We start from the raw sequence: 144179 nt of genomic DNA on the forward strand, positions 1-144179 counted from the left end.
TCATGTTTTTGGCATGATGTCATGGGAAAAAGTTCCCTGGAACATCACTGAGTAGGTTGGAGGTGTTGTTCAGGGCTGGAATCATCTGACAGGGAAGTCAGTTTTAAAATGATGGTGTCAGTATTTTAAATTTTTGGTTATCTGACCTTTAAAAATGGCCTGGAAAATCAGTTCTAATTGACAAATCAATCCAACCAGGGACAAATCTGATGTCAATAACAGGACATTTGGTCTCCAGAAGAAGAAATTTGTGTTTATTTGTTGTTGTTTTTTTGTCATCACAGAGAAATGTGGTTAGATTTGGTTGTTTTCAAACTGCGAAAATAGATGTTAAACAGCTCAACAGTTGTGATTGAGACAGGTGTATCCTGTCATTTGTCGTCTTATCAGACGTAAACTCTAGTATCCTTACTCTGCAATTCACTATCTGTAAGGGTTCGCTTGAATGTACAAGTGTGAGTTGGTCAGACAGGTGTATGTCAATATTTACTGTGCCTGTCTATTGATGTATCATCTGAGCGGGGTCAGCCAGCAGTGTGTGGGCAGATACAGGAAAATTATTCATATACCCTCATGAAGGGCCACTTCCACAACAAGAGTTGTTGCATTGTGAACAGATTTACACCCTGAGTGAAATTGTATCATATATCTTGGCTCTCTTTCGGTTGATTAATTATACTACGAATGGGATATGGCCACAAATATATGAAGGCACTTAGAGAGGAACTAAACAGGGCCAGATAAAGTATCGGAGCAGGAGTCTAGAATGTAAATAATTGGACTGGGAAAAAAAGGAGCCCACTGAGGGAAGAGTAGACAAAAAGACACAGATATGATTGGTGCTCAGTCTAGCACTCAATGTAGCTTATTCCTTATCTTTGATGGTGGTGCATTCCAGACGAATGCAGTACTTTGTCTCCTGACTGTGTCTCTGAGATGCTACTAATGCAGCCATTATCTGTGATTTGGTGATAGGGAATGTCCAGCAACAGTTAATTACAGGCTAGCATGTCTCAGCCAGGTCTGTTTGGTTCAGCTGTTTTGACAGACCTTTGAATCTGAACTGGGTTAATCAAAAACTTGAGATGCAGAGGGGTTTTATTATTTGTCTAACTTGCCTAACCACACCCAAAATGATAATCTGCATGATATGAATTATTAGTAGCAATATGCATGACCTTCAACGATCCCAGATTTTAAAGGTCAGTCATGTATCATGCAGCATTTGAGAGCTCATGACTCATTCCAAGACGGTGTTGCATGAACGCAAGAGCTGAAGGATTACCTTGGCCCTCCAGTCGCTTAAATAATTGCTGGAGTGAAAAAAATGTTTGATTTGGGAAAATCATGTGAAAGGAAAGTATTGGGAAAAAAAGTCAAGAGAAAGTAAACAATAAGCATGGAATTAAAGATGGGTCGGTGTAACTCAGCTCTACACCATGCATATCACAACACTTTTGACACTCTTGTAAACAAAGTATATCTAACTTTGTTGGATACGAAAACAGTACCTATTATGTTGGCTTGTGTGGGTAGAAGGCAATGAAAAATTCTGAAAATTTGGCTAAAATTTTATTTAGAATGCACTTATCCAATCATCCAAGCAAGTATTGCAGGGCCTGTACTAATAGTTTACTAACACCAAGATTTGAAATATAATTTTGGTAACATTTATATCTCAAATAAATGCAAGGACTTTCGAGATGTGATTGTGCAAAATGTTTTCATGGGAGATCTAGTCAACAAAACTTAACCCATTGACCAATTTTGACTGCTGTAGTTCTGGATTAATGAATGATGCAGTGATTTTGAGTCGTGAACATGACTTACTGTTGTCAGCAATAATCTTATACTTGTGTCTTAAAATCATTCATAGAAATTGTAAAAATTTCTAATGCGCTGTGTTCAGTGTTTGTAAAAAAAAAAAAAAAATGGAACTGAATGCATGAAAATTGTTTGAGCGTGAATCGCTACGTGGCCATGAACAGCTCAATTTCCTTTTTTCTGCATCGTGTCCATCACGGGCCTCTTTCTCAGAACTTTCATTATGTATTGAGAAAAAGTATTCTGGTGTCTAAAATGATTTTCCAAAAATGAATCACTCATTTTGTATATATTTAGTTGCCAGTTTTTAGCAATGTGGGGAGGAAATCAAATTGATCTAAAAACAAGGGGGGGAAAAGAAAAGCGCCGTAAAGATTCCGACAACAGATTCACAGGACATCATCTGACCGCAGGATTAATTCTTCCAATCAATTCTCATTGGAAGTGAATAAAGTTTGGAAATAGTTTGGCAACCAACATCTGTGTGTTTTGTTCTCCAGGACTAATGACTTGCACAAAAGAGCTGTGAAAACACTTTTCACATTGGTCGAGATGTCACGCTGAGCGTCTGAGTAAGTGTAGAGAAGCTTATTGCGAAATTCTTGGGAAAAAAAAAATGCATCTCTTCCTTTGAGTCAACTATGGATAGAAAAACCTCAACTCAAATGTTTCTAGCTTTTGTGCAAAATTTATAAAGATGTGGGTGGACAATGAAGGATAATCTGATGGAATACACAGGGAAAAAAGTGTCTTAAAATTCCTTGAACTGAAGTGGAAAATGAGAGAAGCAAGACAGAGAACTTTTATTGCTTTGATTTAAGGGCCAGTTGCCTGTCTAGTGTGAGGAGGATGCGGTTTGGGAAGAAAGCAGTAAAAGAAAGGAGTATAGCTAAAACTATTTTAAATCAAAAAGGACATGCTTGCTCCAACGTTCAAAGGATGAGGGAATAAAACCGCTGAACTGCGCCATGAAGACAGGTTGGAGTTTTATTAGTTCATACTAAGAAAAACCTTTAATATTAAAACTTATTTGCGATTGTATTTCTTGCTCTGCATGAATTAGCCAATTTACATCATTACACAAACACCCTAAAAATTCACTGAGGAAGCATTTGCCATGAATTCAAATTTAATTGCTCTCTGTGCTGTCTCTTTGAATTTACTGCACTTTGGTGATTTTATTCTTAAATTACAGCTATGCTAGTTTTTGCCACTGAAAATAGCCACAGTGTGAGGAATCAGTGAGCTGAATCGTCAAAGACAAACCATAAACATTGCAGGCCAGAACAAAGTTATAATGGTACAAGAAAAAATCACCATCTGATTCAGATAACATGGCAGTGAACACAGAGCAGGCTGGCGGAGGCATACAAGTCAGAACATTTTAGCTTCAGCATTCATCCATCCTTTCACCCAAATTCTGTGGGTCTCAATGTTTTATTTTTACATATTTTATTTTTTTGTTGCAGGATGTCATACGTAGACCACCGGTGGACATTTATGCATTACTTTCCCTGATTTAAAAAACAAGAATAGACATAAGATGAGCTAAGGTTATTTTCCTATACTCAGGGGGTAAAGGAATCATTTCTCCTCAGTAAAATTATTCCTTAATGACTGTGATGGGGAAATAAAAATAAGGTTATATACTTAGAAACACAATCCAACTGTAATGGCACAAAGAGTAATAACTCCCTGTAGATCCACTTGTTCTATCATGATCATCGTGAAAGGGATTTTTAAGAACAGGAGGACATGTAGAAAGGCTTCAGGTAGCTATTTTCCTACTGCAGCCTGATCCCCAAATATATTCATAAAATATTTGATTTATGGGATTGATTACATTTACTCTTGCATAGCTATATGTTTTTCTACTGGGAAGGCACTCAGTATGTCCAGCAGAATTTCCCAAGCATTGATGATGGTGGTGGCTATGAAAACGAAATTCATTGTGTTAATTTTGCCAATTTTGGTATCTGACAATTAAATGACTAAAAGAATTGCTACTCAAATTGTTTTCTTTCAAGAAATTCATATTCTGTGCCATACCTTGACAGAAAAACAACACAAATAGATCCATAGCCAGTAGTCTGTTTCAAGATGACATTTACCTGCTTTTTCACAAACTTTATGTTACTACTGAACTGGGTACAATAGCATCTGTTTTTTTTTCCCCCAGACACACTTGACATATCATTACTCTTCTACACAACACAAGTAGAGGCGTGTCTATCTATCCATAGTTGAATCATCAGCAAACCATCACCCAGCGACAGAGACAGGACCCATAACACCGCAACCCAGCTACTGTCATTTCATCCTCTTCAAAATCCCATCATCATTCTGTCATCTGCTTATTTTTGCCTTCAAAAATATACACCATACTGTGCATTGTGATGGGGGATTGATGCATGAGCCTAAACCTGTGACTTTCAGAGAACAATCTGATCCCTTTCACTCCTTATTTCTCCCATCACCTCTGTGTTTGACTCTTTACTCCACTCCCCTTCTAGGCTGCGTGATCGTCTGGTATGGCAGGAATGTCACACATCACACCCGCAGACGCAGCAGCCGTCACGGCGACCACACACTTTTGACTTCACGGTCAGTTGACAAGTGGATTATCGGACCTTGAAGTACAGGAGCGCCACACACGCACACACACATGACGCACATACACACCTTTTTTTCTTTTAAATATATGGCAAAAATGGAATACATATAGTTCAATTGGAGATGTTCTCCAATTGTACCCAAATCAAATACGAGAATAACTTGAATGATGGTGTACAAGGTATATTTACACCAGGTATATAGAGATGTTTAAATATAAATATTTATCTACATAATAAACATATAAGAAAAAAGAAAATTCTTGTGTTTTGGCGAAGAGTATGCTGTTGCTTCAGGTGGCATTCATAAATCTATTCCTGACACTTGTTTAACTCGTTTAAGATTCACCTTCGTTAAACAAAACACATTTATGTTTTTCCAAGAATTCCTTTCATACCCTGAAATGGCTAAGAAAAAACACCTCTCCCTCACTCTTCTATTCCTTCGTTTTGTATGTGATGATCCATTATTTCAAGTGGTCTTGAATTTGTTTGCAAAGATTCCCAGTCAGGCCATGGTACTCTCTCTAAAAATTCTATTGCAGCAGGAAGAATTGCATGAATATGGTTCACGTTTCATCCCAAAGGCTTCTCGTTCTTTGAAATGAACAAGATCAGTGAAATCTTGCTGTCTTCAAACTTGCACCTACAAATCTTCCTAAACTTAAGCTCTGCTAATCAAACCACACAACACACAACAAAATGATAAGTGGCAATAGGTGAGGGAGAGCCAAACTAAGTCTGAGAAAATAACCAAATTGCCCAGGACTACCTGACAGTAAACATGCCTGCATAATACGGTGCTAGGAAAGCAGAATCAATTAACTTTAACTTTCAGGTTTACATAAATTTGATATTAGTGTGATAAGTCACAGCATTGATACGGCATTTGTCTTCCATAGATGTGAGAATTGTCAACCTTTTGCTCACCGAGTTTTAATTTACTATAGACCTAAACTTCATGTTTATATCGGACAGTCTCTGACAGAGCACTAACTGCTATTGCGTTCACTGATTCAAAAGCAAAGACCGACTAATCCTTTAGAACACTTGAGTTGCTGAATATGTCACTCACTTGGCACTGATTTGCTCACAATTACAACCCAAAAAAACACCTTTGCAGAATGTCACCAGATGAGGTTGAACTTGAGTCCGGGATATAATAGGAGAAGAAGACGGACGATGTCGATGTTACAACTTTCATCCAGCCTTACATTTGGAAGTCATATTATTCACTGCAACCGATTGGACAGATCTTTAGTTCAAAGGGCAACTCAACTGGAAACGCGTGCTCCCAGAAGCTATTGACATGTTGATTTTGGATTTAGTCAGAGGAAATGCCATAATGCTGTTCAGGTTCCATCTGGTGGATTGAGCTCAGCCTCCAAATTAGATAAACGTACGTTCAAGACCTATGTAGCAATAATGATATATGAGTTGGCATGATGATTTCCTGTCTTAAATAAGTAAATAAATTAATAAATGAACCATGTATTTGAATACATAAAGGAGAATCAAATCTACCAGACAGTGAAGATCAAAGTGGGACCACAAAAAAGAGAAACAAAACAACAAGAAAGAGAAACAAGTGATTTGTGATGAAGCTACAGTGCAGTGACAAATGGCAGCTGGAGCCACAGAGACATTCGGATGAGACCGAGACAAAACCATTACTCATTCAATAGTTCTTTTATGACTGTGTCCCACGCTGCAGCGAATATTTTCTAATTGCTTGTCTTTTTCCACTGCAGACAAATTATTTTAATGTTTTTTACATCACTCCAAGTCCTGAGAGTCATGACAAAATAATCTCTGATGCAGTATTTCCGCTGACGGTGCATTAATTCATTACAAAAGGACTATATTTGGTCCCACCTAGTGATCATTAGACTGTAATTGTATACTGAAAAATTAGGTATTATCCTAACAGGAAGAATGCTGTGATTGAAAAGAAAAATCAGGCTGTTGAACCCCTTCATAAAGGCAAGTATCTCTGGTGTGGTTGTGTTTTATTTATTGCGCAGTCATGTTTTTGAGAAATGCTCCTCAAAGTTTGTGCAACAAATGAAAAGGGAAATAGAAATAAGATCAGCAAAACTGCACAAAAAAAAAAATGCAACGCAATGGAAGACAGATACTGCATGGTATTGTTTCATTTCTACCAGTGAACTTTCTGTGTGTGTGAAGAAAAAGTGGTATCAGAACCATGAGTGGCCAACCAGATAAGCTAAACACTACACATTAAATTCTGTGGAGGTTCTCGTTCATCCAGGTCATGGGGAATTCTTGTCGAAATCAACTTGACTTCTCTTTTCTTTTCTTCACTTGAAGATGTTGCACCCCTCAGCTCTGAAGAAGCCTCTTGGATGAGGGCTGAAATGTTGTTGCCACAATAAGAAGATTTCAACAAGAAGACAACAAAGGGTACTAAACCTTGGGGACAATCACAAGACTATGGTTGTGTGTAAAAGTCACAATTGAACGACATCATTTTTGATGCATAAAAGCTCGAAAGGAGAAACCGACTTCAGCCCTTTCAGTGGTTTCCAGTCATGCAAGGACACAGATATAATGGGAAAAGAGCTCGGCATTAGTACAAATGTGTACTGGAGCCAAACTGCAGAATTGAAAGTATAATGTCGTTGATCTTGTGATGCTAATGGGCCCAAATAGCGTTGTCCATTGAGAAAGAAACACATGAAAAATGATGGATCGTGTCGAATCTAGCAAAGGTACTAAATCAAATGAGCTCCTGGCTATTTCAGCATATAAGGACACCTAGGAGAAATTGATTTATTCCATTATTTGTGTCTCAGCAGCTCTATAGACACTCTTTACACTCTTGGAAAATCTCAGATATGTAGAGTAACTAATGATTAAAGGAGAGGAAAACTTCACTGGGAAACTCAAAAGACAAAGAAGAGTAACAATTTCATTCTGAGAAAACCATGTTTTAGCCAATACATTCCTAATGCTGCCTTGGACCGAAGTGCTCTCCGTGCTGACAGGACATCTGAAGCAGGAAAAGAGGAAGTAAAGCTGCCTTTATATTTATATTACTTACAGGAAATTTGCACAATCGCAGACATATGCAAATAAAATCACTGGATCGTCCCTTTACATCATTGGGCTGCTTCTGAAAAAGGTCCAACCTCAGATAAATCAAAAACACAGGGATGTGTGGATGTGTGCCTGCAAGATAATATGTACTTGGACAAGCAATTCGGCATTAATGTTATTTGCATTATGCACACGCGTCTCTGTACATTTATGTATCATCACCTTTGCTTTTAAGAAGACCTTTGGTCCTCATAAGTCACAAAAAGTCAGTCCAAACACCCTATACATGACCAAACAGACAGCACATACATGCAGTAACATGAAACTGGAGCTATTTCTGCTTAATTTACTACTAAGAATGTTTTAAAGGTGGAGAGCTGAGAAATCTAAACATTTATATTTAAAGCAACTTCAGCAATAATCATAATATATCATGTATCATTCATATATTAAGGGAGTCTTGCTGCTATCCAGCCGTGTCTGCCGCTTGAAATAATATCAACTGTCTCCATGCATGGCGTATTTACGACTGTGGTAAGACAATGTTCTCTGGTTCACCTGGTCACAAGAAGGAAAACTACATTTTCGGCTATCTGTCTGTTACAGATGAATATGTGTGGACTGATGAAGGGGGAAGAGAAACTTAGACGGCTTTGTCTTTATACCACTGAGGGATTTGTAGGCAAAAAGAAGAGACAAGGAGAGGGAGAAGAGGGGGAAGTACTTGAAAGGCTATGGAGGAGGTTACTAAAACAGCCTTGAGGTATTCCTCAAACACTGATTACGGCAGCAAGACATGATTCACAGCATTGTCAGAAATCTTCCCTGGAGAAGAGGCTTTCCTGGAAGGATGCTGACAGACTGGCCAACCAAAACCAGTCTTCTTTTGTGTGACCGACTTCTACAAGTAGGCTTTCAGGGAGAAATTAGAAAAAAAAAAAAGACATTGCTTAAAAACTGCAATGTCCTGCTGACTGAGAAGTGACATTAGACATGTATTTGACAAGATTGACTTCAGTGCACATGAGGAAATTCATGACTCTGATAAGTTTTTTCATTAGTCCCTCAATACCACTCCATCCTTCAAAATTCTAATATAAACATTTACATTTTAGACCTCTTCATGATGTTCTTATCATGAGACAAAGGACTTATTTGTCAGTGTAGACTAAACAATAGCGATGGAAAAATATTGCTGAAAATGACTGATAGTAGACTGAGAACAACAGTGTCGACAGTACGTCAGCCTATTTTGTAATAGAAACCCTCCAAAAAGCAAGAGTTCAAGTAAGCAACCGATAAAACCATGATGCCGACGGAAAGACAGTGAAATCAAAATCAAGCGAGGGAGAGAGGGAGGGAGGGAGAGAGAGAGAGAGTTAAGCTGAACAAAGCCACAGTCAACAACACAATATTGAAAAGATCAGATAAACGTAAGCCGACATCTTATCAATCAAGGGCAGGAGGTATCTGTGTGTGTGTGTCGAAGTGAGAGAGCGCCACAGCGATACAGAGGGAGAGTGTGTATGTGATGTGATCTGTCATGAGATGTTTGTCTTAAGGCTGAGTACAAAGAAATGCTAACAAATCCTGTGGCGGGGAATCAGGCTTGAGACACACACAGTAATACAAAGATATCCAAGTGAGCACGCACGTAATCACTGACATATTGCACTTCGTAGGTCAAAAATTTGATAGGGATCTTGCAGATTTAGGGCACTTGGGATTTACACCTGACTAGTGGTACTATCACATCTGTCGGTGTGAGTGTGTGTGAGAGAGAGAGAGGGAGAGCGAGAGAGATCGTATTTAATTGTATTTGCGGATCTAGGGCAATGGCATAATTCTGAGGTCTGAAGGGCAAACTGTTGCAGTTTTGGATGGTTAGATGGTCTGCGTGTGTCAAACGCCACTCTGATTAGTTGGTTGGAATTAAGCAACAGTTGCACAGAAGGAATAACAGAACTGAGCAAATGGCGGAAAAAAACCTTGTCAAGAGGCCACCATTAAAATTTTTCCACATAACTAACTGTATATTCAAAGTCAAATGACTTCCTGCTTCATGTAAGCAATGAATACATCTTACTGCCGAGAATGTTTGTGCTAATTTCAGTTAGCTGAAGCTCAGCTGGCTCAAGCACAAAGTGCAAGTGTGTTTGCCTGCTAACCAGCAACAATAGATGATGATACAAATTTAATCGTGTTTTGATGAATTTTCACACTTTTGGTGATGTGGGGGACATTGAGCCCAAGCGTGTCATGTTCCAAGTCTCCATTGTTTAGGCAGCTGACTGGAGCGATGGCAGTCGCGGTGATTAACCCCGAACCTGTTGGTGGACATCGGTTGATGGAGAACTTTCCAGTTTGTGTATGACATAAAATAAGATGTTTTATATATGACAATTGTAATCTAAATGGTTTTAAATCACCTAACTGCATTTTTTTGTCTGGCAAAAAACTGTTGCAGCAAGATTCCATACAGAATAGAACTGGATGCAAGCAGATGGCTTTGGGAACCAAAATGGATTAACTAAATGAGCTTGTCAAAAAAGAAAACACTCCAAATAAGAAGGAAAAGGTTGTACTCAGTTAGATCCAAGTTGTAAAGTAGATGAGATTTCTGCCTGGAAAAAACTCGATGCCTTAGTGTATTGAAGTCTGAGCTGTTGACACTAAACAGAACCGTGATTTGACCATCTGCAGATCAGACCGTCTTTATTTTCCAGCACTCACGTGGATCTCCTGATTCTCCACAAAACTAAATGCACCCTCATGTTCCTCCAAAACAGAACCATACTCAAACCACGTTGTCTGTTTCTTACTGTGTCGCTCCTTCCTCAACATCTATGAAATTGCAGCCATATGTTGCAGGAGACCCTCAGTTCAAACACACACCTTGAGAAACAACACCATTATCTTCAATTGACACTAAATGTTTGAGTGTATGAAGAGAGGGAGGGAGCATTCAGTGAGAAAGAGGTGGCTGAGAGAGGAAGGAATGATTAAAAAAAGAGACAGACAAGGTTAAGAGTACTGATCTCTCATTGTGTGTGTGGGTGTGTGTGTTTAATCCATATGTGTGTATGGAAGTGTGTGGATTGCTTTGCCCCGCCAGCAGTCTTCTAAATCTCAAGAAAGATTGATTGCCTTCCAAGGATAATCTGTCCCAGACACTTTAAAGCATTTCCCCCTTGTATTTCGCCTCTCTCTCCCTGGGTCTCCTATCCTCTTCATAGCTCTATCCTGTCTGTCTCTCCTGTCTCACCTTGTCTGCCTTCCTTGCCCTTTGCTCTCCTAGTAACCATAATCTCTCCATCCAGTCTAAGCTCCCTCCTCGCCCCAGATTTGCAACTCAAAGTGAGAAAACGACAACTTATATAACTCTTTAAGTGAAACAAAGATTGATGGCACAATTCTCCGACCCGGGGGAAAAGACAAGACCCAGCAGAAAATTTTTAAAATGCTGATTCTTTTCCTATTTCATCACACTTAACCCTTATTCATTTTTCTTACTGCATGCATATTTCAAATAGGTCCTAAGAATTTCCAACAGTGTGGATGGATGGATAGATATAGATCACTCTGTTTTACTACTCTGCTAATGAGTCTTTAGAGGTTATATCTATTTCCCATCAGTCAATGTTCTGATAGGGATTTTTGAACAGTGAAAGCCCATATGTTCCCTCAGCATGACATAGAGGTATTCAAGGACATGGTAAGCATTGACTTAGGTTTGAGTGAACACTGAAATTACCATTGACACAAACGCCTACACAAAAACAACCAGACCAAAATTTGATGGATGGGTTTAGAGAAGATATACCGCTGTAATTTTGGAACAAGTGGCTATGGATTAATTAAAAGAACAGAGTTAACTTTTATAAACTGAAGGAGTGCATTGCAAATGCTGTCCGACTTCAATCTGAGCTGCCTGCATCTGAATCAAAGACTTTTCTGAAAAGAAAAGCACAAATATCACCTGACGCAAAGATTAGTTCACCACAATGAAATGAAACGAGAGCAACAACATCCTCAGTCTAGCTGTTTTTTAATGGTAATTTTGCTAATAAACTGAACTCAGACCCAAAGCCTCAATCACTGTGGAGGCCTCGGTACTTTCAGCGAGGCTAATTAAGAAAATGATGCCCTGCTTCCCTTGAACTCTGCCTGAACCTGCTTTTAGAATTCAAATGATGGCCCCGTGTTTGTGTTTGACCTCTGTATGGAAATAACCTTCCCAGTTATCCTTGGAAAATTGCAGGGTATGAGTAGAGTTAGCCGGGAGCGCACATGGCTATCAGTTGCCGAGGCGTCTGTGGAAAGCATAAACACATTGTTGCTATTAGTGTGTGACTGTGTTCAACAATTGGCCGATCTGTTGTGACACGCTCTCCCTTTCTGCGATGGATCTGTGATAGCTTTGCTGGTAAGCGCGTTCTCTGCTGGCTTGGCAAGTGAAAACCTGTTGCCACTAACGTTTGCTGACGGACTGGAGCATCATCAGCCATCAATGACCTCTAAATTTAGTTCAACAAAACAATATCCAGGATTGCGATTTGAAAATGTTCCCCAGTTCGCTGTTCTTAAAACTTAAGGAATTAAACCCTTGATCAAAAAAGTATAAGTCTTAATATCTTTTAGGGAAGCTGTTAGATATCCTTCGTCTTGGTATATGGAGCAAAGAGGACAAAATTGTCATCATTTGACATAAGTGATAATTACGGTTCATTACAGTAGTGTACACTTTCAAACAAAAAGGCAGGGGTGGAGGAACTAATGGTAAATTCTATTTTGTTTTATATGCTGATGATTAAATATGTTGTTAATTTCTTTAATTGGTCATGCAGTCAAATACTTTCATTTTTTGAACAAAGGTAGAATTTTAACACAGTAAAAATTCTCTTCCTTTTTTTCCTTATTTTTTTTAAATGAAGTCTAGTTTCTTCAACTGGTGTGCTGAATGGGTTTCCCACAGTGCTTTTAAGTCTGTGACTTCAGGGACATTAACCTGCATATTGTCAAAGGCAGACAGGCTTAAAAAGCCTGGAGTCTGGAGTTGGACATCTGGTTTGGCCAGACTGGAAAGTGAGGGTACACTATGAAAAAAATGTTAAAGCTATTGTTTCATTTTTATTAAAAGGGAATTGAATTATGTAATTTGAATCCACAAAAACAGTTTTGTTATGGAAACACCCTCAAAGTTATGTATTTATTTAAGTCAATAAAAAATGCTGTTCATTAAATTCAAATACATTTTCCAGCTAAGTTGCACTTTTTGCCTTACCACAGACTAACTGAAAACCCTCTTATATGTGATCAATGGGAACATGGCATTGGTTCCGATATTTAGTAAAAAAAAAAATCCTGAAGTAAGGAGCATAACTCAATCTTAAGTCTAGTTCCCCACCCCATCAAATCACTCTCTCTCTGCTATATTGCCACACTTGCCCATGTTGGTGTATGTTTGCATGGGGCTGTGGTCATACGCTGCAAACATGCCACCAGCAATGACATCTCTTTTTTGTACATTGTAAGGTAAATCTACAGATATAAAAGATGAGGTTTCGGGGGCGGTGTGGGGCAGGAGGTAGAGCAATAGTCTTTGGAATGAACCGTCCTGGTTTGATTCCCGGCTCCTGGTAGTTTTTGAGCAAGACACTGAACCCCTAGCTTTCAGCATGGCGACGGCTCATGGTTCATCCATTAGGGGTTCATTGCAGAGAACAAATTTCCCCACAGTGATTAATAAAGAATAATTTATTATTACTATACAAGAATGGTTAGATTAAGCAAAAAAAATGTTACTATAAAGTAAATATAAATCCCTGTAAAATCAAGAGAAGGAACAATGTACTCGGGGCACATAAGGGAATGCAGAGAGGTTTCAAGTGAGTAACAGCAAGTTGCCTCTTCCAGATCTATTCATTGTTCCCTCTGAAAGAAATGACTGCCAAATAATTATTTAAAATAACAGATTTAGGGGGAGAAAGTGCAGGGTGAGGCAGGTGTTTCACAATAAGCCTTTTCCCAATGCTATTTTTTTAAAGAGAAGAATGTAGCGGTGAATTCTTAGAAGACTAAACCGTACATCTATTTGGGATGAAACTATTAATCTGATCAAGTTTGTATTGGCTGACTGTGCCTCTCACATGCCTGAGACGGAAGAGAGCAGAAAAAAATGGCAAAGAGAAAACATAAGTCAGAGGCACTAAAGCACTATCACACGCTAATTTAGACGCATTTCATTAAATCCTGTCGAATGCAGTTTAGTCTGGGACATTGCTCAGGCCCTTTAAGGACATTTAATCCAGGCTGAAGGTGATGGCCTGTGACACTAATGAACAGCCACCCAGAGACACAGACCACCGCTTTGAAAAATATCCTTGCACTTCCCCTCATATTTAGACTGACCATCTGATTTTTGCACCAACAATGTTTGCCAGAATGTGAGATCATTTGATTTGTTTTCCAGTGCAATATTTTGAAAGGTTCCCTTTTGGGGACAAGAAGGTATTGACAGCTCAAGACCACCATCTCTCACTACTCTGGGATGGAGTCATGGGTGGGGATCCATTGGTAAATGTCCGTTTGGGTTGGCCAACAATATGGTTTATTGTTTTCCATCACATATGTCCCTTGAATTTAACTTAACATGGGTATTGGTTTCTTAAAGGTGGGCGACCCATATGGATTCAATGCCTTAGGTCTATGCATTAAAACCAGCAACATATCAGTAACATGCAGCCAAACCAGAATCTTGAATGTCTTTCCAACTAAAACAAATGCCTTTGTGTAATTTGGGGGGGAGATTTTGTCTATTGTTACAAGAAGATCTGCCCTTAATCAGCATTTTGCTGGAAGGGCTAGTCCAGCAGTATTTTTCATGATGAAATTGTTAGCTCTATGGTAAAACCGCAAACCCAAAATGATAAAAATCACAAAAACATAATTGTTTACTTGCCAGCCAGTATGTGGATCATGTAGATTTGGTGTTGTAAACCAGAGATACTGAGAGGTACAGTTTGATGCATGTGGGAAATGGATTAGTTGCAGATTTAGTGTGCAAGTACCTCTTTTTTCCCCCTCCTCTGCCTCACACACACACACACACACACACACACACACACACACACACACACACACACACACACACACACACACACACACACACACACACACACACACACACACACACACACACACACACACACACACACACACACACACACACACACACACACACACACACACACACACACACACACACACACACACACACACACACACACACACACACACACTGTGTGAAGGCTGAAGGCCACTAAAATCTGCCCTCAAAGGTTTGTGTGAAACCTGTCTTTCCGACTGTAAAATGGCCATTGTCGGTCCACTCATGTGACAGTGCTGAACTCTGATGCGCAATTCTCACCCCCTGTCCCATGGGGGGGTTGTAAAAGTAACAGGGTGGATTATTTTTTAAAATGATTGGTTATGGTGAGATCATGAACACAACGCACAAGAAACAAAGCGCAGACCTCACAGAACTTTGCTCTGACATGAAAGTCCAACTCGTAAACTTTACTGCAAGTAGCAGAGAGCTATCACTGCTTCCACTTTCTTAAAGTCTGAAAGAAGACATATCCATCTTTACATCCATCTTTTTGAAAATTGTATTTGCTCAGAACAAATGTTTTATACCTGTTTGCATCTTAGCCAAGAAACATCTCTTTTGTCTGGTTTCCTCAACTGTGGATCTAAGGTTGGGAGATCAGGTCTTGAGATTTTCCAGAGCAGTCTTTTACACAAAAAGCACACAAGAAGACACTGTCCATGTTAGATGGGGTTCGGTGTGCTGGAAATACCCGTACGGGAGGTGAGGCATTAAACATAAAGAGCACTGTGCAATTATATACAGTATCTCTTTTTCTATTTGGTGATAAGAAACGAGGGGCTTTCTGCTCTTTGAATTTGCTCAACAAATTTAGCTGTGATCTTTATCAAATGATGAACACGGGCATTATCGTCTCATATTTTTTTAGCATCATATAACCCATGTTCTTAATACATCTTTTTTATTTATTTGCTTAATTTCTGGTCTAAATCAAGCAGCCGTCTGTGCTCCCATAACAACAGATTGAGTCTAGATAACTTCAGGTTTACAGTGAAACTCAGAAAGGGGCTAGAGAGTTGATAATCATCTGATTGACAGCCAAAGCTTCACTCCTTTCTTATCTCAGAGCCCATGGGTATGTGTTTTTACTTTTCTTGCATATTTTCATGCTGCTTGCCCTTGTAGGCTGTGAGAGGCACACACACAGGGATCTTGATGTGCATTATCTGTATAAGTGTCTGCATCCCTATCTATGTGGACCTGTCATGACAGAGGCAGTGAGACATGTGCATGGCCAGACCCATGGCTGACTTCGAGTGTGGGAATGAATCATGTGGTAAACCTCCTGCAGGTCCAGTTAGAACAGGAAAGGTAATCCAGCAGGGGCTGGTGGGATTCAAAGAGCAGAAAACCCTATGCTCTGGTCAACACAGCAATGTAGAGGAAAGTTAATGTACCTGCACTACACCAACGATGACAATAGTCCATTGACTGTTGTTAAAAGCACTTAGGGCCTGAATTAGCAAGGACACTTAAGATGCCCAGCAGATGCAGGGACCAGAACAAAATGCAATTTAAATTCTTGAAGAAGGGATAACAGCTGCTTAGATGTCCCTACTTGCCTTCCTCTGCCGTAGATGTAAACACCCCCTGTCCTCATTGCAAACAAACACGTATAGGTATGTGACACAAGCAGTGCAACACACGATTTATATTCATTTTACTTCATCCGGGCCAATGAACAGTGGAGCTGCTTCTGTGTTGTTTTTTTAAATGTCCATGTGTTTTATTGACACAAAAAAATAATGATGGATCGCTTTGATAAAGTTCTGTGTGTTTGATGTCATCTTTAAATATTTAGAACAGTTTTGTATGGCAGCAATGTAAAGTATTATATATTGTGACAGAGAGCTTCAGCACCGTCAGAGGGTGAGTGAGAAACACACTCGACTTCCAGATGAAAAGTTTAATATCAAAGGCAAGTTTAAATTAATATAGGACAGTCAAAATATACACTTTGTACCAGCAAAATGCCTGAACACCACCTGGTCTTCAAAGACGAAAGATCTGGCCTTTGTTTAAAGTAAGTGTTTCAAACTGTGCAAAGAGACAGCAGAAAGAAAGAGCAGAAAAAAAACACAAGTTATACAAAATACTTGCAGTTCTGGGACATTGCTCAGACTCTTAAAGTCTGCACATCATCACACGACTATCCAACCACACCTCCTCACTTGCAGTTGAAACAATAAAACTGCATATAAAATCAATCAAGCCAAGAACGAATCAATAATCCAGTGACTCTATGACAGCATAGAGAATGAACTTGGATTCTATTAAAAGCAAGACAACAGTATTGTATTTCTCAGAAACTGCCCAATGGTACGTCAGTGATGAGTGAAATGCAGATACAAATTTCCCACAAGGTTTTGAAAAAAGGGTTCAAAATTCAAACAACACTTCAGACAATCGTAGGTCTTCCTGAACAAAAAATAATACCACTTCGAGGCGAGATTGACAGAGATCACTATCATGTGACCCTCTCAAGGCTCTGCTCCGAAGAAGCCGTTGGATTTAGAGGTTCATAGAACACTTAGATAAAAAGGATTCAAGGCATCAGAATACATAGAGATAAACTTATGTCAAAGTCTACCATCATGCTTCTCAAGAGCAGAACATTCTCCACACATAAGGCATTGACCAAAGAATGCATCCTTGATCTGCCCCGACGGATTGTGCACTAAAAAAAAGGACAAGAAAACAGATGTGATGGATGAGTCTTAATATCAAGTCAAGCATATATCCAAAGAAACTCAGACATTATATTAAAAAAATTCCAAAAGCCTCACAACAGACTGAACAGTAAAACGCATCATCCTTTAGTCATTTTGGAGATCCAGATGAAAACAATATGTTCAGCTTTTTTCAACTGCCAAATGAACAGAGCGGTAAAGTCAATCTTCAACTGTTACTGTTGAAATAACTGTTAGAGGTTGATTTTTGCACGCCGTCTTGCAAGTGTTTGTCTTCACTGGCAATGTATGATCACTGCATGATTTGATCTTAAATTACGCATGTGAACAATTCACGTCCGTGCCCTTCATTACCGCCTCTCACTTCCCACCTATGATGACGGAAATGCCGAAAGCATGTCAACAAACGTGGTGAACCACGTAAATGCAAGACTGGTTAGAGGCATATGTGATCTTGTGAGGCTGAAAAGGCTGCAGTGGCCATCATTCCCGTTTTGAAAAGCTCATATCGCTCTGTTGGCAGAATTATGCACAAGCTGCACGATGGCACACATCGAAACAGGCAGCCACGTTGATTTTAGAGCAGACGATTTGAAAGACATCCTTTCCACATGCATTTAACTCCGCAGCTTCATGTCACAGGCATGGTTGTCAAAATGAGTGTATCTCACAGGGCAGATGCTTTCAACACATGACAGGAAAGAAATAATAAAAACCCCTTATGTTTGCATACTTTATGATTAGTGTGGAGACAGTTAACTTAAAGACTTTTCAGTATATGACAACAGCATGTCCAACACTGAAGTGACTGCAAGGCTCACTAACTCACATATTAAATAGACACAGTAAATATATCCAAAAACTAGTATAGCCAATACAACTCTCATTGCATTTAATCTGACAGTCTCCAGGCTGTATCTTAATATATAGCTTACAAACATTTGGTTTCAAACTTCTATCTTCCAAGAATGTGGAATATAGCTCAGTGACAAGAAATTTGTGTATATCTCCTAGAGTGAGAGTGAGGTAGTTGAAAAATTTAAGCAAGATAGTCAATGTGCCTCATGCCTGATTGCAGATATTTTTTTTATGGACAAAGAGAATAACACCAGAACATTTACGTCATTCCCAAATTCTAGCAAGCTAAGAGTGTGTCTGTTATCTTGGATAAATACTTCTTTTACTTTATTCAACATATTATCTAACAGTCTAAGCATGCAAGATTTGAGATACTGTGTAGATGAATTAGTGTATAAAGATATCGGCGGACTGTTTGGTTTAACAAGAGAGCGTGAGAGGAAAGTGACTCAGGGATTTGTCCAGAGCATGACAAAGTTGATGTAGGAGGGAAGAAATACAGAGTGGGAGAAGTACATTTTAGAACATCAGGAAATAACAATGGTCCCTCTAAGAGCTCTTCAATAACCTCGACCAAGACAGGAAGTCCCATCAATCACTGTGAGGACGGGCCTTTCTCTACTCCTACGGCATTGAACTTAACAGTGCAGCTGCTCCAAGTGGCCTGCTTCCCATTTTCATTCCTATCACTCTATGAATTCACACATTTTACACACATATATTGCAAACACACACCCACACAGCTGGGATTGAGTCAACATGGTAATTACAGGACTACAGTGAGACTCGAAACCAGCTATGCTACTGATTGATGTGAATGCAAAAGGTTGATACTGTTGTTGCATTGTGTGTGTGTGTGTGTGTGTGTGTGTGTGTGTGTGAGGGGGGAGACAGAGATGTATGCTCCCCCCTTTCATCCAGTCTACACATCTTATTTCCACTTTTGAACAGAAACATCACTGCAACCAGGCAGGGTTTAATTGTTTTTATTACTTTTTCCACACAAACATTGTGAGAAATTTCACAGAACCCCATCCATGGATTACGCCCCGGTGATTAAGCAGGATTTTTGTAAACTGATACAAGCAGGACAGGGAATTCATTTTTTTTTCCATCTAATCGATACACTGAGTTATATGATCCAAAAGTTGCCAGTAATTCATACATTTTTAGCAACCATATATTTTAATGTTCTTTTTATTTGAAAGAGCCAATTAATTCTCCCTTATTCACATATTCAGATTTGTCCAGATTAACTGTGGTCACAAGCACATTGTGCCATAGCTCCAGAATAAAATGGACACAAATGAAATTTAGTCAAGCCTAAACTCACCCTGGAAGCTTGGAATGTTTGGTTTATCAGGATCTTTACAAACAACGTTAACTAGTCATACATGCTGGTTATGAATGGCCTCTGACTTGCAGTAAGACCCGCCATGTCTCACAAAAGCAGTCAGTTAATAGAAAAAACTCAGCTGTTTTACTGACGTATGTAATATAAAAGACTATAAAACTAACATGAGAGGAGTGTCTCTGCATCCAAGTTTTACACATTCTCCCATGATGCACAGCATGTACAGCGCCAGATGCTGTGGAGAATCAACATTACCCATCAATCAATCTCATTTCACACAGACATAATTTTTAGGCTTTCCACATGCCAATATCTGGTGCATTTATCAGGTCAGCGTATTTTCCGCATGCAGGCCTGTCACATGTGGGACACTCATTGCAGTGCATTAAATAGGTGACCTAGCAGCCGCTGGGCAGCAATGACAACCAGTGATTTTACTGTTGAATAACAATACCCCATAATGAAAATGTCATAGGTCAAATCTTGCACATGGCTCATGTTTCTATGCACGTATGCTCAGGTTTTTTTCCATGCAACTCACATCATCCAAAATACATACCTTGATCGGATAGGGATCTTCAGAATGCCTTACACAATTATAAATATGATAATGTCCTTTTCAAAGTGACAGGCTACTTAAAGTACCTGGGGGTCAGGATAAGCAACAGACTGGAAGGAAAATCCAGGGATGACCCTGAGCAACCTCTCCACCTCTCCGCCACACACTTGACAGACATCGGAGCACCCTCTGCAACAGACTGCTGCAGTGCCACTGTCGACTGGACAGGAGCATGAAACCCTTCTTTCCATATGCAATTCCACCTTATGCAGGCAAAGGACATTTTATTTGGTAACCCCAATACCATGTGCAGTGCTTTCTCTCCTGCCCCACTGCTATGTACAGTGTTCATTTCTCACATATCCATCTTCATCAGTCTTTGAATATACTAAAACAGAGTAAAATGACACGCTGTCTTCAAGGGATCTAGAATAAAAAAAGTGTGATGAGCTCAATTAACAGGTCTCGATCCAAAGGTTAAAACTGAAATATAATTATTGCTCTTTTGATATGAGAAAAATATTCGAATTCTCCATTCCAAGTGATCATGAGAGGATTTTTAAAGGAAAGTTAGTTACTTAAATGGCAGCACAAGTTGGCACCGTCATCGCAAAAGCCTTTCTCTTGCCTTGAGGCAGACCTTCTACCCTTGACCATGCTTTTATTTCTGATGTGAAATAAAGTAAAGATTTAACAAATCGCTGTCCAACACATAGGTATCTTTTTAAAACATTGACAGAAGATGCCGGGAGCAACATTACTTATTACTTTGGGAATTGGAAATACAGCGTATTCTGACAAAAAATGTGATTGTTTACTCCCTAATTTAGCAAAGAAAGCTGAAGAGATGTAAAATAGGCAGATTACCTAAAGACCGTTTTGTGAATCTATTACTAGTTCCGTCAAATGAAAATGTAATTGTTTGCATTTGTAATTTTAAAATACAGGCGATACTGTCATTAACATACGACAGTAGAATGGAGTGATCAATATATCCCCAACTCTAAATAATGCAGTTCTCATTTACCTGATAAACTGAATTGTCAAAACACTGTATTCCATTTACATCTTTAGTCTGACAATACTCTGCTGTAATGGACCGGAGCACGGAGATTAGATTTTCTGTCACAAATCACAAGAGACACAAGCACATATCTAATGTCATTTTACTTGGACATTGATGTGGTGGGGAAAATGCAAAAAAAACTCCCCTTTTAATAAATGCCCTCAAAGCTGAGTGCAGTTTGGATTTCAAAGTAATGTGTAATTGAATTGATTTCGAACAGACCTAATAGCAGTGTCTATCCCATCCATAGTTGTTGCCATTACAAACTAATCCATCATGCTGTCATTAACAGGAATCGCTTGCCATCCATCTAGTTTGTCCATATCTAGTGGAAATTGGGTTACTTGTTAAAGGCTGCTAGCTGGGGCTTATCATTGAAAACAAATTTTGGTTATCTCAAATCACATTGGTTTTAATCTCTGAAAGATAAGCTGAAAGAGTACACTTCAAACACAATTGGGTTTTGAATAATGGAGACATTTATCACATCTATAATAGAACAATTTCATTCTTACGATCAAACGTTCTCTACTCTATACACTATACACTATAATAACATAAATGGAACGGTGGTCATGGAGGCAGAAACCACAACCTTTACAAATAAAGGCTGAGATCAGTAAACACAAGTCACAGTCTTAATGTTGAATCACCTTGACTTAAATCTGAGTTTATATATTACTATGTCTGTTAAATACACAAAACTTAACGGTATGGTCACGGAGTCTTATTTTAAAGCTGAAAACATTCATGACCTCTCTTTGACAGTATTCAGCCTGCATTTATACACAGACTGTCATGTATGAACAACAGTCAACGGCGGCTCCTGCAGAAACATGTCTGACGGGGTCCTAAGTGTGCTAGCAAATTCAAAATTTGCAGCTCATACAGGTCAGAGGCGACCGAAATGTTTATGTCTAATCAGGATGGAGCAAATGCATGGGCCTCTGGCTATGTTTGCGAATGAGCCCAATACTTAGTACTAGTTCCCTTTTCCAATTATATAAGCATGGTTAAATTGCAAACAATTGAAAGATGGCCTGAAACACGCTGTTACACAAGTAAATGCATATTTTGATAAGTTGAATCCTATTCGTATGTTAAAGTTATGGGCTCTCACAGTGACATATGTATCTGCTTACGACTCCAAAATGTGTTTCTATTGAAGGGGCTTATAGATGTAATAAATGCAAAAGTCGTCACATTTTTCCCAACATGAACACGCATCGATGTTTGTCAGCGATGTTATGATGGACAAGTACTATCCATGTCTTTTTCACAGCTCTTTCAGCTCTATTTGCATTATATGAACTATGCATAGGAACCAATGTTTCCTGAGAAGCTGATTGAAAAAATATGTTTCTTTAAAGGAAAGAACAAAAAAAAAACAAAAAAAAAACATAGCATTTGGCCACAGAAATGATACTGTTTTTCCTTTCCACGGTCAGTATCTGTCATAACCCCAGTTTCCTTCCCTGAAAAATAATATATCACTGCACATGCATGGCAAATGTCTTTCATAATCCATGACTTCCTCCTCATTCTCCAGTCTGTGCTCTGAATTTGAGCTGAGGGAGACATGCAGTAAACTTGTCATCTTTGCTGCTCAAGTGGGTCAATATTTATCCAGAACCGGCTGGAATGGGAATCAGCTCAGGGATGCTTGGAAGTTACTCACCCATTTCAGCCTGTGTTGTGGAGTTGAGATTGAGCCAGATATAGTCCACTTCTTACGATATGCAATTTATCTTTTCCCTAAAAAACGATAGCCACAAGTATGTTATTCTTCAGAGGATTTCAACAAAGACGTGTTACAAGAAAAAAATCTAGGCCTAACATTCAGATGGAAGCATGGAGATTAAAAAGAGTTGATTAAAAGGTCTTTACATCTCTCAAATACATTTTACTGCATAGATGTCCATGATAAAGTTGGAAGTTATGCAAAGTTGTGACATCTGGAAGCAATGCTCGACAGAAGTTCAGAGGATCTAATGAGACCATAGAGAGGCTAGGGATACTGTTATTTTCTGCTTTTATGCAAATAGCAACAACAAAGGGATTCAAGCAGAACAAGTTGACTAATACACCTTATTTAGGCTGAATAAAATGTAATTATTTTAAGAAAAAAAAACAGTACATAATCATGTGTTATAAAAATACCCAAGAAAGTCCCTTGAACATAAAATGATCTCAAAGTTAACGGCCTGTTTCAGTTTGACTCCCAAGGCAAGAAGACCATTACAACAGTAACCCCCTTTTCCTTTGTGTGCTCTTTTTTCAACTCTAAAAATATCAGTAAAATGCCATCACTGCTAATGTTTCTGTGGACCAGACAGTTCAACAGGAAGATACTTTATCAAAGTGTTACTGAGTTGATGACAAGCTGCATGCCAGAACTCTTTCCTTAGACTAAAACATCCACACAGACACGTTCAACATTGCCTGCAGTCACCAGAAATGAAAATATCCCCAGAGAAAGTGTTTGCGCCGTGTTTAAACATTCTCATCAAAATTCCATAAATTAGTCTAAGGTTAAGCTGGTTCAAGTTTAATACAAATGTAAAGCCACTTCACAACAACATAATCATGGAAAGGTTTTACGTGCAATTATATTTTATACTGGCTCTTTAAATGTCTCTCCTGCTGATGCACAGATCACTTTTTTTACAGTAAAGGGAAAGTCTCATCTGGACTAGGATGGTGAATTTATTTCAATTATAAATGTGTTTTCAATTAACACTGTATGTATATATACATATTTGTGTGTATTGCAGGTACTGTTTTACCCACGACATTACGACGTCTAAATCTTCAAAAATGCACTTGAAACTGCAAATAAATTTCATTTTTATGTTTTGAAATCTAAATGCAGTCTTTTTGAGCACGGTGTGTGAGCGCCCTCTAGTGGCCTTTGATGTAAACTGCACGCCGTTTGCCATTTTAAAGAAGAAAAAAAATAACGTTGAACAAATTATTATTGAATGATGAATTATTTCATAAAAATCACGCATTTAAAAGAGAAATATAACCAATTTTGTAATGCAATCAAAGACATCAAAAAATTCGAAGTCTGCCTATTAAAGAGAACTTTCATTGATTTAAGGGCCACTAAAACAAACATTGTGTTCTTTAAATTGTATAAAAAAAATTACAAACACTGATTTGTTCATTTTTTTTTTCCTAAATTATAATTTCTTATTCAGAATTTGACTTGGAATTTACAGCATCGCGGCCTCGAAACTTGAACGCTTTTAATATAAACACCTCTAAGTTAAGCTAGCAAGTATTAGCTATGACGCATTGCGGCCTCGAAAACCGAAACGCTCTAACTGGAGCTAGCAAGTGTTAGCTACGACGCAAGTGCCATGATAACGCATTAAAAAGAATGACAGAAAGGAGTTCAACAGAACAAAAATGTCGATAACAACACGCCTTAACGTTTGTTGCTATTATCATTATGATTATTATTCACCTTTGTCTCATATTTTCCATTGGTTTTGTCCGTCTCGGGGAGTGTGTCGTGTGGTTGTAGCGCCCCCTGCTGGCCGCCCTCCGCTCCGCCGCACCTGTCGCTGATGACTCGCTGATTATCATCACCTGCATCCGGGATCCGCGTCGCTCCGCCTGCAGGGAACCTTCGATCTGCACGGAAAACTGTCTGCATAAAGCATGCTTTTTGCAAGTAGACCCAAGAAAATCACCTCCCTCCTTGTCATATGAGCGGCTTGCAAGCGATGTCCAAGTGGACACTGTCCGTTTTTTCAGCCGCCGCTACGGGACCGGACTTTGTTGTCCCGGTGTGTTCAGATGCAATCCAAGAAAAACATCAGAGCTGTCAGGAACTGATTAAGCAATGAGTGGTTTATTAGAGGTCAAGAAATACACTTACGAGAATTCCCGGGCCGAAATGAATGTCACCCCAAGGGGATCGCTCGCCCTCTAGACGTCCGCTGAGGCGCGTCCAGTCGGATGTGCAGATGAGGAGGTTTCGGCCCCACTCTCAGGGAGTGGCAGTGATTTATACCATTATCTCGATGGTCAAGGTTACTTCCTATTAAGGAGTTGTTTTTCACACTCTTTGGAAGTGGGCAACTAAGTACCAGGCTGTGTCTTGGACTGGGCCTCCGGGCCTTCGGGATACGTCATTGCAAGTGCACTGGGGGTGTTAGTGGAAAAATACAAAGTTGGGTGTACTTTTGCCATGACGTGATGCATTCCCGCGCGTGAATCTTGCATGAATTTTAACAACACCCAGGTACTACAAGTACCCACGTACTTATAGTACCTGGGTGTCCACTTGGACAATAAACTGGACTGGACTGCAAACACCAACGCCATCTTCAAGAATGGTCAGAGCTGCCTGTTCTTCCTCAGGAGGCTCAGATCTTTCAATGTCTGCAGGACCATGCTGCAGATGTTTTACCACTCTGTGGTGTCCAGCGTCAGCAGGCTGAAGACAGCTGTCGCCAACAGATTCGACAAGGTCATCAGGAGAGCTGGATGTGTCCTGGGAGTGAAGCTGGAGTCTGTTGTGCAGGTGTCAGAGAGGAGGATGCTGAGGAAGCTCCTCAGCATCATGGACAATGTTCTTCTCCCCCTGCAAGCAACACTGACGTCCTGTCAGAGCTCTTTCAGCTAGACTGATACCACCGAGGAGCTCCGCTGGACGCCACAGGGGGTCTTTCCTACCTGAGGCTATCAGACTTTTTAATTCCTCTCCCCTAAAAAAAAGAAAAAAGAAAAAAAAAATCTCACCCACTTACTGTAAATTGTAATAATTTATCTGTTTATAACTGTGCAATTTCATCAACATCAACAGCTACATGTGCAATATTTCCTCATACTCTTGTGCACTCAGGAACCCTAATCCTAACCCTTAACTTTCACTTGTTACTTAAGACCTTAACACACTTTACAGTTTTCACTTCTTACTTAAGACACTTTATAGTTTATTTGTATTTCTTCTTATTTATTTTTTTTACTGTTTATACAATTTTCTACTATTATTTATTATTGTTATATTTTTCTTGTAACTCTTGCACAACAATTTCCCTTGGGATTAATAAAGTTATTCTTATTCCCTTCTTCCCATGTGTTTCTACAGTCTTTTTGCAGAATCAGAAAAAAGGTTTATTTGTCCCTTTGGGGGGACACATGGGGTAGCAGCATCAAAAATTGTGAACATCAAGAATAACATTTAAAAAAAAAAAAAGAAAAAGAGAATGATATCATGTAGCGTTTTAGTCAGGGAAACACCCGTGTGATGCTAAAATGTATTTGTTTAATGAACAAAAGCTGTTGTTGGTCACAGCCATGCCTTACAGGCCTGCAATGCAGCTAACTGCTCCTGCTCAATTCCAGGTGAATAAAAAAAAAAAAAAAACACCAGAATTCATTGCACTCCAAACCAGAAAAAGAGCATCACCATTAACCCCAACATTCAGGACTCGCTACAATATATGAACTGCTCAAAAAAAATAAAGGGAACACTTAAACAACACAATGTAACTCCAAGTCAATCACACTTCTGTGAAATTAAACTGTCCTCTTAGGAAGCAACACTGATTCATTTGGACTTGGATCAGCCTGTAGTGTGTTTTTTCACTTTCATTTTGAGTGTGTCACCAAATCCAGACCACCATGGGTTAATATATTTGATTTCCATTGATCATTTTTGTGTGATTTTGTTGTCAGCACATTCAACCATGTGAAGAATGCATGCATTCTGTGTGATTTTGGGGTTTGCTGGTAATTTTGTGGTGTGGTTTGGGGTGCAATGAATCCTGTTTTTTTTTTTTTACCTGGAATTGAGCGGGAATAGTTAGTTGTATTGCAGGCTTCTGTGGCGTGACTGGAGCCAACAACGGCTATTGCTTATTTTCACACGTTTTACCATCACACAGGATTTTCCCTGACTAAAACGTTACAATATAAATTGTAAGTAACTAACCCAAAAAAAACATGGAAAACAAAAGAAAAATTGAAAAAGATACTCCAGTGACCTGTAGCCCTGGACACTTTGTGAACCATCTCACAGAATCATTCAAAATCATGTGCTGTGGTTTGTGATTTCTTAACAAAATACATTTTCTTCTCAATTCATGTCTTCCATTTGTGCCTTATTTAATTCATGGGTGCTAATGATCAAGCTTGTTCTATTTGTACTCCTTGGCGGATAACCATCGGATATGTGAACAGGCCATAAGGGCCTTGTTATTTTCCCAGCGTTCTTCCCACGTGGCTGCAAGATCCGCTTTTCTGCATGCATTTCTCCACTTCTATCATTCAGGGACATTGTCGGCAGTGACATTTGCAAGTTCCAGGTCTTCTTTAAGGCAATCAATCTATCACTTGTGGGGGTCTTGACATCTTGTAACTTTGCACCACATAGCCATACCACTGTGAATGGGCCTTGTGCATTTCGTGTAATTTGGCGCTCCACCTTCGGCTCTTCGCGTTTCTTCATTTCTGTCGTGATCAAACCGCGTGAGGCCAAATATCTACCGAAACGGGCGCATCCCCATTGCGTGTACTGCCTGCTCATGTTTGACTTTTGCAGGCCATCGTTCAAAGCCACATACAGCAAGTGGACCCACGACTTTACACAAACATATTTTGCAGCTGCAGGGGACTGCAGTGACCCAACTCGATTTCAGCCAGGCTGTTTACACGGGCCCGGGCTTCTGGAAGGGTGTTGGTGCACTGGGGAGCCCAGGTATGTAAATTGGCTCACCTCATTGAGGTCCTGGTTTCCAATTTTGATGGTTCCATCTCTCTGGCCGTAAGAGCATATAATAATTTGATTGCCAGTACTGTACAGTTATTGGTCGCTTCATTTTTAGCGTTTAAAAAACAAAACTCTTTCCAGGACATCAATGGTGTTTGTGTGTGACATCTGGAAATTTTTCGGAGCTTCGATGTTTTTAATACTCAATAGCCGTCAATTCAAAAGGTGGCGACTGATTAGTTTTTGTAGCTCTGAAGTAAAAGGTGGCAACATAGTCTTTTTTTTTGTGGAAAAGTCCATTGTGATGGGTTGAATGAGTTTCCGGACCCCTGAACAACATGAGTGTATATCTGATTTTCATCACATCATGGCTCAGCTTTAATTGAAGGTTACACTTGGGTGGACGGTTAGATTTGGTTCTTAACTCTGGTTTAAAACTCAGCAGATGAAATGAATGAAAATAGTGAGGTCAGATATGTAGAATAGCAAGAAGATACAGCAAAGTTCATTTACAGAACAAAAACACAAGCGCCGCACACTTGTGAGTTAACACTGATCAAGATTAAAAGCATCTGACTTAGGAGTTTTAATCGAATTCCACAAGCTTCCACAATGCAACTTCACCACATTCCGTGGTGTCAAGATGAGTAACATGAAAAAGACTGTATGCTTTTTACTCCATGCATGAGCCCGAGTACTTAAATGACAAATTAAAAGGTTACTAATACTGTACCAGAACTACTATACTGAGATACAAAACCTTGCAGTTGATAACAAAAAGCTGTCACTTAAAAAGTTGAATGTGCAGAGTAGGACGATCTACCCTGACATCTAGGGGTCACATTTCATAATCTCTCTCAGGCAGACTGTGGCGTAGCAGGAGGATTCAAGGTCAAATTTCAAGGTGAGGGTGAGCAAGTCGGAGTCCTGCTTCTCTTCTAGCGTGGTGACTTTCAGAGGCCCCTCAGTCTTTCTGCTGCTGTTTCCCGTCATCTCTCCTCCGACGTCCCCGTTGGCCGACCTCTGCAGATGGTAGCTGAGGTTGGACAGGTTAGCCAGCAGAGGGCGGTAGCAGCCAGGAAGATTCAATTTGAGGCTGCCGACTCGGAAGGGACACCTCTCCAGTCCGTCTCGGGCCAATCTCTCCTGGTACCAAGTCCCCATGGCATTTTCTGGATACTTCACCGTGTTCCCTGGCATCGGTAGTAAAACCTGAAGAAAAAGTTAATGCTCGGTAATCCTGATAGATGACATAAGTATGTAAAAGTGTGTTTCACATCAAACTGTACTTGTGCGAGAGTGTAGACTCCTTCTTCCTCCTCCTTGTCTGTCACCACATGAATCTGGGAAAGAAAACAAAAAAAAAAACAACAAGGAAACGATGAGTAACTCTGGCGTCGATAGAAGGCTGCAATCAAGAGGCCTCAAGCGCAGCTTTCAAAGAGCAATGTGTTCTAAATTAAAGCTGTTTACGGCTGAGCGTTCTCATGGGTCGCGCTAAAAAACAACACGACCAAGTAGGACATGGTTTGTGTCAAAATGAGCCAGGAAACTAAGATGCACAACACAAAGGGAATCATGTTTTGCATGTAAATTCTAAAGCCTCATTAATTAATAGGGAGTAGCACACTTCTCTTGAACCAACTTTTGTAATATAATATTTCTGGATATTACCAGTAGGTTTTCTACATATGTGCCGCTCAGCATGACATTTTCCATTCAAACACAGAAAAAAAAAAAAAAAGACGAGGTAAAGGGTAACACATAAAATAAACGGGAACGTTTTATTATTCCTGCACTGTTCTACCTGAGCCGTGTGGGATTCCACGTTGTCCTGTAGCTTATTTTCTCCTTCCTGCATCCACACCAGGTCTCCTTGTCGGACATGGTGGCCCAGCACGGCCAACCGGTGAGCAACTGCTTCGTTCCAGACTCTGTTAGAGACGAGCACACATGAAGAAAACCGTTAGTGTTGCGGGATGAAAGTTCTAAATATACACTAAGAGTTCACGACGGACAAATGAAAACAATGGAACCACGATTGTGTCCTCTAACACGAGCACAGCCTTTCTGATGCCCGTTTGTGGACGAACGAAAGAAAAAAAACATGCAGATGTTTCCTGAAGCTTACCTGCTGCAGTAGGCATGTGGGTAGAAGACTCTCATGCTGTGCGGGAGGCTCAGCCAGGCTTTGGAACAACCATCAGGTCCCGTGCCATAGCGATTCAGGGCGCGGAGCATCAGACGCTCCCTGGCCTTGCACAAGGGCATTAACGCCAAAGACTCCTTGGGGTTATCTGTGACGGAGACACGGGAAAGGAAATTCTGGTTTATTTGTCGTGTTACCTCAGTAAAAATAAGTACTTTTCTGCAACATGACATCCCCTTTGGGAAACTGGGCTTAAACAGGAGATGGATAATCCATCTAAAAACTGTCTGTGAGAAGAAAGTAGTGTAATTTTTCTCACCAGTTTGAAGGAAGTGCCTCTTTGCTTGGCTCTGAGGGTCGTCGCCATCCTCCGGACTGAAGAAGAGACGCATTGCACTCACCTAAAGCACAAAGACAATGTACATTTGTTTCCTATAAATGATATTGGCGTCCCAAATGAGTAATACCAACTTCCATGCATATAACATTTTAATATTACGCCCAAAGAGTGAACAAAAACCTGAATCTGTCTGTGATAAACGCCTTTGACACCTACCATGTCTTCCTTTAGTAAAGCCAGTCCTATTTGGTCTGACTGAACTCTCTGGCCGGTGCCGAATCTCTGAGGTCCGTAGTAATTCACGAAACCTTTGGCCTGCAGAAACAAGGACCAAGATCAACAGTGATTGTCTTTTGTGTCTTTTCAGCTTTTCTCACATTCACATTTCAGCTCTAAATTTACAACATCTGTCCACACAAAGTTTGGGACTGTTTTGACGAGATATAGATACGGGGGTGGAGGGGGGTCACAAGGTTATTTACAGAAATGTAATATAGTTCTTTAATGGTTAGAAATATCCTGTTCTGTCAGGAACTGGTTATAAAGATAAAATCACTTATTAGATTGAGGGGTTTGTTGTTCGACACTCAAAAGAATCAGAAACAATACCTTGACATTCTCCATTGCTTCCTTGACCAGTGCCGCCAGGTGTGTGTATAGACCTGCACCGGAGGTGTGTGTGTTGTCGCCTGCGTGTGGCCTCAGATTGCGGACCACCAGGTCAAAGTGGTTTCCTTGGAGTCGCCCGAGCCTCAGAGGCTCACTGACGGAGCGGACGTGAGAGAGACGTATTCCTCGCTTCTCAAACTCTGCTCTCTTTTCAATTAGCCTTTAATGCAAAGCACATTCAACATGACACTTCTTATTTCAAGGCTTTACGAAGAAAAACAAAAGCATCGGAGGGGACGGTACGCAACCAGGACTGTCCAATTGTCGTTTTCCTGCTCGATTAACACGTGAATTAGTGTATATGGTGTATAACTGGCATTAAAGAGAAATGTGGTGCTACCGTTGAGGTGAGACCTTCTTCACCACCATGGACTGGTAAGTGATGGCTCTCTTATCCTTGATCCCAGCATAGGTGAAATCTGAAGGTAGGACCCCGAGGGACGCTGCCATGTAGCTGATGGCCTCCAGAGTCTCCAGGTTCTCCTTACACAGAGTGAAACCTGAAAGGAAGGATCCTTTAAATACTTTTCAATGTCATAAAATATAAGAACACGGACTTCTTTCACCATTTCATTTCCAAATGTCCCCGCTTGTAAATTGATTCATTTGGGTTGTTTTTTATTTTCTTTTTCAAAATGTTCTCGGTAGGCTGCGGATGATGAGGGAAAGTCCAAAAGTCACGCCGTTCGGAAGCCATTTCGAAGATGTTGCTTGCAGATATGGACTAGTGTTATTTTTCATTTTTTTTCTGATTGGTCGAGCGATTTTTTCACCAGGTTCTCCTCAAACAGAAAGAGAGCTGAAAGGTAAGATGAGCTTTTCCTGTCTGATGTGAGGTTTTCTCACGGTGTCTCATTTTACTTTTCTTGTGCCAGTTGTCCATCGTGTGCACAAACATTCAGGAGACGTGCACTTCACTGCTTTCCAGTGTTCCTAGACGCAGAAACATTTGGTGAGTGCATCTATTTCTGATATGATCCTAACCTCACCTGTGTAAACGTCCTCTTCCTTTCGGTCCTCCGCTGTGCGCTTCTTCGGTTTACCCCGCTCTCTCAGTCTGACGGTGATGGCTGTCCTCTCTTGGACACTGAAGCTTTTTGTCTCCACTAGTTTGCCAAACCTGCGGTTGAGGAAGTGGTGGACGGCCGTCCGGTGCTCCCTGCTGTCATCTGGATGAAAAGTGTACGACGAGTCTCGCTCTTTTGCATCGATGAACCTGAAAAAGTCCTCCGCCTCCTCCTCTGTGACAAGCTGGGAGAGCTCTCTGAAGTCTGGGTCCTCTCTCACCCTGATCTCAGGCTGAATGGTGACCGTCATCAAGAAGGGGAATCGGTGTCTGACAGCCCGGTGGACATTGGCTCTCTGGTACTTGTCGGTGAAGGATCCCAAGGAGAGCTCCTTGTTGGCTGGCATTTCGGCCTCATCGTCTCTGAGATTCACCACGAACTGCTCCAGCTGTTCACTCACGGACTGGCCTAAAATCATGCTCAGGTCAAAAGTCCCCGGGCTGGGCACAGAGACGTCTAACCTACAATCAGCTGAGAAATCGGTATCCTGTGTCACCTGGAAGTGATTGTCCCGCTTGCATCCCGCGCTGCGTTCACTGTTTTTGCCTAAAACCGCACAGTGAGCAGCTTCCGTGTTGACCTGCTGCCCATTGATGTCTATTTCCGTCACGACAAAATCTTTGATGAACTTCTTGATGCTTCCAAGGAAACCCTCGTGGTTTGACAAAAAACACGCGGGGACACTAACAGCATCGATTTCCTGCTTCATTTCCACTTTATCTCAACATGTAACGCTACGGAAGAAATATATGAATATAAACTTTGAGCTAAATGATGAAGATTCCGCCTCAGGATTAAAAAATACACCGATGCTTCATTTTTGTTTTAGATTAGGTAACAGCCCATGCAGGAAGAACAGCGTCTTACACGCTAACCGGCTCTAAATCGGGGACACAGCGACACTAGAAAGGAAGTACAACGCATTTCTATCCGTTAACATAGAAATGAAACCCTTGTGGAATAGTCACGTCGGCGCAGCGGCTTGTTTTCCTGAAGAACCCGCTCGTAGCATGTAAACACAACCACGCTGGAGTGATTCAATCTACTTCCGCATCACGTGATGACCGACGGGCTGGGTTCTCTTAAAGGGACAGACACCCTTTCCACCCGTTATCTGTCCCCATTGGACGCCATCCATGCATTTCAGTGCACTGACAATAGGAGGCAATAAAGGGATAACTCGTTTCTTTGTTGGGATTAATCCCTCACAAGTTGACACAGTAAAATCAGCAATAATCAAAAAAAAAAAAAAAATAGATTTTTCCACAGCTCCCAAAGTACAAATAATAATTCCAATCATAAGTGAATAAGCAAGACAAAACAATAACAAAAATGTGTTGTTTTTTTTCTACTTGTTCTTCTTTCTTAAACAGCATTTGCTACATCGAATCTACTCCTGATTCGAAAAGAGCTGTTTCACAACACTGAATGAGAATAATAAAACGAAGGTCTGCAAGCACTCGCGGAAATCAGGGGAAATACTGATGTGGCCGTTCCCAAATGCTTTCAGAGTGAGACTGACTGTTTTTGTTCAACATAGCAATAAAGTCCAAAGGACAGATAAGGTTTTTTTTTTTTTTTTTTTTTCTCTTTCCTAGCTTGAGTTTCACACACCACCACTTTTTCCGGAAGTTTGTCTGGACAACTCACAATGATTAGTCATCAAAATACATCAGTTCAAGATGCAGCAGGAAAATGAGCCTCTGTGCCAGAACTCTATTATTGGATACATGCATTTGCACTACAGCTACAGCAACTGATCATACTCTTACATGCTTAGAGCGGAAGGGAAAAGAAAAAGTTCATCACATTTGGACACGCCAAAATAATACATTAAACACAATCATCCTATCTAGCTGATTAGATGGCAGTGGCTTATCAGTAATGGATATGATCTTAGAGGTAGTTCTAAATGCAATGAACACAAAACAATGAAAGCACATTATTCCAAACAGAAAGTCCCTTTGCTGAATCCCCGCGGTGCAGCAGACCCAGAGCAGTTACATAATTTCCTGCAAAACTTGGACTTAGTGCCTCCTCACTCGATGTTGATCAAATTCACAGTGTTCTGTATCTCTGGTGGTAGTGCTGCCTCCAACTGCTTTGGAGAGCAGCCCAGAAAGAGTCTTGAGAATGAGAACGTTAAACGATGAGGTCCCTGGATTTTGCAATGCGTTGTGGATTTTACAAACGTTGACAAACCAATTTTTAATTGAAGACACATGAATATATCCATGCACATTCTTTGGCCATAAAGGAAAACCTCCTATGGAATGTAAACGCAATGCATTTCAAGACAGGAGAAATGGCTTTTTTTTTATCACCAGGTTGTCAAGTTTCATTACACAAACCGTGTGAAATCGTCACATTTGTTTTCTGCAGATTTGTTCTCTGCTGGCCGCTTGTTGTGTTTTTTCATGGGCCAGGTGATTTCTCAAATGATCAACATATACTGTGAAATGGATAAAGATGATGCAGAGCTTTGTGCTGGTTAACATGCAAGACATAGAAGACTTAGTACCATGAAGTATTTTCCCACAGTACAGTGCAGAGCTTCATGCAAGTAAAGACTATTTTTCCCAGAAACATTAAACGAACAAAACTGTATCTCTCCTGCAAAAGATGTGTTTATTTTGTGACGCTGAGCCACAGGAACCAAACAAATAAAGAGTAAATTTCACTCGCCCACTCACACCACGTGTGTGAACCGCTCCACCCTAGATCTGTTAATAATTGAACACTTATTATTGGAAAGTTGCGTCCGAAAAAAACCAAATCCTCTTCTCACTGGGTTCTTTGCACCGTTTTCGTCTTTCCCTCCGTTGCGGCGTCGAGTTTTAACGAAAAGAATTTGATGCTTTTTCTCGCAAAAATGTGCTATTCTATTTTTTTCCCCCTTCTATTTGTTCCCCCCGACTCTCATACTGGTTTAAAAGTGAGCTCATCTCTCAGATCCCAGCACCTGTGTGTGGGAGGTTTGCAGGGCCGGGCCTGCTGGAACACATTACTGCACAAATATGAGATTAAGTCTTGCCTCTCTTTTTACAAACTTCCCCCAACAATGTGTACATCTGTTCAACCCCGTCCTGAAAATGTCAATAGCTCGCTCTCCCCCAGCATTCCCGCTACGCTCCAAAACATACCCAGCCCCTCAGTGGAAATGGGTGGGCCTTTTTACAGGAACTAAAGTGGGCCCTTTTTTTGTTTTTTTCGTAATTCCGTGCGATACATCAATGTGCAGAGCACCTCATCGGGAAGAGAGAGTGGAATCACAGATTAAACCGGGAACGTTGGAGAGTCATTTTTGCCAGTTTCCAAGAGAAGCAACATGGGGAAAGTCAACATCTGTTTGAAAAGGAGTTACATTCTTGTGACAAGTCTGATGGTGGTAAGAGCTTCTTTTGTTCTGCATCAGCTGTGAGTGGACATGCTGTATACAACATGATAGTGCACCAGATTCCTACACGGGTCTGTCAAGAAGGTGAAGCTCTGTATCGCTGACCGAATAATGAATGCAATTCATATTCATTTAGCCTTTTTCTTGTTTGCATTGGCAAAAAAGTTTGCAAATAATATGAACAAAAATTACCCAAGTCACTGGTGTTGTGGTTAGGAGGATGTGGAAGTGAGCCTCAAGTGGAGAAAATGAAGAACATGATGATTGTGTAATAAGTTGAGCTTGTTGTTCTCTGGCCCTTGGGTCGAAAACCAAAAGAAAAAGTAAACATGTTTCTCCTCACGTGAAACGAGTTTCTAACATAGACAATTCTTCTATCACGTCAATTGCATTTAGTCAGTCAATAATGCTGTTAGTTTGAATTGTAAACCTGTACCCAGTGCTGCTTACATCGCTCTCTTTTCCAGCTCCTCTCTGATTTTAATAAGATAAGATAAGAAAATAAGAAAATTCCTTTGTCACAGCAGCGCAAAAGTTATAATGTAAAAAAAAAATGGAAGGAAATAAATATGAAAATGAATATAAATACAAGGCAGAGGACAGAAGATTGTATTCTGGAAGATAACAAGACAAAAATAAATCCACCAATAAATAGACAACAGATAAATAGACAACAACAACAACAACAACATCAGGGATGACAATGAGCAACATCAAGGAACAGTGAGGATGAAAAACACACAACTAGAACTAAACAACAGTATAAATAGACTGACAATAGAGTGATTTTAAAACAAAGTATAAACTTGAACAACTAATAATATGGCTTTATTACAATATCTGCTTCCCTGGATGCAAGTAAACTCCTGTCCCTGTAAATCATCATTACAAATGGTTGTTCATGACCGCCTTGTGGGACTTTTCATACACATACAATAACTCTCAGAAGGCTTAAAGAGAATGAGAAATATTTCTTTCCTTTTCAAAATACAAAATCAAGTAAAAAACATCATATTACAACTTATCATCATTGTAAGTTGTTTAAGGTATATTGACAGAATTCAGAATTCAGTTCAATCATGCAATCTTGGAAATAGCCTTCTATTTGTTTAGGGCTTGACGTAGGAAAATGAATAAAGAAATAAATTAATGAATTAATAAATATGCACCATATGGTGGGGAACATAAAGGTCTAATACTAGTGCTAATGATCACGTTTCCAAGATTTTATTTCCTTATTGAACCAAAAAAATGTAATTGGAAGTAAATCTTTCCTGTTCGGTTTCATGACATTGGTAGGGTCTGACAACATGCAAACATTAAGATTTCAATCAAATTGCCAATTTATTCTTATACTCAGAATTTAACCCAGATCACCGCTGTGTGTGATCAATGAGTTTTGAAATCCGGTGTTTCCCTGATGACATTTTATCTTTATGTGTTGCACAGATGAATGAAAATAAAAGCTGCGTTACTGTTGTTGCAGATCATCAGCGCCCTGATTCTGGCCTTTACCCTTTTTGCCCATGGGCACTTCCACGCGGATGAAGAGGTAACATCCTTTCTGTCCTCCTGCCGTGTCGCCTGTCAGTCCATCAGAACTGAAAATGAAAAAAGACAAATATAATTCTACCATGTCAAGCATAAAACTACCAGTTTCCTGCAAAGTCATTTAGTGTTACAGTATCTATCAAATCTTAATGATAAAGATTTTCCAGGAACGCCTACCATATAACACAACTACTACTACTGCACAACAACTACAACAATAAAAATGACAACAACAACAATAATAATGATAATAATGGTAACAACAACAACAACAACAACAACAACAACAACAACAACAATAGTAATGGTAATGATAATGGTAACAATAATAATAATGATAAAAAACCCCAATAATAATAATGGTACCACCACCACCAATAATAATAATAATAATAGCAATAATAATAATAATATAATGTATTGCTGTCTATCAAATCTTAATGATAAAGATTGTCCAGGAACACCTACCATATAACACTATAACAACAACATTAATAATGATAATAATAATAGTAATGATAATAATAATAATAATGATAATAATAACACTAATAGTAATAATAATGATAATAATAATAATGGCAACAACAACAATAATAAAAATAAAAATAGTAACAATGACAACTACAACAACAACAACAATAATAATAATATAATGGTAACAATACTACTACTACAACTACTACTACTAATAATAATAATAATGATAATAATATGATGGTGCAGTATTTAGTGCTTTGGCCTAAGAGCACAAAAGATCCCGTTTCAATCCTTACCTTTCTGTATGAAGTTTGCATGTTCTCCTCCGTGTGTGTGTGGGTTTCCTCCAGGTTCTCCGGTTTCGTCCCGCAGTTCAAAAACAAGCAGCAGGTTAATTGGAAACATTGGGAAAAGATGCCCAAATGTGAATGAGAAGAATGAATGGTTGTCTTTGTGTTTATGCGGCCCTGAGATTGACTGGCGACCAGTCCAGGATGAACACGGCCTCTCGCACCCAAGACAACGGATGGATGGAGCTACTGAGCTAGCTATATCTATCATTGATTACATTACTTCAACTGCAGGCAAAATAAGAGAAAAAAAACAAAACACACCCCACAGATGAGATGCTGAAGTTGCTCATGTTAATGTTTCCTCCGCAGATAGAGAAGGTGGTTGTAGGTCTGCACATGATGTACATTCTTTCCATCACAACTCTGCTTTTCTCCATCACTGGTTTGTTTGGCGTCTGCAAAAAGAAGAAATGGGCACTAATCTTGGTCAGTATATCAAAAAAATCGCAATATGCAATGGGTGCATCACAATTGTTTGTTTTCTTACTTTTCTGATGCTTTGTGGTATCATCACTAAATAACTTTTAACTACATTTCCCTTTTCTTTAGGTGATTGTAAAAAAAACAAACAATTTTGTACCATTTTACTTGTGGCCTTTTCTGAATGATTTATTTTAACAATCCATCCTGGATAATATATAATTTTATCAGAAAGAAATCAAAACTGAGATACAGAGTAATTATTAGTAATTATAATTGAATGCCAATGACTGAACACAGTCCAACACTGTTTACCAGACAATGATCCAGGTATGGATGCAGAGTAATAATCTTCAATACATAAATTGCAGATACCGATAATGCCATCCCACAGCGAGGCCGGTCCATGTGTGGCGATGTGTCAACCACTCCCGCTTCATTGTTATTCATTTTTGTGTTTTCCAAGATGACTCAGTCACATGTGTTTGTTTCAGTTTACAGTTGGAATGATCCTATGTACGCTCTACATGGTGTTTCATAAAATCGCGACTTTGGCACTGCTGTCAAAGGTAACTCAGAACTGAACTTTAGAATGTGACTTTCTGTTATACATTATTATATTTATACATATATAACAATAAGTTAATAGTATACAGTGTAGTAAATTTCTTACATGGCAATACAATATGTGGAACTCATCATTTATCCTATTTTATATCACATCCGTTAACCAGGTGGAAGGGTCAACATTTATTTTTTTCCTCAGGTCACTAGTTTCATGAGTTTTCAGTGACATTACCCACATCTGTGATTTTTTAACGCTCCAAATATGAAGCAATTTCTTGTAACCTGTCAATTATTGAACATATTGATTAGATGCGTCTTCGTTCTGTTGTCCAGATAACTGAGGAGGTTCGGGGGTCTTACCTGGGAATGATGCCGCTGAGTCAAGCAAGTGAGGCTGACACAGATGCCCTCAGGCAAATGGAGATGGAGGTAGGTAATCATTTGTTTGTTTGTTTGTTTGTTTGTGTGGGTGAGGGATTCAACGCCTCAGCATGCAGCACCCCTGACGGGTCGCAAGTCGATCACATATAGAGACATACAACCATTTACCTTCATGTTTACACGTCTGGGTGCATGTTTTTGCACTGTTTCCCCCGAAAAACCCGGAGGAAACCAACGCAAACCCGAGGAGAACATGGAGACTCCACACAGGAAGGCCTCTCTGAGGAACTCGAACCAGGGCCCGACTCACTGTGAGGCGGAAGTGCGCATCACTGTGCCACCGTGCTGCCCATTTTTCTTAATATTTTAATAAAAATAATAATAAATACAATATCTATCTTCAAAATATATTTGTTTGTATGTGTGGAGTTTGCATGTTCTCCCATCTCTCATGGGTTTCCTCCCGGTCAAAAACATGCAGCAGGTTAAATGGCAAAATTGGGAAAATGTGTGAATGAAAAGAGAGAATGATGTCTGTCTCTATATGTGGTCCTGCAATTAACTGGAACCTCCCAGTAGGAGGATCCAGTAGGCTAAGCGATGGATAATGAATGATATATTATATTAGTCGTATGTTTGTTATTATTATTACTGCTATTACTGAACCGTAAGAAACCCGCGTGCCAGTTTCTATGTAATTCCTATTTGATCGCAGGAGCTCATCAATACATGACGTCATCTTTTAAAATACTTTATATGAAACTGTAGGTTACATATTATTATTATTAGTTGTATAAGACAGGATCCTGTTTGGCTCCATGTATTGTAATCCTCTCCTGATTTCCTTCTCAGCTGCACTGCTGTGGACTGGAGCGGGGCCACATAGACTGGGGATACAATATATCACTGTCCTGCTTGTGCAGTGACAACTCTGAATCTCATCAATGTGTGAGTATTAAATCTCTTAGGACAGCTCCGGGATCATGGAATATTTATCATTTCTATTTATAGTTCTTTTTTTTTTTTAACATGACTGTTATGCTGCTGTGACAAAAGAATTTCCCCTATGAGGATCAATAGAGTTTATCTAATTTTAATTAATCTTAATTTGCATTATTTTTCTGCTAATCTTTTGGGATTCCAACTTCAACTTTGCACCGGTTATTGAGTGTGTTTGTGTGTGTGTGTGTGTGTGTGTCTGTCGCAGGTGGAGGCTCCCTTCAATAGCAGTCTGAGCAGCGACGACGGCCAGCAGGTTTTCATTTACGTAGAGGTAACTTAGGAGAGGTGCATTCATCGTTTTATTTTTACTGTACTGTTATTAATTCCCCGCACTGAGCAAAGGGATGATATTTCTTGAATAGAGGGTGTGAAATATTGTAAGAATTATAAAGCAAATACATGACATTTCATTTTTAGTAGCATTATTACATTTCTGATGGTATATTTTTTTAGAAAATTCAGAAAAAAAAAATCAGTTGATATTGTAGTTGACGTGGAAGACGAAGAAGACTTCATTGACACGTTCTTGATTCTATAAAAAGATATGTTGAAAAAAAAGCACGGCGTCAAACGGGCACCACGGTCTGCCCGGAGAGCATTCGTCCAATTTAAACGTCTCTCAAGCTGTGTATCTCGCAGGTATATATTGCTCCGTCTCCGGTCTTTTACGTAAGGAGTACCTTTGAGTTTAAAAAGAAGCGTCACCGACAAACGGCCCCCAAACTAGGAGTTTGAAAAATCTTAATTGAGATAGGCGACATGTGCGTTCACTCTAACCATTTACGACAGATCAGATACCTCATATTCCCCCTTTCGAGAGTACGAAGAATCGCGAAAGAGTAATGTCTGCGATAGCATCTTGAATGATAATACCTCCTATACGTGCTTGCTACAGCATTACAATGTCAAACTTGTGGAGTGTTAGAGTGAAAAAAAACATCTGGCAAACGTCCCTCCTTCCAATAGCTATCAAACAATCCAGACAGGAAAGTCCTCTCACGGTTCCTCTGCCTGAGGCAGCCATATATAGTACTCCAAACCAATCACAGAGGATTCTACAAATTTTGTAGATGTGCATGAGCAAATACACATGGGAACCTTAAAGTAATCATTTATACTTTATTAATCCCTTGCGGGAAATTCCTTCTCTACATTTAAGCCATCATGGATGAACCATGAGCAGTTGGCTGCCATCTAGTGGCGCCAAGGGAGCAGTTAGGGGTTCAGCGTCTTGCTCAACAACACTTCGACACACTCCGTGGAGCCAGGAATCGAACGAAGAATGTTCGGTTCCAAGAACGATTGCTCTACCATCTGCGCCACGCCAAGGTCTCCCCCAAAAACCAAACTAAAATCAATGTCCAAAGTCAGGCTAGTCGACCCATCAGCGCTTCCGTTGGACTTCACATTAAATTACTCTCCCTAAATACTGAAAGAAAGCAATAAAAGAGGACCCTGTGTACTTTCCTCATAGTTGAAAACAGCAAACAAGGAGTACAAGTTCTTATCACTAACGAAAACCCATTTCAAGTTGTGGCTTTTAAGCATTCCCAAATCTCAGAGGCTTGCCAACGGCGGTGTGGGCTGGGGTGTTTCCTCGCTCTCGCCAACACTGTTCTGGGAAGAAAGTAAAGAAAGCGGCGAGCAGCATCTTGTCAAAACCATGAGATCAAATGAATTTGTCACAGTGAACATCGCAACTCAAATTTTAACCTAAGACAGGGGTCGGCAACCCGTAACACCCAAAGAGCCATTTGGACCCGGTTTCCTCGGAAAAGAAAACTCTGGGAGCCGCAATTACTTTTTGATGTCTAAAATTAAGGTACCACTGTATATATTGCTTTTTATTACGTTTACACTTTGTATGATTAAGTGTGTCGTGCGTTGCTTCTGAAATTCACAAAGTATTACAGAGAAAATTAAATTTTATTTATGTAATGACCTCATTTTAAGCTTTGGGCTTTCAGCGCGTTTTGCGGAGCCTTGACCTGAATTTTGAAAATAAATCGGGGAAAAAAATAAATCACTCTGTTAGTAAACAATAAAAAAGAAATATTTGCAAAATATCCTCAAATATTTCTTTTACCTGGTTTATGGGACTTCTGCTCCTGAACTTCTGCGCACAACATCTGCAAACTGGGACTTTACTGGCCGGCGGGTATACCGGCTTCCGTGAGTGTGACGTTATTTTGAGCGGCGAAAAATAATAGATATAATCTTATTTAATATTTCAAGATCACAATTATCTTCCAACTTAGAACTAGAAGTTAAAAAAAGGAATTAACACAAATGAAATATACTTCAATTAGATATTTATAATTTATTTTCCCAAGCCACTCGGAGCCGCAGTGTAAAGATGAAAGAGCCGCTGGTTGGCGACCCCTGACCTAAGATAACACACCCGATTTGTAGAATCAATTTTTCTGTTTTGTCTACAAACTCTCTTCCATTATTTGAGGACATCCAATCTGCTCATGCCCTCGCAGCCTAGAATCTTGGCTACAGACGGAGCATCCTTTGTTTTGGAAGGACAGGCCCCAGTCCATCCACGATGACCAGCCTCTTTAAGTGTGATCTGTTCTTCCAGATCCACATCATGGATGACAAGGTGCTGACCTTATTGATCTGACCGAAGCCTTGAATATCTCTTTGCTTCTTGAACGCAACCATGTGGTACGGCATCCTCAGAATTTTCCACTATCTCTCCCTCTTCATACCTGTTGTTCACCAAAAACTAGTTCTCGTTGTCCATCAGTATTTGATTGTGTTTTCGGAGTTTCCTGTTCTTGTTGGTCATGCTTCTTCCAATACAGCCCTTCTTATGGTCTGTATAAACACCTTTGCCATGCTCCCAGGACCAACCACCTCTGGTAGTTTATTCTTCACTGACAGGAACAGCCCCTTTTTATTTTGCCATGCAGGATTGATTGCTCTTTCTGGTTTAGTTTCGGGTCCTCGACAAGTAGGGCCTCGGGTTTTCTTCCTGCCCCGGTGGTTCATAATATTGTCAGGATGTACATCGGCCGGGATCGTCTCAAGGCTTTCCATGCTTTTGCAGCAAAATACTCTGGATGGTTCACATATTGACGGAGTCCAGGTTTCTGTAGGAGCTCCTCCAGACCTGGGATTCCAAGGACTTTGGCCAAAAGTCTCTTGACATCCCTTATGGCAGGATGCGTTCCCACCATAATCTCCTCCAACTTCGATATCCGAGGACACGCTCCATCCTGAAGTGTGGCTAACTCCAAGGATGTCTGACAGATCTGTATTCTGCTTGGGCTAATGTTCTGGATCCTGTCTCCGAATGATTACTGGGCTCATCTTGTCCGATGTCTTCCTTCTTCTTAAACGTAAAAGGCTGCTCTTTGCTTGACTTCTGGGAATCTTTTTCCCTGGTGCGGGGGGATGTTGGAAAAAGACCTTTTGAGCCTGAGGAACCCTCACACTCTGAATCTTCGTAGCTGTCTCCTGCATGCACTTGCACCAGAGGTATCCTCTTCCAGATCTGTTTCTTCCAAGTGTTCCCCCCCTCTTTACTCTGCTATTCAATATCCAACTAAATTCTGGATTATATCCACCCATAATCTCATCGGAGTTCCCCTAGTCATCACTTACAATTCTCATCTTCTTCATCCTCCGTCCTTCCTGAGCTTCCTTACTTACTGTTTTCCTCTTACTTTTTGAAGTCGGTGTGACGGGATGGGCTAATGGACACTGCAAGGCGCTGATGGAACAGGCCAAAAGTGTAGAAGCAGAGGAGAGATTCGTGTAAAACAGGGGTGCCCACACTTTTAGCTACTTTTCAAATGATCATGTGAAAATGAACTACCCCCACTAAAAATGCTGAATATATATTTAGTGAGTATACTTAACACAATAAATATTTGGGGATCTTGCATAACCCTTATGGCACACTACAACAGAGTCCTTTTTTGGTAAATATGTTGCTCTGATGACTTGAATGGAGTCTGCAGCACAGTTGTTAGCTGTGAGAAAAATGACCGCTGTCCTAACAGATGGGATTTTAGTTCCTTCACCTTTCTCCTTCTCTATTCACTTTTCCGAGGGATGAACGGTCTGAAAATGCTGCTCCACATTTCCCTTTTTCGGTATAGCGATGGCAGACCGGCGGACGAGGCAAACGCACTTTGAAAGTGGCATATTGAAATAAAAAAGTCCACCTCCCATTCCGTACCGAAGTGATAGGTTTTAGTCTTTTTACTGACCACTAATTTTATACCCATAAGTTTAGAAGACATATATTGAAGACTAACTCGCTAGCTTGCTAGAACGCATGCTATGTGCACATGTGCAGTGACAGAAAAGGTCAGATTGGACAGACTGACTGGCAGTCAAGTGACAAATTTAATAGTGAGGATGATAGGTTGACCTCTAGGTTTCAATGCCATGCAATCCACACACACTACCTTTGCGATCGACCGGTAGATCGCGATCGACGTATTGGGCACGCCGCCTGTAAAATGTTTTATTACCAGAAAACCCCGGTGAAACGGACATCTATCTCAAAAATGAATCTTACTAAGTCTCCGATATAAAACGGAACAACTCTGCAGCAAGGGTAAACGCACCAGACTCAAAAATAACCAGCTCAGTCTCGTGATGAAAGCAGAGAACAAATAGCAGCAAGGACAAACACTAGGCAAAAACAGAATCTCTCTCCAGACATGGGACTAGACTGTCATACATATTGGAGGCAACCAGCACCAGTATCACATGAAAGGGGGAACCCATAATCAACAAAACACAAACAACATAACAGACAGTGGTGTATCAAATTTCATGACGTTTAAAACAGCAGATTGACCAAGGATATTTATATGCAACTCAATACAACAGTCCATGTAGAGATAGAAACGGAGGCGGCTTGATCAGGGTCGTCTTGAATCATCCCCTTGACACTGCCAAGTTAGACCGGATCAATTGTGGCAGGAACCCGATAAATGTTCCCTTGTGTCCCAGACGCACCCTTTAACCACCGGAATGTAGCCTCAGGGGGGCACAGGTCAGTGTCTTCCTGAACCAGCCCAGAGCCTGGGTAAATGCAGAGTGTTGCGTCCGGAAGGGCATCCGACGTAAAACTTGTGCCAAAAGCATTTGTGCGAATCAAACTGAAAAATCTCATACCAGATCGGTCAAGGCCCGGGTTGACAATGACCGTCATTGGTGCAGATAACCGACAGGGTACCAGTGGAAATTGGGGTACTGTGGGTCGAAGAAGGAGAGGAGGAAGGCGTGAGCAAAGTTTTAAGTTGTACTATCATGGCACTGACAGGAAGTGAAATGGAGAAGTTATCTTGAAGAAGGAGTTTGTGAGGAATGTTCTGGAGGTGAAAGGACTTGAGCGTATTTGGCGCAGACTTCAATGGACACATTGGTGCAGGAAGCAGAGGTGATGAAGTAGTGATGGGCAGGTTTGGTATCCAGGATAGGAACGAAGAGGGACAGATGGTGATAGACTTTGCAAGAAAGAATGGACATGGTTGCAGTGAATCCTTTTCTCCAGAAATGACAGGAAAATAGTGTAACTTTTCAGAGTGGAGGTAGGAGCATGCAGGTAGACTACATCTTGTATATGTGAGGAAATCTGCAAAGTAGTTTTAGGTGAGAGTGTCGCAAGAAAGCAAAGGATGGTGGTTTGTAGGGTGACTCTGGTGACAAGGAAGAACGCGAGGACAAAGGCAGTGCAGAGAACAAAGTGGTGGAACCTGAAAAGGGACGAGTGTTGCATGATTTTCAGGGAGGAGTTGAGAAAGGCTCTGGGTGGTCAGGGAGAAAGCAAAAAGGTTGTAGGATATAGGTGACCAGTTTAAAATTGTATTTTATATTGAGGTATTTGAACTGGTCTGAGTAAACTTTCAATTATCAAATTGATTTCAATGCACTTTAAGCATTTGCTTTAACTTCGCTATATGTCCAAAAGTATTCGCTCACCTGCTTGGACTCACATATGAACTGAAGTGACATCCCATTCCTAATCCATAGGGTCCCATATGACGTCCGTCCACCCTTTGCAGCTGTAACCGCTTCAACTCTTCTGGGAAGGCTGTCCACAAGGTTCAGGAGTGTGTTTATAGGATATTTTGACCATTCTTCTTGAAATGCATTTATGTAATCACACACTGATGTTGGATGAGAAGGCCTGGCTCTCAGTATCTGCTGCAATTCATCCTCTACGGGGTTGAGGTCAGGTCTTTGTGCAGGCCAGTCAAGTTCATCCACGTCTCTATGGATCTTGCTTTGTGCACTGGTGCACAGTCATGTTGGGGAAAAAAGGGGCCAGCTTCAAACTGTTTCCACAAAGTTGGGAGCATGGAATTGTCCAAAAATGTGTCCTTTTTGCTGGAACTATGGGGCCAAGCCCAGCTCCCGAGAGCCAACCCCGCACCATAATCCCCCTCTCCCAAATTTCACACTTGGCACAATGCGGTCAGGCAAGTCCCGTCTTCTGACAACCTCCAAACCCAGACTCGTCCATCAGATCGCCAGATGGAGAAGCGCGATACGTCACTCCAGAGAACCCGTCTCCGCTGCTCTAGAGTCCAGCGGCGGCGTGCTTTACACCGCTGCATCCCACGCTCCGCATTGCACTCGGCAACATGTGGCTTGGATGCAGCTGCTCGGTCGTGGAAACCCGTTCTATGAAGCTCTCTGCGCACTGTTCTGCAGCTCATCTGAAGTCCACGTGAAGTCTGGAGGGTTGTAGCGATTGACGCTGCAGAAAGTTGGCTACCTCCTCGCACTATGCGCCTCTGTGCGCTGACCCCACTCCGTCAGTTTACGTTGCCTACCACTTTGTGGCTGACTTTTGTCATTCCCAAACACTTCCATGTTCTTCTAAAACAGCTGACAGTGGAATATTTAGGAGCAAGGAAATTTCACAACAAGATTTTGTTGCACAGGTGGCGTCCTACAAAAGTTCCTTGCTGGAAGTCGCTGAGCTCCTGAGAGCGGCCCAGTCTTTCACAAATATTTGTAAAAATAGTCTTCATGCCAAGATGCTTGATTTAATACACCTGTGACCAAGGAAGTGATTGGAACACCTGATTCCGATTATTTGGATAGGTGAGCTAATACTTTTGGCCAAATAGTGCATCTATCCAGTTCTTGTAATTCAATTTCAATCCCGTGTGGTCTGTGTTACTTACAAAAAAGACGAATACAGTCTATTGTCATGAATATCGCATGAAACGGTTTGGAATGAACACAGCCTTCTATGAAATGTTGCTTTTAACAACCCGCTCTTGCTTTTCAGCCGTGTCTTCCGTCCATAATCTCACTAATCAAGACCGCCATAAACATTGGGATCGGCATGATATTTGGACTTATAATAATCTGGGTATGTACTCAAGTTTGGAGTTTGATATCCTCGCCTTCATCATCTTTATCTTCATCTGTGTCTTTCATTTATCCCGCCTCTCTGGTGAATCACAACACCAGCCTGGATTCTCACATCACTGTTCAAAATATCTAGATCGATAAATATTTATACAGAAAAGGATGGTTAGAATGAGATGGTTAAATTATTAAGAATTAAATGACAATTTTGAAATATACATTTGAAATATGGCAGTGGTGTTTGAGTACACACACATGCACATATATATATACTGCTCAAAAAAATAAAGGGAAAACTTGAACAACACAATGTAACTCCAAGTCAATCACACTTCTGTGAAATCATAGTGTCCACTCAGGAAGCAACACAGATTCATTTTGACTTGTTTTAAGAACATTACATCAAAGTTGGATCAGCCTGGAATTTATTTTTACATTTTAATTTTGAGTGTGATTCCTAATCCAGACCTTCATGGGTTGATACAATTGATTTCCATTGATCATTTTTGTGTGATTTTGTTGTCAGCACATTCAACTGTGTAAAGAGCAAAGTATTTCATAAGAATATTTCATTCATTTAGATCTAGGATGTGTTTTTTAAGTGTTCCCTTTATTTTTTGAGCAGTGTATATAGAGAGACATTCTCAATTCAGACAAATCATAAACTGTCAGGTGTCTCACCTTATCAATTCACCATTTATCAGCAAAACCGATACTGATAATTTACAGGTGTATACCAGTCTATCTACTGATTTGTGATCGTCTGACATTAAGTCCCTCTTGTTGCCTCTGCTCTTCTATTCTCATGAAACTTGCAGGTTCTTATATCTGCTCCCAATGGATGAAGTAGCAGAACAGGATTACAAAGCATTGCTTTGTCTGTGTATCTCCTCCTTTAGGTATTATCATTAGCGCTGGGTATCACTATCCTGTGTCAGATGGACCAGAAGAACGAAACCCCTACGGTGGTCTACAGTCAAGAGGCAAAATCAGGGAACTACACGGTCCTCACAGAGCCTGATGAGTTCTCCTGAGCCCAGCGATCGCCTCCTGTTTCTTATCACTAAGATCAATGTTTGTCGACCGTAGCACATCGTATATCTCAAGAAGTTGTGAATCTGTAAAGTTAGCTCATTGGTAGTTTCCTACAAATGCAGCACTGTTTCCCAAACAGAAGCAATGCAAACCTTTTAAACGCTATCTCACGTCTGATTTGTTTTCGTAGTTTTTTTTTTTTTTTTCCTCCCATTACGGACAACTTTTTGTCGTCCTTTCATTTACACTAACTCCATATTCTGGCAAAATAAGGCCTGTGCCTCCAAATTGCTGGACGAATAATGTGATTATTTGAATTACTTTGCTTTCTTTGTGGTAATGACACACTATAATGTCAGCAAAGGAACATATACTGCATAGCCTCCCGGCTCAGGTTGAGATATTATAATATTATGAGGTTTAAATGCCTCCCCTGAGGCATGATAAACAGTACACAATAGTCAGTATTTTTTTTTTGGATTGAACTTTCAAACTTCGATTCCCTCGCCGACTACAATGACACATAAGTTCAGTATGCAAATGCTTCCGCTGCATAAACCAAAACACGAGTCATGGTTTGAACTGATGAAGATAAGATTTACTTTGTGGCATGCGTCAATTGACGCAATGTGATGGTACACCGCTGATCTAAATTGAAAGTATTTGCGACCCGCTGCACTGAATTTAAAATATCAGGGATGAACATGTGAAGAATTATTAGACCCAGAAGCTCACTTTCTCTGCATGTTTCTGTGTAAAATGTTGTTTTCTGACTTTTTTGTGACAAAAAATAAATAAAGTACTCCACTATTTGACAGACGATTAAAAATATTGTTGATTCAATTAAAAAGGTCAATGTAGAGTCTAGGTTTCATTAATACAACTATCACTAACTTTGCCAAAACAAAACATCAAAGGAACAATTAAATTTTTATTTTCTATGTACAATTTAATACAAGTTCATTCAACATATTGAAAAACTGTCCATAACAGAAGACAAATTAACAAAAAAAAAAACAAAAAAACATTCTTTGCAACAACATACGATGGTAGGCATTAACGGCTTAAGTGCACAGGTAGACATTGGATGTGCCTTTTCAAATGAAATTAATTGGACAAAGGAGGAAAGAGAGGCTTGACCTGCAGGCAGCTCATGCGTCGGGATAAATTAGAGTTGGTGCAGCATTGAGGCTGAGCTGTTTGACCTCGAGTAAATAGAGTTTTCCTACAAGGGCCTCTGGTGACAGCGCTTCCCTCGCCATTAATGCCTTGAAGTCCTCAACCGATGAAATCAAGGAAAATACTTGAGGAAAAATAGAGATGACAATTATACTGCATGTCTACTGAATGTGCAACCGAACAGCTTTTGCCCGAGACCAAGGCGAGTGGAGACACGCAAATATCATCATTGGCTTAATGACTGTGCTTTCATCAAATTGAACGAGGCGTCCTAATATAAATGATACAATATCAAGACATTCATGGGGTCCGATCTGTCAAACTGCCAGTGACTCATTCTTTCAGAAAAACAATACCTTGTACGGAATAAATCATTTCAAATCAAATGACTTTGTAAACACAGTTCAAGAAAAAGGTGCCACATAAGGATTATCACTATTAGTATTTGACTATTCACAGGCTACAGTTACTATAATGGTCAATATATAAATATTTCAAAAAATAAAACTGAAAATATGTTGAAAAGGATGGATGAGAGTTGATATTTTTACTTGTTGGGTTTAGATTTTTCTGTCATTTTTTCCTCAATCATGTGAATATTTATGTTCAGTAGCATAGTTGGATAGTCTACCTCTAAAATGACTGACTGACACACTGAGGGAAACATGGAAAAATAATCGTAAACAATAAAAACACGAAAACACTGTGAGGGAAAAGAAAAAAAAAAAAACATCAGCGTAAAAAGAAGTGTAAATGAGGCCAGTGTTTTCTACCCTGCCTTTCACCCAGTGCATGCTGGGATGTGCTTCCCCGTTTCCAACGTGACTTTGCGATAGAAACAATAACATGTTGCTGGTTATACTTGGTTAGATACTCATTCGGCTCATAAACATAAATTAAAAATTGTTCATCAGCGATGTGACAATATCACTTAAAATGTGAAGATTATTAAGGATATTTATTTTCATTAAATTGCACAGATCCTCCCAAGCTGGGGGAAAAAAAAAAAAAATCAATGCATGTAGATTACCTTTTAATATCAGTAACATGCATTAAAATGTTTTTTTGTTCTTTTTTTAAATCATGACATTTTAGCCCGGTTATGGTATACAGCATAATGTGTTTACATGTGCAAATTCAAACAAGCTATACGCCGTGGTGTGACTAGAAGGCTCCGGGAACATATCTGTTGGACTGAAGAAGGGCCATGAACTCCTGTTTCCGTTTAATTTGCACCATCAGCTTGATGCTCATAACAAGTAAAACCACCTGGGAGAAAAACCACATGAGTTCAGCTTTAGAAACATGCTGGAATTTCCATTAAATTACAACTGCAGCTGCCGATCGAGAGCCATATGTTAACACCATAATGTGTCTTTTTAATATATTAAGAGTCTGGTGGCTTAGCTTAAGTTGGATATAGTTTCTCAAATATACAGCACTGCAACAAAACTGCAACAAAGTGTTTTTTTTATAGGTATTTCTGCTGTTTGTGAGAGTTTGATACTTTCAATAAGCTGCAGAAGCATGCATGTGGGGGGAAGTTTTAGAGATCTATATGTAGCAAATACACTTGAAAAAAACCAAATAAAAGGATTGTCACGCATGCATTATACTCTTGTATCAAATGTTGGACAAAGGCTGACAATTATGATAAAACAAGCTGCTCTTTATTTAAAACCAAATATGATTATGGTTAGTATTACTTAACGGCAAAGTATTGAAGCACTTAAGAGTTACTCATCATGTTGAATTTACCACAGAGAAAACAAGTCCGTCCTCTCGAGCTGTCAGTAATGAGAGTTAGCAGTAGCACGACGGTTTGCGTTTGGGTGAGGAAGAGTGGCATGTGTGACTGGATAAAGCGCGGCGTGTTGACACAACAGCTGTTTTCTGTGATCCACTCAGGATGAAGACCACACGGCTCTATGCCAGCGTGAGTGAATGTGGAATACTCCCATGTTTCTGTTAGATTCAGCCCAAATCAGTAAGAAAATGCTGCACTGCTGAGACTCGTCTGTGTATCTAATTGGATTAAAGAATTGAAACTAGACATATAACTGTAAGAAACAAGACAAAGACACATACCCAAAACACTCCACTTCCAAATTTAATGCCCATCACCAAAGAGAATCCACGCTTCAGTGCAGAAACATAGATAGATAGGCAGGCCTGTGGAGAGATGTTTAGGTTTTAGGTAGCAAAAGTGATAGCAAGGTGAAAAATACTTGCTATTAGGACAACCTTTCTATAATGTGGTCGTTTTCCCCAATCTGGAGCAGGCATTTCTTACCTCTTGGTAAACATACTGGTTTTTTGGAGCACCAAGTGTGGCACTGCCACGCAGGCGTATCTAAAGAAGAGAGCACAACTCTGCTAAACCACTGCTAAAACCCCTCAATACATTGAGTGTTGCGAATCAAGAGGATAAAGCAAACAAAAACCATATTTTGTACAACATGAGGTACTCACACATTTTCCTGGGTACTGACAGTGACAGGAAGGTGGGATAGAGGAGCCCCAGTCTTTGTAGCCTTCCACCAGGCCGCAGCACTTAAACTGAGGAGACACGGACTAATCATTTGAAATGAAACACATAAATGCATCACGTGAGCATCGTAAAACACAGCATGGAATAAAATCCAAAATGCTGAGATTTAGGTGTCCACTGCAAAGATATTTTCTGATAGTGGCTGGTTCTCCAATTCTTTGTCATGTCTCTAAGACACTCTGCACATCTGATGTGCAAACATTTAGGAAATCAGCATCCCCTGGTGGTGGTCTTAGTTAGTCAACAGAATAAGTGTGTAGCCGGGTAAAAAATAACACACTAAGGGAAGAGTTATGCATTTTTAATACAGATGACAAGTTATCAAGATATCTAGTTTCAGGCAAAAAAATCCTGTTAGCTTTTTTGAGCAAGTAAAGGTGTGTAAACAAGCATTTTCTAAATGATGGTACTTTGAACACACTATGAATCCAGTGCAGAACATTGTTTTTTGCATTTTCTGCCATCATGGATGAATAATAAGCAGCTTCGGAATCCAACCAGCAACCTTTGCTTCAGAGATGGCCGCTCTTACTGCCTGTGCCACGCTGCCCTTTCAAATACAGAATCAGCTGCGTACAAAAGTGTTGTAAAAATCTATTTGTAAAGGGACATAAATTTATTCATGACATATCGATGTGATGAAGAAAAGAGCAAATTTCTTTGTGTGCTGAGTTACCAAAAGTTACAAAATCACGATTCCCAAACGGTGGTGTCTGAACAGTTTGACAGTGGGCGCTTTGCGTGGCACAAGCACACTAAAGTGAATTTCCTAGCCAGCGTGCATGTAAATGACCAGCAGAAATAGAAACATAGAATATCATGTTTACAAATTTAGGAAACAGTAATTCAGAGTATAACTCCTGAAAGAGATTGTTACTCCTGAAAGATGTTTTGAAGACTTCTGGGCTGAAATATGGTTACAATTTAAAAGTAAATAGATCTTCTTACATGTGCTTGAATACTGTATAATAGCGTCCTGTTTGTTTTGCTGGTTCCACTAAGGGGCATCATGGACAGCAGCTTAGTCTCTTCCCGTACAACCGCTGTCTGAGGAGAAAGAAACTATGAAACACTGTCTCAGTCAACTGTTTTCAATAGCTTAGGGTTGTCTTTACAATACACACTGTCAGCTCCAGGCAGTGTCTTCAGCCCCAGATAAGCAACCAAACAGGATTTTCAACCAAGCAAAGTGCTTTATTTCCTCTGCATTGGCACGACTGAACCGCAAACCCATCTCTGACCCTATCTTTCCCTCAAAACTATTTTTCTTTTAGATTTTATTAAGTTCCTGCACATCAGGGATGCTAAAATGATGCAATTTAAACTTTAAGCTTTGGACCCTGCCATTAGATTGCCAAAAATAGGCCCCTCAAAGCTGAATCAGTTTGCTATTCCCATTCTGTACCTCGTAAACATCCTGGTAACTCAGCGCTGTTGTCACAATTATTGTTTGGCTGGCCGCCGCCATCCCAGCAGCAAACTATGCAGAAATACACACATTAACAAATCATATGAAGTGACAAGATGGAATTTATCAAAACCGTTCTTTAGGTCAAGTTTTTTTTATCAACCCATCAATTTTCTTCCAAACACTGGGAACATTTTTCTTATTACCAGAATCAAACACCATCTCTTTCCCCAAAAGGCTCCAAACACGCCGAGCACTGACAGAAGCAGGCAGGTGATTTCCAGGATATACATGATCACAACAGACACATTCGACACCAACTGAGGGGAAAAAAAACAGTGAACGTAGAAACAAAGCATAAGGAATATCATGCATTAGTTGCATTCAATTATTAAACAAAGATCTGGTATGCTCAGAAGTTTCTAATTCCATAAACGCAAATGAATGGTGCCAGACAATCTTTCCACTCTTTCCTTCCTGACGACATAAAGAATTTGTCCCCTTTTATTTTTTGTCATTTTTGTGATTGCATTTATGATTTCCACTTTCCAATTTTTGTCAAATCACATCTCACACCAGTTTCTTGTATTGTTTTGAATAAACAAAAAAATAAAAAAATAAATTAGTCAATTCAAGTCGTCGCAAAAGATTCTTGTAATGTCTTAGTCTATTGCATTTCTTAATTTTCACATGAACTGTGCTTAAAATAAGACTTCTCATTTTTTTTGCTATTTTAAACTTGCCTCTCACTACCAACTATGTCTCGAGACCCCTTAGGGGTCTTAGCCTCCACTTTAGGGAGAAATTTTAGATTTGAAAATTTATTTACGTACTACAAATGCTGAATATATATATAGTTGTTTATTACACCGATTACTATTTCTTGTCAGAGATAGAGCAGGACTGCCACAATAACACTGCTATAAAAAGGGCCAAAGGTCAGGGTTCCGAAGATAATTCACTTGTCTTGTTCATGGACACTTGGCTGGGGGGAAATACTGTGCAAACATAAGACCTCTGACTCTTGTTATCCAGAGAAAGGACAGCATTAACATTGGTGACAAACATAACAAGCTAAAATCCTGCAACGAGCATGCCTTTTTGTCACATATGTTTGTATTTCCTTGTTTTATCTGCTTACTGTAATGGGAGAGATATCATTTTCAGTCTTACTTGGCCGGCCTGTAAGAGGTCCCTGTGGCCAGCAGCTGTCATGGTCAACATGAAGAAACAGAGTGCCTTGGAAAAAGAGAGCACAGAAATATTAAACAGCCGTAAATTAACCTGATAAAAAAAAATCTTCATTTAATGGGAGAAATAGCTCATCCTTTATCATAGATATGCTTTTCATCTGTAAAGAATAATCATGACGTTCAAGAGCCTCTTCTAGATATGTTTAAGAAATTGGCAAAAGCTTTGGAAATCCAATAACAAATACACAGTAAAAACAGATTCATTTTGAAGCTTTTCCAACCATTTAAATAATTCAAATCTCACACAACATCACCTGTCTGACCTTTAAATGCATCATTTCTACAACAAAGAACTCGGCATTTCTATTTCTAAAATAATTTCAAAATAAATCTTCTCTTGTCTTTTTGATGATTTGATCTTTGAAGATAATTTATTTCTCCATTTTATGAGGAGAAATATTAAGGTTTTATGTCAAAAGTTGTTTTTAAACTCTTAATCACCATTTTATGAACAGGAATTTTTCATATTATCAAGCAAAAACTGCTAACTCTTTAGCAATGTTTGCTAAAGAGTTAGCAAAGCTAAAAAATGTATAAAAATAAAATAGGTACTTTTGATAAAAATGGGAAAGGCATTATTATCACTATGACAATTGTTAATTCATTTGTAGTCCATAGATATGAATAGCAGAATCACATTTTATAAATTAAACATAATTATTCAAATGTTTCTTTCCTTGTTGATTGACAGGCGTAGCAGTGACACACCGTGACGTCAAGCTAACACAGTTTTGTGGAATTTCTCAATTTATCACCCGCGTTTGTCCGTGGAATTGAGTGGGACGGGGCTCTTTGGAAACGTTAGCCCGTCTCTTGAACGATACAGTCCGACTCGGCAAACCTTTCTCGGGTTTATAATGCCACAATTTCCGGGCAAAATCCGTCTACGATTGAGGGGATTAGCCGTGTTTGACGGACACGACACTGGACACACACAGGCCTCCTAGCCATCCGCTTGCATTCATCACCCGGTGAAATCCACCTACCATATTCACGGCACACGCGAAAATAAACGGCCTTTTTAGGCTCATCTTATCCGCCACGACGATCACCGCGTTCCGCTGCATACCGCTGGCCTTAAAACACACACACATGCACAAATCTGAAGGTTATCGATCCGTGATCAGACCGTCAGGGCATCTATCCGCACACAGCACGTCACTGTGATGCGCTGGATGAGAGCTCCGTGTTGCCTTTACGTGCAGTAGGAAATTTCCCAATTCAGCGGATCCCCGGGCTGGAATACAAGTATTTTCAGTTATTTACACTCTTCAAATGATTAAATCGCTCAAATGTTATAACTTAACATTTCATGTTATTAATTCATTTTTTTCTAAATATGGTGATACAGTAAATCTTTCCATTTTGAAGCGTTTATTCAAGTCCAAAAGTGCTTTATTTTGTGTGCAAACACAGTGAAATTCATTTATTGAATTTATTAATTTGTTGCAGTGCATTTGGATATGTGCTGATAGGAGGAGTGTAAACATAAATATGATTAATATATGAATATGAACTGTGCAATAGAAAAGTGGCAGTGCAATAAGACATTTATGTGCAGTTTGGTGTGTGCAGATGCAAGGATGAGTGCAATTTAAATTTAATTTCAATGAATTTTAGAATGCCCCCCCTCCACACACACACACACACACACACACACACACAACACACACACAACACACACACACACACACACACACACACACATTTGCAAACACCAAACACATGCATGCATGCATACCTATATGCAAATACAGGACTGTCTCCGAAAATTAGAATACTGTGATAAAGTTCTTTATCTTCTGTAATGCAATTAGAAAAACAAAAGTTACTTTTTCATGATATTCTAATATTTTGAGATAGGATTTTTGAGTTTTCTCAAGATGTAAGCCATAGTCAGCAATATCAAAATAATAAAAGGCTTGCAATATTTCAGTTGATTTGTAATGAATCCAGAATGTATAACATTTTTGTATTTGGAATTGCGTTACAGAAGATAAAGAACTTTATCACAATATTCTAATTTTCTTAGACAGTCCTGTACATGCATGCATACAAACAAAAAAGGACATTTACAAAGCAATCACAACATATTGTTAATAAAAACAACATTCATAAAATGAATAGCAGTTTGCAAATGAAGGAAATCATAATGTTCAAGCTCAGAAACAGTTTGGAGGAATGCAACCTGAAATAATAATAAAAGCATACCTTACTTCTCACTCTCCAGAGCCAGTCTGTTCAGTTTGCATGACACGGTCACTGATCCGTTGACTTTGAGATCTTTCCCTTCCCGTATGTTTTCAAACCAAACACGCTGAATGTAGTAAACAAACACGCCTGAAGAAGAAAAACAAAAAGGTATTCCCAACAGCAGTAATAACTGCCAAAGAAAATACAGTTCTCAGACATACATTATTTTACATTCACATCTGACAGCAGGGTCGTGGTACTTGACAGTGCAGAGAAACACCTCACCTATTTTTGGTCCGTTTTATTTTAACCTACGTTTCAATGCAAATCAGATCGGACGCATTAATAAGCATTTAATTTGGTCAGTTACAGTTAAAGCGGCAAACTTTGCAGTAGTTAATAATCGTTCATGTTCAAATACTCTGTTTGACCGTCTGGTTCCTGATAAAGGAACTGCATTTCCCAGAAACACCGCAGTTCTAATAGGGCAGGGCCAGTACTGTAGAACAGGTAGGGTGTGATTCTATTGTTTCCAAAGGTGCTCCAGGGAAACACACACACTCACACACACACACACACACCAACGAGTGCGCAAGAACATTAGAAAACTGATGAGGGAAGAGCTGAAGGGGGAGAAACGAGACGGAGGAGCAGGTGGATCCGACAGCAACCCTGGATCCCTGACAAAACAGTGGGAGAAGAGAATTCTTGTTTTTTTTTCCCATGACAGCGGCATCTGCAAGAGGCCAAAAAGCGAGGAGATTTTGTTTAAACTCTGTTGCTGTGAGCCTTCGGAGCTGGTCGACACCTGAGGGAGCGAGGGGAGAAGCAACACTTGGACAGTTTTGCTTCAATTCAGACGGACCAAGGGGAGAGAATGCAGAATTAGAAGGAAATTCTGCTATAAAAAAGGCATCTGCTTTTTTCCAAGACTTTTGAAACCACTGAGCAGCAGCTTTTTTTTCTTTTAACATAGGGACAAACAGAATTCATGACACCTTGAACTGGTTTTTCGACTATACATGAGCTAGTTGAACCAAAGACACCTGAGGGTGAGGGATTTCGACCGCTTATCTTAGAAGCAAAAGCCAAAGGGAGTTGGAATATTTGGTTGTGTAAATTGACTTAAATATCTCACTCAGCCACAAAACTTTCTGAGCATCTTCGGTCTCACAGGTCATCCATTGCCTGCAATCCACCTGCAAAGAAAAAAAAAAAACAAAGATCTCACACTCGTCTACCCGCAAAATGCAGAACCCAGGACCGGAACACGACGACTGTTTCGATTTCCTTTTTAAAATCATCCTGATCGGGGACTCCAATGTTGGGAAAACATGTGTGGTTCAGAATTTCAAGTCGGGGGTTTTCACGGAGAGACAGATGAACACCATCGGAGTGGATTTCACGGTGCGGACCATGGACATCGAAGGAAAGAAAGTGAAGGTTCGTATGTACGCGTTGGAAGTTGCATGTTAATGCAGCCGCAAAGGGCGAATGAATGTCAGTTCCTTTTGATAAATTGTCAAAGCTGTAGAATACAGAACAGTTCCTCTCCCAGCCTTCTGATTGTATGAGAGAAAGCCGAAGACGGCGTCTTTAGTAGTCAGATCATGGTCTTGGAGGCCCGCTGTTGTGATCGTGTTGCTGTGTCAGCTGCCTGTGACAATGACAAGCTGTTCCGCATGGTCGCGGACCTTCGAGGGGGAAGTATGAGAGATGCTGCGGCGTGAGGTCGACGGTTTATCCAAGTTGTGTTTAGTTTCCTTCGATTAACAGTCGAAGATGTGACCTAGTCGCGTTACTGTGAAAAGAGGTGTCCTTTTGTCTGAGGTTCAGTTGGACGGAAAGCAGTTGGACCAGCTGCCAACACAAAAGACCTGTCCTTCAGGTTTTCTTTCCTGTATTTTACAGAAAAATAAGCTGGAATGACTTCCCTGTGCCCTTCGCAACAGACGAGGAAATCATTTCCCGAGCCGAAGCCCGATCGCGCCGAAGCAAATGTCACGTCATAGGAATTCCTCCTCGGACGTTTATTTATGCCCGAACCACTTTCATCGTGTACTTCGGTTTTTTTGGCAGTACGATTCCGATTCCGACCCATCAAACTGTCAGTGTGCTTTATTGAAAATTTTGACCGAAAAACAATTAATGTAATGAATTATGCCTTAAGTGAACTTTAATTCAGGGCAAAATATTCCACTCGGCTTTGCAGTAAATCCTTGTGATTAATGGAACTCCAGCATCAGTTTCAGACTTGCAGACTCTCAGCTGCTGCTTCTTTGCTTTTTTTTTTTTTTTCAGTAATCTCCCATTTTGAGAATCGAACCATTCATCTCGAGGCTGTAAAGGCATACATATGTGGAATTTCTTCCCCTGCCCATATTTCCTCTCAAATTCTAACGATAATATTCAAGCTTGATTTTTGTGAGGTTTCGTAACATGCCGAACTTTGTTCTCGCAAAGGAGAGGAGTGTATTACACGTGTTACAGCAGAAAACACCTTTACTTAAACTGCATAACAGCTACATCATCAGGTAAACATGTTATACGAAACCTCATTTGCGGTCATATTGAAAAACTCGGTTCAGCGCCAAGACTTGATTTGAAATGCGTCCAGGAAAGTGAGCTAAAGATCAAATGTTCAACACGACGGCTGAAAACAAACAGACTAAGCTGGTGAGTCTGCTTTGGTTGCCATGGCAGCAGTTTCTATACTGGCATGGCGTGTGATGCGTGATGCTCTCGGGACACCCAAGAAATCACCCTGTGTGTGTGTGTGTGTGTGTGTAATTTAGATGCAGGTGTGGGACACGGCAGGACAGGAGAGGTTTCGCACCATCACCCAGAGCTACTATCGCAGCGCTCACGGCGCCATGATCACCTATGACATCACGCGGCGCTCGACCTTCGACTCGGTGGCGGACTGGATCCAAGAAGTCGAGCTTTACGGAGCTGCAAACGTGGTGCTGGTTCTTATAGGTGGGTGAGGAACCGCGCACGCTTTATGAGCGTTAGTGTGAGTCATTTTGCCGCGAGGTTCACCAGCACCTGAGGTGCTTCTGTTTTTATGTTCCCTGGGAAGTAAATAGATGTAATTATGTGACGTTTGGTTCCCAGGTTACCGTTTTTTGAATGTTATCGGGGCTTAACAGAAGTCGTGCGCAAACGGTTGCCAAGCCTTGCGAGTGGAAGTGAGACCGGTCGAGTTCGGTTTGGTATGCAAAACATGCAAACTCATCAGACTGAGTTTATTCTGTCTTTTATAGGTTTTTCAAAGGTGAAATTTAAACATTTTCCAGGTTAATCTTCAAATTACCATTTAAGGCATGGGAGTTTGTGCAAAGACACACGTGTGTTATTTAAATGCCATTAAGATGTATTTATTTTTGGTGTAAAAGCCTTTATTCACAACTGACTATTACACAGAATCACCCTGGGTGATATTATTGTACGATTAAACATAAAACTTCCAACCTAGAGGCTCTTTTCTATCCAAACAAAGTAACTATATTTGATTCTAAGCTAAAACATTCATCTTAGCAGCATTAAGAACAAGAATAATAAGAATAAGAATAAGAATAAGAATAAGAATAAGAATAAGAATAAGAATAAGAATAAGAATAAGAATAAGAATAAGAATAAGAATAAGAATAAGAATAACAATAACAATAACAATAACAATAACAATAACAATAACAATAAGAACAACTTTATTTATCCCGAAGGAAATTGTTGTGCCAGAGTAACAAGAAAAATATAACAACAATAAATAATAGTAGAAAATTGGCTTAACAGTAAAAAAAAGAAAAAAAACATAAATCTGTAGTCCTGGTGAACTGATATTATGTAGCATGTGACGAGAATCAAGAATCAAGAATCAAGATTTTTAATTGTCATTGTGCAGGCGCAGTGAAATTTTTGCAACAAGAGCTCCCGGCTCGCAGCATGTACAGGTTTTTTATAAAAATAAAAATAAATGGACAGTTATTTACATAGTGCATGTTAATATACATGCCTCAATAGCAACGTGCTAACGTAGAAAATACCTGTAATCGTTTATCTTGAGATACGAGTTCTCAAACTGTTCGAAATACAGTATTTCGAGTGCTACCTTCAGGTGTTTGTACGTATCTCTGAGTTCTAAGTGCTTTTCTAGGTAATAAAAGTGACCTGGAGCAGGAACGTGAGGTTCAGTTTGAGGAGGCCTGCTCCCTTGTGAAAGCCAGAGGCGTCCTCGCTGCTCTGGAAACATCTGCAAAGGTAATGACAGAGGCTTCCAATGGACCAAACCAAGGTTTTTATTGATTTTATAATGACTGAAATTTGTGGTAGTTTGGACAGAACTGTCCCTCCGTAGAGTCTGTGGAGGTTTCCAGTCATCCAAGTCATGGTGAATTCTTGTCGAAACCTTCTCGTCGTGGCAGCCGGACTTGAGTTTCTTCACTTGAAGATGTTTCACCCCTCGTTCGAGAGGCTTCTTCAGTTCCGATGACCTATGAGGAGTTTCCAAATATAACTCCTAAAAGAAGAAGCCTCTTGTATGAGCGGCGAAACGACTTGAGTGAAGAAACTCAAGTCCAGTTGCAAAGACAAGAAGCCCTTTCATAGTGTACTATTTTCACAAATAAAACAGCTAGAATATAGTTTTTAGCCTGTTATAGTAACCAAATTAATTACATATTAGTCTACAGTTTCTGATAAATAAAACAGATAAATACGCCAATGCCTAAAAGTCACTAGTTTCATTTCTTTTCAGTCTTGTGTTTGTGGTGTTTGAATTTAACATGTGAAAAAATTCCTTGGCCTGTTAATTTTCAGCTCAGTGCCAAAACATTTGAGAACCTTATGGGACAGAAATGACCAAGTATAATTTTTCTCATTTCTGTCCGCATCCTTATTTGTAGGAGAGTCAGAATGTAGAAGAAGCCTTCATATTGATGGCCAAAGAGCTGCTGTCGCGCAACGGCCTTCAAGTCCAGCAGGGCGAGGTAGGGAGTAACAGCAGGCCCAGAATTCTCCTCCGCTCCGACTCTCGTCCGGTTAACGGCGCCATGGCGACCTTTGCATCAGCGGAGAAGAAATCATGCTGCTGAGGATGAAATGCTGCGACGTTTCGGAGATGAAATTGCGACGGCGGATGGAAACCGGGAACGAAACCGCAGCACAACCAAAGTAAGATACAGCGGAGGACGCAGGAAACCATGGAAACTCATGGATGTGCACATAGAGCTGGTCGGGGATAAAAGTGATCATTGGAGTGACTTGCCTGCAGCCGGAGACTTACCTGATGACTCACTCGAAGTGTTTTGTGCATCAGGGACGAGAAAGTCGATGACGAATCGGGGAATGTTTACAAAAGAGGTGCAAACAGGTACAACCGTCACAAGGTGCCGCAGGACTCTCTGACTTACGGAAAGAAATGACATGAATGCCTTATTACATCAGTCGATTCTAAAAGGAAGACATCACCAAAGACTTTTTTTTACTCTCAACAGCTAAAGTAAGTTACAATGATTTAAGATAAAGTAGTATATTTTACTTTATAATTTGAATTTCCTTTTTGGCGTGATCGACCCCGGCTGCTCCGACGGGCCCGTGGAACCTGTGAATCCGACCCGCTGAGACCAAAAGGCTGTCGAAGCTTTGTTTTTGGGGTTGCAACAGGTCGCGTGCTGGATCGCCGGGCTGAGATTTGTCTCGAATGGACCTTTTATTTGCATTAAGGCTAACGGTGACATTGACGTTTTGAACAAAATCTATGCTAATAAAATCAACGTTCTTTATTTGCATATTACTCTTGTTTTATTTCTAGACAACAGCACATGAAATATTGTGCACTTTCAGTTGATCCTTGGGTTTTTTGTTTCTTACATAATACTCAATCTCCCTACTGGTTAATGATGAAATGGACAATTCTTTTTAGATTTACGTTAAGGAACATTTGTATTAAGAATGAAAAAGGAAAAACATACTCATATTCACATTGACATGCAGTGAAGTGTATGGGCTAAATGTCAAATATATTTATCAGCTCTTTACTGTGCAAATTCACATTTTATATAATTTCCTTGTTTGTTTATCATAGCATCTGTGTATACTTCCTGTATTATGGGATTACTGAGAAGGGAAAAGAAAAGAAATCCCTGAAGGGGATGAGCTAAACTATTATCATCTGCAGTATTCAAATATCTGATGTGAATCTGACTCATCAGTTATGCTTAATTTTTGAGGATCCTAATTTGTATACTTTGACTATTTAAATAATAGTAGAACGATCAGTGTGTATCACACACACACACACACACACACACACACGCACACACATAGGGCAGCTGGTCTCTGTCACGGCTCACGTTTATGCTTTTCGTTGTACGACATCAACAATTCTTTCCTCCGGTCCTGCTGAGTAAAAAGGCAATTTGAGAAAAAATAAACCCAGTTTTATTTCCAGAAACAGGTTGAAAACATCATACATTAATACAAACAAAAAGACAAAAAGCTACCTTTTTTTCTGGAAAGAAAAATAAAAGTATAACCTGAAGTCAATCACCATTACGGAGGGGAGAAACACAGAGAACTTGCAGTTCACTTTGCAAGCAGCTGGGGATGCTAGTCGTATCAGCCCTGATACTTTGGATAGGGAACCTTCTATAATAAGCTAAAACGAAAGCAAAAACCATACATTAAAAGTAAAGTGAGCAATATAACTTTGCAACTGCTTCTCTTTTTGAAAAAACTACCCTAAATCGATTTTTTAAGATGCAAAACGCTTCCAACTAAAGAGACATCAGATATTGAATTATCTGATTACTGTCTCACAAATGCGCTAATCACAGTTCTAGTCTAAAACGAAAAAAAAAAAAGATATTGAGTGAATGTGTTAATCCATTCTTCAGCCTGTACTCTGAATTTGCTCCGATTTACAATCTCCCAGCGTGCTCGGCCGAACCGCGACACCCTCCCGATTCAGCTCTTTTTTTATTATTATTATTTTTTTTCTAACTCAACCTGATGATCTCGAACTTATTGGGCTTTTTCTCTTTCAGGGGACGCGGAAGCTGCTCGCCCTGGCCTTCTCCGGTCACCTCCTGCACCTCCTGGGCCTCATTGTCTGTCCCGTCCTGGCCCCCGTAGCCTGCATCCGAGCCACCCGTTTGTCTATCCTTGGGACACTCCCCGTTGTAGGTCTTCACGTAATCTTCCACGCGCCATCCCCTGAACTCTTGCGGCTCTGAGCATACAAGTCCAGTGTAGTAGACCCCTGGGTGGTGCTTGAGCCAGTAGATCAAGTAGTGGATGTTGTAGTCGCAGATCCAGGGGTTGTTGTCCAGATTGAGCTTCCGTAGGAAGTAGAGATCTTCAAGTACACCATACTGGAAGTAGTGAAGACTGTTGTTGGAAAGGTCGAGCTCGCGCAGGTACAAGAGGCCCGCGAACGCAGCTGGTTGTGAGAGAAAGCAGAAGAGCGGACGTTTACGAACTGCACATTGTAGTCACGGGCGAAACGAGGGACGTACCGCCATCGAAATAATGTAGACTCTGGATTTAAACTCAAGGATATTACAATCAAAGACTGTTTTTCCAACATTGTTATCCACTCATAATTATATACTGTCATCTGGTCATATATTTTTTAATAAAGTATCATTGTCGGTTGTAAGGTTTATACAGTATTTTCACAAACATGTATCTAGTAATTAAAGACATAAGCAAGTAACTATTTCCTCTGCAGGTTTTGTACTACTAAAATAAAATAAAATAAAATAAAAATCATGAAAAAAAAATCCTGGAAAATTACAAGAACATGTTTTGAAAATTAGTCATGATTCAAGTAATGCAATTAAGATTTTTGCAAAAATGACCAGGATAATAATATTACTACTACTAATAATGTAAATAAAGCAAATAAATCTTAAATCAGCTTATTGATAGTATGACAATTAGCCCTTTCAATGCAGTGTAAATAATAGTATTTGTCATCAGCATAACTGCTATTTTAGATCCAAGATTATTAGTGCTGAAGAATTTTAATGATAACTGTTCTAAAAAGGAGGAATTATTTTATGGAGGAGGCCATGTGACCCAGACAGAGAGCAGAAACAGGCAAAATGTGGCATTGCTTGACGTGCAGCAATGGGTTTATGTGTGTGTGTGTGTGTGTGTGTGTGTGTGTGTGTGTACGTAATTGGCCTGTGAAGAGTGTTTCATGCAGTCCACTGGCCTTGAGCTCAGCTTTGATCTTAACACAGCGGAAGAGGGAAGGAAATAGGGGGAGGAGGGAGGCGAGGAGGACGAGGAGGCTGGTAAACATATAGAAATCAACAAATATGAACGGTCTGAAGAATTCAAACGGACAGAGACGTCATAACAGAAGATTGTCGCTCATCGCCGGGACCTCCGAGTCGACACTCGCGACGGACAGATCATGGAGGGATAAGGAACAAGTCTTCGGCGTCAGCTCGCAAGCATGACTCTTAAATCATCTGCCGGTGCATTTTGTAGGAGACAACAGCGTGGAAGATGTTTGTAGAGGTGGAATTAAACATGCATGGGATGAAAGAGACTAGTCTACACGCCACGACCCTCCATTACTTTTTAATGAGACTTCCACATGGGACGTTACGAGCTACATGCTTTTCCTCAGGGGGTTTGGGGTGCGTCTAAGGAAAACCATCCAGCCAGAAACACTGCCTTCTGTGTGCATTTTAAACTCATCCCTTCCAACACCAATTACGATTAACCATCTCTTTATATTCTAACATAAATAATGTTTAATGTGCCCGTTTTGCGCTTTCATTTTCATTGCTTGTTAAACCTATCAGGTCTGTGAACGTAACTGCGTTATATCCTCTGCGCAATCTTGTTTAGGCGACTTATAAGTCCGAGATTCTGTTTTTCTTGTTTCTTGGCGTTAACATCGTCATCGCGAGCGAAATAGTTTTTGTTTCAGGGAAATCGATCTCATGAAGAGAACAGTCCTCGACAAATAGTGTTTTTGGTTGGACGTGTGATGATTGCCAGTCTCAGAGAATAAACCAGCTGGGATGCCGGACGTGAAGTGGTCAGGAATGGAATCCACTATTGTTTTCCGGAAGGTCACTCGATGAAGACGTGTGGTTTCGTTTAGGGTGCTCCCGTTTGGTCTGGCGTCATATGCGATGAGCTACACGGAGTCATTTTTTCCACTAAATGTGGATATACTTGAAAACGCACACATCTGCATGTATCAAATAAGTCTGTATATCAGGTGGTTAGTTCACGTCTTATCTCGCTCTCGCACCGAGCCGAATGCTTCCTGTGTTATTCCCTCTGTGATCTGTCTAAGCCGCACAATGTGACCTAAATTCGAACCAAGCTTCTGAGTTGCAGTCTACAAATACGAGCTACGTATTCACACAGACCGTGCCTTTGGATTTGTATTTAAAAACACCTGGAGATCCACCGACTCTGTGGCGAGGAGATCTTAACAAGAAACATATTTCCTCCCCCCGCGATGTTCGGATGTAGATTATATGACCAGCCGAAATGGAAAATATTCAACGATAAATTCAATGTTGGTTATTTAAAGAAGGTTTAAATGTCACTATTAGCTGCTCTTGACAGCATTTACACACAGATAACGGCTGTGTGGCTTCAGTTGTTACATCACTAGGGATAAAGTGTGGTTATCATGTTGCAATATGTCAATAATTTATATATAACTATACATGTATGTATATACATATTATAATTTGATATAACTTTATATATTTTTAATTATATATATAAAAAATGATATGATACATATATATATAATCATTATATATATATATATTTATATACAATTTCATATTATTCATTTAATAATATAATTAAATAATATAATAATTTGATAATAATAATAGTAATAATGATAACTTCTGTATATTATAATTTATTTATAATTTGTAATATATACATATATATAGTGGACCATCGCTACTTCACGGTAAGGCTTTTGCCCCCTCGCAACTTTTTGCAGTTCTGTTCTCGCGATTTATTTTTCCTTAGCGTTTTTTTTGCAGGTTTTTTTTTTTTAGAAATTCTATTCGCGCCTAAGAGGAAAAGAAAGAGGAAAAATTAAGGTCATTTAACTAAAATTAATTCGATAAATTCAATAAAACATGAGATCTCCTTTGCTGGCATGCACAGACGGCGGGGAAGCGGAAGAAATCGAAGATACCGGTCTTACCGCAAAAGCCCTTCAAAATATGTTGGTTGGTCCACTTTTGTTATTAGATTGACGGGGCCATGGCAGTTTATTAAACCATTTGTCTTCTCGAAAAATAAGCAAATATATATATGTTTCCTGTAACCTATAATGGTGCATTCACCTGGTTCATCCATCCATCTTCTACCACTTATCCTGCACTCAGGGTCACTGGACTGGTGGCCAGTCAATTGCAGAACCACATACAATTTTCACGATTTTTTTTTCCAATTAACCTGCCACGTCTTTTTGGACTGTGGTCGGAAAGCGGTGAAAACATGCAAACTCCACACAGAAGGGTAAGAATCGAAACAGGATACTTCGTGCTGTGAGGCCGAAGCGCCAACCAATGCGCCACTGTGCCGCTCACGAATAAAAAAATCTGAAAAAAACTGCCTATAAGATGTTTTTGAGGACAAAGCTTCTACGTCTCTACCATCACGTCTCGACTTTGCGGAAATTCCCTTTTCGCAAGGGGTCTCGGAGCGCGAGAAGTGAGGGTCCACTGTCTATGTCAGGTGTGTCCAATACGTCGATCGCAAAGGTAGCGTGTGCAGATCGCATGGCATTAAAAGGTGGACGTCAGCCCGTCATCCTCACTATGAAATTTGTCACTTTACTGACAGTCGGTCTTTCCAATCTGACCTTTTCTGACACAGGTGTCACTGTGCATGTGTACATAACGGCGCGTTGTAGCAAGCTAGCGAGTTAGCCTCCGATTTGTCTTCTAAACTTATGGATATAAAAATGAGTAGGGGAGCTGGACCAAGTGAAAAGACTAAAACGGAATGGGAGAAGGACTTTTTTTTGACTGTCATTTTCAAAGTGCGTTCGCCTCATCTGCCGATCTGCCATCGCTATACAGAAAAAGGGAAATGCGGAGCGGCATTTTCAGTCTGTTCACAAAAACTACAACGCCGACTTCTCTCCGAAAAGTGAGCCGAGAAGGAGAAAGGTGAAGGAACTAAAATCCCAGCTGTCAGGGCAGCCGTCATTTTTGTCACAGCTAACTTCAACTTGACTCCATTCCAGTCATGAGAAAAAGGTATTCACCAAAAAAGTACTCTGTTGTAGTGCCATAAAGCTTCATGCAGTTATGCAAGAGCCATAAACATTCATTGTGTTACGTATACTCAGTAGATATATCAATAAATATATATTCAGTATTTTAAGTGGAGGTAGATCATTTTCACATGGTCATTTGAAAAGAAGCTCACAAGGCAAAAAAGTGTGGGCACCCCTGGTCTATATATACATATATATATGTATATATATATATATATATATATATATATATATATATATATACATATATATATGGGCCAGTCGCTCTTACCTGTGTCTATGTTGTGCAAGCTGTTATTGCTGAGGTTGAGCAGTTTGAGGTCTTTGGACTGCAGGAACTGCTTCGGCCTGAGATGTTTGATGTTGTTTGTAGACAGGTCCATTTTAACTATGTCAGACGGCAGGTCAGATGGGATCGTGCTCAACGCTGTGGAGAAGGATAAAGTAATGGAGGTTATTTCACCTAGAGAAGGGAAAGCGACATTTTATTGTATCCAACTGTAAATAAAAACATATCCTCTTTTGTGAAACTACCCAGATGGCCCTTTTTTTCTTTAAAACTACTTCAAATAAAGAGGAAATACATGGGGTGCTACGGAACAGATGTGCACAATTAATGAAATCTAAATTTATTACGCAAACACCAGGGACAGCAAGAGAGCTGGAGATCTTGTTTGTGCACCTCTAAATATCTTCTCAAGATGTTGTGTGGGTTGTGTGTTACATTTCACATTCACAAGAAGCAGCATGTGACAACAATATTTCACTTCTGTGTCAGAGACAAATGTTTCCACTAAGTTCCACCTTCTAGCCTCACACACACACACACACACACACACACACACAAACACACACATTTCCACCCTGGACAATTGTCTTTGAAGACCCTAATGGTTTTAACAGGGATTCCCATGTTTCCCAACCAGAAGACCAATTCTGTCAGAACACTCAAGTGGAAGTTCAACGGTGAACTTCAAACCGGTGTCGTGCAAATTAAAACTCTTGCATTTCATCCCCAGACCAAACGAAATTAATAAATACATAAATGAATAACAGAGTCAAAGATGATCTGGGTCATTGTGAGAAATCACCGGAGGATTTCTGCAGCTTTGCCGCAGATGAATGGATGCAGATTTTGGGTATTGCACAAATGTAGCAGTGGAAATTCTGCAGTTAATCAGATACATTCTCTTTATAATTATTATCACTATTCTTAACGGCACCCGGATGACCTTCTGAATTCATTCGAAGCTGCGTACACATCAGGGGTGGGCATTATTTTTTTATTATTTCTGGTTAATTTTTATGCGTGGGCCAACTAGGTATCATGTAAATTGAACAAAATAAAAATTGCAAAAATTTAAATATTTACATTTTTTGGCATTTTATTTCAACTTTAAAATCATTAATGATCATATAGATGTATGGCATTTAAAATTAAACAAAAGGGAAGAAACTAGGAGTTTCTAAATTCAATATTGAATGAAAATTAAAATATTCAACAAAAATAAAAAATAAAAAAAGCAAAACGGGCCGGATGTGGCCCGCGGGCCCTAAAATCTGGTATATATGGTGATCTACTTGAGTGATTTGTAAGCAATTTGCAAATGAGCTGCAGGTGTGAGAAGGTAAACACGTTCGCTCGGTGAAGATTTATTTTGATGGAAAAGCGCTTCTTGAATTTCTCGTTGGGGTCGGCGGGCGGGGAGACGACATATCTCATCGGATGTTTAGATACCTGAGGATGAGCACGAGTGTGTGGACCAGTTTCCTGCTTGTGTTTATTTACGCTGCACAATTTGGTAGAGAGAAATATTTTTTTTAATAGAGCAGATGTTATATATTTTACACGTGCATTAAACCGCCACAGATGGCCTCTCATTGGGTAACTGCGCTATAAATGATCTCAGACGTTAAAAAAATATAATTGCAAACAGTGAGAGGGACAAGCAAATATACGCACAGATGTCGCGAGTTCATTCAGGAAGGGCAATTATTATTATTCGGTGTTGTGGGTTTCAAATAGCAAATAAGAGTGCTTGCTCCCATGTTGCAAACCACCAGTTGGCTGCTGAGAGGACTTCAAATCAATAGGTATTCCATCATTACGTCCACATCTTTGTTTCTCCTTCCAAGAGTATTTTCAAATTAAGAGCCAATTCTTGGAAACAGAAAAAGCGCACTCATATTCCCAGGCTCCGTTATGACAAATCGCTCATCGGCGCTTTTCTGCCAAAAACGGAAAAATCCTCGGCGGGCAGGAGAAACATATTTGTGTTGTTCCGTGTTTTACCTCGAGTGAGCGTATTTGACTCCAGCGCCAATGACAGTGGATTACCTAAGACGTCTCAGACATGAACGAGAGAAGGGGGAATAACTTGTTAAGATGAGAAGATACAAGCTTCGTGTTCGTTATTACGTCTGCTCTTTGAGCGCTCTCCCCACAACCAAGCCGGGAGGCCTTCATTAGACACTTTTGGGGCATTTTGTGATTTGTAATGGAGCAAATCTTCAGGATCTTGTTCCTACTTTAACATCTGGGTGTATGTGTGCGCGTGAATCATCCAGGGAGAGCGAACCAGAGAGGGAACATGACAGGGAATGCATGTATTCTAGCTTTACTCGGTCTGCTGGAGTCATTATTTCACTGCACATGTGAATATCTGTCCTTTTTGCGAAATAAAAAAAAATGCTCTACCGTCCGAGAAGATCTCCCTCTAAACATTTTACCCGATGGCAACGACGCCTAAAACTTACCTTTTTTTTCAGATTTCAAAATAGGAGGTTTTCCTGCACGAGAAAGGCCGTGGGATGTTATTTTATGTTGACTTAGGGATTGTAATTCAAGTCGTTGAATATCACGACCATAAATCTCCATAATCTATCCATATAAGTCAAAGGCTTGCGTTTAAGGAACTCTTTGTCTTTCGGGGAGGGGCCTCGTTTCAGATTTGAAAAGAAAATGAAAACCACTAATTTAAGGCCATTAGCTGTTTTGCAGGAATTCAAATTACAGCGCCTGCTTTATGTCAAAATGCCAGCTTTTAAATCCGCTCAAGACACCATTAAGTTAACCATTTTCCAAAAACACCCCGCTGCGGCTCCAACGCGTCTATTTTTCGCATGCAGTTTGTGCGAAACATGCATCGTTCATGTGCGGCTCTTAAATAACATAGCGGCAGTATTTACACCGGTGGAGCTTCGCCACGGCTGTGAATAAGACAGAGTGCGGAGCATTAAGCTACACATTTGTCTCCATATCCCATTCCAGGGAGCGAAAATTAGAACGGTGGATGATTTGCACGTACGTGTAAGGCCGAGCGAGGATACGCATCCTGTTTTGCCGGGAAACGGTTACCTTTATATCGTTTACGGCTGGGGTGTGAGGCGTGGTGTTAAGCTACTGAGTATTTAGACGGGAGAAAAGGGGGAAGCGGTTTTCTCTTTTTGCTGCGCTGACAGAATTACCCCAGGGTCGACTGCGGTTTGTACACTGATTTTACAGCGGTTTGGATCCACGCCTTCAGGCTGCACTTGGAGCGCGAGGTATCGTGTTACAGCGCCTCGACAAAAGATATGCTGCATTGGTGTTTCAGGTAGCAGGAAATTTGTTAGTATTCTTTCACTTTCCGCAATTTTGATTGTCTCTCCTGACTCGTATTGAGATGAGCTTGTTGGAGGGATATGATGTTTGCATTGAGAAAATGTTTGCCGTCCATTATCTGCTTTTCATTCGTTTATTTATTTTTTGATCGTGAAAGGCGTGTGTTGTGAGTGCTGTGATTTTAGGCTGCCGTTTTTTGCGAAACAAATAAAAAGTAATGATTCAGTTCTTCCTGGCAAAAGACACGTGTCATTGGGTTATTTATCAAGCTTAGTTTTGCACTTTGCAGAAAATAACATGAACATCCGTCATCATTAGGGCACCTGCGGCTCAGTCCAACTCCCATCTCCTCTCTTTTCTGTCTTTTTATCTGGCAAAGTGTCCTCGGGAAATATATTGATGTCGCCAAGTTGCCTGATGGTCTTGAAAGCCTTGTCGCCGTCGTTGTGTGTGAATGAATGGATGAATGTTATCCAGTGTAAAGCACTTTGACCATTTACCATTCAGGAGTAACACATAGAGGTGACTATATGTTGAATATATCATATCACTGCGTGGACAATCTGATAAATGCGAGTCAATGTGTTGTTCCTTATTGCCACGAGATTGCTTTTTCACATCATAATATAAAAAAAATAAGGTTGTTCCATCGCTGCTTCGCCTCAAAGAACTCTAAATAATCCTTTTCCTGCAACTGTAATGAAGCCGGACATAAAAAGAGCGATTAGGTCGTCAGAACCGATAGGCCAATTTATTTCCTTTCGCACTCCATTAACAGAGAATTGTCCTTGTCAAAAAGTGCATCGAGAGGTGAACGTTTGAAATCACTCGTTGAAATATTTCCAGACAGCTTTTCGGCTGCAGTTGTATAAGTTCTTAAGGGAGGTTCGCCTCAACTCCATGCACACCTTGTCTGCTTCTCAGGCTCCGAAATTCAGTTTTTCTCCAATATTTTCACAAGTCCTTCATTCACCTCAACACGGAAGTTTTTCCAGGGTAGAGAAAGCGGAGCCCCAGAAGACAAACATCAGCCTTAACAGTTACGTTTCCAGCTTCACCCTCCAAAACAACTGCAAGGATACTTCCTGGCAAATTGATGATTCAGAATATTCTCTTCCTCACTCACCCGCCGCGATGACTTTATGGATCATTTATTTCTTCTGTTATCTAATTGAACCTGGGAGAGCCTTTCACAATATCATGACTCATGATGAGATGGTTCTCAAGGAAGGGAGGGAGGGTGCCTGCAGGAGGTTTCAATGCAAAGTCCAAACAAAATGGACATAAACTGAAGGAATGTTCATGCAGAGCATGAAAATCCGCTGTGGTTCACCCAACAGAAGAAACCATCGAACCACAGGGATGTGGAAAATGGAAACAAAGGAAACAGATAGAGGAGAGGAAAATATAGGGGTTTTCTTTCTTCCTTTCCATTCCCTTTTGAAAGAAAACATAATAAATTTGTTCACCCGCCTCGCACCATATGGGAAAATGATCATTCATGCTCATGCCGATTTATGTTCACGTTATCTTCAGATTCACGAACATCGACGTTTGGAAAATCCCTTTTCGAGATGAATCTGAGGTGAGCTAATTCAACGTGAATGCCGAAAAGCGCTGTGGCTGTGTTTGCATGCGAATTCTTTGGCGCAAACCAAAACCTCAGGTTTGACTCAATTTGTTTTGGCTGACATGATTAAACAGAAAATTTGTTACGCCACTTCGGAAAAAAAACTCAAAATTGGAAGCTCCCTGTTTCCCGAGAAAAAGGCTATTTATGGCGCGGAACTTTTTTTTTTTTTTTTTTTTTTACTGTTTATCTTCGCACACAAACAACACACACGTGAATATATCCATCCATCATCCCCCGGACCCAAACGATTTGGTTCGTGATTTCCAACATGTGTCGCACAGCAGTGGTTTCTGCAGATTCGGATGCGTTAATAACTTGAATTAAATGCAAACATCGCCCGCTGCAGGAGGCGCACTCGTACAAGAAGCTAAATATCCAAATGATACGACGGGAAGATGTGAAATGAGCAAGTTATGGTCTTCCGGTAGAAACGAGGTGTGGAGGACTCAAGGGTTCACTGGAAACCCAAACAGAAATTGGAAACCGAAGCTAAGAGACAGTAGAAGCCATTGTGTTGTCACACATCTGTGAAGGTTCTCAATCATCCAACTCTTATTTTAGCAGTTGGACTTGGTTTTTGTCCTTGAAAATGTTCCTCCTTTCTTCTTCAGTTCTAGAAGTCTGCTGGGAGTTTTTCAATATTTACCAGCTGGTGTCGAGGTTGGGCACTGGTTTGAGTTGGCTGTGGTTTATGATGTTATTGAACCTGTTTCCGTGTAGGAATCGGGTTAAACTGGGTTGTCGTGTTTGTGTTGGGAAACAAAGGGAAGGATTCATGGGACTCACCTATTTGAACAAGGAATCGCAATCGAATGTGCAGATCGTTGGAGAACAAAAAAAGTACATCTGCTCTGTTGGGCCGAGGCTCGGTTTGAGCTGGTTTGGTTGGACGTGAGTGACCTCACATACTCTCCAGAACGTCCATGACCGTTATTACTTGATTAGATTGTACAAACAAACACCTCGGTCTGGTAGATATACCTTTCTGATGGAACAGGCATTTGGTGGAAATGCTCAGAAAGTATCTGTGTGTCTGCGGAAAATGGAAAACAATTTTTAGTTTTTCAAACTCCTTTCTTTTTTAGAACTGGTCAAAATGGGTATTTCTTTTCAACCAACCTCAGCTCTATGTTTGGCGTCCTTTGTTTGAGCCAATTCTACCAAAACTGCTTTTCCTGTGCAATTAGCCAGCGTAATTGCTGTATTTTCTGAGAAAGTACACCACAGCTTTCGGTTTATGGCTTTTGGAGTAGTTAGAACAAAAGTCTCGCTGCTGAAGAGATTCTAGTACTTTACTCGCTTCTTTTATGGTGACTGTGTACTTGGATTGCGATGTGTAATGTACCTTTTGATAAGTTTAGCCCAACGATGTTGGAGTCACATAGTTACTTCAGTGGAACTGGTGCTCGAACCGACATTTTATTTATCCATTTATTCATTCATTATCTACACTGCTTATATGGGGTACGGGGGCTATCGCCGCTTGTCATTGGGCGAAAGGAGGGGTTCACCCTGGACGGATCTAATGGCCAAATACAGAAACATACCGTTCACTCTTTCCTTAAGATGCCTGGGCAATTTTAGTTCTTCTTCTGCATGTTTCTGGACGGTGGGTTGAAACCAGAGAACCTGAAGAAAACCCACGCAGACACGGGGGAGAAGATGCAAACTCCACATGGAAAGGCCACTTTTCAACATTGAACCAGTGACCTGCTGATATTTCGACACGTGAGTAACTAGCGATGAACGTGATTGGGTAATGTGACTTTTAAAAAAAATAGTTGCTACAGCAGTTAAAGCTGTTCCCTTCTCAAAAAATGTAACCAGCAGGTGAACTTGAATCCCTTGACAATCAGGCATATGGAGCACGGTCTGCTATTCACCCACTTTGGCTCATTTACAAGATTTACACATATCAGTTTATTGCCCAATGGGGGAAATGGATAAAAACAATTCCTTCCTGACTCAAAGTTTTCAAACTTGGTTTACGTTTAATCCCAATGAAACACCTGCAACGGTTTTACAGTGATCAAAATCTGTCTGCGAATAGATAAACAGAAACATCCGCTTAAAAGCACCACTGCTGTAGCTGTTGCTACGGTTGACCAAAAACTCCACATGTTAATTCATTTTCTGCAGAGGTGGCTAAATCTGTTTTGTTCCTGTTCTTTCATCCAGTTCCCGGTCCTCGACGCATAAAAGCACCGATGTGGCTTCGATCATTCGATACGTGCCTTGCGCTTACAATGCGCCCATTCAGATAAAAAGTAGGACCCTTTGTTTTTAGCATCAGCGACCATGGGTATTTCTGAATTTGTCCAAAAAAGTCACTTTTTGTGTCTTTATTGTGGGCTATTTCATCTCTTTTTTTTTTTTCTTTCCGTCCGACGGCCCCCTTTTAATTTGGACCTCGAAACAGCCGGTACCCTCAAACCTAAATCACATCCCGTGTCATCACGATGAACTGAAACGCTGTCTCGGATTCACACCAACTAAGATTTAAGCGGCCGGCTGTATTTTTTTTTGAAGGCGGCCTATGTTCTCCAAAGAAAGCCATCTTTCACTGAACAGCGACAAGCCAAAAGCGTACAATGCATCATCTGTTTTCTGCAAATCCTTTTTGCATATTTTCCTGATTATTATTTTTTCTACAGTGGGACTTTTGAATCGAGTCTTTATCTGCATGACTAAAAGGTTTCTGTGTCGTACTCCAAATCTGGCAGTTCTAGTCACCCCCCCATTTTAGTACAGTAGGGCCTCTTGAGTTGTGCTCCATCATGAAAGTAAGGTGTCCGATGCATCTCTGCTACAACTAGCCATTGAAGTCAACTGTCAGAGACAATAAAAAAATTCACTGCTCAAAAAACAAAACAAAAAAAAAACCAAAACACTAAAATAACACATCCTAGATCTGAATGAATGAAATATTCTAATTAAATACTTTGCTCTTTGCATCCTTGAATGTGCTGACAACAAAATCACACAAAAACGATCAATGGAAATCACATTTGTTAACCCATGGAGGTGTGGATTTGGAGTCGCACTCAAAATGAACGTGGAAAAACACACGACGGGCTGATCCAACTTGGACGTAATGTCCTTAAAACAAGTCCAAATGAATCGGTGTTGCTTCCTAAGTGGACTGTTTGATTTCACTGACTCGGAGTGACAAGCGTTTCCCTTTATTTTTTCGAGTCGTATAAATAAATGAAATCTCATTTGATTATCAAAAGCTGAAAGCAGTTCACAGCACAGATTAAGAAATTATAAAATCATCTGTCTCACCTTTGTTGCTACAGTCCAGCAGAGGTCTGGGGAACATGTAGGTGTGGCACATGGATGTGGCCACTTGCCTGGTTTTGTTAAGCGGAGGCTTCGGTCGTCCCGAATCTCCCGGCCTTCCGTCCCCATCGGAGATGTCCGCGCACAACATATCCACGCTCAGTTTCTTCAGCTTCTGATCTTTCAACGAGAACGGCTCCGCACACTTGGCGTAGTTGCCCAGGTTGCGTTTACTCGGCACCTGCAGAGCCCTGACCAGGTTGTCCAGTGAACAGTCACAGTTCCAGGGATTCTCGTACAGACGGAGGTAGGTGAGTTTGGGCATGGGGAGCAGGATCTCCTCGGAGGCCGTTTTCAGTCTGTTGTTTTGGAGGAGTAACACGGTGAGCTTGGTGAGGCCGTTGAACGCTTGCTCCTCCACCATGGAGATGTCGTTCTGCTGGAGGTCCAGGCTCTTCAGTTGGGTGAACTGGGAGAACATGTTGTCTCGCAACACCTGAAGAGGGGGTAGACGTTCAAGTTGAATTCATTCGTTCGGTCGATATTTCCGAGGTAGGCGTGTTCAGATCGCAACAATCTACTCCAGGGGTGGGCAAACTACGGCCCGCGGGCCACATCCGGCCCGTTGATCTATTTAATCCGGCCCGCCAAAGATTGGTAGAGAATTAACAGTTGATTTGGATCAATGAATGTGGGAGCTCAAACAGGACATTATTTCATTTTTGAAGGTACTTGAGAATTTTCCTGAGCTGGATGAAACAGATTGAGTTTATGATTCAGCCTTTACTGTGGACATACTGACACACATGAATGAGCTGGACGTGAAGCTACAAGGGAAAAACTGGTTTGTGCATGAAATGCAAGCAAACGTCAGAGCTTTCAAAACCAAGCTGGTTTTATTTTCAAAGCAAAATGTCAGACGAGTCAGACATGTACTGTTCGCTACCGCGTTTTTTTTTTTTTTATATGCATCGTATCTTGTGCCCGTCTGTCAAATTTTAAAAGCCAATGCGGCCCCTGAGCCAAAAAGTTTGCCCACCCCTGATCTACTCAGCTGAATGTGACGGAAAATACACCGACTCTTGGTTCTCAAATCCTGCTCTCGCCGTCTCTACCGATTCAGCTGAGAGTGCTAAATTTTCACCTTGATGAAATGAACTCGGTGCTATTAGGTTTACAAGTCCTTGGATGATTTTTAAAGTCGAATGCCTTTACGCTGGTTGAAAAGCTACGCCAACGTCTATCTGTCTGTATTAAGGCTGAGAGAACAATGATGCCTTTTTGTGTCGACTTTCCCGAAGCATCCATCCATCCATAATGAGGTAGCAATTTAACCCAAATGACCGGGTCTTTCTAACATCAACAAAAAGTTATTATCTTCCCCGAACGGCGGCGTTTTCGTGCATTAACCGCGGCACCGACACACTTAGTTGGTGTCTTTTCTAACTGCTTTGCAAGCAACAGAAGTAACATTATTATAGTTTTTTTGAAAATGAAACCATCTGCCTGCAAGCCAGTTTTACGAGAGCTGCGAGACTATACCCAGACGCTAATCTAAGCCATAATAACAAAACAGCTGGAAGCCTCGAGAACAGATAGATTTCTGTGTGCAGAAATGGTCCGATATTACTGTTGGCCGCCGTGATTTACAGCAAACACACCGAGCCCCCATGTAGAGATCATTTACATTTGGAATTGCTGGCTTCATGCAGCTCTTCAGTGCATTATTAGCTCGAGAGCTAAAAATCCGTTAGGATTTGGAAAACCATTATGGCCATGTTTTTTTTTTTTTTGAAAACCAAGTGGACAAATTTACAAGGTCCTAAACATACGATGGAAAATGGTTAAAATAGTCTTTGTAATTGATACTTTTCAGATGCTTTTTTTGTCTCTCTGTAAATTGTGAATTTTGAAACCGAACTAAAATGCCATGCATAAATCGGCAAAAAAAATTAAAATAAAATAACAATAATAATGAAATTATGTATCCAAACTATCTAGTTTGTGTGGGATTCTTTGTGCGTGTCCTCGACATTTGACAGCTTGATTTTATTTTTGATGGGAAAGTGACAGTAATGTTTTATGAACTGCAAAAATTAAAACTGTGGGATCTCTCAACACGCGGTGAAACTAAAGCGTCGATGGATCGGTGCTGGGGATTTGGAGCTCATATAGATGCGCTGGTCAGTGAGACCTGTGGAAACACGGTTTCCTATTTCGACATGACCACCAGTTTTACGCTATTTGTTTTGGTATTCCTGCTGGAAACGCAACCAGCAGCGCTATGGTTCTTTCTCAGGCCCCTGTGACCTGACCAACCAGGGCCAAGAATTTCAGATATGTCAATTTCATTTCTTTATTTTTGGACTTTCTTTGTTGTTTTCCACACAGCTGAGTCATTTGTTAACTTGATGATTTATTTGATATTTATACCGCTTATTGCTTATTTTGGTCGATCGAAAGAAATAAATAAACATTCAATGATTCACTGAGTCTGTCCTACGTTTGGGCAGTTGAGGGTCTCCAATGAACCTGCTGCATAAATTTGGGTTGTGGCAGGGAGGACAAGGATTGTGCAAGGAGGATATGGATTTCTCTAGCGGAGGGTTGGGCAAACTTTTTTTGGCTCAGGGGCCACATTGACTTTTAAAATTTGATAGACAGGCCAGATCAACACAAGATAAATACATATTTGAAAAAAACGCATTTGTTAACAGTACATTTCAGACTCATTTGACATTTGTCTGACATTTGGTATGAAAATAAAACTAGCTTGGTTTTGAAGGCTCTGGCATTTGCTCACATCACATGCACAAACCGTTTTGTTGTTTTCCCTTGTAGCTTCACGTTCAGTCCTCCAGTAAAGGCTAAATCACAAAGCCAATCTGTGTCAGGAAAATTCTCAAGTAGCTCCAAAAATGAAATAATCTCCATTTATTGATCCAATCATTCACATCAAGTATGAATTCTGCACCAATCTTTGGCGGGCCAGATTAAAAAGACCAACGGGCCGGATGTGGCCCGCGGGCCGTAGTTTGCCCGCCCCTGATCTAGGAGGCGTCTGGGCCTGGAGACATAGTCTCTCCAGCGTGGACAAGGAAAACGAATCCTAATTTCTGCTGTTTTACTCTTGTCGATGATTTGTTCATCTCAGTGCCGGCAACACAATGCCTGTCTGGTCTTTGCATTGAGGAAGAAAAAAAGAACAAATCATTGCATCCATTACGATCACACACACGCGCACACATACTTAAAAGGAAATTCGGTCTGATCTCAGCGCCTCGGTTAACGGTGCACAGATGCTCATTGTGTCAACAAGCTGGTCTAGTTTAGGGTCACACTAATAGGCTTTAGGCGTGATCTTGCCAGAATTTGATGCCAAGGACCTCATTTTGACATTCTCTGATAATTATCCCTGTCTGTGTCATGTTTCTGGATTGCAGCAGGTGGTCTGGTTCTCAGATCTCGTGAGTGGAAAAGTGTCTGTACTCGCCTGTATTTTATTCCTGGCCAGCAGCAGGTGGTGAATATCTTTGGGCCAGTCTTGCATCACGGTAGTCAGCTGCCTGTCCTGACAGTCCAGGTACTTCTCTCCCGCCTCCATGTACTCCTTACACTCGTCCGTTTGGCGCTTCATGACGGCGGCCCTGCCTCTTCCTCGCACGCGGCCCCGGGCCCTCCTCTCGCCGGCCCCCGATCGATGGCCTCTCCGGGGTTCGGCCGAGTGGAGGAGCAGCAGCAGGACGCACAGAGGGGTGAGGAGACGCATGGCGGCTGGGTCGACGTCAACGGGGCCGTCCGACGGTTGTTGCGAAGGGATGAAAAAAAAACCTGTCACAGCTGTGCGGAGACAGAGGTGGGGGGGGTCGGTTTTCAAATGTTTTACTTTGCACTTTAAACAAATGGAATATGTGTTAATATTTATCCGAACGATAACAATAGACGTCCCCCTCCATGCGCCTCTAAGGCTTCGCCTGAAACACTTCATTTGTTCTCGTTATTCGTCCACGTGGGTCCACCTGTCGCTCGCTCTGCCATTATTTGGGTTTAAATCTCGGTTACCTCGCGTAAATTCTCACTTTGGCTTCTGCATCGCCTCGATTCTTCCATCTGAGTTGTAATCGAAATAAAAGCCTCTTGAAAAAACGTTCCCCAAACATCATCCTAAGTATGTTTGCATCCCATAGCCTGACTATAATAATAATATTACGTTAATTGCTTTATTTATACAGCAGTTTAAAGAAAAAACACACGCTCGCTCAAGGCTTCGTACAATACGACATATGCATTTGCCAAAAACGCACACGGATGAGACGCAACCCACAGGAACAGGATTTAAAGGCAAACAGATGTGAGCGGATGGAATGAGCTCGGGGCAGACGGACGCATCAGAAGACAAACAGAGGGAAAAGGAAATGATGAAGAGGCTCCTTTACATAGACGGGCCCCGAAGAGCATCTGAACACGTCCAGGAGCGCTAATGGAAAGCAATTAAAAGCCGCTCGGTTGCAGAGGGTTGATGAAGGAAAGGGGAACAACCTTAATAAGATGAAGATGGAGGTGGACGTCGGAAGCGAGGAGTCTGCAATTAGATGCTTTAAATTTGATGGGTAAACTTTGAACCGGGTTTAAACGGGAGGCAATAATGATTTGTGACTCGTATTAATCAGTATCCCGGCCCCTGTAGTTTGAACCGGTTGAGGTTGTTCGGAAGTGTAATTAAGACAAGAATAAACGGGAAATGATGAACGTTTGCAACAGAATTTCCATGTATTTGGCAGATGCTGAGGCATTGATTTCATTGGAATTACTCAGCTGGAAAAAAAAACAAGACCAAAATGACATTGGTGCTTTTTTTTTAAATTTAGCCTCCGGTCAGAGAAAATGCCAAAACCGCTTTCATGTGGTTTCGGTGTTTGTGGAGAGAGGTCAATACGCACGCTGACTTCCTCAGTAGAATGGTGAAGCCGAGTTCTAAGGAGATCAGTTTTGTGGAAGCAACTGACTTGGAGTGAAGGACACAGGCAGGAGGGTCACCAGGTCCTGGAAAACACAAAATCCTCCAAACTGATATCTTATAATCCCTTTCCATGCCAATGTGTCGAAATCATCCATGCCGGGACCTGTGTCATTTTTTTTTTTCTAACTCAATTTTTATTTAGTTTTTCTCCCCATCAATATGACAGGTACATATACAACATATAATGAGATGATTGGTTGTTTATTTTTCACCTTTCCTGTTCCTACTGATGTTGTCCATTGTTATCCTCCATGTTGTTGGTTTTGCTCTTATTGTTGTCGTCTGCTGTCTATTTATCCGTGGATGTCATGCTATCGTCTATGTCTCTTTGTTTATACTTACTTTCATATTCATATTTATTTTACCTAGTTTTTGACATTATAACTGTTACACTGCTGCGACAAAGGAATTTCAGTTATCTTATTATTATATAGTTATATCAAATAATATCTTATCTTATCTTATCTTATCTTATCTTATCTTATCTTATCTTATGATCATGTCATGACATGAAATATTAGAGGTGAGAAAAAAAAACTCCACATAGGTTATCTAAAAGGATATGATGCGTTTGTTGATCAATGTATGTCATATAGCATTTTTTAATAATAATATTATTTGCAATATTATCAAATAATACTGATAATAATGGTTTAAATGTTGCATATCTTAATATAAGCAGAGATGGAGCATGAGAGTTCAAATGTGTGTTATCATAATGTAAGACTATAAAAAAATAAATAAATTTGGAAACAGAAAATCCAAAAGTATCTGAAATGGTTTTTATTTAGTCTCAACCAGAAACACTTTTTGTAAAATAGAAGAATGAAAACTTCTCGGCTTCTCAGCACTTTATGGTAGAGGAAGACCCCAAAACTTCAGCAGGAGACCCCTCAAGACCCCTTCGAGAGCCTGTCGAGGATCTGTCTCCGATGGACTGGCCCCGCTCTATAATCAATATTGAGTAACTTGAGTAAGTTTAGCATCACCACACGTGTCTGATAACAGATACAAGTTAAATGTATCACTGAAATCTATTAGAATAAAACTAATCTCCATTGTGGTTTCTCACAAATGAATTAGTGTGTCTGATTATCCGTTTCGAAAACTCCCGCTCCTTGTACATACTGGTATCAATAATTTTTGCAAATCGCCGAAATCGTGTTTGATGTGTGTCTGTTTGAGTGTGTTTATGTGTGTCTGTGTTTGTGTGTGTGTGTGTGCGCGTCTGCATGAGCACATGTGCACTTTTTTTTTTTTTCTTTAGAAAGTGAGTCATAGGTCTCTTGAGCGATCAGAAGCAAAAAAATGTCAAGATAAGTTTGCCAAATAAAACACCCCCCACACTCACACCCACACACACACACATCCACGCACATGCATGCACATGCACGCACATGCACGCACACATACAGACATGCATTCTGAGTCAGTCCATCTATACCAAACCACAGCCCCCTTACAGTCTCCTGGTGTCTCATACAGTGGAACAAGCCAGTCAGTACAGATGGTATCGTTCCGTTGTGAATAACAGACCGGCCACGGTGGTTTGATACAGGCAGAAACAGCTGAGAATGTGTCTGTGGATGCGCTCTTCAGTCCGTTGAGCGCGCCTCCCCGGCAGCCCTCTGCCGTCCCACCATCAATCACCTCAAACGGAGCAAAAACATGAAATGCATTCAGTCTCTTCCTCCAACAACAATAAAACGACTGCGCCACGATAACCGAGTGTTCCCTTATAGAGGGTAAATCTGTCGGTTTCTACTTTATAAATATAGATCCCGCTAATAACTCCTTGCATATGTTCGCCTGTCTAGGATATGATTGTTTTTCAAAACATTGGAGATCTTTGCTCGTCGACACACCAGAACACAGTAGACCGAGGTGGCGTGCATTCGAATGGTGATTTCTGGCTGCGGCAGAATATGAATGTATGACGGAGGTTTCCAGTCGGGGGAGAAAGCCATCCCAGGAAACGTAAGTCGTGGTCAGGCTAGAGACCAAAATACCCTAAAACCGGCAAAATATAGGGGATAAACATGTTGGAGTATTTGGTATTCAGTCACAGTTCTGACTTTCTCCCAGAATCGCAGACTCAAACTAGCTTTCAGCATCCCTGTAGACAGTACGATAAATCACTGGCTGACAGGTTGAAGGAAAAACCATCTAAACCTTACTGTTAGGTATTAGATGATCCTCACGTCTCCTTGGAGAACAAGTGAGACTTTATTCGAGGACCGGACACATCGTTGAAATAATATTGGCTGTGCTGAGAGGGACGGTTTTCTATATGTGTGGTTATAAGAGTTAAGTCGTATCCGCAGCCTTGGGTGCTTTACAATTCTCTTTCACGGCCAAATGACTTTCCTTTCAGAACTTATATATACTTATGTTTTATCATTAGATCATTCACCGAAACCTTCGGACGCCCTCGACCCTCTCTAAATTTGATTGGTTAATGTCCAACCACGGGCTTTTAGCGCTCATGTTACTTCCTGGGTGTTACTCAGATTGCTTGACTGGAACAGAGCGGTGATGCACTTTAAACAATATTACTCTACTTCCTTCTAAAGTCAGTGAACCGTCTCCAAACCTTAACACCGTCGGTTCCCAGATCGCATTTCAGCCGCCGCGGCTAGGAACGGAAAGTCCGGCTCCTCTAAGAAGACAGCGGTCACGGTCGGCCTGCAACATCTGAGACACATTCCAGCTGCGATGGTAACCCACCCTGGCCAACCCGCTGCGGTTCACCTCATGTCCGTACCAACCCTCATTCCGGCCGAGCAGCACTTACCACTCGAGCCGCTTCCCCTCGGACCATTTCAGTGTAAAGAAGTCCCGTGTAAAAACTAAACAAAAACAAAAACAGCATTTTGGCCAAAGCCCTTGCGGTTTTATCCTCTGACCACTGATCGGGCCACATTAAACATTACGCATACACATAAGCTAAGTGGAATCTTGGTAGTTATGTGCCTTTTTTTTTTTTTTTTTGGGCAATGGAAAAAGACACGAGCGATAAATCATCTATTTTTCTCTTTGCGATCACACATCCATAAAGCCCAGGGGACAAGAGGGTATTTCCATGTGCCATCGGTTATCCCATCTATTTTCAACAGCTCCTAGATTTAATCGAAGGACGCTTTTAATGTGTGTGTCAGTCCAAAATAATTCATGATAATTCATGAGAGTGAAATCTAAATCCCTGACCAGGAACTCTTGTGGATCGCATTTTAATGTATGAAATTGCAGAATCACAAATTTAAGATACTAAGATAAGATAAGATAAACTTTCTTGATCCCTATAGGGGAAATTCATTTATCACAGCAGCGTAACAGATGGAAATTGAAAAAAAAAAATCAAAAAATTGGAAAAAATGAAGTAAATATGAATATAAATATAAAAAGAGAAGCAATAGAAGACAAGATAGCCAGACATCAAGGAATAAATGAACACAGTGGAGAACAACAACAGCAACAACATAAAGGAACAGTAAGGGTGAAAAATACACAACCAGAACTAAACTATATAAATCGAGTGACAACGGCAATGACAAGAATAAAATCAATAAACTAAAATAGGCAGGAATGCGTGCAGGCTGGGACCAACAAGGATAAGAAAGACTGCAGAGTATATTATAGTATTATATTAGATATATATATAAATAATAGTATTATATTATAGCATTTTTGTTTGACTCGCTTGGTACGATTCAGGAAAAGTGCCAACAATGCCTGGCTAGTATTTCCAGCGTTCCCTTCATAATAGGGAAAAGCCCTTTGGTTTATTAATAAAATACCTAAAAAATGACGTCTACAGCCTTTTCAGTGTTTAATGTAATAAAGTAATCAGTGACAGTGCTCATATTTCAAAGTGTTTGAGGATATAAACGAACAAAGACAAGCATTGACAGTAGCTGAAGGTGCATCGTTGTGCCAAATAAGCTAACTTACATTTGTTTGTAGTCTCTGTCTAGTTTACACAGCACTATTTGGGTGGTCCAGAATAAAAGGTGTTGAATCAAAACAACATCTTTGGCCGTAGCTCAGAGAAGATGAGCCTCCATCACACTGTGTTATTGTTTCACACGCGGCGGTTGAAGCCATTGTGAAGCAATCGCCTCCTGGAAAAAGTCAGACGGGCTCCAAAAAAATTGAATTCTCATTTTACAAGGAGACTGTGGCTTTTACCAGCGTCTGCCCGCAGAATAAGAGAAATGTTGCGTGAAATGACAGAGTGATCAACGTTTCTCGTGCTTTGCAGCCAGCGCCTCTGCCGTTCCAAGAGCTCCTCACAGTAGATATATTTCCATTCCCTTAAAAGTTGCCATTCAAAAGAGTCCAATTGAGACATTAATTATCCATAAATGTGCATATAAATCACACGTTCTGCTCCACAGTTGGGTTTGTACCATTGTGCCCAACAGTTGCATCACAACTAGGTGTTTTACCGTCGGTGCATGAAAAAGCGATTGATTTATATGGTCTCGGTTCCTTCTGTCAGGCGTATGTATGGCTTTTATATTGGGTGCTAATCATCGGACATCTTTTTCCTTTACAGTTCTGGCTCAGTGGTCAAAAGCTTTACTGGAAGACCACACTCGGGGAGCTCTGCCTGCAGGAAAGGTACTAAAATGGCTCCATGATTGGGTCATTCAGCCGTAATAGAGACAAATTTGACAGACGACACTGAACAGGCTATTACTTCACTGTTGTATCTGTAACTTTATTCAACTTCTTTACGACGTTTACACGGCGAAACAGCTAACAGACTTGCTCCGAAGAAAAGGAAGGGGAGCGGAGTGTGCTCGGCAGACGTGAGCTGCGGGTCAAAACAAACGAACCGCTTCTCTCTGAAGTCTCTGGTGTCTCTCTGTGGGGAATTTGTTTCAGGAAATTCAGTACGGGGACTATTTAGTCGCCTCAGACTGAATCAAACGGTACATCTCTCTCCAGCGCATTAAACACGCTTCAATCTTTGCTAACTAAACAGACCATTTTAATTATTGTAATCAATCAATCCATGTTTAATCTTTGTCGGCTGTTGTTTCACCGTGTCATAGAAACCGTGTAGGAACAACGCGGAATGAGCTCTTGGTGCAGAATAAAACGGAAAGTACGAACGAATCGGGTGGTTTGTCACCCACACCCACATAAGGACGGGAGACAAACCTAAATCATGAAAACGAAGAAATTTGGGCCGTTTCATTTCGGCAGACCAAAGGAAAGAAAGACGGGACGGTCTCAAACATCATCACGCGCCACCTACGAGAGGAAAACCAGGTGGGAAACGCTGACGGGGATTATTAAGAATTCAGATGGTTTGGGTTTACATGTTCAAAAACCATTTGGTCACTGATTTTCCAACTCGGCAAAAAAGAGCAAAACGAAGAAAATTGGAGGTTGGAAGACAAGTTGTAAATACGACATTCTTGTCAGAGGCTGAATATGAACGAGACAGAAAACATGATATCATCAAATCGTGAAGCCGACAATAAACCTACCGGGTTTATAGTTTTGGATCCAGCTACAAAAACACAACTATTTTAGCTGCACAGTCATAAAAGTCAACCCGCGTACAGTTGGTTTCAGACTCAATCTGGTGGTGCAGCAAGAACCTGTGTTTATGCAGTCCCCCAACCTCCTCGCTTTTTTTCCACCGCTGCATGGCCATTACATAATCAGCAGACATATGTGTTCCTGACTTCGGGGGTTGTATCCGTCCAGACATCTGTGTTAGCAATAGGTCAAGGGGACAACGCACGCATATTGTAATATAAATTGCAGCGTCACCTGCTGAGAATCACCTCCAAACTCCAAAGAAGTACCTGGATGACGCAGCAAGGCAGCTCAGAAAACCAAGTTCGGCGCGCTCCCGTGAAAAGCCCTGAGCCGGCACCGGTTGCTCACACAGCGTTCATGCTCCAGTAACACCGAACAGAGAACCGGGGGGGAAGGAAAGTCCACAGACCTTCAGTGCAAACTACCGTGAACACAAGGGCCACTCTGTTGAAGATTGAAATGGAGAACCATTGGGGGAGGCAACACAAACAAAGGGGAGCGGGAGAAACTCTTCTTTGCAATCATGATAATAATTATATTTTCAAAAATATTTGGTTTCTTCTAAGCTGCTTGCATTTGTTTGCAGGGACACGCGTAGAAGCTGCCGTCCATCAGCCAGGCAATTCATTGCATAAAACAATCTGACATTAAGATGGACAGGAGGTACAAGCTTAGAGGTAAGGGTTTTATTTTTTTTAATTTTCCTGCCAGACAGTCTCCCGGTAAGCTAACCTCACTGTGTTTTCTTTGGGTTGTGCTTCCTGTACGTGTAGAATGTGTTCGTCGTGTTACGTGGCACGAAAAAGCCACTCTGCCATCCATTACAGGGAGAGAGGAAGGAGGGAAAGATTGACAGCGCAGACTATAGGGACCCAAAAGGATGGAGGGAAAATGTTTAACTGCATACCTTATGTGCTAAGCTGGAGGATGAGACACGGATAGACACAGACATTTATTGTGTATGTAGACAGAGCGAGCGTGACGTGAGAGAGAACCCTAACACATCCCGAGAGCCTAATTGAAACCAGATCGGTAAGTCTCTGCAGCGAAGGAGAAGAGAAAGGGAATTTTAAGTAGGAAAATGACACTTGGGGCTTGTCAAAGGGATCAGAGATGCCGAACCTACAAGCCAAATGGCTGCCGCATACTTATGGAAATTTAGCTTTCTCATATTATCAACAACACCCATGAAAACAACGACTAAAGAAAAGTAACATCCCCATGGACGTCGGATTTCTCCCCCTCTTAGGGGGTTTGCTTGCAGGCAGCTTTTAGCTGATGACAAGCAGACAGCATTTAGCACTGCCCCCGTTTCTTGGCTGCATTCAATTAGGACCGAAAACTATTAACAAATCATTGAGTTTCGTCTCACAACACGAAGCATAAGATTCCCAGGCTCTCACAATGAAGACGGAGACGTCGTAAAAAAAGCATCGCTTTCATCCATTCAATTGGTGTAAGCCAGCATAAACTACTTAAGACAACTGTAACTTGGCACTTGAAAAATTTTCTCTGGATGTTTTGGAGATTGTGTGTGTGTGTGTGCCCACGTGCTGGTACGCAAAAACACACACAATGTCTTGAATTGTCAGTCAGCGGTATTGATTTGTTTGGATTGTGGCCAGATATGTCTGTACCGTAAAGACAGATTCATGCCATAGCTAGAGCACACACACACACACACACACACAGACACTCACACATAAAGTAAGCAAGCAGCTTCCTATAACTCGAAAGTGCTCCAGATGAGTGGCTCTGTGTGGAGCTGAACTAGCAGAAAAGTAAGCAAACCAAACGGGCAAACTTTGCAATGAGCTCTAAACTTGCAAGTCAAGCTTTTTTTTTTCCCCTCCTCTTCCTTTTTTTTTTTTTTTTTTTTTTTTTTGTAGCTGCATAATTCCATTATGAAACCACACATTGCTCTGCTTCCCACAGCGTGAGTCTGGAATTTTACTGAAACCTAGAGAGGCGCTGATATAGCCGCAGACATATAGACATCACAACGTCCACCTCAGTTAGACATTACGCCAATGTGCAAACCTGTTACACGTTTAGACCGGATGAATGGTTTTCCCGACTATTGTGCGAGTTGATGAAAAGTACTCACTTCCGATCGAGCGTCTCTGCTCTGCCCACTCATTCATCCGATATCCATGTGTCTGCCTCTACTTGTGTGCACAACAGTGAGTCGTGGGTAAAATAACCTCATGTTCTGATGTTGTGTTTTCTTGTTTTTTTTTTTTTTTTCAAGAAGTTGTAATTAAACCCCCTTTTACTCCGGTGTGATCTAAAAGTCTTCCTCAAAACAGCAAGGTCTGTATATTTGTTCAATACCTGCAGAACAAATTGTTTCAATTAGAGTGAATGGATTTGTAAAAACTTTGCAGATGACCGACACGTGCATCCCTGATGCATTTTATTATGTCACAACCTGCAAAATACAATTCTATATAAGTCTCCCTAACTTACTGAGTATGCACGCCAAAGATGTCTGTAAAACATTTTTGCAAAAAGATCTGTCGCGCTTCGGTCCAGTTGGAGGGTTTCAGTCCTACCTGTCGAGGAAAAGAATCTGGCTCGGGTTCGTCCACGAGGACCTGCAGATCACCAGTTGGTCCCGCGTCTCCGGCTCCTAATCCTGACATGAGCGCTGCCTCTGAGCCAAGAAAGTCAGCCTGGCTGCCTAAACTTAGTGCTTGCACTGAGGAACCACTAACTGCCTCTCCAATCTCTCTCTCTCTCTCTCTCTCTCTCTCTCTCTCTCTCTCTCTCTCTCTCTCTCTCTCCCTCCCTTTCTCTGCATGCATGGAGTGACTTGTCTACTGCTTCATACAAGCTACCACTCTCCTACTCCCCTGCATTTCACCTACTCAGCTTGACTCTCTGTGAGCACAAAGGGTGAGAGAGAAACAGAGAGGCTGTGAACAGAGTAAAACTGATTCACAGAGGAGCCACAAAACACACATGGAAACACACACACACACACACACACACATGCACGCACACTAAGGGGGGCTGCAGCCCCAAAGAAGTGAATGTGAGGCATCCTGACCGGTGGATAGAAAGAAATCACAGAGGCGCAAACTCTAAATGACATAAAATATAATATTTTGTGGACTTTACGCTCCAGCTCTGTGCGCTCTTAGCCGACTGGAAATCCTCGAAGACACTATTACCAACTGAGCTTCCAAACGTGCCGGATGCCTCGCAGACATCTGCGTTCGATTGCTGCCTGAGTGGATGATCTCTTCTTTGTTAGATGACCTTGAATGATGTTGCCATACATGCTTCGGGCCTCATTTGTGGTTTCACAGGGTTTTGCAAACAGTTTGCCGTACAGCGTCTGGACTACCTCACTTTGCAGCTAAGTATCAGAGATAGGACGGCATTTAAAGTGTTGCGTTTTATCCCGGCTGCCATGTCGAAACGGATTTGACGGCTCCGGCGTGGCTCTTCATTTTTTCATCGTAGGTTAATTTTCTGACATTGTTTTTCACCGCAGCCCCTCAGTTCACCCGTGAAGTAATGATGTTTACCACAGTGACTGGGTATCCACTTGTTAGTGACAAGCAGCAGTTGGCCTTTTTCAAACTACACACCTCCCAAAGGACGGGTGTCATTATAAGGGCATTCAGTGTAATTATATAGCTCCACACGAACAATAATCCCTTAAGTGAAGATACTTCACCCTCTCAGGATCAACACGGAGTGAACAGCTCCATATTAGGCCCACCTTTCAGCCCTGTCTTGAATGGATTGTTTACTGTGAGACCATTCAAAGAGCTTGTGGGCACAAAAAGCCACTGTTGTAAGGGGCCAGGAGGAAGCCAAGGGTAGAAAGTGGAGGCTTTAGTGCAAAAAAGTCAATTTTGATGATTTGAAGCAGGGAAGGGATGTACAGTAGCCTCGGGTCCAACTCACAGATCCACATTTCTGTCTCGGTTTGACTTTAACAACAAATCCCCAAATCTGAATCAGGAATTCTATGACATATAATCACTATTTCATCCTCCTGCTTTTATGAAATCCTCGTATTTTATCATCACAAGTTAGTATTGCATTCAAAAGTCATGAGTTTTTAATTTTTCTAGCTCACGATGATTTAATTGTCTATTATTTTTAATAGCTTTATGCTTTGTTCATTTATTTTCAATCTGCAGAATATGAAAGGATTCAGAATGTATCACAGAACACAGAAGCAAAAATAGAAGGCAGAAAAGAAAGAAAAAAAAAAACTTCATTGGATTAAACGTTAAACAGCGGCTCAGTGGGTGGCACGAAATCTATATAAGGGCCAAAATGACTCATTGTAATTAGATAATTTGGACTCTTGTTGGCAGTAATGTAAACATGGGACACTGCCTTTTAATTAGACCAATGCTGCATTTCCTGCACTATCCAACAGTATTAACTACAGGTAAACATGCTCTAAATAGTTACTGCTGTACTTTCCTAGGCTGAAAAAGCTGATTGCAAAGAAAAAGCCTCAGAACAAAATGGAGAGAGAGCAGATATTCCTAGTTCAAGCTTTCACAATTGAATGAATGCACTCTGTAGGCGGTGTGAGAGTGGGGAAAAGCAAATTATTATTATTTTGTTTATCCAGGCGGCTGCTGGAATATATCTAATGGTTAAACTCTACTGCTCTCTATCTGGATTGCCTTTTCCTTTCCTCAACCCTTTGTGGATTTTCTTTGTCAACCAATGGCTCCCCTTGTTTCTATATCTGGTCACAATACATGTGCATACATACAAATAAATGAATAAATAAATATCAACAACAGCACTGCCATATGCAGCCATACAAACTGCACATTTCGAAGCAAACCACATGACCCCCGTATCACCATCTGCTCGGACTATTAACTTGAATCCTACGCTGAATTCACCCTGTTAAAATCTTTCAAAGTAAAGCGCTAGTTAAGTCCATGCTCTATTAAAGTAATTGCTTGCTTCAAAGACAATCATCATGAATCACCATGGATCAGGAAATAGCATCTTTTCCACTTACTCCGTTTACATTTTGAATCCCCTCCAGATCCCCCTCTCACCAAATTTACATAGCATTTCTTTGTCCTAATGTATCCATTGTGTCTGTATATTTTGCGTTTTTGGTAATCATATGATATTCATTTCCAGATGCAAGTGAAAATCGACGAGTAGGCTTATCACGCAACTGTTTGTCGTAGTGCTGATTGTAAATGCATCTTTCGGCACGCTACAGTATGAAAGTGTGGTATGCTTTTGAAGGACAAGCTTGAGATAACAAGAGAAAAATATAAAATAAATTGAATGTATTCTCTGACTTTCTTGGTATCTTTAGCCATAACGTAGATATTAAAAAATAATGTATTGCAACCTATTGTTAGTATGTCAAAGTGGAAAAATGATTTCCATGTTAAGACATTAAGATAGATAGATAAAAAATAAGAAAAAAAAGACAATTGAAAGGGGGCAAAGACTTCCACAAATAAATAGATGGCGGAGTGAACGACAACAATATCTCGGATAAGAAAAGACAACAGAATGAAAAAAAAATACAATTTGGCAAATTCATGTCAACAGATGGAGGCATACCAAAGACTTTTCATTCATTCACTCGGAGCAGGCAAGGCGTTGGTACTCGTGACTCTGCTCGGATAAGAACACTGGTGCCTTCGCTCGGCCGAAGAGCGACAACTCAGCCACAACACTCTTATCGGCATGTTCTCTGAAGAACATCTGAAGTCATCGAAAGTCAGACTGCTCTACTTTGTAGGTGCGCGAGTGCTTTAGTCTGACATTTCTTAAGGAAACTCCTTATTTATTGTCATTTTGAGTTGACATTTTTATTTGTGTAGAAAAAAACTTTGTTCCAGAGGGTAGACTGACTTGGAAGCTTACTCACACACAACTTGGATGACTGGGAACTGAAGAGAGGAAACCTGGGACTCTCCAATGGTGAAATGAATTGCATGCAAGATGTTGGGACTCAACTAAAAACTAGCCGCTAGAATCATGGAATGATTTTAAATGAATAATTGCCTATTTGAAATGACAATGGAAACAAGTATAATGAAAGTGGATTAATAGAAGTTTTAAAAATCTCCATTGATTGTTGGAAACCATTCCACTGACAAGACTATTTTACAAAAATTAACTGTGGCTGTATAAAAGAACATTTAGTTTATACCTCAGTAGATTGCCCTTAAGTGGATGCTTTCTGTGTAACCAGAGAAGAAGAGATTTCGGGTTAATGTGTAACAGATTGCTTTATAGACTACTGTTTTGAAGCCAGAATTTTAGCATTTCGATCTTCTCATCCTCGACGACCATATTATTTGGAAAAAGGGGAGTTTCGCCTGTGAATAGCGCAGTGATTTATCTGACAAGATACACACACAGGTCATTATGGTAATGAAATATCACTTGCAAGTGCAGCCAAGTGATAAATCCACTCACGTTTATTTCTCCACTCAGGGTCGACAGAACTCCAAAAGCCTTTTACATACTGACCACTAGGTGGCACTGTTGAGTCTCCTCAGTGTCATGTTTTTTTTTTTATCTTTTACGTTTTTATTTATTTTTAGTTTTTTTAATGTTTATTTACTTATTTATTGTTTATTTGCTTTTTTTTAATCATCTTGATTTTCTTTTTTTTTTTCATCGAAAATTTCAACAAGCGCTTTGAGAACGCACTTCCTGTTTTCTCACGTGATCAACACGAAGAAATGAGTGAGCGGTATTCCAATGCCTGGTGTGTGAAATACTTGGTAAATCCTCACATATGCGTTGAAATAACGCTAAAATAACCCAAAGTTAATATTTTTTGCATGTTAAAAGGCTGGGTTTGGTTTCCACATTAAGTGACGAGCTCACAACTTGGCTGAAGCCGTTTTCGCGATATGCTCATTCACCTGTCATGGTAATGCTAGCATGCTAGCACCACACTTGAGTCGTCATAGCTCATTTAAATTGTGATGGAGAAAAATATGTTTTAATTCCTGTTTAAGGTCAAGAGCTGTCGGCAGCTGCACTGAGACCTGGAAAACTTCAAGCGGTTTTGGTGAAACTTGGGGGAGGTAAGTATCTAAAATGTGTACTTTTGTACTCTTAGTATCAGTGGTTTTTAGATAAGGACTTGGGATTTAATTGGTTTATTCTTAGCTGTTTTCTCTCTGAAGCTACTATACTAAATCAGTTGTTTTTACTTTGCGGTAACTTTTAGCATTCGACTCATTTCACAACAATCAAATATATTTATATCTATATTTTGAGTATATATTCTTGTTTGTCATATATTTTCCATTGTATTCTGATAGTTGTTATTAGTATTTTCATATATCTATATTTGTGTAAAAGCAGTCTCAACAAAATCAGTAAATGCTTATTTTCTTGTTAACAGGATGCTGAAATGAGAAATAATAAAAAAAAAGCAACTGAATTTTTATCTGGCATGTGTTTTTTTTAGCATGTTTTTGCTTCTCTGTTATGCACTGCAGACACTGTATACCTCAACATGCGTCATGCTACTTTGTTTGTTGATCATTCTGATACCTCTCAGTATTAAATCAAATAATATGACCAAAGAAAGACATTGTCTAAAAATATGACTACTGCTTGTGGTAGATGTGGTTAAAACCAACAGTCTTACTTTAAAGATCAAAAATACCATACACTATGATAAGCAGTGCCTTTTACTCAAAAGGTCTAGATGTTGAAGGGGTAAAGGGGTATTTAAGGGGCTGCTGCTGCCGCATTTGATGGATAGTTACCATGGGAGAAGCACATAGAAAACATTGTGATGATGGGCAAATATATATCATGTTCCAGTTTCTTATTACTCACACCAGTGTGACACAGGCACTAGTTTTAACTAACTTGATTACTGCCCAGCTGTCTGGTGGGTTGCAGCCAACTCCAAATAGCTCAGAATATAGACGCACCACCAGCACTTCTTGAAAAGAGCATTCATGCTCATCTGTCTTGGCCAAGACTAGGGGTTGGGCTACCATTTGATCTGATGAGTTTCTGGAGAACTACAGTAAAGTATTTGTTGTCACTGCTTAAGTGTTTTAAAGGTCATTATAGTTACATAACTAGGGAAGCTACTCATCAAGTTCAACTAAGAGGAGTGAAAATTTGTAACATAAAGATCAACACATTCAGGAACTCACAGCTGAGTATGATGCAACCTATAAGATGAAAAGTTAAAAAAAAACATGATGTCGGCAACATCAACAGAGATGGATTTCAACTCAAGTGCTGTGATGTTCTGATTTAATTTTAGTTTGTTTTTTGTGTTCTCCGAGAGACCCATGATGCAAGTGTGACTCGGTTTAGGTTTTGTCTGTTGGAGGACCCCAGGAAGTTTAGCTGCTTCCCAGTTACCAACTGATGCAGGTCCAAGAAAACACAAAGATAAACTTGCTGTTATAATTGTATATTATTCAAGCCATCAAACTTAGTGAACCCATAATGACATGCAAGTTCACAGGGGGAAACCTCCCTGTTGTGAGTAAACAACAATCTTAGATGATGAGCATGGTGGAGCCTTTGCGAGGTAATTGCTATAGGGCCGCTTAGCTTGGAAGAATAAAAAAAAAATTGGGGGGTTGCAAAAAGGGACATCTCAAAATACATTTACCCTGTAGTACATTGTATTCTGTGACATTGTTGACAATAACAGTTTCAAGCAAGAAGTGTTAATTTGTTATTTTTTATTGAATTTGAATCGTATTATCTATTATAACGGTAGATAGAGTACGCACACTTAAACGAACACACACACACACACATATTTACAACAATTATTCAATGATTGCCACCCTTTGAGCTGCTTGACTTAAAACTGTCAAACTGACCATTTTATCATCTTACTCTTACTCCCTTCCGTAATGAACATCCCATTTCAGAGTTATCTCCATTACCCCATAGCTCCACTCCCTAATGTGATTTATCTGTCTCCTTGTGGTTGGAGATCTTTCACAGCTAGAGACACAATTACATAAAGCCAGAATGCAAGGCTTTATTTATTGGTAAATCTTTTGGAAATTGGAGACAACGGTCGGTTTAGAAATCATGAATATTCCCGTATAAACTATTGGATTCTGTCCAGGTTTATGTTATATAGCATTCTGTTTTTCAACATAGACCTAGATATGTGAAATAGCAGCCTACTTGTCAATGGCATTCCTGTGTAAACTTAAGCAGACCAGACAAAAACAATTAAATGAAAAAGCATAGATGCTGCATAGCTATCCTCCCTGTGGGGAGTGCAATGCGGGGTCACCAGGACAACTTAACCGGCCCCGGAAATTACCCCTGCCATGCAGAAATGAGTCAAAGGAAACACAAGGTTTTCACTGGCTAGAAATTTTGTTCTACCGATTTAAAATATTGCTTGATTTAAATGTTTGGACAGTGCTGAAACTCTCTGTTCAGCTGTTCAGTCTGAAAGTGTTTCCCTGAAGAAATGCACTTTCCAGCATGTCAATGGGTGTGAAACTAATTTGATTTGCGAGTTTGAGAAATGGGCTCAGCTTAGAAGACGCGAGAGAATTTGTGTTTTTTTTCATGACATGGCAGCCAAACAACCAGAAAATGAGAATAAAATAGTATTTTTCCAATATAACTATGTTTTAAAACTGGATCAGTATCCTTCATCTATAAGCCATGTGCCGTTCATGTGGTAAAGTCATTTAAAAAAAAAAACACAACTACTGCCTAATTACTTAAAGATGGGGACCTGAGTTTAATAGTGTTGTATAAAATCGAGTACTTTGTTGGTCAGAAGAGTGTGGTTAGTTTACAGAGCCATTTATGTCATTTACTGGGATCCCACTGTACTGTACAGTCTGTTTCAGTAAATGATGTGAGTGCATCTCAAATGTTTAAAGATTAAATGAAAGGGAACGCTGGTATTACAAGCAACCACCTAAAAATATTTTGATACACCCATAATTTTGCATCTATGCATTATAGAGATGCAGAGATCTGCGCATTTTGTATTATACATTCTGTGAAATCTATTGTATTCTTTCAAATTGGATGAAAAAAATGTAGTCTTTTGTTGAATAATCCAAAAAATAAATTTGCATCTTAGTGTCAAATAAGGTTATGCCACTTACTTATTAGGTTTAGAATATCCAGTACATATGGATGTTTGTTTCTCTGGTTTTGTTTTTGACTCTTTCAATCCCCTTTGTGACCTTTCATTTGTTTCAGGCATAAAAAGACACACAGAAACATGTGTGTCCTCTGCATCTAATTCTCCTGCAAATTTAATTTGTAATGTTGACCTACGGTGAAACACATACCTAATGTGTGGTGCAACAAAGGAGATCGAGTGATGTCACTGTTCTTGTCTGGAAAAAAGTTGAATTTTGTATTGGTTGTGAAAGAAACATGTAAAAAAGAGCAGACTGAACAGAAAGGGGCTGAAAAGTAGCAGAATATTATAATGGAAATCCTATAAAGGATAGAGATCTACGTGACAAATGATAGAGCATTCTTTAACAGAAGAAAATGATTTTATTCACTTTAGTTTCAATGCACAGTGTCTGATGTGACACCAGGTTAAAATCAGATAAAAGCTTCAAATGGTTTATAAATATTAATGAATTGCCAGTATTCAGCAAAGGAGTACAAAGAATAAATGATTACATTTTACATTCCGAGGCCATCTTTAAGGGCAGATTGACAAGCACAGATATCCTGATTTAAATATTACACGCAGCCCAACCCAAGTATTATTCATAGTCTGCTGTTAAAAGATCATTTCAATGAAGGTGATCCACTGACCCACACCACTTAACTCTTCTAAATTATTTATTTCATGCATTCATTTTTGAAAAGATGTGCCCGTCCTTCAGTTGCTCCTACTTGTAAGGGTAGACATGCTTCCGTTAAATGTTTATATTTTGATAAATTAGTAATTTCTATCAAAAATCGAAGAGCCACATTTGAGCATTTTCATATCTCAATACAAAATCAAAACACCTTGCCTTTTAACAACAACAACAAATCCCAGGGACTTCCAAAGCTGAACATAAAACAACTAACTGAAAGTGTTTTCTTTATCTATCATTTGGAAGTCATGTGCAAAAGACCTTTCACAAGAAAGTCTGCCACCAATACTAGTACTTTTCCATCATACTTTTAACTCCCCACAAACCACTGGGAACTGGTATGGCCCCTTTTTTCCAGCCAAAACTTCTGTTTAAAGCCACATTGCTGGAGCTTTGCTGCATCTCTGCTGCATCTCTGCTGCTTTGATGAGTATTACATGATTCATCTGGTCTGCAGGACTTCAGAAGATGTGACTTTGCAGACAAAAATCACATCTATCAGGTGTGAACATAATTGCAGATTATTAGAAAACATGAAAGTACACTCTGGCCAGCTGCAAACAAAGAGGTCTCCTTGAATTTTCTGTTGAAAATTACCGATGGTAGCGTTCAAGGGAAAGTGTTTGTTGTTTAAATTATGTCATATGTTGCAACAACACTGTACATTCACCAGAGTTTCAGCATCTTGCTCTCTGCCCCCGCCGCTTTCTCTTTTAAGCCAGTATGGGCAAATTATGGAGTCTGGTTCTGCTCAAGGTGTCTCGCTTTTAAAAGGGGAGAGTTTCCTCCCACTGTCTGTATATGTTGCTAATGGAGAAATAATGGGCCATTTTAAATTTACAGTCTGTTTGTATATGATTTTCCCATTTTTTTTTTCTGTAATTCTGCTTATACACATAATAATATTAGCAGGTGGTTAACATCTGAAACCCTCTAAATTCTGTATTTCTAAAAAAAAAAAAAAAAAACCCTCTGGTCTTCTCATTTATTTTGCAGGTTTGTGCAAAATAAATCAGACACTCCTGCGACACAGGCAACATTTTCCTCTGTGTTTCTTTTATTAGATCTTTGTATTGAATCTCCAGCTTTCTCTCTCAAGCTAAAATCAGTTATTTCTGAGTATGGGAGCGCCATTAAAATCAGCCACAAATAGGTGCTGTGTTGTGTCATGGAGTGCTGATGGCATGCTACACTGTCAGCCACTTATTAATATCAGCAGCTGTTTACAGCAGCTGTCACACAGTAGTTAACTAATATATACAAAAAGCTCAGAGACAACGTGCATGTTTCTAACAATGTCTTGTGTCCTCTTGTTTTGATAAGAAACCACGATCGTCATCCGATTAAGAATTCTTAGCATTTTAAAGAGTCACATATATTTTTTGTAATAATAATTTATCATTGTTTATTTGCGCAAGTGATGAACACATGTATATTAGTATTAACACGGGTATCAATAACTAACAGTATTTTCTTTGCTGCTAAACTGCAATGAATTTTGTTAAAGTAACTCTGACAAGTGGATTGATCACATTTTCCAACTTTTCCCAGCCTCTCCTGCTTATCCATTTTCAATCTCCTATCTCAGCAGTATTTTTCCTCTTCATCTCCTCTAGCTTTCCTTCCACATGTAGCCAACATGTTCACCCCTTTTGTATATTTCACTCTGAAAGCCACTTCAAAACTATATGGTATCAGCGTATTTTTACATGAGATGTTTTTATTGAGCTTCTTGTTGACTAAAGAGGATACTGCAAACTCTCAACTAGAATGAAGAGCCTGTTGCCTGCTTTTTTCAAAGCTACCATTTTGACGTGTCACAGCAAAGTTTGGAAAGTTATTTTGAATAATAGAAATTAATTATGGTCCTTTTTCAATTTTTTGTTTTAGAAGAGTTCTGTGGAAACATCTGTGGCCCACCAGAGTAGAACAGAGCTATAATCAATGTGCATGTGGGCTCAGTGAATCCCAGAAAAATACATACTGTACCCAGTTCTTTGGAACAGCCTCTGCTTTGTGTTAATGCGCACAGTATGTTGATGATAATGGCAGTGGTTGTGTGTTTTTTTTTTTTTTTTTACTGTTTCATTGCATTGCTGGGCTGTGTGTCATGCGTGTGTGTGTGCATGCATGTCGGAGGACGGAGGGGGCTTTACATTATCAGAACCCTGTTTCTTTTGTTCATACTTTTATAGTCAGTTCTGTACCTTTTAATTCTGTCCTTCTCTTTCTGTCAACCCATTGGCAAGTCTTTTGTCACAACATTTTGTCTGATATTTTCGTTACCTTTTTTTTCCCCCCTCTACATTTCTTGCCTCGTCTCCATATTTTCCTTTCTCGTCACGGGAAGGATTATCCGAGAATGTCAAAATAAAATGAATTTTATATTAACTACCATGACATTGGGGGAAAAAAAACAAATCAGGGAAAAAGACAGTCCATAAAAGGAAACCAAAACTCGGCAAAGATGGATACAAATACTTTCTAATGCCAGCTCCGACCGATTGGATCGCTTTACTGTCAATATCAATCCTGATAAGAAACAACACTCAAATAAAACAAATATGACATAATGAAGAATGATTGGCTCTGGTCATTCTTAATATAATTTGGACTGAAAAAAAAAATTGCTTCGAGAAATATTCTCGCACACGCTTGTGAAATATGTGTTTCCATGCAGTTGTGAAACAAATTGTCGATTCTTGTCCAGCAAAGTTCCCCGAATACTTATCAATAACATCTAGAATCAGTGGCGAGGGTTTAAGTAGCACATTGTTGATATTGAAACAGGCTGAAATAACAAAGCTGCCGAAAATAACAATGGATTATTTCCCCATCAGACTGCTGTATCATTGTATATTCATTCTCCTCCTTTTAATCTCAGTTACTAAAAGGTACAATAGAGTTACCAGTCAATACAAGCCTCAGAAGTAAATACTTCATTATTTCTATTTTTTTTTTTTTAAATTTCAGTTAAGTTCAAGTGTTGAGCATGACTATGTGTGCACGCATCAGTGGAGTGTCTAAAGACGAATTAGCTGGAGGGGTGACATCTCATCTAACATCTGCTTTCAAGTGCATCGCAGCAGTAATGACAGATGTCATTGTACCTTTGTATGTATGTATGTGCAAACAGATTTACATGCAACCACAACCACATCACAGTGAAGAAACTCAACTGCCTTCGGGGGTCAAAAAGCAGCACGGTCCAAGTAATCAAAATTAGTTAAAAAAAGAGGGTGACCAGTTGTTTAAGATCTGTATAATGTCTCTTGACGTAATGGTAATGACGCTCTCTCTCGGTGGGAGTACGGGTGTTATCATGTTGTCCAGTAATAAGTTCTCATAATTTATAATGTGCTTTTGTAGACCACAAATGCTGTATTTACATAGGCTTAAATGAATCGAGATTAAGTGTCTGGCTTTCACTTGCAATAATTAAACTTGCAATTTATGAGGGGATAATTTCGATCCAAACAAGGTGTTGCCAGTTTGTTATTTTCTGCCGATACTCATCTGTTTCTCAGGACTTGACAATGAGTTACTGTGGACCGGCTTATAAACGTGAACTGCACTGCTCAAAAATACGCTTTTAGTGGATGTTGTGAGCAGAATATGTCAAGACTTGGCCCGAATTCTTCATCTGTCATCGACTTTGTAATAAACACAACAGTAAAATAAAACAAAAAAGCAATTAAGTTTTAATACAAACATTCAAAGCAACGAAGTGTCAAGCTCTAATGGACACAAGTTGTGTAATTTTATTACGCTGTTATTTTTGCTGATGTTGCTAACTTTTTCATTAGTGATAACTGATCAACTTAAAATTAATTTTTATTGTCACCAAAGGATTACAGTTGGTATCCTTTCCTTCCTTTGTTTGCTTAAAACTCACATATGGCAAATGGTGCTCTAAGTAGCTGGTCATGGAAAATAATACCCTGATCCAAGATTTTGAACAATGCTTTTTGTCATAATGTCCCTCAATTATTTCTGAGAGCAAAACCCAACAAACCGCAGGGAGCATTCAAAGAGAATGGCTCGGGGGATTTACACAGCTGAACAATTAAGTTGTCAGTCAAACTAGCTGATATACACAACCTAATTAATGGTTATACAACATATGTTACAAAATAATAATAAAGTTAATAAAACAAACATCTTTAACATCAATAATATACATCCAGTTACATTTGCAATTTTAGCATCACCAGTACCATAATATTACAGTATATAAAATATAATACAGAATTTTTTTTGTGCGTTCTGGAAACAATTTAGGTATTCAGCACTTGAGTCACAGTATCACTCCCCTGCATGTCTTTTGGGACAGGCACAGACATGCTTAGATATCCCAGACAGGTCAAAGGTTATCAGTTGAGCATGTTGATGACCCCCAGGTTGCATATCTTCACCCTTACCTCTCCAGCAGCTACTCCACGCCCACATCTCCCCTTTCTTTTACTCCCCCATTAGCTCTGTTCTGAAGTATTCCCTATTCATACATGTGTTTCTCAACCCCACTATCTCAGCCCCTGCTGGTTTAAGGCATTTGTTTTTTTTCAAAGTAAACCCTTCTTGTGTTTCTCATTACTTCTTTTTAGCTGTAGAGAAGATTTAAGACCTCACTAATGTGCAAGTTATGCCTGGGGAATGCCGGGATTCATGTCAGAGTTGGGTCTTGGTGGGGGTGTCCTGCGGTGTTTATATTGACCAGGCAGATAACGACAGTCGTCCTGGTGGTAACAGGCCTCTCGGATGACCCAGTTACAGCTTTCAGCTCTGAGTGTGTGCATTAACCTATCCAGGATGCAGTGGAGAAACACCGAGATCCGTTCATTCAGATTGTATTTACAGTCGATCTAAAAAAAATTGGGCCAAGTTGTAAAAACATGCTCGGCTACTATGTGACCTTGACCTCACTAAATTTTCAATTATTCAATGTCTCTTTGTCTCTGTCGGGGGTCAGCCAGCTGTCTTTCACTATGCATGCTTCATAAGTAGGGAACTACGACTTTTCAACATTATCTTTGTGGCGGGTTTGAATTCATGAAGGTCTTCTATTGTATAGGTGGTTTCGAGTGGTTTCACCACAGTGGTTTGAATTTATTTACAATCATTTCAAGTTTAAAGATTTAAGTATAGCCTTGCATAAAAAAAACAATGCTCACATTCAAGATATATAACCAGCGTGTCAAACATCCGGCCCGGGGTAGAATGGTTCACCTGGGAGGTTTTTTTTTGTTTTTTTTTCCAACCAGACGTGGGACAGGATATGCATCGCCGCTTCCTGCTGTTTCCAAAACAGCTGAAATAATTAATGTGTCATTTTGAAACTGAAGGAGTGCATGTTCTCATGTCGAGTGTCGAATTACATTTCCCCTTATGACTAGAAAATACAGGATGCATTCTGATGCAGAGCAGTATTTTTTCATGAAAGAACAAGATTTCAGGAAAATCCATGTTGTCATTGGAGGTTCTTTTAATACATGCGTGCATCTACACACTCACTCCTACATAGGCTGGTAACTATTTACAATTTTGTTGATATTTTACCTTCGGGATTGTCTGTGTTGAAATGTAAGGAATTTAAGATGAATTGAGGGAGTTAATTGTAGGATGAGAAGCTTCTCCCCATAAAAGTGTAATATTTTCCCTCCCTTGGTCTGCGCCCCCTCACTGTATAATTATGGTTTTCAACTTTAGAGTAAAAGATGACGATTGGCTGTGTCCGGCCTTTTCTTGACCACAGACAAGAAAAAAAAATACAAATTGAGTTAGGGATATATCATATCATGCCATGAAGTGAGACTGTGTTTTTCAAGATGGCAACAGCCTCCATGGAAAGTCATCTTGTCTGCTTCTTTGGTTTAAAGATTTACAACATAAATAATCAAACAGGGGAGTGGAGCAACTCAGATATTCTGAATGTGTTTTGGATTTTGGTAGAAATGAGAACTATTCTTTGATGTGTCCCGGGTCAAATTTTACCTTAAGGTTGCTGCTGTGTGTCAAAACAAAAAGTCTATGGCTGTATATTTCCAAGATTGAATCTCAGCAGGTGATAATGACCGGTTATGTTTGACTGCTGAATGTGTGAGAACGGGACCGTCGTATTTCAGGAGCTGCAGGAAATGCTCTGTCAGGCCTGTTTTTAGATTGATTTAAAAAAAATCCTCTAAATGGCCTTTCAAGCAGTGGGTGGAGTTTGTGGATGATTTGCTTTTTGCTGTCAAATTTCTTGGGGTTTCAATGGGAGGAAACAGCGGGAACCTCTGGCGTTAAAGTTAACTCCTCATACTGTGCATGTTCTATGTGACCGTGAGGTCAGACTATAGCTTTTTACCCAAAATAACTGAAAATTGTTCAACTTTTGAACCTAACCTTATCAGACACACTTTAATATGTTCTGCACGTAGCCATCTCGAAAGGACGGTGCAGAGGAGCAAGCTTTTTAAATCCATCCAGTCATTAGCCCAAGGCAGTCATGATAAGGCCAAAAACTACATTTTGCTGAGAAAAGCCTTTTTTTTTCAGTCTCTCCTATAATAACTGCCTCTAGAACAGCATTTACGCTGACTTCATGAACATTGTTGATGTTTAAGCATCCACTCACACCTCTGGCTTTTTCACACCTAAAACTCTCTTTAGGTGAAGTCTCAGACAAATATCCCCCAGCCAGATATTACGGATTTTTTTGTGTGGTCTCCTGAATTCAATTTGTCTCCAAAAGGTTAATCCTGAACTGCTGAGGGAGAGTACAGGATGACAAGGGTGATTAGCAGGGCACTGCTGTGTGTCTTGCAGTAGTTCAGGCAGTAAACCAACTGTTGCATGTTCTGACCTCTCACTAACCATTGCAGGAGCAATTTTCAAAAAAGAAAAAAAAAGTTGTACCAAATATTATATGTAGTAATGTTATCATGGATTTTATATCTAAAGAGCATGGGGGTGAAAATGAGAAAATATAATGATATAATCGGGATAATATTTAATATGAGGACAGACACTGGCTTAGACAGTGAAGCTGAGAATTGATCTTTCTCTCATCTCAACCGTTTTAACCAGGGTGGGTAGAAATCCAAAGGCTGTCTGCGGAAGACTGTGAATGGGATGAAAGGGGAGCCCTGGAGGATTCCTCCTTGGACGTATGAGACCCAACCACACACACACACACACACAGTGAAAAGATGTAAATGAAAGGTTATCCTCTGGATCTGCTGTGCAGATGAAGTTAATTGTTTCCATTCCTCTCAGCAGGCATTGTGCAAATTGTCTCTTCTTCTTTCCTTCCTTCTTTCTGTCTTACTTGCTTTCTTTCTCTCTGTCATCCTTCCTTTCTTTCATGAGCTTATTACCCTTAAGGATGTTGGTAGGTGATTAAATTACCTCTGACAGAATGAAACAGCCTTGTCTGACTTTTCAAATAATTTCTTTTGATGTATGTAGTATTGCATATGGCAGCGTAAGAAGATGGTAATCTATATGTTCTCTTGGCCCTGAAACACACGCTCCCAGGCTGCATCATTACATATGCCTGAACAATGTAATCCAATCGGGCAACAGCTCTAAAATTGCTTCCCGAGCATTTTTGTATTTAATATTCTGCCATTCTGTCAAAAAGGTCATGAGAGGATCGTGTGGTTATGGAGGCCTTGTATTCTTCCTGACAAAAGACGCGGGGTCGCAGTATGAAAATGAAACAGATAATGTAATTAGGTTTTGGAGAAAAAAAAACGGCCCGAGAGGGCATCTTTCATGCACTCAGACCCAAAGATATTTATGTAACACGAGTTTTCTTCAGCGGGAAACAAGTCAGATCAATTCATCATTCCGGACAGATCGATACGCCTCGGCCGTATGTTTGTTAAGACGACAGCCTCTGCCTATTTTAGATTTAATACCTTACTTAACAAGGTGATATTATCTGTACGACCCTATATCCTAAATCTTAACCCAAGATATGGTTTAAAAGTGTTAGAATAGATAGTGGACAACATTGTGTCCAAGCTGAAGACAAGGAAGAAGTGGGAGTTTTACTTTTAATTTGCCTGGACATTTGTTGGGTGTCCTTGGATGAATTCCACCTGAAAGGTCAGCTTGGATCACATACCTGGAACCAATTAACCTGCCGCTGTCCAAGAGCACATTGTAAATCATGTGTTTTTCTCCTGTTTAAAATATTTAGAGTTTAACAGTATGCTCCTCCATAAACCTGACTGGCACCGGATGTCAATTTTGTGTCTGAAAATTGTTGGACTTGACACATTTTATTTAAACGCGAGAACTTATAAGCGTTTTACGGAAATAGGTTTTAGTACGTTAGTAATATATTTTAACCCCCCCCCCCAAAAAAAACTCTGGGATGGTAGTTTGTGACATTGATTTATACCCATTTAATATAAACATCTGCATGAAACCAAATATAAGAGTCTAGTGAAATCTGCGAGTGGCCGGGCGCCTGCTCGGAAAGAACACCGGATCTCCTTCGCCACTTATTGGTCCACATATGGCTCCACTCTTTCCTATCCTCCTGTGTAAATCAATAAAGACAGTCCTTCTGCACAAAGTAAACTGCAATTTCTATTCACTTAGCATTGCAAGGACTGACTGATACAATCTTTCCTTCAGCACAGAAGTTAAAACATTTAACTTTTCAGTTTTGTGAGTCATGCATTGTGCATTTGTGTTAAATGCGGTATTGTAAAACACCTCTGTTCTAGTGTTGGTCAATAATGTGGTTATTTACTGGGAGCTTGTATTCATTATCTTTGTATTCATTCTTTGACAGTTTTCATCGCTACTGTCTGAACTTGCAATATCTTTCATATTTGATATACTTAATGATTCTCTTTTAGATTCTGAAGGGCATAAAAGTCACATTCTGTGTGAATTAGATACATCTCTTTTATTGAGTAGCAGTCCTAAACATGTTGACTCCCCCGCTCCAGGGATTCTGACGTGAAATACTTTTCTGAGAGAGAGAGAGAGAGAGAGGGAGGGTAAAATTACATTTCAACAAAAGAGCTGACGTACTCATTGTGTGTTTGGCCGAGAGAGGTCATTGGGGCTCACTATTGCTCAGACTGCAGGTATCGCTGTAACAGTTGGCAACGTACTTCTTTATATTGGACCTCAGCCTGGTGCACATGGTTTGGCAGAGATGACTCGCTGTATGTTACACGAGCAGCACCACATTCAAATTCCCTTTAAAGATCTAGCGCTTCATCAGGAAAGGAGGTTAAACGCTGCAGAAAGAACAACTGCACCAGGGACCTTTAGTATGTTCTGGCCTGCAATTACACTACAATAAATCTGATACCATGGAAAGAGACCGACTAAACATTTATTTCAGTGCACACTTGTAAAACCCTATATTTATCTTGTATTCGTAACCATCACATTGGCCTCTCGTGCAGTTTAATTTCTTTCAGAACACTTGTGCTGTATATTTTTATGCCCTTTTCTAAAGACGTTGTAAGGGAAAGGTATGAAATTCTCAGGTGGAAGTAAAACTCTCACAATATCAAAGTACTTTGTACCTGAATGCGCATATGTTTGCATTAACACCTGATTTAGACCAGATGTGGTTCTTAAAGTGCTGAGAGGACCATTATTCTGTAACACCCATGTAAACCATTAGAGAGGACCCTAAGTATTACTAATTTGTCAGTTTTTTTCACACATTTTTTTAAATATATTTTCAAGTGTTACATTGCTTTATGTGCAAACAAATGAATAGTAAATGAATAGTACCGAACACCCATTTCTATTAACTGGGTAAGATTGAATAAACCTCGGTCACGATTGACTTATAAACTGTATATTTGAAGCTGGAGTTTTGAATTAATGCTGCATTCCGCTTGCATTGATGTATTAGACTGATGCAGCAGGCAAATGAAAGGATCCCGTGTCTGGAATATGACATCTGTATCACGACCAACTGACACGGATTAAAATACAAATCTACCGTTCAGTACTTTGTCGTTTTAGACAGTCTTACAGTCATAAGATGAAGTACGGTTACGTCAAGATTCTTAACTTTTACCAGACTTGATGGTGCATGCATACATGTGGTTTTACTGGACATTCTTGAGAGTAATGGCTGTTGATACAAAGAAAAGGATATTCCAATATTTGTGATGCTTTTTCTTTTGTGTGTGTGTGTATGCAAACACACTTTGGGCGGATGCCCTGGATTCTGCTCAGCGCTTCTGGAGGGATGGAGAGAAGTGACATCAGACCAAACTAAGGGTTCTGGTCTCATCCATGATGAGGTAAATCCTTAAGTTAATGACACAAATGTTTACACAGAAGCTACCATATTTTGATTTAGAAATAATTTGCAGGCAGTCAGCTGACGATCATTGCCGATCTTCTTGAAAATGAAAGTCCCTATATATGAGGCAAACTTTTAACTCGCCAGTTTTAATTTCCTTCTTTTTTTTTTCGGTTTCATACCTGCACTGGCAGAGTGTGATGTCACTAATATAACTTCAAAAAACTTCATGAACGTGATACCGTTTCCTGAAATTCACCTCCGATTGCAGCCACTAGGCGGTGTAATGATGTTTTTGAGTATAAACAGCACGCGGGTTTCAGCTGCTTCTGTTTTAGTTAGTTTTATTCATACTATTCCTTGTACTTCCACATGTCTAAATTGAATTTTAGACTTGTGCAATTTTACATCTGCCGGTGATTCAAAGTTACCCTGACATCCAGTTCGGGACTGTTGTTATGTCCTCGTTTCTTTTTTTTTTTTAAACAAAAACCGAATATATCAAGGAAACGCAGCTGGTTTGAAAAGAGCTCAAATGGTTCGGTCAGAGTTAAAATGTGGCTTCTGGGTTTTTCAAGAGACTTTAAACATCTGTTTATGTACTGTCTCCAGACACTTTGTCTGAAACACAGCCTTTGACGAGAGAAACTTCAACAGCAGCTTACGTGTATGGAAAAACAATACAGTGCGTTGGGCACAAGTGTGTGTGTGTGTCTTTGTGGACGTGAGCTTGAATTAGCACTTTTAAAATGGTTGCCCAACACCCAGCAAAAGAGGGACAAGAACAAGGAAAAAAAATGTTAGTCATGTTTGTTTTGACAACAATTGAGCAGTCAAACAAAGAGCTGGCCACTGCATGCAGAGTACAGTAACTTTTTCCAGAGGTGCGATTTGTGTGCGTGAGAGGAAACCAACACATCCACTTGTACGGAAAGAAAGAGAAAGAAATCTTGCAAAAAAAAAACAAAAAAAAAAAAACTGGAATTTTTCTTTATCAGCGAAGATAACGCATTGTGGTGAGTCGTCATACAACTTCAGCATGTGTTCTACATTAGGACATTTTCTGAAGAGTTCAAAACGTTCACTGCAAATTGATCGGTTAATTGAACTGGAGTTAAAAAAAAGAAAACTATTGAGATTAAAACTGGTTACAGCTGATACAATAAGTAGCAGGAAGTAAATTTGACATCACTTCTTTTTCTTTGGAAGCTGTTGGCACCCTTCAAGCATTACCATTGCCGTTACTGATCTCGAGAACCAAAAATGGAAATACTTTGGGGCACACGTTGGGGTATTTTTGTCATCAGAAATACAGCGTCTGCCAAAATTTAAGAGTGAGCATACTGTTGGAGAGGTTTCAAGACTAATTTAGAAATCAGATCTTTGCCAAAGACGCTCCAAACAAACCCTTGATAGTCTCCTTGGATTCAGCACAGGGTGGTAAAATTAGATCCATGTTAATGGAGATGATTAGACATTCATTTTGAAGAGCCGAATTTGTTCTTGCAGGGGGGGGCGTGGGATGCTTTTACATATTTGTGCTGGCTCACACTGAACGGTAGGATCTTTCTTAGCATAACAATTATATCAAACATGTTAACCCTTGTCATGTCGAGTTTTAATGCCGATGCTTTCGTGGATGCGTCATTTCTCCCTGCCAAAATGACTGAGCGAGTTGGTACAAGCCAACTCCCTTTGTCATTTTGGCAGTTCAGTCAACTTTAATAAATGCCCTCTGCCAAAACAACCAAGGCGTTAGTGAGCGCCCAATCACCTGGTCAGTGATCATTCAAGTTGATTAATGGAGTAATTAAATGCAGTGATTGTGTCGATGTGTATACGAGCATCAGCACATCAGGCACTATTATTCGCTTTGTGGTCTCAGTAACATTCTTTGTTGAGGCAGATTACAATTTACCATAAACCATATGGTAAAGCATATGGTTTGTGATCTTTAAAGAAAAAAATGGACTATGCAATGGTAGAGTTATGCTCTAGTGGCCGCATGTGTAGTTTGCCCAATATTTAGGAAAGCAGAGGTGAATCAAAAACAGGCCAAGATGTTCTGCCACAATTCATCATTCATAAAGATGGTAAAATTGAGAAGACACATACAAGGTTTTCACAAGGTTCACAAACACTCACACACACACACACACACACACACACACACACACACACACACATCCCTTCAGCTGTTCCAGGCAGTGAGTAATGAACCATGCGAGCTGCAGCTTCAAGAGTGCACGTTGGGAAATTGGCTTACGCCATCATTTTCACCTTGGATCCCTGTCCTCTGAATCCAGTTCCATCCCAGGGATTTTCCAGCCAACTCATGTTGAGTATTCAACCACATGCGGAAGAAAACTCACAATAAAATGACTACAGCGCCACCTAGTGGACAATCGCCGCAAGTGCAGTCATTTGGATTACAGATTTTTTTGGGGGGGGGGGATCAATTAGTGGTTTACTTATTTATATTTTTATTTTAACCTCAAGAAACGTATTGATTAAAAGACACTCTTTCAAAATAGGGGGGGGGGGGGATAGTTTTGAAAGATAATAACTGTTCGACAAAATAACGACGGTGGATTGTCGTTACCATAGCAACAGCGACACAGCCACACACAAATCACAGAAAGCTGTGATAGTAACGATTCACCTCCGCCCAGGTGGTTAGTTTCTAAAGACAGAAAAGTGGAAGGTAAAAACTGAAGAATTTTTAAAGGTAGGACAAAAAGCAAAATGCATGTTTGTTTGTTTTTCCTAATTCTTTTGTGTATAGTACGCTACTTTTTAAGCTACCTGTAAGCTAGCTAACATCTGCTTCAAGTCGGGTGTGAATCGTGATGTAACTCGATTTTAGACTGTACACACACACACACACACACACACACACACACACACACACACACACACACACTCACACTTCTGGGTTGTGAAATGGATTTTTAAAACTAAACCAAAACTAATGCATTAATCATTGCTCTCCTGTGAGAACCCTGCATCTGCATACATCTCCAGGTTTGAGAGCACTTAAAACACACTTTCCACCTACCTGACCCAAGAGATATTTGATAAAGTTAATTGTGGGCTGTTAATGAACAGAAAAGGTCACTGAATATATCAGAAAAACGGGACTGATTCAGAGGGGAAGGATAATGCAAATGCCAGTTCAAACAGGAAAGGGAGGTTGCTTAAGTAACAAGTGTGTATCACTGCTCATTTTCCCATCTTGACCTTGGAGGTTCAAGGTAAAATCGCAAAATACTTCCCATCCATTTATTTTGTTAACCCACTTACTTGCCGTCTCCCAGCACGCCTCATTGTAAAACTTGGACGAAAGGGGAATGGAGGAGGACACCTCAACGGCCGTAACATCTGATGCTTTGCAGTTGCTTCCTGATGCTGCTGATGTTCCAGCTCCTTCTGCTTTCCATTATTTAGATGAGGTAAGGCGGTCGTGACAAGACTCAGTTGTGACATTATTTCTGCAATAGTTTCAGTTTGTCACTTGTCATTTTTCTATTTACCCTCTAATAAATGTTTTCGAATGATTGTAAGGAGTAGTGATTTGATGTGCGTGATTAAAAACAGGATAGAAAAACAAAAACCAAGACGAGTGAAATAAAATGAGAAGGTATTTTATTATATTCCAGGAAAACCATTTTGGACTGTTAATAAATTAGGCCAATCAATCCAACATAACCATTGACTTCCTGTAGAGCATGGCGTTGTCACAAAACTACAAATGAATATAGGATGCCTGAAATTGCAAAAGAATGGCCATTCATGATTTTTATTTGTTAGTTTCATTATCATAACACAGTAAACAGTCACAGTTCAATCATTCATGATGATATGAATCCCATACTTTAATTTGATTACATATACACTTAATTAACCCATTTTTAATGGACAGTAATAGCAGTAAACTCCAGTTTTACCATCGTCGAGAGACCACGAATGCTGGATCAAATCACCCTAGTATTTAGAGTTTGGAACGCCAGTGAAATACTACTTTGCATGCTAAACATATACAATTTGTATACGTCCATTTTATCAGTTCTGCAAAAACAGGCGACGCTTTTGAAAGATGAGCAGGCATCGTTGTGGTTTAAAAAGGGCCCGGTATACACGTCAATGTACAACTTTATTTATATTATAAAAAGTGCATATGTTTTGGCATGACTATTTAACATGTATGATAGAAAAGATCAACATTATACACAAAAAGCATACATACAGCCACTATGAATGGGCACAATAATGCTCAATCTCTACCATAGCTCAAATATCAACAATCATATGTTCTTTTACTGTATGTATATATAAAGGCTGTCATTCCATACAAAATGAAAATAAATACTGTACACGTTCTTAAATTGAACCCTCTCTTCCTGCATTCATCTCATTCACAGTGTGTTTATATATAGAATGGAATAAGTGATGCAATACAGTTTTCTAACAGTGAGTAGCAGTATTGTACAAATAATGAGTCAAACTTTTTTTAAGAAGGAAACTGGTTTATGACATCAATAGATGTGCAGCATCAGTAGTAGCTTGTGCACCAAGAGCTATGGGTGGAAAAACAATTGAAAATGTTTTTTTTTTTTCTTGCTGCAGTGTCCAGCTTCGTGGCCACTTTCAAGTCAAATTTATGAAAGCGTAAATACCGCACAAGGGACTTGGGTAAGCCCCAACGCCCCTGACAAATTGATCTCCAGCTGCAATGTTCTGCGTTGTACTGGATAATTGTACATTAGAAAAGTGTCTTGGTACAATTAAATGAATGACACAGAAGCGATGTCCTTTAGCACAGCAAACCAAAACGGGTGCCGTGTATCACTGCTCATAGGGTCCGGCTGTGTGTGACCCCAGCATGAAGCCGTAGCCAGTGCGACCACTTTAAAAAGTGTGTCATCAGCTCTCGCGCATCTCACTTGAGTGGCTGCTGTTAATTATGAAACCATTTAGAGCAGAGAAAATGATAGCTCATTAGTTTTACTACTGCTGTGTGCTATGCTGTGTCTCGGCTAGTTTTATAGCACGAGGCAGCAGGGCAGAAAGTGGTGAAATGTCAGAGAAATGGTGAAAAATCTCTCCCAGTAACCCTCCATATAACTTTATTGTCCTTGCAGGGGGCTGGCCTTTACACTGCTTGTGCGGTAATTTTTATTAGTCCTTCATTGTTCATAGTCCATTGTTCTTTATTGTCATCATTTTAATCCAACATTTTCAAGGCCACATACACCACAACTAATAGCGCCGTTATTTTTTTTCCACTATTATTTTGTTATCACTGTATTCAAACTGTCTACAGGGTTTGTAGTCTTATATTATTTTGGCATAAATGTGTGCAAATGCATGACTATTTTCGTGTGTGTCTGCGTCTACGGTTCACCCCCCATTCATCTCTCCATCAAGACTGTTTACCTGTCCTCTTAAGGAGCATAACTTTTGGGCCGTATCATCATCTTGACGGTTTTGAAGGCCTGCCTGTAGTTGGTGGGGTAGTACTCTGTTGACATGTTGTGCCACGTTCCCCAGAAGATACCATTCCTGACTCCCTTGTACCTTTTGTGATAATACTTCCCGTTGAGGTTGGCCGACATGCAGGCATCAAACCACCAGCCGGAGCTGTAATAGGCGCCGCAATTTCCAGAGGGGTACATGTCATTGTCACGGTCGGGCGTGGAGAAGAATTTCTGGTCGTGGTTGAAGTTCTTGTTGAAGCTGATGGCGTTCCCAGCAGTCCCACTGTGAGGACACAATGATGTATCAGCTCTCACGCTCGATCTCAATATGCAGTATGTACTACAAATGTGTGTGTGTGAAGGGAGGGGCAGGGTGTTATAGCAATATATGTGGATGGCAAACCTACGACACGATGACAAATTTGATTTTTTTAAGGTATGCAAAATGTGATATGTGTCTCACACAACCATTTCCCGCAGAGTTTGATGTAATATTTCATTTTTCCACGTGCATTCCCAGCCAATTCTCAAGTAGATATGAACAGATCGTCCAGCAGCCCAAGATGCATGCAAGAATAGAAACGTATATTTCACCTGTATCCACTGATAGACAGCCGGTAGCGTAAGAACTCATTGGCCACGTAGAACTGGTCATATTTTGCATATTCTCGCACACCTTCGAAGTCCTCCAGCTCAATTCGCAGGACCATGTCTTTGGCCTTTGTCAGCAGATGGATGTGGTCATTGCCCAGCCAGAATTCACCTCTTCAGTAGAAGAAAAAGGAACAATAAAAGGGAAAAAAGAAGGGATGGAGATTATGAACAGGCTCATATATTTGTTCACTTGTAGAGAGCGAGTAGATACAGTAACTCAGTCTGAATTTATTTATCCCCATGGAGAGAGATCGAAGGAGGAGAGCGCTGTGAAAGTAAATGAAGGACAAGAGGGGACATTATTCTCTCAATGTGGGGGTATTGGGGGATTTGTAGGTTGAGCTATCCATCAGCCATGGGTAATTCTCCCCGTATACGTCCGACAAACACGTGGAGAGCAAAGACAATGAACTGAAATTTTGAAATCCAGTCAAAGTCAAGGCACCGTTATAAAACGGTGTGAAATGGCTTCCTCTTTGCCGTTTCATAACTAAAAAGATCCTTTCATACATAAAAGATATGTTTGAAGATTTAAGGAAACAGTTTGTTTTGACAGTTTTTTTTTTTTTTTGTTTGTTTTGTACAGGAAATGTCAAATGCCTGTTAAAAAAACCTTGAACTTTCATTCCTTCTCCCTCCTTAAAAAAAAAAAAAAGAAAAAAAAAAGACAGAATCTGTGATTATGCAAATGAGATGAAACTCTTAATATTTTACTGCTAGAGGCAAGATGTCTGCCGGTTTGCTGTAAAGTCAATATATGAGCACGGAATGGTTCAAGTTCTCGCATATAGTCTCCTATTGGACTCACAAATTGCTGCTTTCATGCTGAAATATCATGCGCTGTCATAAATCTGTGAAATTGTCACCCTTTACGTCCGTCTGTAGGTTTTACACATATAATTCCCGACCAAGACAGTATTAACCGCAGCTTGTGACTAATCTTGTATTCAGGCTTTTTTGGTACAGGGAGTGAATTCATTTCAGTTTGCAAGTTCATGCTCCCTTCAAAATGTTGTCATTTTTTATTGAGAATATTGCTATTGTGGTTTCATCAAATTCCCTTCCCTCATTGAAAGGAAGGTGGATAATCAGCAGCGGCGGGAACAGGTGTGCACGTCGGGTGCAAACAGCGAGGCTGAGCTCTCGACTTGTCAAAGGAAGGGCGAACCAATTCTAATGCAAATGTCTTTCAGTTAAAGTTAGCGCACTCGTGGATTTGCATGGCTGCCCATTGATAAATTGTGCTTGTCAGCAGTTATGTATGAACTGTGAGTTAATAGCCCTGTTTCTTCTTGTGTATTTATTGCGGGACCTAAAAAATATAGGACGTGTCAACCTGCGCCAACAGAATGGAAGCACTTAAAACGGAGGCATCTTTTTTGTGTATCCCCACCTTTTCTTCAGCCTTTTTCAAGCTATTTATCACTTTATTGTGCCTTTTTAGAAATTTGATATATCGCTCCTTTTTTTTTTTTTTTTCTTTTTTTTTTTGGTTCGAATATATTCGTTCGCAAAATTGATAAAATCTTCACGGTAATGATCTTTTATTTGCACGGTAGTCCTATTGGATCTTTTTTTTGTCTGTACAAGGTGTAACCGGGTGAATATTTTTCGTTGCCTTCACCAGCAGTCTCTGAGCAGGGGGCAACTAAAATCAATCTTAAATTGAAAATGGCAAAGATTTTGATAAATCATTAAGGCAGGCTTGCTTATATCTTTTGGCTAGTTGTAGACTAGTTGTAAAGATATACTACAGATATTAAACGTGTGCAGAGTAAAATGAGAACGACTCACTTTAACCGTCATGGCAGGCGGTAGAGTCTCGTGAACCTCCGACATGGAGACATTTTGACAGAATGTATGTCTATAAAAGAAAATTGATTTTGAATACCTGAGGTTTCCGAAGCCCTTCTTATACTCGGCCCAGGTGCGATTGAAGCTGACAGACCCGTCAAGTCGCTGCTGTATTACAGTCCAGCCGCCCCCGAAAGACTCCATGTCACACAAGACGTCAAATGAGCCGTTGCGGAGATCAGGGGTGACGCTGTAAATGCCGTTCTTCTTTTCAGGCACGTGGTAGTCGGAGCAGTCCCGCAGGTTTAACATGACCTCTGGGAGACAGGTAGAAAAAGGGAAATGTCGAGGGGATCGTTTTAAAGGCAATGCGTTCCGTCATCTTTTCACTTCGTTCTCGCGTTTTAGTTTCCGCTCAGCCACGAGACCGGAGCAGAAACGGCACCGGAGGCCGGGAACGGCTGAAGAAAGGACAGAAAATTAGTTAGAGGCAAGTCAACTTTGAAACATAACTGGAGGTTTTCATTTCCGCATTAATCTCGAGGCCAGACTATTGAAGCGCAGAATTGTTCAAACGTGACCTGTCTGGAAGTCGGTTCCCGTACACTTTACAAACACTTCCAATTGGAGTTTTTCTTGAAACCTAAAGCGGGGGGGAGGAGGGGGGGGGTCCACAGTGTCCTATTTATCAGTAACTACCGTCTTCAGCGTTTCCAGTACATTCACGTCCGCCTGTCCCTTTTCTTCTCAACACGCTGTCCTCTATCGCGTTGAGAGCGACGGCTCTAACATGAAAGACAGTGATTGAAAGGACGAAGGTTTTAAGAGAGGATAAAAGTCAGTGACCTTCCCCGATGCTGCACCGCAGGCGCATTTCACCTAACTTTCTCAGACTCGGCCCTCTATCTCTTTTTGTACCTGCCCGCTTGCTCCCCTGTGTTGCTCTGCGTGCAGCTCTATAGTAGTCTGTTGTGCGTTGACCGACCCAAACCAAAGACTAAAAGCTTCTGCCAGTTAGCATTTAGAAAATGAAAAGAACAGACTTGTCAAAACGTGGGAAAGTGTAAAACTGGATTAGTGAGGCCCTGCACTTTTCAGTAAGTGGGACCTAAATCATGGTGACACTGGGCAGGCAGCGTGTGGACCCCTTCTGAATATTCTGTGACCGACTCTTATTTCTGATACGGTTTTATTCTACCGCTTATCAGTTGTCCGATAGCGTAGGGACACAGACGGTTGAAGGTTTATGGGAAGGCGAGAGACAAATCAAGAATATTTAGGAGTGAAAAGACATCGGCATTGCTGTTTTTAGAAAGAAAACGCAATTACGTGACTACCACTCAAATTGCCGGTTACTGTTTTTCTTTATCGAACTTAACTGGTGTCTTAGCAGTATTTAAAGATGATGAAAATAGAGCTAGGCTCGACCAATGAAACTGGTGAATAGCCCTAAAGCCAATCGTTACGGATGATTTATATCTTATCATATGAGAGAGACTGCGATTTATGGTAAGAAAGATGATGTTGATTTAGCGTTTAGTCTAATGTCAGAAAGACGTTAAGATGGAATGACAAAAAATGTCAGTTTCACCGAGGAAATATTTCAATCTAACTTCAAAAAGATGACGTCTAATGATCAAGGAGATGAAGATTTTACTCCGAAAAGAGCTCAGTTTGACATTTCAAATATGATCATCTGAAAGACTGTAAAATGAACATCAGAAAAACGCCGATTTATTGTCGAAAGCTAAAGTGCGAAAGAACTCACTGTCTTCTACTTTCGCTGTTAAATTACACGGAATGCCGTGGGCACAAAACGGCAGGGAGGTCAACTTTTGTCCTTGTCACGTTCACAGTTCTGCCCGCATTTGGCATTCAAAGTATTGACCTGTAAATTCTATCAGTGTCTCCTTCACATGAAGTGTGTGAGACTGTAGTATCTCCACTTTACATTCTGCTCTCCATCTGTCTGCCCGGTCCTCTCGGTGTCCCGAGACGGACAAAAGCCATCTCATCTCTTCTCACCCTGGCTCTGTGCCTGACCTAAATAATTCTTATATCAGTTACATGTTGCCAAAATCGCTGCCGGCCAATGGGCTTTCTGACTATCAAGGTGGCTGTTAAGTTAATGACTTATTGGTTTGCCAGTGGGTTTGTCTTGCGCTTTGCATGCCGTTTGCATCTAGAGGTCTTCTGTCTAACAATATGATGAGTCAGATGAATGACAAGTGACAACTTGACTGCATCACTTCCTGTTTGACAGGCTGTAGCTGGAAAGATGAGCGACACAGAAGGAATACGGCGCCGTCGTTGACGAAAAATGCCTTTTGACAACTTGTCTCCATGCAAGAGGAGCGCAGAAGGAAATGCGTTTGGAGTGATTGTGCTCTTTCCCTCTCAAACTGCTTAAACGGGGAATCCGAAGTATCTGAAAGTTTGACTTAAAAGTTCGACTTAAAACAATAAAACGGCGACTCCCTTCCTCCTCATAGCTTTTGTCACAACAGTGCAGATAAACAGATATGGACGAAGAGGGGGGGGGGGGGGGAGCCTGGGGGAGCCATTTTCTTCGTTTATGATAGAGTTAATGTAGCTGAACCATAACATGAATTGATGTCATTTTACCTCAAGGCCCTAATACATCTTGCAGGAGTGAGAAAATAAAGATTGTCCTGGCAGCGGGGAGGAGAATTGGCAAAGTGGTTGGTGAAATAAATGCGCTGTGAATTGTAAATGATGAAGCAACTCGAGGAAGCCGCTATTATCAGCCCCTCTCGCAGTTGTAATTACATTTCTACATTGGCTTTGGGTTATAATGTCTTACAGAGTATTGTGTAGCCATAGCCGCACAAATATCATCCGTTTATTTCAGTTTGATTCATACTTGATAAACCTTTTTAAACCCCACCACGCGTCTGAGTTGTTTACATTCAGTCTATAGTTCGCCAAAACATTGCCCCTGGAAAATATACTTAGACTGGAGCCACTAAGCGTTTGACACCCTTTTAAGAATTTGCAAAATATTCTCCCTTGGAGGACCTTATTAATCAAAGCATGTATTATTTGAGGAGGGTCGGACTGGAGTAAGGGAAGTTTTGCTAAATGATATGAAATGTTCTATTTATGCAATTGTGTTTCATTCCAAAGTGATAAACAACATTTTTATGCAGCCATATTTTAGAGCCATTACCTAATATATTGACAGACGTAACTTTTTATTCCTCCTCCTTTTGGATTCACTTTTGGACAACCTCGTGAATGATTCCCCAACTTGTGGTCAAATAATTAGCTGGTTCTTAAGCTTAACATGACAGATTGATGGTGAAAGACAAGTGTTACTGACCCCGCCTGCCAGCCATGACTAATGTTAGCAAAGCTGCCTGCATTACTTCTCGTGTTGTTGGCAAGAGATAATGAGAATTAGTCGTTTTATGCAGGAATGAGCACTCAAGAGCATGACCTCCAGAGTAAGAGAGGTACGGGGGAGAGGCAGACAGAGACAGAGGAAAGGCACCAGGAAAGTGGATTAGAGGAGAAGGAAGAACGAGAGTCAGGACGTGAGAAAAAACACGTGTTAAACAGGCAAGAAATTAAAACGCGATGCAGACGCGTGCTCAGTGTAAACACTAGAGTGTGCAAAGAGTGCAGATTTCGAAGAGTTTGAAGGAGAAAAATGCAAGTTTTGGGGAGGGAGGGGGGCAAAAATCCACAGAAAGAGAAAGCCAGGATTCCCTTCACACCCCTCTGCCAGCTAATCTACTTAGAAATAAGCTTGCATCTGCTTCCCACATAAAAGCCACCGTATATTGTCACATTCTCTTTCATTCATGAAATATAAGGATGAAATTCGGTTTCTGACCCAAAATTGCCCCGCATTTCAACTGTGCCTTCATCCCCGTAAGTCTTTGCATCAGTGTAAAGAAGAATATTGTTAAGCTTAGCCCCTTCTTATTGATATAATTTGATTCCACTCTGCATAACCTCATAACTCTCCGGGTTTCCTCTTAACAGAATTGAACCTGATGTGAAGCACATTCCTCCAAACTCTCTAGTAGTAATGCTTATGCGTATGGAGAAGCGGAATGTCTGTGCACTTGAATCAGTTATATAATATGTAATTTGTACATGACCTTAGCTGTCATATTGGCTCAATGTTCTACCGCGTGACCTCAGTCGAAAAGTATTCTACTGTTTCGAGGCTCAGATGAAGTAATGTATTTTTAACTTATAGCTGATATTCGATATACTCCCGGACACTTTTGTTTTTCAAGACCACGGGCAGATCCTCGATCTCGAGTCCACGAGAAAGTACCCCGAAATACTCAGTTTTTCATGTCGCATGAATAAAAAAACGTGAGCTGTAGACAAAATCCTTGTCAGCAAAGTGGATTTCATTTCCCCTTTCTCTGGAATTAAGGCGCTGTAGTGTCAAGACATCCACCCTGGCTTGGGCTACTTGTCATGACCAAAGCTGAGCACTTCTGTTTTAGCATAAGTGAATATTAACCTCGCCAAGAAATGACCCGAGATAATCAAGATTCATGCTACCAGGGAGGCATCTTTGGAAAAAAAAAAAGCAGTAAAATACACAGTTTACAGCAGGAGGGGGTTTAAAACCCAAAGTAGTCCAAGTAGAAATTTGAAAGCGAACAAAATGTAAAACATGAAGATACAAGGTTTAAAGCACTATCATGCTTCCGGGCTAATTTGGGGGAAATAACACTTACGGTGAGCGAGCGTCCCGGTGGCACAATGTGACGTGCAGCTGGAGCTTAGCTTGTTGACCACTCCGGTGATGTTCTCCACCCGTCTGTCCACCATGGCTTGCACGTTGTCCATGTTGAGCAGGTTTAGGCCCTCCAGACGACCCTGCAGAGCTGTAATCTGGCCCCTGGCATTGCGCAGGCTGGCTGACATCCTATTGAGCTTCACCTGGGAAGGAACAGAGCAGTGGAGGGAAATTTATTCTGCACTCAGACTACAAAGAAGGTGGATTATAGACGTCACCGGCATCCTTCATTGTTCATCGTCAATTTGAATTTCAGAATTGAGAGAGCTGGTGTGAGGTTTGGCCGTCGGCCAGAGCTGCCGCGAGAGTCAGCAAGCCGAACCAACGGTGCAAAAATTTAGCGCCATTCGGAAGGTGTCTAATGATAAGTCCCTGCTCTGTATACAGAAGCAGGAATTCTCTGGTGGTTCTGCGCCTGGTCTTCTTAGGTCTTTCGACATTTCGGTTTACATTCCACATAGCTACATATCTTATACCGAATTGACTCACTTTCCCCAATACCGTATTAGTTTGTTGTTGGTTTGGGATGACAGAGGAATGTTTCTCTATTTTGTAATCTTTTTTTTTTTTTTTTTAATTTGTGGTCATCAAGGCTTCCCAGATTAAGATTTGGCTTTAACTTTAATCGACTTTGCGATTTTGCTTGATCCAAGACATCTAAATCGCCGGTTGAGGGGTTCATTTTTTGCATTCAAATGTCTTCATAGTTTTAAAAAGCCTCTTACCTGCATTTCCTGCATTGAACTAGGACTTGGTGAGATCTTCTCCGGCAAATGTCCCGTGCTGTCCAAAGTAGCTCCAGGGACCATCCTGTTCTCCTCTTGGCTGGTCCCCGCTTGCGCCTCTTGTCCTGTCTGGTCTGGTCCTGCTCCCTGATTCGAAAGCTGCGCCTGTCCCTGGTCAGCTTGCTGATGTGTAAAAACCTCATTGCCCCGTGCGCCGCGGCAGTCCTGGCACCCGCTCTTCAGCTTGTTCACCACCTCCTTCAGGTTCTGCAGTTCCTTCATTGTCTTCTCCAGGAGCCTGAACTGCTTGGGGAGATGAATGGTGAGAGGAGGCAGGGCGAGCTGGTACGGGCAGTCCTCCCCCTCATCTGCCCCGGCCCCGGAGCTCCCGCATTGGCCCGAGGGTCTCAGCTTTATGGGGCAGGAGGCGCCGGTCCCGGAGTCAGATCCCAAAGTGTACGGTCCTCTGGCGTCCCATCTCTGGTGGGAATTCACCTGGAAGTCCGCTGCACTGCTGGCGTGTTGTTCCAAGGTGGCGGTGAGCAGGAGACAGGCACAAACGCAAAGCACGGTTCTCCTCATTTTCTTGTGAGCGAGATTTGGAAAAGAGAAATAAATGTGTCTACAAGAGCCCGCAACTGCCTGAGGTATGAACTTCACAAGAGCATGTGCGTCCGATCTGGTTGTCTATCTCAGTACAGTAGTATGTAAATGTGTGTGCAGTAACCTACTGGAACGAGAGTGTGCGGATGTGTGTGTGTGAGCGCAGCCCGCAGGAGGGAGAGAGTGCAGGCGAACTGCTGCTTTCTCAGATAGCTGTGTCATTAATATCAGGACGAGCGAGTGAGAGAGAGGTGGAGAAAGGAGGTGAGGGAAGGAGGCTGAGTCGGGAGGGGCGGCACTATTGCGTAATGCAAATCACCATATCAGGAGCGTCGTAAAAAAAAACACGGAGGTTCAGACAGATATAATGAGTATAGGGGAGGGAGGAAGGAAGGTTTTTTTTTTTTTTGTCCAGGTTTTTTTTTTTTTTTTTCTTTTAACTTGCAGTCTGTTCAGGGTGATGTTCTCTTTTACTCTGAACACTGCTCATTTCCCGTAATAACAAAATGACTCAGTGCTGAGGAACTATTCCACTTGTTTTTCATTCTTTACTGTATTTGTTGTTTTTTTTACATTCAAGCAATGGTTCCCAGACCAGGTAAAGTTGCTTACTCAACTCATACATTTCAAATGAGCTTTCCTTGGACATGAGTATATTTCATCAAATGTACACTGCTCAAAAAAATAAAGGGAACACTTAAAAAACACATCCTAGATCTAAATGAATGAAATATTCTTATGAAATACTTTGGTCTTTACACAGTTGAATGTGCTTACAACAAAATCACACAAAAATGATCAATGGAAATCAATTGCATCAACCCATGGAGGTCTGGATTAGGAATCACACTCAAAATTAAAGTGTAAAAACAAACTCCAGGCTGATCCAACTTTGATGTAATGTCCTTAAAACAAGTCAAAATGAATCTGTGTTGCTTCCTGAGTGGACACTATGATTTCACAGAAGTGTGATTGACTTGGAGTTACATTGTGTTGTTCAAGCGTTCCCTTTATTTTTTTTGAGCAGTATATTAGGCTGAGTTAGGATGTTGGAAATTCATTGTCATCATTTTTTTTGTTTCTAAGTCAGTTTCACCGAGGGTCTTTTTTCGTGTCCAAATTTTCCACACATACCGTGAGTTCATTTAGCTGCTTTAGCTGCTTTCAAGTTCAAGTCCCTGGTGTTCGCCTACCGGGCAGTGAATGGTACAGCCCCGTCTTATCTCCAGGTTATGGTCGAGCCACATGTCCCTACTCGTCCCCTCCGATCTGCCGCCTCCGGGCGACCGTCCACCCCGTCGCTCAGAGCCCCCGGCTGCCGATCGAACCGGTCTCGGCTCCTCCGTGGTGGAACAAACTCCCGAAAAAGGTCAGAACAGCGGGGTCGCTGCCCATCTTTCGCCGTGACCTGAAAACATACGTCTTCACCAAGCACTACCCTACTAATCGCACTTAGCCTCCAAAAAAAACAAAATGAACGATGAAATGAACGTATGTATGTATATGGTTCTGAAATGGCTATTTAGTTGAGCGGTCACTTCTGACTTCCGACTAGTGGTACTTCGGATCTTCGGTGATCGAATTGCACTTCTTGTAAGTCGCTTTGGATAAAAGCGTCTGCCAAATGACTGTAATGTAATGTAATGTAATGCTTTACTGCGACCATATACGTATAAATATACACCAATCGGTCATAATACAATGACCACAGGCCTGATACGGTGGGGGTCCCGCTTTTGCTAAAAACAGCGATGGGCCATTGAGGTGTCCACTCCTATCAGAACTCTGGAGGTGTTCTGTGGCACCACTGGCACCACGACATTAGCGGCTGATCCATTAAGTCCTGGAAGTAAGGAGGTTGGGGCTCTGTGAATCAGTCTTGTTTGTCCAGCACATTTCTAAATGCTCAATTGGACTTCGATCTGGGGAATTTAGAGGCCAACAACTTGTCAGTACGGGCCTCAAAGCCTTTTAGATCCATTTTATTATGATTTTGGAAGGTTAACAACTGCTGAAGTCCTGGAATGGAACTGCAGTTTTGGAGATGCTCCAATTCAGTCATCAGCCCACCATATTGGACCTGAGAAAGTTACTGACATGCACTTGATCATTTTCAAAGTCCAACACATCAAGTTACAAAGTCCAGGTACGGCCGATCAGCATTTATGGTCGCGACAAAGAAAGCCACGGTTGGTTGGTTGTTCTTTTTTGCTCAGCACTAGAACAACGTAGACCAAATAGTTCAGCCTCTCTTCTGGAAGCAAAATAGGTTAATCCAAGCATGTTTTAAAAGCAGATGATGGGGACAAAGTCTCTTATTGGTCAAGTGATACTCTCCCTTCCTCACACATCAGTTTTATTGTCTTTTTTGGGTGTCAAAGTGCACTTTGTCAGACACATAATCCTTAATGCATCAAGACACGTACGCTGTACAGTGGATTTCACTCCATGCTGAGGATGGACGTGTTGAACTGGTAGATGAAGCGTCCCACCGACAGACAACATCAGGGCTGATCTAACTTTACAGATTATGGTAGTTTGAACCCATCTGAACCCACCTTTTACCGAATTTGAACCCATTTTACTGGATACCAACTGGCTCATTGTCAGTATTCCATTCAACAGCCGCATCTGTTGGTCAAATCATTTAAAAAACTTGAAATGATTTTATGTCATCTCTTCCTGAATCACAAATTCTTGTAAATGCTTTATTTAGACACAAATTCCTCAGTATAAACACGTTTAGGTAATGGGCAATGCACTTGCTTTTCAAATTAACGTAATATGGAAATGCAGTCAGTCCGTTGTGGTTTTTGCCCTGGTAAATTGATTTTCCTGTAAACATTGCTCAAACATTTCACATTTTTGTGAAGTAAACCTGGAGCCTTATGAGCAGTAAAAGTTCCTTTTTAAGTGTTACGATCATAAGTTCATAACCTTACCGATCACGACTTACTATTCGTGATGTATGAATGGTTTCGGTAACATAATATTTTGTGAGTCACAATATCACGTCATGAAATATTTGTGGATCACATGATGCCTCATGTGCATGACATATTTACAGAGAGGTGACACACTTTCATATAATTGATTCCATCTACCAGCTCAGCCCGGATGACAGAATAGAGGAGAAAACTTCGAATATGGCTCCTATTCTCTGTAGGCTCGACTCCAATTCAAACAGTCAATATTAGAACATGAAGGTGGAGATCGAAAGAGGGTCGCGGTGATTCTTTCCATCAAATAATGGAATGCAGTGCTTTGCCTCGCAGCAATGATCATTATTTTTTTTTCTCCCCAAGAATGTGGATTTTTAAAGTCCACAGCTTATTTTTGTAACACATGTCACATATTTGCTGCACTGCACACTCGCATTACTGGAAGGTTTTAGTGCTGTTCTGCAGTACAGACCCGTCACATGCGTGCCTGTGCCTGTGTGTGTGTGTGTGTGTGTGTGTGGGTGGGTGGGTAGAGATGGTCAGGTATCTACTTGCATAAATATATTGTCTCTATCTCACTTCAAAGATAGTCTGCCACATGTTAGCCTCATGCAGCCACCCCATAAAAACCCCCAACACTCTACGGAATACTCTGCTGCAGATAAGTCTTGGCACCAGAAGCAGAAAGACTGCCCGAAACTGTTTCCAGCTCCAGTTTTCTTTTAGATAAATGTCCAGGGCACAGCCGGAATGCCTGTTCTATTGCTAGAATAGCAAATTTTTTGCTGCAAACATAGTTTTGCTCCTTTTATTTCATTGCCTTGACATAGTTTCTATGCGCTGTGTTTTATCATTTTTAAGCTATAATGAGTTATTTGACAGTCTTAGATTGAAACATTATAACTTCATTACATCGTATTATACTTATCAGGGGCGGCCAGTGATACGACCTTGGTTGTAAGCAAACAGAAGCTGAAAGAGAGACATTAAAATATATCTTAACAACAGCAACCCTATCTGATCACCCGCAACATTAATTCCTCTATACTTTTAGCCCTTGGAAGGTGTTTTCGTATTTGTAAACACATTTGACATAAGCCTGATAAGACATGTAATGAAATGAATATAAGCACATAATCAACTATCCTTCGTATTACAAGGTAGACAGACTGTGTGTGTGTGTGTGTGTGTGTGCGTGGGTGTGTGTGTAGTGTCGGGCTGCACATCTGCTTATTGCCATTACATTTCTTTCTACGTAGTCTGACCTGAGATTGCCCGAGTCCTGCAGCTCTTTGATACGAGCAAAGCCATCCCTCATTTCATCCCACTCTACCGACCCGACTGAAGATAAGAGCGGAGCAACACCTGTCCTCTATTTCTATCATCGCATCAAATTCAGTTGTGGCTTGCCACAGAGCGAATGTTAAGAGCAGTTTGAACAGCAGCGAGCGTTATCGGGTCAAAGAGATTGCAAAATACGTCTGCGGATTGTGGTCTCTCTTTGTTATGGGTTCGAAACATGTCTATCATCACCTTGTTGTAATTGCTTGGTGTTCATTTAAGTTTCTGCATTCAATGCTAGTAGTTGCTGTGAAAAATGGACATTCTGTCATCTGTTTTTCAGATTATTTTCATGTGAGTCAGGATGCCATGCTCCGGTGCTGTTATATCATTTGTGACAATTTCATTTTAATAAATCCAGTATGTGTTAAATCTTATTTTCAGGCCGCCTGGAGTCACATTTTGACAGACACAATGGAGGTTTTTCTTAGAACATTATTTTCTGACAAAAATGTTTTTTTTTTCTTTTTTTTTTTTAGAACATCCTTTTTTCAATAACTACTTTAAACTATCTAGTTTTTGTTGTTGTCAACTTTTGAAAAGAAAGGCTTTTTCGGGACAATATCGAACAAAACTGCTGACTGTGGAGCAATGTTGAACTAATCTTATCTGCCTTTTTCCCCCCCCAAAAAAACCCTACAATGAACACAGATTCTCCCAAATAGAGATTTTCTCTTAATATCAAGCAGTTTGGAGGTCAAATCAAAGAAAATGTGAAGCACGAAAGGTTTCTAGCTAACCTACTTTAGATGAGTGAAGCTCGAGCTAAATTTTGCCCCCGATAGATACACCAGCACGAACTGTAATTTCAGCTTGTCGTTTCGAGGCGGATCGTACGAATGTTTTGGTTAATTTAAGCCGCTGTAAAAACTCTGTGATATGCAGGACATGCACATTTTTCTGAGACTTTATTATTGGGCTCAAAATAGTTTTGTGTGTTGCTCCCCAGCTTTTGTCATTGGACAAAATCAGTGAAACCAACGTGGTCCGACTGAAAGACAGCTTCCGGCTACTCAGTGACACTCTCAAGAGGTGATTTGTCTTGTTCTCTTTGAATGAAATGTCTTACATGTTTGTTTATTTTATAGCTATACATATGAATGTCTGTGGAGATATCTGACCCAGTTCAGTGAGCTTAAAAATTACAGGGAAAGGAGGATATTGTATGACGATATAAGAAATTGAATTGCACGATCAGGAATGATTAATGGTGGAGGACGACAGCCCAAAATGCGCTTCTTTTAGCTAACTTTTTATTATATTCCTAACTGAATGTGCAAATGTACATTGAAACTTCTGAGGCCACAATATTTAAAAACAATTTTTTTTCTTTTTTTTTAATCATATTTATAAAAAAAGTATTGCTGTTTCCACTTATCTTGGTCTCAGGATTTCTGTCTCCATTTTCACCAAAGGTATAAATATTTTCTCGAACAGTTAGCCCAGTTGGTAGTTTGCCACACCACAAACTGAAGCCTTTGTTTCATCTAACAGAAGCCAGGATACTGAGGTCCAACTCTTGGAGAAGGCAAAGAGGTCTCGGGCAGAGTTGAATAGGCTGCGGGATGACCTGCAGGGAACGGAGGAGAGTACTTCAGAAGTGCCCGAAAGTGAAGTCAGCGAACTGAGGCTGCAGCTCCTGAAGGCGTACAATGAACTGAAAGCTGCAGAGCACATAGACCTCGCGTTGCAACACAAACTGAAGTGGTGAGTTATATAGCATGCATGCACATTATTATTGCTCCCATGCACCTCAGCACCACTGAGAGGGAGCTCCGAGCCAAAGAGGATGAAGGGTAAAACACAGAGGTAATAGTGAATTGGTTTAGAGAAAACACAACACACACACACACACACACAGACTAGGCTTAGTTGAGGGCTTATCCCTACCCAGCCAAGAAGCAACTCCTTCCCTTTACATATATTTTTTCTTTCTTACGTTTAGATAATTATTAGTCTCGAGATTCAAATTCCAGGGTGTCCATTCTTGCTCACTATAGGGTGACATTGAGGTGAAGCATTTAAAGACAAAGTGTGTAGCTAATGTTTTTTTGGTTGTGCTAAAATGACATATTACATATCTCTTTCTTTGATGTCATTTTTATTTTTGTGTTTCAATCGTCCCGTTCTCACAAACTCTTGCAAATTTTGATCGATTCAAAGAAAACAACATTATGCCTTTTTTTTTTTTTTTTTTTTTTATCAGAACCTCCCTATTTCCTGCAGTCAGAATTCCCGTTGTTTTCCTGTCTCCCTCAGCAACTCTCTCAGCGTGTCCGAGAGGTCAGCTGCACTCGCAAGAATGAAAAACAAAGCACACACTTATGCATCTCCCTTTTTGGTGTTTACAAATTCTCATGTTGAAAAGTCAATGGAGGGGTTAGAAGAACATTGCTGGGCAACAGCTGCTCTCCCATTGAGGCCTGTGGTCCCTCAGTTGCAAATGAGCCTTTTTTTCCCAGTTGCAGCTTGAAATAACAGCCATATTTGGAAGGGATGGCGGAGGTTTGGACAAGAATGAAGTGAATCAAATTTAGGGCGATGGTGTTTTGTCTTTTAGCTCAAACGGTGGGAAGCATGGGAAGACCAAATAAGAGGGTCGGCTCCCCTGCTCCTTGTTGGAAGCGAGTGTGGCAGACATGCCTGAGTCCATCGGTAATTCGAAGGCATTTTTACCGGGGGGGGGGGGATAGAGCCAGATTTTCAGAAGAGCAATTACTCACAGGTTGTTCATCTTGGTATTAAATAAAGTGAATCCAAGCAACATTGCATCTTGTGAAAGAATAAGATGAAAAGAAAAGGTTGGCACACCTGGACTAAATCTGCAGTCTAGGAATTCACAGTGCAGTTCAGTAAAAAAAAAAACCAACAAAACTGAAAACAAAAACACATTTCCAGACTGTCCACACGGAGACAAATTAATCTATTTTTATACCTTTCGAAATTTGAGTTGAAGAATAGCCCAATAACCCTTTGACTCACTTCCGATTTGACTCAATTCCATTTTCTTTCTATTTTTTCTGTTTCACTCTGAATATTGAGTAAATGCCAGTTGCGGTGGCAGTTATGGCTCAGTGGGCAGAGTGGGCATCCCTCCCGGTGGAAGGTCCGCAGTCCGCCTGCATGCCGAAGTCACAGAACCCCCAGTTCCTCCCAAAGGTCTGACTAGCATCATGCATGGCAGCTCTGGTGCACAAGTGTGTGCGTGAATGTCCCCAATTTTGTCGACAATGACAAATTAATCAAGAAAATGTCATCACAGAATATTGAAAGAAATGGCGGAAACTAAATCTATTTTTTTTTTTTTCCAAATCCAGATCCTCACCAGATTTATCTGGGTTCTTGCAAAAGTAACTGTAAAAGTTAATCTAGACTGAAATGTCACATGAATAGTAATGACTTAAGCAACTGAAAGACCAGGGAATTTTTAGTGAGCAGACTTTGCGTTGGTAAAATTTGATGTATGTGAGAAGCAGGAGGAATACTATTTCTAATATGAAGATGTTATGTGGAGAGTGAACCGTTGTCTTTTAATGCTCAGAAACAGAAGGACACTGAGAGGTTTAACCGTGATCGCAGAATATTTTTGAACGGTGGGAGATGAAGGAAGGTAAGAGCCGAGGGAGAGGAGAGCACGCACTGTTATTCACTTTGCACATTCCACACAACACTTGCTAATTAAAAATAATTTGAGTCAAGCCTTGAGCTTTGAATTGCCATTATTAGAAAAACTCCGAAAAACAGCTGAAGTCATCTAAAAGTATATAAAACCGTTACTACAAAACCATACAGACCTATATAAGATATTCCAGTGTTGAAAATCTATGGTTAATAATGAAGTGAGGTGATTTCAAGACGTGCTTTTCGTTAACAGGGAATTATAATCGGAATCAACATATATACAAGTAGTAGAAAAGCAGAAATGGCCTAATCTTATCACAAAATATGTTATAAAAATGCTGAAAAAATATGAAAACAATGTTCCTCTGACAAAGGGGATCCAAATATCCCAGCCTCCTTGTGACAGAATATAGTTAAAAGATTTGCGATGATTACATTTGCTTATGTAGGTCATAATGACTCATCAGTACTGATTTAGAATATTGTAAAAACAGATAAAAATCTTTACTACAATTTGATCAAAGGACCAAGAAAAAATCCTCAAAACCTGCTCACACAACACGGACAGACTCAAATAATCACATGTCACACCAAATAAAAGCAGGTTTGGTAAAGTAAAGCAAATAGCACCACTAAATGAAAAGATAATATTGTGAAAAATTAGTGTATTCATGCCAGCGATCGCATAAACTGTCAGGTGGTTTGCTAACCAGCAGCCTGCTGTTTGGGAAATTTTTAAAAATATTCAACATCAGATTTTATTACCATCATCAGGCCTGTGTTTTATTCCCTGCCAGCTGTTTTCCAAATAAAAAAAAATAATAATCAAATGACCATCTATCTTTATCCGAAGGCCTGATTGTGGATGCAGGGGAGACTGTTGGCCTGTCAATCATTGCAGCTGTTTCTCATAGAGTTAGATTACCTTTGCGCATCTGAGGAACGTGGGCTATGCGGAGCTGAAATATAAACAGAAATACTACGTGTCTGCGCGGTCCGCAGCAGATGTTTTTTTTTTTTTTTTAGCCTTATTTCGACTGGACACCAGCCCGATCGACCAAGGTCATCATGATTTCAAGAACCCCTGTGAGTGCAACTGCCTGATTTGTCAATACAAATCAAAATATCAGCTGAGCTTGCTCGACTAACACAAACTCAAGGTTTTCCCCGCTAAGCTTTGTGCTCTAAAAACAAAGTTCCTCCAACTTAACTTTATTAAGAAGATTCATTCATTTATTACAAATTTGACCAACACGGATGTTAGCCAAGATGCATCTGATCCAAAAAACATCAAGCAAATTTAGCATAGATTATTTACACAATCTCCAGGTTAATAATTCAAGTTATCATCCGTATTTTGGTCATTGTTAATATATATTTATGTCCCGTTCTTGGCTTATAACTCCTCTAATCCGTCTTTTGACTCATAGGAGGCTCAAAGAGACAGACTGGTACACACTATACACATTGTTCATTCATCTGTGACTTGCCCCGACAAGTTGGGCTTTACAGGAAATGTGTCACAGAGGTATAGAAAAAATAATAAGACGTAAAAATCCGTAACGGCCCCAACCGTTCTTACTTACTCATTTCCGAGATACTTCATGAAACAGCTCTTTTTATTTTCTTCATATCCGCTGAATCACATTTGACTCTGAATTCCGTCAGTGATTCCAAACCACTTATACCGAATTTTACACGATAGGAAGGAAGCGGTGATTTTAGCGCAGAGCTAACTTACACAAGCAAGGAGCTACAGTATATGCCGAGCAGTAATTGAAATATTAAATGGAAATCACTTACTGAGCACTCTCCCAGGATGCAGTAATAGTCTGCATTAGACCGGGCCCTTCTTTTATGTGATGGCATTTGACAGTGAGATTACTCGTCCTGTCTTTGTCTCTGATTCTCTTCCACTCCTGGATGGACTTCCACTGTGTTACGGCCACTTGAATTCACGTCTTGATTTCTGTGAAATGTATATATTTCTTTTTCCTCTCGTCTAGATTGACCCTAAAGTTGATTTCTGTTCGACTACCTGTCTTTCTTTGGGGTTCTCAGATTTCTGGCATGTGCGTAATGGTTGATCTGAAAACATTGCATTTGAATATCAACAACACACCGATCTCGATATTTCGTTCTTCACAAAATGAACCGTAAACTCATAGAAAACCCGCGTCTCCTCCGATGCCGCCGTCCAATCGTGTTCAGCTGTTAAACCGACATCGATTACCACTGAAGCTGGATGTTAAACGCTCAAACCGGCAGATTTATTGTACTCGGATGTTTTTGTTTCACTCAGTCCTTTGTTTTTCCTGACTTCACCGGCCAAAACATCAGCCATATCCTCGCGTTTTCTCGGTCATTCCCCGGTGAGTTTTCTTTCTCACTTTTCCATCCTTGACTTTGTTTGGCTGCTCCGGCCCAAGTTTGTTGCATCAACTTCTCGCGTCCCGGTTCTTTTTCTATGTTGTTGCTGCTTTCACGTTTAAACATGAACAGGCACGTTGTCGTTGTTGTTGTTGTTAATTATCGCTCTCAGCGTGCTCCCTGCACCTGAGTCCCCTCCCTGTGTCACTTCTTTCACCCTCTCCTCTTTCCTCTCGTTTCCTCATCCCTTCCGGCCGACCTGTTTCCCTCGCCATGACTTTTCCTCTTCCCCTCCTCCCTCCTTGTCCAAATGGCAACAGTCTGCACATGACAAACAGATGCCCGCCATGCAAATATGCCTTTTGAAACTCAGCATCCTTTATCCTCTGCCAAACGGATACACAGAAAATTCAGCACTTTTTCCAGTCACATACTTCAGCATTCGGTTATTAGCCGATATATTAAATTGTCAGGAAGATTAATACCATGCGCTGAAATGCCATGCAAGGCTCTCACAATGATGACTTGAGATTTTCTTTTTTTCTAATTCAAACTATGATCCAACGCTCAAAAACTGTCACCGGGTGATGAAATATTCAGAGAGACTTATGTTTTTATATGCATTTATTCTTTGTTACGGTCCGAAATTGTGATCGTTTTTTTTTTTTTTTTCCTCGTGGAATGTGGAGGTATTACTAATAAATGTTTCTCCTTTTAACAACGCACTTTTCAGTGACTGACAAATTTTTTTTTTCCCTTTATGTCTTTCATTTTCTCCTCTTCAACCTTACCTCACCTCGCCCCCTGAACAGTCTTTTGGAAGAGAAGCGATGCCTGGTGAAAGAAAATGAGCTTCATCCAACACCTGCTGTAAGTTCGCCGCACCTTTCAGGTCCTGATTAAGGTACATGGATTACAACCGAAACAGTGTGGGATAAATATGAGATTTAGTTTAAGCCTCCATCCCCGCTTAATCCTTTGGGATGATGACTCGCCGTTGCTTCGAAGAATCACATTAACCTCTGCGAAGCTAAAACATTTTTAGATTATTGATTCCGATGGATTTCTTGTTTTGGATTGATTGTGTTTAAGAATGCATTTTGCATAAGCACGCTCGCGATGAGGTCATCAGTCAGAGGGAAATTAGCAAGTGGGGGAATTGCACATTGCAGAAATGCAAAAATTAAGCACATATGGGATTATTTTTTTTTGAGCATATTTAAACCAAAAGAGACCATGGGTTCATAGACTTAGTATGCTGAATGTGTGAATAATAAATGAAATTAAATAAGCTGATACTGATTTGTATATTACTTGATTTCATCACTCGAACGAGCTGAAGGAATCTCTTTATGCAAATTTGAAAACAGTCTCAAGTAGCATCTCATTAATATTCCTTTAGTCATCAAAATCCTGCCTGCAGTTTGTGGCTTGCAGAATGTGGTTGATAAATCCACAAGACTTCTTAAAATAAACCCAATTATTTTTTGTTGAGTTACATCTGTTATCGACGGATGCCACACACTTGCAGAATTTCAACATTTTGAAGAAATCGAGCTGAATTATAACTCTTGACATTCTCGTTACCGTTCCTGGGGAAGTGGTCATTCGGTGTGAACTTTTCAAAGGAATTTCTAGCGCAAAATACCAGATTTTTTATTTTTTTTATTTTTTTGCCTTATTACTTGACAAGGTTATCCAATCACTAGAAATGATAAATAATGAACAAACAATCTGGATAACAGAAGATGCTGCTCTCTCGCGATAGATGATATGTTACTGTATGCAGATAGATGTACGCATTTATATCTATATCTAAATGTACACAATATGTATGTGTATGAATGTTTTATTAGCATAAGCCACATGGTGCTGACGCCAACTTTGAGAGTTCGACTAAGCATGAAAAACGGTTAAAAAATATCGACGGTTTGTCTGTACAGTCTGGACTAAATTAATTCCACCATTGACTTGGTATTCCTTCTGTGTGATCTCATCGACTATTTGCCCGCCAATCCTCCAGGAACTTGAGTGCAGAACAAAGGCCTTGCAGGACAAACATGAGGATCTTAAAAAAGAAATAGCACAAAGACAAATGGAAGTCAGGTATTTCTTTATTTCTGCGATCGATATCGAGCAAACAAAACAAATCAATTCTCTGTTTTGCTTTTGTTTTTGTTAATGCCGCGGTCTTTGAGATTATAGTTAATTTTCAATTTATCATTATTTAAATTCCCCCCTATTTTCGAGCCAATTTATACTCTTTCTCCCTGAACAGAGGGCTGACGGAAGATTTGGAAACCAATGAAAAGCAGATATTGAAGGAACTGAAAGAGCTCGAAGACATGAAGCGAATCATAGAGCTCAAAGAGGTTGGTGTGTGTCAAGATGTGTGCGACGGGGCATTGTTCACAGCGCAACATCAATAAAAATAACATTTCTCCTGCATTCTCTCTCTCTCCCATGTTTGTTTCAAGGCTGAGAAAGCCCAGCTCATCAGCATACCCGACAGGATTTTAAAGGATACTGAGAGGAAGCAGTCCGACAAAGAGTGAGCCCATTTGACCCCTTTAAGAAAAAAAAAAAAAAAAAAGAAAAGTGCACCCAATAGTCGAAACAAGAAAGATAGAAAATCCAAATGATCCGGTTAGGATCCTTTAAAGAGACACCAACAGGCAGCCTAAACTCAGCCATTTATTAATAAAATTCTTCTGTCTGCCCAAATCCCTTCCCTGAGTTCATTTGGATCTCCAAATATATGAGCAGTCCGGAGATCCTTTAGCGGACTGCGGCTTGAATACAGTGCAACGGAGCATCCGCTAGCAAGGAGTTCACTCTTGATACAGATCAGAGGCCAATTTGTGCATGACTAAAGCTCGGACATCTTTTATTAACACTCGGTTTTCTTCAAGAATCCCTCATTTGCATTTTTGTTCTTTGTTCAGTTTTTCTGTCTTATCTTTCCTTCTGATTAACTGTAGATTTAGCCTCTACACACACACACACACACACACACATATATATATATATATATATATATATATATATATATATATATATATATATATATATATATATATATACATACCCTGTGTAGATAGATAGATATATCCAAGGCCAAAAAGGGAAGAGGACATTTGTATACAGACTGTTGAACCATTTAAATTAATCACAGGAAACTGAAGGTCTCAAGCCTTTTGATTTAATAAAAAATGTGACCATGTGGATGAGACTTCATTAAATTCACATTAACCAGCAGCCTCTATGTAGTCTCTTTTATGTTTATTTCAAGCCACTATTTTGCTTGCAATTGAAGTCATGCAGTGGAACTGAACCGAGCGAGGTTGGACTCCGAATTGAAAATTCACAAAGCTTAGTGCCAGTGTATCTGAAAGACATATGCGTACTGTATGTTCGTCACATGATATGAACTGTTCTGTAAGCGCTTACATGCTGTCTGTGGTTACACTTTTCCATGACCTCCGTGAACAAACATCAGTGCTGCAACGAAGAACTTGGAGACACTGACGGTGGAGATATCGGTGGTGAAGCAGCAAGTGAAGGACGCAGAAGAGTGTAACTTATCACTCAAGTCAAAGAAAAAGGGCATGGTTGAGGAGCTGGAGGGTCTCAGGACTCGAGCGGCAGCCTGTCGAGGGCGATTCAGACAGCTGCAGAAAGACCGGGAAGTCTTCAAAGAGGGAGAAGCTGAAGTTATGGGACAAAGGTACAATTTCGTATATGCAAAAAGTCGTGCGTCGAAACAATCGAGATTCAGCTTTAAGTTCCATATAACTATGAATTTGCTTATTGACTTGTGTGGAAACCATCAGGTTTTACATCACCGTCACTTCGAAAACAAACTCTGTGTGCTGGATATTAACATACAGTTTGCTGGGAAATTTTTCAAAAACGATTGCACACTTATGTGTTCTGGGTAAATTGGTTCAGTGCTGGTAAGGAAGATGAAGATGCTTCCAGTGGTCACCAGTCAGAGACATCGCTGTTGCTCCTTAGGATTAATGTTTAAGTTCTTTGTGAGCTAATGTGTATTTAGTGGAAGGATCGCCTTGATGTTTGCATATTTATGGCCAGTAATGAAACTTCTAATGTGGAAAATGAATTGGAATTTCACTTTTGGAGCCACAGCGGGGAATCATTGTTTAGCACTATTTCGAAAGTAATGACTTGCATCACAATGTGATGACAGATATTTTATTACATGGAAAGAGAGCGGGAAGGCAAAGGATCATCTGAATCTTTGTCTAATTTTCTCTCATTTCAATGATATAGATATATTGAGCTTTTGAAAACTGACGTTATACGGAACGTTTGTGCTGTTTTCCATCACCAGAGGAATCCTGGAAATGAAATTGAAAAACATCATTTGCGACAGGAAACACCTGTATGAAAGTCTTTCTGCGCAGCGTCGGGAGAACAATAGGTACAGTTCAACCCAATCGTAAACAAGCACCACGTACTCCTCTTTCCGAAGACATGATACAAACTGCAAATGTATAACGGCATGAGATTTCAATGTCTAACATAAACTTTATTGATCCTCGCAGGGGAAATTCTTTTGTCACAGCAGCGTAACCGCAATAATCACTTTGAAAACTCCGTCTGCATTAAACACCTATGAAAAGCAGTGTGTAGAGCAGGAGCAGGCAATTATTTTGGCTGGCGGGACACATTTCTTATTTAATTTAGGTATCATGCAAATTGAACAAAATGAAAATTGCAATTTAAATATTTAAATTTTTTGGCATTTTATTTCAACTTTAAAATAATCAATGATAATACTAATGCACTGACATTATTTTGTATGTAATCATCCATACAAAATTAAATTAGGAGTTTCTAAATCAAATATTGATTGAAATTACTTTTTTTTTTTTTTCAAATAGTCAAAGAAAAAAGTTTGGCTGGTTGGATAAAAAAAAAAAAAAGTCAAGTTAACAAAAAATCCTCCACATTTTACAGTAGTCAATGAAATTCATTCGGCCCCTGAAAAATTATGAGACATGTGGGTTTAAAGTGAAGGGGATAAATATTTTAAAGGTTGCTGTTTTCTTCCTCAGGCAGATGCAAGCCCTCAAGAGGATGGAGAATGCGTTGGCCAGGGGGACGGAGCAGCTCCAACTCACGCGATCCACCTATAGTAACCTACAGGCACAGGTGACCGTATGCACAGAATATTTTCTCTGCGGAATTTATGCAATTGGATGACTTTGGGGTCATGTTGTCGTTACCGGTACCTCCAAAATAGCTGTAATACATTTGACTTAATGATGTTAAACATTATATCCTGATTGTCTTTTTCCACGTGTTGACAACGTGTTGAAAAAGAGTTTCGAGTTTCAACGCAAGTGGGGATATTATGAGGATAAATATAATTTTGCCAATTATCTAAAGCAATAATGGGGAGTAATTACTTTTTCTTTCACCATCCTGTTACTTTTGCTTCTCTACATCGTTTTTTTAAAGAGAAACAAAAAGAAGAATGGAGAGAGAGAGTTTAGGGAAATGTGTCAGCACATCTCTTAAGCACAAAGCTACATGAAAGGAAATCACAGTGGCGCGTTGGGGATTTTACGTATTTAGGAAATACCGAAACCCGGTTAGTTCTACAAAATGTCTGATCTTACCAATGACTCACTGATGAGCAATTTCTCACTTAACCGTGAATCCTGTTTAAACAAGCATTTGCCAGCCTCATCATGCCGAAAAGTGTCAAGTACATCGTTCATGGGAAGTGACTGATCGTATTATACTTGCAAAGTATAACTACTTCTATTGCGACATGTACAAACACGTGATTTCCCATCTGATACGCCCGTTTAAAGTTAATGCACGATAACGTTCAATTAAATGCCTAAATGATTTGCATGGAAAAAAGTGTCAAGCCGAATGATCTTCGCGCGTGTTCCCGATAAGCGGCGCATTTTATCAAAACAAAACCGAATCGACGGGTCGAACTTCCCTCTGAAAAACAGCGCAAGGACAAAATGAGAACTATCTACCGAGAACAGAAGTAATAGACATTGTAGATACAAAGAAAGGATCAACCGCTTGACTCCTAATTGTGCAAAATGCATCAGCAATACTCTAAACAAGACCGAATGCAGCTGGAAATATTACCCTCCTCTCCGTATCGATGCTACGATGGCTACTCATTTGTTTCAGGATTGATTTCAAGATTTTACTCATTACGTTCAAAGCCTTCCACGGCGCGCCTTCCGAATATTTATCCGAAGTGCTGCCGCCGCGGCAACCGGTGACCAGCCTGTGGTCCGGGGAGAGGAACCTGCTGTCTGATCCTTCTTCATGATGAATGACTGAAGGGGATCGAGCCTTTGCTCTCGGGGCTCCCAAGCCCCGAAATGACTTGTCTGATGAATTATTGCATTTGTGATGTTATTGACGCATTACTGTAATATTCAATGCATTTTTGGTAAACCGTTCTTGTAATAAGACCGAGCGGTGTGTGAAGGATTTGTTTGAATCACCATTCAAGAGGCTCAAATTTTGGATATCAATGAAATATCGCACACCACGGAGGTGTCTAGGATTTTGTTAATCTCATTTAAACTGTTTACTCTTTGTCGGATGTTTTTTTTTTTTTTTTGACGTGACTAGAAGCTTTTTAAAAGTTGTGTCTCGCAGCAGTGATGAGAAAGACAGCTATTTCTGTGGAAAGAATGAAGCTCAGCTTGTAATTTTTATTAGTTTCAGTGAATATGTTCAGTGTCCCTGGATCCAACAGCTATGAAATGAGCCTGGGGGAAACATTGATATATAGCATTAATTATTTCAAAGGCAGCGTTTGATATGAGACTCCATATGCACGGAGTGAATTTGATAAAAAAAAAAAAAAAAAAAAAATCTTTATGCTCGTTCCTATATTTTTCAATGTAATAGATAACAATCAAGGAGAGAGTGTGAATACTTTCTGTTACTTTTTAAGAAAAATACAAGTGTAATATAAATGTCATTTCCCAGACCCGATAAACAGTTTGTCATTGGCTTCGAATTGACAGATAGCTGCCGTTCCAAACCGAGAGGCTTGTGTTCAGCAGAGAACGGAGCTTCAGAAAGAGGTGGATGATCTTAAGGTCTGCTTCGAAAACACGGTGAGTAACGATGGCTTTGGCGAAATGAAACGATCTCCCCCGTTCGCACAATAACGCCCCTCTTCGTACGAGACATTTGAAGTGACAACGGGGCTGCGTGTATTTGCCACAAGCGATCGACGGCAGCAGCGGAGAGACAGAAGAAGAAGCAGTTGGAGTTGGTTCAGGAGCTGCTGAGGGAGTCAAACTGCCTGAGAGAAGAACTCCATAACCTCAGATGTCTGATGCTGATCAAAGCGGAGGAGAGAGGCCAGAAGCATCGTGAAATGCTTCGAGCTGAGGTGCAACGCACATGCGTCCACTAATTCACTACCAACAAACAGTGATAGAAGTATTTATCACACTTTGGTCCATCTTTATTGTATTTTAAAAGCCTGGTCGGCCTCATTTTGGTTTGAACTCTCAGGCTGGGTTTGAAGTTGTTCTTTTTTTTTTTTTTTTTTTTTTTTTTTTTTCGGTCACTTGGGTAGCAGGAGACAAGATAGTTATTCAGGCACATACAGACATTTCCTCCCACTTGGAGCAGTCTGGTTCTTATGTCGCTGTATTCGTGTGTGCAGAGCACAACCTGCTGCGAGCTGCAGATGACTAATGGCGTGAGGAAACAACTAGGACGTTGATTTGAGAAATCGTTGGTCGGGTCCAGCGCCAACATGTCTCACCAACATGTCAAAACATCGGAGTGACTAAAAAGGTTAACGCGATAAATTTTTATACATATACGTTTTATATTCTTATGCAAAACCTTACAGGGGAATAAAAATTGCATGTCAAACTGTGAGCATCGAACATGTTCCAGTGACAAAAACGAATTCAAAAATATCCTCATAAAAAGAAAATATTCCGGGTGATTTTAAGAATAAGAATAAGAACAACTTTATTCATCCCGAAGGAAATTGTTGTGCCAGAGTTTCAAGTAAAACATAAGAAAAGTAAATAATAGTAGGAAATTGTATAAACAATTAAAAAAAAAAAACCTCAAACCCAACCTGAGAGTTCAAACCAAAATGAGGCCAACCAGGCTTTTGAAATACAATAAAGATGGACTGAAGTGTGATAAAAACTTCTAAAAACTTTTAGTTGTTTTTTTTTTCTTTTACAGGACTGTCTCGGAAAATTAGAATATTGTGATAAAATTCTTTATCTTCTGTAATGCAATTAAAAAAACAAAAATTACTTTTTTATGATATTCTAATATTTTGAGATGGGATTTTTGACTTTTCTTAAGATATAAGCCATAATCAGCAATATTAAAACCATAAAAGGCTTGCAATATTTCAGTTGATTTGTGATGAATCCAGAATGTATGACATTTTTGTTTTTGTAATTGCATTACAGACGATAAAGAACTTTATCACAATATTCAAATTTTCTGAGACAGTCCTGTAGAGACGGTCTAGCCAGACGCGAATGATAATTCTGGAGGCTCTTTCCGATGTGTTATTGGATCCGTCATCTGATAAACAAAAAAGGAAGGAAAAAAAGAAAACAAAAACATGACCTTATGAAGCATCAACACTAACCTTTTCCCTGAACTGGGATGAATGTAGAAGGTCAGCTGATCATTTGATAGGAATTCTCTACAATACTGAACTTTGTATACCTGCAGACGAGCGATCTTCAAATACATATTCACTATAATTGAGTCGCAGTAACGTCTTTTTATCGCTGAACTGAATTTATTGGGTTGTGCAACAGATGTGCGTTTGTTTACCTCACGGCAGTTTTTAAAAAAACGATGTGTAAATGTCACGGTGTTCTGTTTTTTTTTTTTTTTTTTTTCTTTTCATTTAGCAGGTCGCACACACAAACACACATCTGCTCACATCTGCTTTACCTCCATCAATATCTCCCCAGCAAATGAGCCGACACATCACAAAGGAACTGCGACAGAAAGACCTGGTCATTGCAGATCAAAATAAGCTCAACGTTGTGCTGCAGCGCAGGTATCGCTGTTCTCTCTCTCTCTCTCTTTCAGCTTTGAAAAATTGGAAATATTTACGATTAAACAATTTGGATGAAAGAAAAGTAATCTGCCATTTGCACCAAATGGCAGATTACCTCATCCTACCTCATCGTTGATATGTCAGTCTTTTCCTGTTTTTAGTCCCTCTGGTGGATCCCACCGTAGGATTAAATTTATTAAAAATAAATGTTTACCATGCCTGCGGTCTTGCAAGCTACATCTCTGCTTTTGTCAAGTAATTTCAACCACATAGTAGAAACTCTGCTTATTTGTTTTTTTTCCGTCCTGGTGGCAGTGACCATGCAAGTATGGCCTTGGCATAAATTCCTGTCGCACCCACTGTTACTGCTGAAGCATGCATCTCACACCAGCAGGAACAACAGAGCGCTGTTCTGTCCCTCGAATTTCCAGCTTTTTATATTTCTCACGCCAAATTCCCGACATTGTTCAACAGCGGATGAAAAAACCACCACCGTAATGAACATGAAGGATGGGTCCGCGGGTAATCGCTGTTTTTGTTTTACCGGTTTGTTTTCAGGATGCTACAATACTGTAAACTTTGTGACGTGATTATGGAGGAGAAAAACAAGTACGTCAAGCTGAAAGATATCAGCTCGCAGACAGTGGTAGAATTGATGGAGCGAATCAAGTTGCTTGAAAACGAAGCTGATATCCAGCACAGCATTGTCATCAATAAGGACAGGTGTGTGTGTGTGTGTGTGTGTGTGTGTGTCTGTGTCTTTGTCGTGCAAAAATGAAGAGTTTCGTGTTTGCAGGAGATACTAATGAAGTGCAATTCTCCATGATCTTTTTGAAAAAGCATTTCCATACATGTAGTTCAGACAGCATTGACTCACTATTTCTTATTTTTCCCTGTCATCTCTCGTTTTCTTCTCAGGTCACTCAAAAAAGCTCGCATGAAGATGTCTCACGGCTCCAAAACCAGGGATAAACTCCGCAACAACATCTCGAAGGTACCCCTTGATTTTTTGATACACTCATATTATAATTCCGACAAGCGATCTCAGTGTGTTAGGAATAATTCAGAGTCCCTGAGTTTGAGAGGAAACGTTTTCATTTCTTGGATCTTGAAAAGCGCCTGTTTCAAGTTACTTATTAGTCGGGGTTTCGGCAGAAAGCACAGGATCCATTGAAACGGTGTCAAAAATGTGAGAGGCAAACACGAGACAGAATAGGTTGGAAAAGCGTGTGCACACAAGGGTGATGATGTCAGTCTGGCAGAGATTCGGGGGGAAAATACACAATGCAGCAGGCTGAATAGAACTGACAAGAAGATGCAGCTAAGACAGCAAGAAATGGCCAGTTGGAAGTAGCTGTTGCATCAGAAGCTATACGCTTTTCTGCGAAATGTATTTCTTTAGCGACGTTAAGCTGTGCTGACTTTTCAACAAGCGTACACTCCTCTTGATTTATTGTGTTTTAATCCATATCGCAATGCTTTACAAAGCATGAGGTTGAGTCAGATTTCTGTTCGCTTAACCTGAGCCTGAAGATTCGATGCCGAAACCTAATTAGGTAGTTCGGTTGTGTCCGCTTGATTGAAATCCACATAAAGTTCTCGCACAGAATTGCTGAGTAGCATAACTCATCCTCTGTCTGGTGCTGTGGTTCTGAAACCGCTGTCTCCATTTGCATATTCCTTGGGGCGGGGGGGGGATCACAGTGCAAAACCCCCAAAAAACTAGATAAACAAATGCCAAAATGCCAAAAGTGATGTGAATCATTCTGTCCTTTTAACAAGGTTTTTGAATGAAGCTCAAAATGCACTGGATTTGCTCGCTCGCATACCATTTGGACTTAATATTTGATGATTTTCTATTTAACCCTTGTGCGATAATAACATAGTGTTTACTCCCCTTGTCCTACGGGTCAAAAATGACCCATAAAACAATCTTTGTACCCTAGTGATGTACAGCCCACATGGAAATATGAACAAAAAAGAAGTATCACTTTTTCTAATTATAGGGTCTCT

The 144179-nt window shown here is 40.3% G+C and overlaps 7 protein-coding genes and 1 long non-coding RNA gene across 11 annotated transcripts in view; 4 read left to right on the forward strand and 4 right to left on the reverse strand.

Moving 5' to 3' along the window:
* Positions 1-28275: 28275 nt before the first annotated feature.
* Positions 28276-33394, reverse strand: pus7l (pseudouridine synthase 7 like). The gene is made up of 9 exons (XM_086146174.1): positions 32069-33394; positions 31420-31579; positions 31020-31239; positions 30627-30725; positions 30390-30471; positions 30053-30218; positions 29729-29855; positions 29211-29264; positions 28276-29133 (listed from the first exon to the last, which is right to left on the reverse strand). Exons 1-9 carry the CDS (start codon positions 32853-32855, stop codon positions 28753-28755), a joined length of 2076 nt encoding a protein of 691 aa, XP_086002300.1. The 5' UTR covers positions 32856-33394; the 3' UTR covers positions 28276-28752.
* A 1791-nt stretch (positions 33395-35185) lies between these two features.
* LOC147234264 (tetraspanin-8-like) lies at positions 35186-49505 on the forward strand. Its single transcript, XM_086147123.1, has 9 exons — positions 35186-35534; positions 37030-37095; positions 38237-38353; positions 38842-38916; positions 39248-39343; positions 40148-40243; positions 40503-40568; positions 47571-47654; positions 48553-49505. Exons 1-9 carry the CDS (start codon positions 35475-35477, stop codon positions 48685-48687), a joined length of 795 nt encoding a protein of 264 aa, XP_086003249.1. The 5' UTR covers positions 35186-35474; the 3' UTR covers positions 48688-49505.
* A 103-nt stretch (positions 49506-49608) lies between these two features.
* LOC147234265 (tetraspanin-8-like) lies at positions 49609-57386 on the reverse strand. 2 transcript variants are annotated; one of them, XM_086147126.1, is made up of 11 exons: positions 57291-57386; positions 56279-56316; positions 56066-56155; positions 55000-55065; positions 54033-54146; positions 53824-53898; positions 53367-53465; positions 52340-52426; positions 52161-52220; positions 51956-52039; positions 50895-51136 (listed from the first exon to the last, which is right to left on the reverse strand). In XM_086147126.1, exons 3-11 carry the CDS (start codon positions 56144-56146, stop codon positions 51032-51034), a joined length of 771 nt encoding a protein of 256 aa, XP_086003252.1. In that variant the 5' UTR covers positions 56147-56155; positions 56279-56316; positions 57291-57386; the 3' UTR covers positions 50895-51031. The 2 variants fall into 2 exon arrangements, with proteins under 2 accessions (XP_086003251.1, XP_086003252.1); XM_086147125.1 differs by lacking the exons at positions 56279-56316; positions 57291-57386 and having other exon boundaries at positions 49609-51136; positions 56066-56249.
* Positions 57387-57858: 472 nt separating this feature from the next.
* Positions 57859-63058, forward strand: LOC147234266 (ras-related protein Rab-19-like). The gene is made up of 4 exons (XM_086147131.1): positions 57859-58715; positions 60068-60251; positions 61429-61532; positions 62177-63058. Exons 1-4 carry the CDS (start codon positions 58521-58523, stop codon positions 62363-62365), a joined length of 672 nt encoding a protein of 223 aa, XP_086003257.1. The 5' UTR covers positions 57859-58520; the 3' UTR covers positions 62366-63058.
* A 639-nt stretch (positions 63059-63697) lies between these two features.
* lrrc17 (leucine rich repeat containing 17) lies at positions 63698-90543 on the reverse strand. Of its 3 annotated transcripts, XM_086147128.1 has the most exons (6): positions 90219-90543; positions 82025-82127; positions 80578-80924; positions 77088-77580; positions 68837-68992; positions 63698-64713 (listed from the first exon to the last, which is right to left on the reverse strand). In XM_086147128.1, exons 3-6 carry the CDS (start codon positions 80851-80853, stop codon positions 64271-64273), a joined length of 1368 nt encoding a protein of 455 aa, XP_086003254.1. In that variant the 5' UTR covers positions 80854-80924; positions 82025-82127; positions 90219-90543; the 3' UTR covers positions 63698-64270. The 3 variants fall into 3 exon arrangements, with proteins under 3 accessions (XP_086003254.1, XP_086003253.1, XP_086003256.1); XM_086147127.1 differs by lacking the exon at positions 82025-82127; XM_086147130.1 differs by lacking the exons at positions 82025-82127; positions 90219-90543 and adding an exon at positions 90133-90207.
* Positions 83965-88340, forward strand: LOC147234268 (uncharacterized). Its single transcript, XR_015106176.1, has 3 exons — positions 83965-84081; positions 86663-86727; positions 88250-88340. It is a non-coding gene; the product is annotated as an uncharacterized LOC147234268 (long non-coding RNA).
* A 21856-nt stretch (positions 90544-112399) lies between the features above and the next one.
* Positions 112400-123038, reverse strand: fgl2a (fibrinogen-like 2a). Its single transcript, XM_086147132.1, has 5 exons — positions 122211-123038; positions 121424-121628; positions 116794-117013; positions 114843-115013; positions 112400-114531 (listed from the first exon to the last, which is right to left on the reverse strand). The coding sequence occupies exons 1-5, from the start codon at positions 122790-122792 to the stop codon at positions 114216-114218; spliced, it is 1494 nt and encodes a 497-aa protein (XP_086003258.1). The 5' UTR covers positions 122793-123038; the 3' UTR covers positions 112400-114215.
* Positions 123039-126290: 3252 nt separating this feature from the next.
* Positions 126291-144179, forward strand: part of ccdc146 (coiled-coil domain containing 146) — a 30811-nt gene continuing 12922 nt past the window's right edge. The window contains exons 1-12 of the mRNA XM_086147399.1: positions 126291-126298; positions 128591-128803; positions 129356-129379; positions 135366-135459; positions 135565-135638; positions 136587-136814; positions 138169-138265; positions 140128-140220; positions 140334-140501; positions 142078-142166; positions 142725-142889; positions 143085-143160. Coding sequence (XP_086003525.1) covers positions 126291-126298; positions 128591-128803; positions 129356-129379; positions 135366-135459; positions 135565-135638; positions 136587-136814; positions 138169-138265; positions 140128-140220; positions 140334-140501; positions 142078-142166; positions 142725-142889; positions 143085-143160 — 1329 coding nt within the window. The remainder of the gene's footprint in view (positions 126299-128590; positions 128804-129355; positions 129380-135365; positions 135460-135564; positions 135639-136586; positions 136815-138168; positions 138266-140127; positions 140221-140333; positions 140502-142077; positions 142167-142724; positions 142890-143084; positions 143161-144179) is intronic.

The sequence above is a fragment of the Fistularia commersonii genome, chromosome 5 (assembly GCF_037954325.1).
Source record: "Fistularia commersonii isolate RoL2024-O1a breed Wild chromosome 5, RoL_Fcom_v1.0, whole genome shotgun sequence".
Taxonomy (NCBI): Eukaryota; Metazoa; Chordata; class Actinopteri; order Syngnathiformes; family Fistulariidae; genus Fistularia; species Fistularia commersonii.

What these genes read in the sequence shown, in the direction of transcription:
- pus7l (XM_086146174.1), bottom strand. Translation starts at nt 32,855, where the DNA reads ATGAAGCAGGAAATCGATGCTGTTAGTGTCCCCGCGTGTTTTTTGTCA. An exon ending in GGAAGAGGACGTTTACACAG is followed by an intron (nt 31,580 to 32,068) that starts GTGAGGTTAGGA and finishes CCTTCCTTTCAG; the next exon opens with GTTTCACTCTGTGTAAGGAG. An exon ending in AAGAAGGTCTCACCTCAACG is followed by an intron (nt 31,240 to 31,419) that starts GTAGCACCACAT and finishes TTTGCATTAAAG; the next exon opens with GCTAATTGAAAAGAGAGCAG.
- LOC147234264 (XM_086147123.1), top strand. Translation starts at nt 35,475, where the DNA reads ATGGGGAAAGTCAACATCTGTTTGAAAAGGAGTTACATTCTTGTGACA. An exon ending in TTGTGACAAGTCTGATGGTG is followed by an intron (nt 35,535 to 37,029) that starts GTAAGAGCTTCT and finishes CTGTTGTTGCAG; the next exon opens with ATCATCAGCGCCCTGATTCT. An exon ending in ACTTCCACGCGGATGAAGAG is followed by an intron (nt 37,096 to 38,236) that starts GTAACATCCTTT and finishes TTTCCTCCGCAG; the next exon opens with ATAGAGAAGGTGGTTGTAGG.
- LOC147234265 (XM_086147125.1), bottom strand. Translation starts at nt 56,173, where the DNA reads ATGTGTGTGTGTTTTAAGGCCAGCGGTATGCAGCGGAACGCGGTGATC. An exon ending in ACCTCTTACAGGCCGGCCAA is followed by an intron (nt 54,147 to 54,999) that starts GTAAGACTGAAA and finishes TTTTCCCCTCAG; the next exon opens with TTGGTGTCGAATGTGTCTGT. An exon ending in TTGGAAGTGGAGTGTTTTGG is followed by an intron (nt 51,137 to 51,955) that starts GTATGTGTCTTT and finishes TTTTTCTCCCAG; the next exon opens with GTGGTTTTACTTGTTATGAG.
- LOC147234266 (XM_086147131.1), top strand. Translation starts at nt 58,521, where the DNA reads ATGCAGAACCCAGGACCGGAACACGACGACTGTTTCGATTTCCTTTTT. An exon ending in TCGAAGGAAAGAAAGTGAAG is followed by an intron (nt 58,716 to 60,067) that starts GTTCGTATGTAC and finishes TGTGTAATTTAG; the next exon opens with ATGCAGGTGTGGGACACGGC. An exon ending in CGTGGTGCTGGTTCTTATAG is followed by an intron (nt 60,252 to 61,428) that starts GTGGGTGAGGAA and finishes GTGCTTTTCTAG; the next exon opens with GTAATAAAAGTGACCTGGAG.
- lrrc17 (XM_086147127.1), bottom strand. Translation starts at nt 80,853, where the DNA reads ATGCGTCTCCTCACCCCTCTGTGCGTCCTGCTGCTGCTCCTCCACTCG. An exon ending in GCTGGACTGTAGCAACAAAG is followed by an intron (nt 68,993 to 77,087) that starts GTGAGACAGATG and finishes CCTTCTCCACAG; the next exon opens with CGTTGAGCACGATCCCATCT. An exon ending in CTTGCACAACATAGACACAG is followed by an intron (nt 64,714 to 68,836) that starts GTAAGAGCGACT and finishes TCTCACAACCAG; the next exon opens with CTGCGTTCGCGGGCCTCTTG.
- fgl2a (XM_086147132.1), bottom strand. Translation starts at nt 122,792, where the DNA reads ATGAGGAGAACCGTGCTTTGCGTTTGTGCCTGTCTCCTGCTCACCGCC. An exon ending in GTTCAATGCAGGAAATGCAG is followed by an intron (nt 121,629 to 122,210) that starts GTAAGAGGCTTT and finishes GTTCCTTCCCAG; the next exon opens with GTGAAGCTCAATAGGATGTC. An exon ending in AAGGGCTTCGGAAACCTCAG is followed by an intron (nt 115,014 to 116,793) that starts GTATTCAAAATC and finishes CTTCTACTGAAG; the next exon opens with AGGTGAATTCTGGCTGGGCA.